This window comes from Salmo trutta, chromosome 3 (genome assembly GCF_901001165.1).
Source record: "Salmo trutta chromosome 3, fSalTru1.1, whole genome shotgun sequence".
NCBI lineage: Eukaryota > Metazoa > Chordata > Actinopteri > Salmoniformes > Salmonidae > Salmo > Salmo trutta.
In genome coordinates this window covers 67,362,614-67,489,748 of record NC_042959.1, presented here as the reverse complement: position 1 = coordinate 67,489,748, position 127,135 = coordinate 67,362,614, and the positions used below count along the sequence as shown (strand labels likewise).

Genomic DNA, 127,135 nt, shown 5'->3' with positions numbered 1-127,135 from the left:
GGCTTTTGAAGATTTTAGAAAGGCAGGGCAGGATGGATATAGGTCTATAACAGTTTGGGTCTAGAGTGCTTTCCAATCTTTGGGGATCTCAGACAACACGAAAGAGAGGTTGAATAGGCTAGTAATAGGGGTTGCAACAATTTCGGCAGATCATTTTAGAAAGAGAGGGTCCAGATTGTCTAGCCCAGCTGATTTCTAGAGATCCAGATTTTGCAGTTCTTTCAGAACATCAGCTGTCTGGATTTGAGTGTAGGAGAAGAGGGGCCTTGGGCAAGTTGCTGCAGGGGGTGCTGAGATGTTGGCCGGTAGGGATAGCCCGGTGGAAAGCATGGCCAGTGGTAGAAAAATGCTTATTGAAGTGATCGATTATCGTAGATTTATCGGTGGTGACAATGTTTCCTATCCTCAGTGCAGTGGGCAGCTGGGAGGAGGTGCTCTTATTCTCCATGGACTTTACAGTGTCCCAAAACATAGTGTTTCCACACAACCATATCTCCATGTCGGCCACCTGTGCTAATTAGTTATCTAGCGTGCTCTGAACAACTGTGTGTAAATGTAACTTTGGAGAAAGTGTATTTCGTCACAGCTTATGGATCTGTGCAGTAGGCTAAGTGTCTCGTTTTTATTTGAAATATTATTTCTCACTGATATGAAAGATAAGGAGCATATGTTTTGAAAACCGTTTTGCAAGTGATGATTATTGATGCTTCTAAACGTTAAAGCACAGTGTCAGAATTGTAGTTCACACACATCCAACAATGTGCGAAGCTAACTGATGAAAACCCTACAGATAATAAGGGTTTTCAAGAGCTATAGCACCCTCCAGCTGTGAGGAGAGTGATGTCATCATGTTCGATGCGTTCAAGTGGAATGTGACACTGGTAGCGATCAGCGTGGATTTTGGACACACTCACACCCGGCTTTCTCTACAACTTGATGAAATCTTGTCGCATCCGATTCTGTGTTATAGTACTGCACTCTTATTATTTTTTCGCCATAACTTGGAGGCTTCTCTGAGACAGTGTAAGCTAAACGCTGATGCTGAACGAACCAAGAAAACGAAACATAGCATGCTGCCTGCGCTACTTTTCTTTCATCCGTAGGCTACATTTGCTTCAGAAGTTTTCTCCCCAAATGTAAGCGACGGCGAAGGTGTTTTTGTACGTTTCTTTGGTTGTTCATGCACTTTTACTTTTTGTGCTATTTAGTATTTTGTCTATAAAACAGACCAACAGTTCCATGGACAATATTTTAGAAAAGCGGGTGGTCTCCATTTACGGAACACAATTGGCGAGTGAATGAATTGAGGCCATACACAGAAAGGAAACAGTTGATTAGGCACTACGAACTGAAATCATTCGGAATCTTTGTCGCTATTCACGTGGTAAGTGTCATCACAGTTCATTGAGTATCGGCTGCCTACAATTGGAAACATTGTGTCAACGTAAATAAATACTGATTATTATGTAGCATATGCACACCTTGTGTTACACCCCTACCTCATTTGCGCACACTGTATATAGACTTTTTCTACTGTGTTATTGACTGTATGTTTGTTTATTCCATGTGTAACTCTGTGTTGTTGTATGTGTCGAACTGCTTTGCTTGATCTTGGCCAGGTCGCAGTTGAAAATGAGGACTTGTTCTCAACTAGCCTACCTGGTTAAATAAAGCTGAAATAAAATAAATAACTCACTGACCGACATTTTGACAGGTTACTTTATGTGCACGAGAGTGCCCCAGCTTGTGGATCAGTAGAATGTGATGTGACATTCTGATTCCATTTATCTCCCTCCTTAAATCCAGATGCAAAATCGAAGCCGTGTGTCTAGAGGCAGGGTTTAATACGCTTTCTTATACAAAGCAGATTGATCCGATTACATTCAAGCTTTCTTAACGTTTAACTGAACCAACACTGAGGCATAATGGCTTGCTGTCTTCAAGGTATATTTGATCAGTGTTTCATGCAGAGGCTGGTGGACTGGGAGTCTTTTTCTTGAGGGCCACGATGGACTATAAATGAAGCAGTCGAGAAGGCACATGATCTGCCTGTAAACATACACCATAACAAATTCCCTATTAGTCAGCTTCATTCCCAAAATATTTTTGTAACATTTTTTTATCACAATGACACCTTCCTTTTATTTCCATTATATGAGCAGTGAGGTAATGGATCTTAACCCGCTGCATAACCTAACACATATTGGTTCACTTTGTTCCTTTCATGTCTCCAGACGTACAAGCTTTCCAGATTGCTGGCTATGTTTGGCCAGAAGCATAGGCCACCATCCCAGACTTTAAAGGCAGAGATACTGAGGCCACCTGGACTATTTACATTGACACCCCTCCCCTTTGTTTTTACACTGCTGCTACTCACTGTTTATTATCTATGCATAGTCATTTTACCCCTACCTACATGTACAAATTACCTCAACTAACTCGTTATTGTTGTTTTACTGTTACTTTTTATTTTATTTTTTACTTTAGTTTATTTAGTAAATGTTTTCTTAACCAACAATGCAGTTCAAGAAATGGAGTTAAGTGCTTGTAAGTAAGCATTTCACGGTAAGGTCTACTACACCTGTTGTATTCGTCACGTGACAAATAACATTTTATTTGATTTTGATTTGCTTTTAGCTGTTCTCAACTACACACACACATAATTTATATCTGATACACTGGCATTTTGAGATCCAATATTCAAGGCCACATTAAATGCACTAGTTCAAACATACATGTGTGTCATAATCATGCCCTATTGGTACCATGCCAGACTTTCATGCATTGGTATTGAGGCTGCTCTCAACTACTCAACCACACACACACACAGGTCTGTGGTGGTGTTTCCATCTGATACGGTGGCACATCCAATACTCAAGGCCACATTAAGTTCAAACAATCATGTGTGTCATAATACTAATCATGCCCTATTGACCATTGTGAAACACGTGTCACATAGGTGCCCTTACTAAATCACCCTGGTGCCTGAAACTGAAAGCAGCCTATACTCTACTGCTGCTGTGAAGATGGCTCTTGGTGTGTGTGTGTGTGTGTGTGTGTGTGTGTGTGTGTGTGTGTGTGTGTGTGTGTGTGTGTGTGTCTGTGTCTGTGTCTCAGTCAGGATCAGCCGGGGCCATGCCATCCATGCGTGATTTATAATCCCTGTGTTTTAACAGATTGCATCCGAGCAGCTCAATAATTGTGCCATTCCCTGCAGCAGAGAGAGATGATGGGTTGTATAACCAACCATACAGCTGAGCATTAGGACTGGGGTTATATATTGTTCTTAGACATAGTTCATGATCCCACTGTGATTTAGTGTGGAGAGACTTTCGAGGAACACATGGGTCCATTGCTTTCCTACTCATTTCACAATCTCTGGGAAAAGCGACTGGCCTTATTACGGTCTCTTGCATTTTCTCATCCTCTTAATGCATGAGTGATTTCTTCTTCTCTGCTCTTCTGCACGTGTGTTTTGGCCTGAACGCCTGGAGAGCTTGGTCGTGTTCCCCTGCTCAGACGTTGCGTGCATCAACCAATGGTTGCGTGTCACATCATCGACTGTGCCGTTGGGCACCAGATTGCTATAACATATGATGTGGTAAACTGATGCCTATCCAGGCGTTGTTAGATCTGGTATACTTCAGCAACACCTGGGCAGAGGAACGCTCCCCTCATCTCTCTAGCTCACCCCAACTTCACTCTCTCGCTCACCCCTAACCTCACTCTCTCGCTCACCCCTAACCTCACTCTCTCGCTCACCCCTAACCTCACTCTCTCGCTCACCCCTAACATGACTCTCTCGCTCACCCCTAACCTCACTCTCTCGCTCACCCCTAACCTCACTCTCTCGCTCACCCCTAACATGACTCTCTCGCTCACACCTAACCTCACTCTCTCGCTCACCCCTAACCTCACTCTCTCGTTCACCCCTAACCTAACTCTCTCGCTCACCCCTAACCTCACTCTCTCGCTCACCCCTAACCTCACTCTCTTTCACCCCTAACCTCACTCTCTCTCACCCCTAACCTCTCTCTCTCTCTCTCTCTCTCGCTCACCCCCTAACTCTCTCTCTCTCTCCCCCCTACTCTCTCTTCTCTCTCGCTCACCCCTAACTCTCTCTCTCTCTCTCGCTCACCCCTAACTTCTCTCTCTCTCTCTTTCACCCCTAACCTCTCTCTCTCGCTCACCCCAAACCTCTCTCTCTCTCTCTCTTTCTCGCTCACCCCTAACTTCTCTCTCTCTCTCGCTCACCCCTAACCTCTCTCTCTCGCTCACCCCAACCTCTCTCTCTCTCTCTCTCTCGCTCACCCCAAACCTCTCTCTCTCTCTCTCTCTCTCGCTCACCCCAAACCTCACTCTCGCTCACCCCTAACCTCACTCTCTCTCCCTCTCCTAACCCCTCTCCCCCTCTTTCACCTCTAACTCTCACTGCTCCTATTTATGGCAGCCAGTATCACTCACTATAATTAGGTGGTTCATGTTGTGTCTGTATGTCCAGTCCAATCCTGCTAGGCTAGATTTGTTTGGCCTATCCTATTCTAACTTGCCTAGAGCTGAGGTATAGACATGGCTAATGGACTGATGAAATAAGAGGGTCCACTCTTGCAGTCACTTCTCTCTATTCTTACATACAGTAATTATGAAGCATGTTTTACTAGTTGAACGTCTACTGCCTACGTAACCAACACTTACTGAGCCTTTACAGTTCATATCTATTTCTGCAGTCGATCAGGCACTACATCTCTCCATTTAGTCTAATACAGCTCATATCTATTTCTGCAGTTGATCAGGCACTACATCTCTCCATTTAGTCTAATACAGCTCATATCTATTTCTGCAGTTGATCAGGCACTACATCTCTCCATTTAGTCTAATACAGTTCATATCTATTTCTGCAGTCGATCATTGTGTTTACTTGATAGCTACATACACAAATAGCTAGCTAGAACAAAAGTGTTAATAAGATTAAAATTCATTAAAAAGATTTAAAAGCAAGTCAACATCAATATAACATCAATATCCCGTTCCTCTTTTTCACCAGTTGTGCAACATGCTGAGAGGCAGTTTCATCATTCAAAGAATTGAAGCAAAGTAACCCCTCCAGATGACTAACAATTAATTCATCCCTAGTATAAATGTTAAACTAAAGGTTTTTCTACAGTTGAAGTTGAACTGTTTTTTTAATCAAATGAGTTCACATCATCTGTCTAATCTCACAAGCATTCACATTTGAAATATATATGCATGATTTGTTGATAGTTTATAGTTGATATCCTGAGGCACACTAGCTAGCGTTAGCCATGGCAGAAAGACATGGAGACTCCTCCTTTCAGCAAGTCCAGATTAACTGCCTGCCTCACTACAGTGTGCCTGAGTCTCCTGCTGGAATGAGGCATGTTGGGGCTCTGAGCTCAGCTCCATTCTTTGGCCTCTCCTTTGTAAATAAAGCTTTTGTTTTTTTGGGGCAATGGGCATCCCACTTTCTGCCTTTCTACCCAATCACAGCTACAGACAGCAGCTTCAAATATTGCTCAACACAGAGCTGACTGCTTGAACAGGAGGGACAACCCTTTTCCTCTAGTTGTTGGGAAATGTAGGCCCAGTGTCCTAGCAGTTGGCTGCTGGCAGCAGAACACTGTCCGAGGGTCCAATTAGAATGAGCAGGTTTAATTTCTAGTTGACCTCTCCCCCCCCCACTTGTATATGACAGATTCATCGCAACATTTATTCCATGGCAAACAAGGTAGGGGGACAAGTGGGGGACACAAAGTGATTATTAATCATAGCAGAATGAGCAGTTTAACTGTAAGTCTCTACACAGCCACAGATAAAGGAACACACCATCCCACCACCTTTCCTCAGAAAGTGTTCCTCTGTGTGTGACTGAGGCAGTCAACAGAAGCAGGCCTCTGAGTTGATCCCATAATGCCTCCACTCCCGTTGTTCTCTCCTTTGTTCAGTTAGTTTCAGGGGGACTGTTAAGAAAGAGTTACATTACTTTGGAGACGTGCCCTGAAATATAATGGGAGAGAGAGCAGACCAGAGTTCCTGTGGAAAATGTGAGACCTCGGAATGAGCTGGCGGAGAAAAACCCATTAAAGAAACATTTTTCATTCAGCTAGCTATTAATAGTCAGGCAGGCTAATGGTGTCTAGTTGAATGCATAGTTTTTCTGGTGACATAAGTATCTCTAGGCTACTTTGTCATCAGGTCAGACCTGTGTCCTCGTTGAGGTTGTTTTTTCTCATATCAGACCTCAGTCCCAAATGGCACCCTATTCCCTATATAATGCCCATAGTGCTCTGGTCAAAAGTAGTGCACTATATAGGGAATAAAGTGCCATTTGGAACACAGCCCAGGTGCTAGTAGGAATTGCAGTTGATTGTTTGAGTGACTATGGGTCAGCATGTGTTTGTTTGTTTCCAATGAGGGTCAGTGGAATACATGATTGGATTTAGGCCTACTCTAGACGTGACAGTAAATTGAATAGATTGTGCTGACCTCAGGTGGGGCTGTAGTCCTGGTAGAGGGAGGTCATTACACTGAAAGGCTGTTATGTTCGTAGTCTGGTTCAGACAGAGAGCTCTGGTATGTATGCATATCATTTACCATGTGAACGTCTTCCAAGTTCTTTTATTTTTGATTGATTTGTTGGGATCCCCATTAGCCTCCGTCAGTGGTGACAGCTAGTCTTGCTGGTGTCCTACATATAACGAAAAATACATCACTGACAAAATACTTTACAATTTAGTTAATCAAGATAACTTGTGTTTATTACTGGAATGGTCTCAGGGTAGCCTTGTTCTAGATGTGCTGGTGTTTATTACTGGAATGGTCTCAGGGTAGCCTTGTTCTAGATGTGCTGGTGTTTATTACTGGAATGGTCTTAGGGTAGCCTTGTTCTAGATGTGCTGGTGTTTATTACTGGAATGGTCTCAGGGTAGCCTTGTTCTAGATGTGCTGGTGTTTATTACTGGAATGGTCTCAGGGTAGCCTTGTTCTAGATGTGCTGGTGTTTATTACTGGAATGGTCTCAGGGTAGCCTTGTTCTAGATGTGCTGGTGTTTATTACTGGAATGGTCTCAGGGTAGCCTTGTTCTAGATGTGCTGGTGTTTATTACTGGAATGGTCTTAGGGTAGCCTTGTTCTAGATGTGCTGGTGTTTATTACTGGAATGGTCTCAGGGTAGCCTTGTTCTAGATGTGCTGGTGTTATTACTGGAATGGTCTCAGGGTAGCCTTGTTCTAGATGTGCTGGTGTTTATTACTGGAATGGTCTCAGGGTAGCCTTGTTCTAGATGTGCTGGTGTTTATTACTGGAATGGTCTCAGGGTAGCCTTGTTCTAGATGTGCTGGTGTTTATTACTGGAATGGTCTCAGGGTAGCCTTGTTCTAGATGTGCTGGTGTTTATTACTGGAATGGTCTCAGGGTAGCCTTGTTCTAGATGTGCTGGTGTTTATTACTGGAATGGTCTCAGGGTAGCCTTGTTCTAGATGTGCTGGTGTTTATTACTGGAATGGTCTCAGGGTAGCCTTGTTCTAGATGTGCTGGTGTTTATTACTGGAATGGTGTCAGGGTAGCCTTGTTCTAGATGTGCTGGTGTTTATTACTGGAATGGTCTCAGGGTAGCCTTGTTCTAGATGTGCTGGTGTTTATTACTGGAATGGTCTCAGGGTAGCCTTGTTCTAGATGTGCTGGTGTTTATTACTGGACTGGACTCAGGGTAGCCTTGTTCTAGATGTGCTGGTGTTTATTACTGGAATGGACTCAGGGTAGCCTTGTTCTAGATGTGCTGGTGTTTATTACTGGAATGGTCTCAGGGTAGCCTTGTTCTAGATGTGCTGGTGTTTATTACTGGAATGGACTCAGGGTAGCCTTGTTCTAGATGTGCTGGCGTTTATTACTGGAATGGACTCAGGGTAGCCTTGTTCTAGATGTGCTGGTGTTTATTACTGGAATGGTGTCAGGGTAGCCTTGTTCTAGATGTGCTGGTGTTTATTACTGGAATGGTGTCAGGGTAGCCTTGTTCTAGATGTGCTGGTGTTTATTACTGGAATGGTCTCAGGGTAGCCTTGTTCTAGATGTGCTGGTGTTTATTACTGGAATGGTCTCAGGGTAGCCTTGTTCTAGATGTGCTGGTGTTTATTACTGGAATGGACTCAGGGTAGCCTTGTTCTAGATGTGCTGGCGTTTATTACTGGAATGGACTCAGGGTAGCCTTGTTCTAGATGTGCTGGCGTTTATTACTGGAATGGACTCAGGGTAGCCTTGTTCTAGATGTGCTGGCGTTTATTACTGGACTGGACTCAGGGTAGCCTTGTTCTAGATGTGCTGGTGTTTATTACTGGAATGGCCTCAGGGTAGCCTTGTTCTAGATGTGCTGGTGTTTATTACTGGAATGGTCTCAGGGTAGCCTTGTTCTAGATGTGCTGGTGTTTATTACTGGAATGGTCTCAGGGTAGCCTTGTTCTAGATGTGTTGGTGTTTATTACTGGAATGGTCTCAGGGTAGCCTTGTTCTAGATGTGCTGGTGTTTATTACTGGAATGGTCTCAGGGTAGCCTTGTTCTAGATGTGCTGGTGTTTATTACTGGAATGGACTCAGGGTAGCCTTGTTCTAGATGTGCTTTTATATTCAGCCAACTTCACTGACTATGGTTCCATCAGATATGGGACCAGGCTAGTCTCGGAGTGCATTGAAAATGTTGAGAGGATCATTTTAGGAACTCATTATTTTCTATCCTTCTAGTTGCCAGTGTCTGTATCATTTGAGGACCGGTTGGCACATTTAGTCATGTAAGACAAACACAAGTGGTATCAGAAGAGGTCAATAACGTTGTCACAATGTGTTGTGTGTTCTAATCAAATGTAGTTATAAATCCCTTTTTACATCAGCAGTTATCACAAAGTGCTATACAGAAACCCAGCCTAAAACCCCAAACAGCAATGCAGATGATGAAGCACGGTGGCTAGGAAAAATTCCCTAGAAAGGCAGGAACCTAGGAAGAAACCTAGAGAGGAACCAGGCTATGAGGGGTGGCCAGTCCTCTTCTGGCTGTGCCGGGTGGAGATTAAAAGAGCACGTGGCCATTGAGGCCAGATTGTTCTTCAAGATGTTCAAACATTCAAAGATAACCAGCAGGGTCAAATATTAATGGTCACAGTGGTTGTGACTGTTGAGCTGTTCTCTAGTGTGTCGTGAACCTTGTTTAGATAAAACACTATGCCCCCGTGACACTTTGGAGGGTTTCCCCTACACTGAACTCAGGACCTGGTTGGCTGCAGGTAGTGTCCTGCACAGGTCAGTTTTTTGGAGCTGCACCCACGCCGGCCACATCAATTCCTAGCCCCACCCGATATCCGACATCGGAACAGATTTTTCCCCTCATCCCAACCCACACACACAGAATTGTTCCTAGAGCTGATCCATGACCCGCCAAATAACATCAGTTTAATTGTTTTTATTAGTCCAGAGTAGTAGGTTATTATTCCCTTCCCTGAATGAATGAATTTGTCTGCATGTCTATTCAACATTTGGATAAAAGGAAACCGTGATATGCCAGATACGTAGTCCAAAATCAGTTCCCTGACAGGCAGTGCTGATGTCTTTATCCTGCATCTCTCTAAAACTGACACAATCAGATTCATTCAGAATAACTAGGAGACTTTGCAGCATGACTTAAAGCAACAGCTGACAGTGTCCTCAAGGGGTGTTGCTTTCCATGACTGTAATTCCTCCATGAAATAGCCTGCTGGGTCTTTGAGTCCACAGCAGGGTTGGGCTCAAATTAAATTAATTCAGGAAGTAAACTGAAATTACAATTCAATGATTGAAAAAGGAGCATCTAATTTTAATGACCTCTAAGTTGAAAAGGAGAAGCTATTTATGTGGAAAGTTTTTAAATGTGTGTTTTTTAAATTCAAATCAGTGAAATGACTGCCTTCAGTGAGAATTGAGCTCAACACTGGTCCACAGTGCAGTGAGAATTGAGCCCAACACTGGTCCACAGTGCAGTGAGAATTGAGCCCAACACTGGTCCACAGTGCAGTGAGAATTGAGCCCAACACTGGTCCACAGTGCAGTGAGAATTGAGCCCAACACTGGTCCACAGTGCAGTGAGAATTGAGCCCAACACTGGTCCACAGTGCAGTGAGAATTGAGCCCAACACTGGTCCACAGTGCAGTGAGAATTGAGCCCAACACTGGTCCACAGTGCAGTGAATGACAGGGTTGAAAGGGAATATCTTTTGTGATCACATGAGTCCTTTCTGAGAAGCTCTGTCTATGGATTTGTATTGATTTTCTGGCTAGGGAGTGTCTGGCATGGGGGCAGGGTGTAACCACTCAGCACCAGATGGGAGATGGTTATCATATGACCCCTTAAGGTCATAACACACAATACAACACCTGGGAAGCCTTTGTCTCCCGGACCTTCATTTTAGGGTTGTCACGATACCATTATCACGATACTCAGAAGTATTGTGGCAAGGAAACAAAGCTTGAAGCGGATTTAATTTCTTGAGAAAACAGTCCTAATGATAGAAACAAACAGCATGATGTTGTCACATTTGTTTATTTTGCAAGCTATAGCATCCACAAGTTTACATAAAGTAGGGTTTTATCAGACCATAGAGTTTAGTCTAATCCGTGTTTTCTTTTTTGCCATGGAAAATCTGCTATCGTAGTATAGCGATACTGGTATTGTGACAACACTACTTCATTTCACCTTTAGATGTATCTCTATGATGTTTTCTGTGTCTACATCAGCCATCTGTCTGGACTAGATCACTCCATGTGTCATAGAATCTCATTCTCGTTCTGTTGGCACGGTTACATTTTCTGTGTTGTCTTGTCAATGTTTTATTAGCCACTGTCTGCTGCTCTCAGAATATATATCCTCCTCCAGTCATGTTGGTGTGTCATGGTGTGAGCAGCATTCTGTCATTGATCATAGCCCAGGAACCTTATGGGTGGGATTTGGACACTTCTGTGTTCTAGTTGAATCACCATCATTGACTGGTTGAGCTAAAAAGTGCATTTTTTTTCAGCTGCTCTATCTAGTTATGTTTTACAGTCTTTTACACCACATGAAAGGGTAGGCTGGGCATGGTGCGAAGCCCTGGGTTGGCGTGGTGCGAAGCCCTGGGTTGCAAATACTTGACATTTAAAAAATATATACTTAATCTTAATCTGTGTCCTGACTTAATGAACCAATAGAAAAAGTCCCAAAACTGCAAGCCCCGCCCAGGTTTTAACTTGAGGTCTAAATGGTGATTGGGCTTGGGTTTCCATTAGAGGTCGACCGATTATGATTTTTCAACGCCGATACCGATTATTGGAGGACCCAAAAAGGCCGATACCGATTAATCGGGCAATTTAATTAGGTTAGGTACATTCGTGCAACGATTGTGCTTTTTTCTCAAATGCGCTTTTGTTAAATCATCCCCCGTTTGGCGAAGTTGGCTGTCTTTGTTAGGAAGAAATAGTATTCACACAGTTCGCAACGAGCCAGGCGGCCCAAACTACATTTTACATTTACATTTACATTTAAGTCATTTAGCAGACGCTCTTATCCAGAGCGACTTACAAATTGGTGCATTCACCTTATGATATCCAGTGGAACAACCACTTTACAATAGTGCATCAAACTGCTGCATATACCCTGACTCTGTTGCACAGAACGCAAGAGAAGTGACACAATTTCCCTAGTTAAAAGAAATTCATGTTAGCAGGCAATATTAACTAAATATGCAGGTTTAAAAATATATACTTGTGTATTGATTTTAAGAAAGGCGTTGATGTTTATGGTTAGGTACACATTGGTGCAGCGACAGTGCTTTTTTGGCGAATGTGCTTGTTAAATCACCCGTTTGGCAAAGTAGGTCCTGTGTGGCTCAGTTGGTAGAGCATGGTGTTTGCAACGCCAGGGTTGTGGGTTCGATTCCCACGGGGGATCAGTATGGGGAAAAAATGTATGAAATGTATGCATTCACTACTGTAAGTTGCTCTGGATAAGAGCGTCTGCTAAATGACTAAAAATGTAAAAATGTTTAAATGTATTTGCCTAAGGAGTATGTAAACTTCCGACTTTAAGTACATGATGTAATGAGGCCACCTAAAATTTTGCGCTTCTTGTGCAACCTAGCCCACAATGTTTGCTGTGTGGATCGAGCAGTCAACAAGTCGAACAATCATTTGAAAGAGTAATAAAATGTCAGCGAGACAACTCAAAGGCGAAATCCATTAAAGCCAAGATAATTGAATTCATTGTCCTTGACAATCAACCGTTCTCTGACGTGGGTGATGTTGGCTTTCACCGACTCGAGCACCGGTACACGCTATCTATTTTTCAGATGTTGCCCTACTGGAGTTACACACAGTTATTAGCGCCACTGCTATTAGCTTCACGACATACATACTATGGAATGCCGTTTGTATCTTTTTTGACACGCAAAGACGCAGTAGCACTGTCAAAGCTGTACAAAAGTCTGCAAACACCGGCCACGAACGATGTGTTTACAATACCGCGTTGGTAATAAAGCATAATTTGTTCCACCTCAACTTCTGGGGTAGCTAGCTTTAGCTTGGTACCTAGCTAGCACCAATACAACCAGCCTGAAAACAATGACCAGTAGAAAATGCAGTCATTTTCATTATTCTTAGCAATGATTTAGGAATCATTGTGACTAAGTATTAGCTAGGTTGCCACTTGTTCACCTATTGAAATTGAACTTCAGTCATTGAAAATAAATAACTAGCTAAAGTTATAAGCAGCCAGGTAGCTTCATCTGGCTAGTGAGGTTCAACCAGACCAGGTTATGTGTTGTATTTGGTAGCATTGCCTTTAAATTGTTTAACTTGGGTCAAACATTTCGGGTAGCCTTTCACAAGCTTCCCACAATAAGTTGGGTGAATTTTGGCCCATTCCTCCTGACAGAGCTGGTGTAACTAAGTCAGGTTTGTAGGCCTCCTTGCTCGCATACGCTTTTTCAGTTCTGCCCACAAATGTTCTATAGGCTTGAGGTTAGGGTTTTGTGATGGCCACTCCAATACCTTGACTTTGAATGTCCTTAAGCCATTTTGCCACAACTTTGGAAGTATGCTTGGGGTCATTGTCCATTTGGGAGACCCATTTGCGACCCAGCTTTAACTTCCTGACTGATGTCTTGAGATGTTGCTTCAATATATCCACATCTTTTTCCTTCCTCACTATGCCATCTATTTTGTGAAGTGTACCAGTCCCTCCTGCAGCAAAGCACCCCACAACATGATGCTGCCACTCCCATGCTTCACGGTTGGGATAGTGTTCTTTGGCTTGTGAACCTCCCACTTTTTCCTCCAAACATAACGATGGTCATTATGGCCAAACAGTTCTATTTTTGTTTTATCAGACCAGAGGACATTTCTCCAAAAAGTACTATCTTTGTCTCCATGTGCAGTTGCAAACTGTAGTCTGGCTTTTTTATGGCGGTTTTGGAGCAATGGCTTCTTCCTTGATGTGCGGCCTTTCAGGTTATGTCGATATAGGACTTGTTTTACTGTGGATATAGATACTTTCGTACCTGTTTCCTCCAGCATCTTCACAAGGTCCTTTGCTGTTGTTCTGGGATTGATTTGCACTTTTCGCACCAAAGTACGTTCATCTCTAGGAGACAGAACGCGTCTCCTTCCTGAGCGATATGATGGCTGCGTGGTCCCATGGTGTTTATACTTGCATACTATTGTTTGTACAGATGAACGTGGTACCTTCAGGCGTTTGGAAATTGCTCCCAAGGATGAACCAGACTTGTGGAGGTCTACAATTCTTTTTCTGAGGTCTTGGCTGATTTCTTTTGATTTTCCCATGATGTCAATCAAAGATGCACTGAGTTTGAAGGTAGGCCTTGAAATACATCCACAGGTACACCTCCAATTGGCTCAAATGATGTCAATTAGCCTAAAGCCATGACATCCTTTTCTGGAATATTCCAAGCTGTTTAGAGGCACAGTCAACTTTAGTGTATGTAAACTACTGGAATTGTGATACAGTGAACTATAAGTGAAATAATCTGTCTGTAAACAATTGTTGGACAAATTACTTGTCATGCACAAAGTAGATGTCCTAACTGACTTGCCAAAACGATAGTTTCTTAACCTGTTGGGGCTATGGGGCAGTATTTGCACGGCCGGATAAAAAACGTACCCGATTTAAACTGGTTACTACTCTTGCCCAGAAACAAGAATATGCATATAATTAGTAGATTTGGATAGAAAACACTCTAAAGTTTCTAAAACTGTTTGAATGGTGTCTGTGAGTATAACAGAACTCATATGGCAGGCCAAAACCTGAGAGGATTCCATACAGGAAGTGCCCTGTCTGACAATTTGTTCTCCTTCTGTGGCATCTCTATCAAAAATACAGCATCTCTGCTGTAACGTGACATTTTCTAAGGCTTCCATTGGCTCTCAGAAGGCACCAGAAAGTGGAATGATGTCTCTGCAGTCTCTGGGTGAAAAACAGCAGGAGTTTTGGTGAGTGGTCAGGCAGGGAACAATGGCACTGGAGATGCGCGTCCACGAGACGACTCCATGTTTTTCTTTCAGTCTTTGAATGAATACAACGTCGCCCGGTTGGAATATTATCGCTATTTTACGAGAAAAATCGCATAAAAATTGATTTTAAACAGCGTTTGACATGCTTCGAAGTACAGTAATGGAATATTTTGAATTTTTTTGTCACGAAATGCGCTCGCGCGTCACCCTTCGGATTGTGACCTGAACGCACGAACAAAACGGAGCTATTTGAATATAACTATGGATTATTTGGAACCAAAACAACATTTGTTGTTGAAGTAGAAGTCCTGGGAGTGCATTCTGACGAAGAACAGCAAAGGTAATCCAATTTTTCTTATAGTAAATCTGAGTTTGGTGAGGGCCAAACTTGGTGGGTGTCAAATTAGCCTGGCCATCACGGCTAGCTATCTACTCAAAATATTGCAAAATGTGCTTTCGCCTAAAAGCTATTTTAAAATCTGACACCGCGATTGCATAAAGGAGTTCTGTATCTATAATTCTTAAAATAATTGTTATGTATTCTGTGAACATTAATCGTGAGTAATTTAGTAAATTCACCGGCAGTTTGCGGTGGGTATGCTAGTTCTGAATATCACATACTAATGTAAAAAGCTGTTTTTAATATAAATATGAACTTGATTTAACAAAACATGCATGTATTGCATAACGTAATGTCCTAGGAGTGTCATCTGATGAAGATCATCAAAGGTTAGTGCTGCATTTAGCTGTGGTTTTGGTTTTTGTGACATATGCTTGCTTTGAAAATGGCTGTGTGATTATTTTTGGCAGGGTACTCTCCTGACATAATCTAATGTTTTGCTTTCGCTGTAAAGCCTTTTTTAAATCGGACAATGTGGTTAGATTAACGAGAGTCTTATCTTTCAAATGGTGTAAAATAGTCCTATGTTTGAGAACTTTGAATTATGACATTTTTTGGTTTTAAATTTGGCGCTCTGATTTGTCACTGGCTGTTGAATTGTGTGGGACGATTTCATCCCACGTACCCTAGAGAGGTTTTAACAAGACATTTGTGGAGTGGTTGAAACACAAGTTTTAATGACTCCAACATAAGTGTATGTAAACTTCCGACTTCAACTGTAGGTATGCACTGCAGCTTTGACATCAGTTTTTAACATCGGCGTTAAACTAGACATCAGGCCGATACCGATGTTGGCATTTTTGCTAATATCGTCCGATTCCGATATGTTCACCGATATATCGTGCATCCCTGCTTGTGTTACTAAGTGTGCCCTGGTGTTAACGGTCCATAAAGTACGGCCTTGCAACTCCCAATGTGCTTTTCAGCTATTGCTAAGTGGTGCCGGGCTGATCAATGGAACTTCTAGGGAATGCTAATGTGGAGCAGTCTGTTTGTGTAACACAGAGAAGTGAAGTCACAGTGTAGTTTATGGGCTGTGTGTCCTGTTGGTGAGTTATTGTGTGGGTGCTGGTGTTCCAGAACCATCAGACTGGAACAAATCCTTTCACTAAAGAAATAGCACGGTGTGGAACACACTTTTTCTGAGAGAATTCCTGTACTGATCTCTCTCTCTCTCTCTCTCGCTCTCTCTCGCTCTCGCTCTCGCTCTCGCTCTCTCTCGCTCTCGCTCTCGCTCTCTTTCTCTCCGCTCTCGCTCTCTTTCTCTCCACTCTCTCTCTTTCTCTCCACTCTCTCTCTTTCTCTCCACTCTCTCTCTTTCTCTCCTCTCTCTCTCTTTCTCTCCACTCTCTCTCTTTCTCTCCACTCTCTCTCTTTCTCTCTCTTTCTCTCCACTCTCTCTCTTTCTCTCCACTCTCTCTCTCTTTCTCTCCACTCTCTCTCTCTCTCTCTTTCTCTCCACTCTCTCTCTCTCTCTCTTTCTCTCCACTCTCTCTCTCTCTCTTTCTCTCCACTCTCTCTCTCTCTGCACTCTTGATAACAATCCTGACCTTGAGTCTGTGGTCCAAGCTGCCTGACCCATGTACTGAGAGTCAGTGAGTCAGAGTAACTGACAGAGAGGTCTGTTTAAAGTGCCAGGCTTGGCCATCCATCTCTGTAATGTCCCTGAGGTTGTTCAGGCTGTCACAAAGGTAATGGACTGGGACAATGTATTTAGAGGGAGTAGATGAGGCATCATCACCACATGAAAACAGGGCATTGAGTTGAATATTGATTCATTGAGTAGAGCAGACCTTTTCCCCCTGTGTGTGTGTGTGTGTGGCTGTGTTTTGTTGATGACATTTACACTAAAGAGTCAGCTGCAGGATCATGCTGCTATGCATCTCTGGTGGTATCGCTGCTGTGCTCAAACACACTCACGTGTGTGTGTGTGTGTGCGTGTGTGTGTGTGTGTGTATCCAGTATGTGTAGACAGCTATAGCAGGAACAGCAGTAGCAGGAATGTGTGGCACAGCAGCACTGGCCCTCTGAGCTCACGGCCCCCTAGCCTACAGGCTGATGATACGATGGTGATGTGATCAGTGTGCGCTTGGCTCAGCTTTCCCCACGTGGAGGTTCGCTGCCCGGGCTCAATGTGGCTGCTGACGAGGGGAGGGATACAGGCTGTCTGGCCCACAGAGGCTGTCTGGCCCACACAGTGTGCATCCCAGATAGCACCCTATTCACTACGTCGTGCACTACATTTGACCTGAGCCCTGTGGGCCCTACCTGCACTACTATGTACTACATGGGGAATAGAGTGCCATTGGGGACAGTTGCTACACTACATCGCCCTCCAAGCAAGGTTGTTCAGTCTGTTCTCCTTCCCCAGCACGTGCAAATATCCTCCTGTTAATGAGTGTCTCCCTGTATTTATATTTCTGGTCAATTTACTGATTTTATATCATTCCTTATTATGCAGCATTGTTGAGAGTCAACCTGCAAGTAAGCATTTCATTGTACTGTGTACCATGTTTATCCTGTGCATATGACAAATTGATTTGGTGTGTGTGTGTGTGTGTGTGTGTGTGTGAGTGTGAGAGAGAAGTGTTCACGTGGGCAGATCATCTCTCCTGTAATTGGTGTTGTCATGGGGATCTATCCAGAGGTCTCTTAGGTTGTACTCTTGTCTGGCACAAGGCCAGTAACCTTAGCCACCACACTGACTCCACAGTTCTATCAGGTCAGTAACCTTAGCCACCACGCTGACTCCACAGTTCTATCAGGTCAGTAACCTTAGCCACCACACTGACTCCACAGTTCTATCAGGTCAGTAACCTTAGCCACCACGCTGACTCCACAGTTCTACCAGGTCAGTAACCTATGTCACTACGCTGACTCCACAGTTCTATCAGTGCCAGGCGAGCTTCTCAGACATCTGCTATGGGAACACTGTGAATATGCACAGTGCCAATATGACCCACCCATCACTCATGTGTGGATCCTGGATGTCAGACCTCTACATCAAGAAAAACCAGAGCTGTGCTTTTATTGGTCACAGTTCAATTGATGGCTCTATAACCAAATAGTCTTAAAGTGGTCATAAATATTCAGTAGGATTTGAATGTGAATGATATTGAAAGCCCTCCAACTACCTTGTGTTGTCCAGTATGTTAGTTGTGTAATGTATTATGAATGGTGTGTTCATTCCCAATGCTCAGGCGCTTCAACCGATTGTAGTATTCCCTGGTTTCTGGGGCTGTTGCGTCATATCACATCACGTGACATCACATGTAGAATAATATTGCATGCTTTGTAGAGGTCATATTACAATGGCAAGAGCCTTTAGGTGGTAGTTTTAAGGGCTTTCAGTCATCTGTTGCTGGGGGCAGTGTGTGTGTGTGTGTGTGAGAGAGAGCGAGATCTGCTTTCACATACACACATGTATGATGACCTCAGTTGACCCTTTGTTCAGGTTTAGCAGCTGTAAAAAGGGAATTTACAGCAAAAAATAGTGACAAATAACGGCACAGCCTTGTCTTCTGCATATAAACTCAGCAAAAAAAGAAACGTCAACTGTGTTAATTTTCAGCAAACTTAACGTGTAAATATTTGTATGAACATAACAAGATTCAACAACTGAGACATAAACTGAACAAGTTCCACAGACATGTGACTAACAGAAATTGAATAATGTGTCCCTGAACAAAGGGGAGGTCAAAATCAAAAGTAACAGTCAGTATCTGGTGTGGCCCCCAGCTGCATTAAGTACTGCAGTGCATCTCCTACTCATGGGCTGCACCAGATTGGCCAGTTCTTGCTGTGAGATGTTACCCCACTCTTCCACCAAGGCTCCTGCAAGTTCCCAGACAATTCTGGGGGGAATGGCCCTAGCCCTCACCCTCCGATACAACAGGTCCCAGACGTGCTCAATGGGATTGCGATCCGGACTCTTCCCTGGCCATGGCAGAACACTGACATTCCTGTCTTGCAGGAAATCACGCACAGAACGAGCAGTATGGCTGGTGGCATTGTCATTCTGGAGGGTCATGTCAGGATGAGCCTGCGGGAAGGGTACCACATGAGGGAGGAGGATGTCTTGCCTGCAATGACAACAAGCTCAGTCCGATGATATTGTGACACACCGCCCCAGACCATGACGGACCCACCTCCTCCAACTCGATCCTGCTCCAGAGTTCAGGCCTCGGTGTAACGCTCATTCCTTCATCGATAAACATGAATCCGACCATCACCCCTGGTGAGACAAAACCGCGACTCGTCAGTGATGAGCACTTTTTGCCAGTCCTGTCTGGTCCAGCGACGGTGGGTTTGTGCCCATAGGTGACGTTGTTGCCGTTGATGTCTGGTGAGGACCTGCCTTACAACAGGCCTACAAGCCCTCAGTCCAGCCTCTCTCAGCCTATTGCGGACAGTCTGAGCACTGATGAAGGGATTGTGCGTTCCTAGTGTAACTCGGGCAGTTGTTGTTGCCATCCTGTACCTGTCCCGCAGGTGTGATGTTCGGATGTACCGATCCTGTGCAGGCGTTGTTACACGTGGTCTGCCACTGCGAGGATGATCAGCTGTCCATTCTGTCTCCCTATAGCGCTGTCTTCGGCATCTCACAGTACGGACATTGCAATTTATTGGCCTGGCCACAGCTGCAGTCCTCATGCCTCCTTGCAGCATGCCTAAGGCACGTTCACACAGATGAGCAGGGACCCTGGGCATCTTTCTTTTGGTGTTTTACAGAGTCAGTAGAAAGGCCTCTTTAGTGTCCTAAGTTTTCATAACTGTGACCTTATTTGCCTACCATCTGTAAGCTGTTAGTGTCTCTTAACGACCGTTCCACAGGTGCATGTTCATTAATTGTTAATGGTTCATTGAACAAGCATGGGAAACAGTGTTTAAACCCTTTACAATGAAGATCTGTGAAGTTATTTGGACTTTTACGAATGATCTTTGAAAGACAGGGTCCTGAAAAAGGGATGTTTCTTTTTTTGCTGAGTTTACAAGGTCTGTCCTCAAACAGTACAACTACAGCAAGATGTAGACTGGATACGTACTATATTTAACACATTTCAATGTTATCATTGAAGTAACTTACATTTCCCCAGTAAGCTCCCGTGTCTACTCTTGTTTTCTCTGGCAGAGCTCACAAAGGGAGGCAGCAGCCTGACCCAGCAGGTCATAGTGAACAGTACCTGGGAGTGGCTGATCTATCGCTGTGCATCACTATTGCAATGTGGGCTTATGCAAGCTGTAATGAAGTCAGTAAGGAAATGAACTGCAGCATAGAATGGAAAACTAATATCACTCTTGGGTGGGGTTGGGATAAGAAAACTAACATTGTAATTCATTATATTTTTTGGTTGAGTCTTGACTTTTAAACATATAAACTTATCCAATGTATTTAGTAGAATTATCATAGCAGGTAGAATGATCATAGAATCATCTTGCTCAAGTGAATAGAAATGCTGTGACTCAATTTTGTTTTGATAGCCGGCAGGAGTAGACTGACAGCGCCTCCTGCTTTAACCTGACCTCTGACCTCTGCTTTAAGTACAGACAACAGTGAGAAATAGAGGAGCTAAGGAAAGGAGGGAAGTAAAAAGCAAAGTGGTCTGCTATTTATAGCAAGTGTTTCAACATCACTGGTCTTGAGTTCAGTCTGGGATATGGTGTGTAATATTGTCTGTAATGTCCCCCTAGCTAGCCAGTAACCTCTTACTGTATCTAGGTAGATATGGTGTGTAATATTGTCTGTAATGTCTCCTAGCTAGCCAGTAACCTCTTACTGTATCTAGGTAGATATGGTGTGTAATATTGTCTGTAATGTCTCCTAGCTAGCCAGTAACCTCTTACTGTATCTAGGTAGATATGGTGTGTAATATTGTCTGTAATGTCCCCTAGCTAGCCAGTAACCTCTTACTGTATCTAGTTAGATATGGTGTGTAATATTGTCTGTAATGTCTCCTAGCTAGCCAGTAACCTCTTACTGTATCTAGGTAGAAATGGTGTGTAATATTGTCTGTAATGTCCCCTAGCTAGCCAGTAACCTCTTACTGTATCTAGGTAGATATGGTGTGTAATATTGTCTGTAATGTCTCCTAGCTAGCCAGTAACCTCTTACTGTATCTAGGTAGATATGGTGTGTAATATTGTCTGTAACGTCTCCTAGCTAGCCAGTAACCTCTTACTGTATCTAGGTAGATATGGTGTGTAATATTGTCTGTAACGTCTCCTAGCTAGCCAGTAACCTCTTACTGTATCTAGGTAGATATGGTGTGTAATATTGTCTGTAACGTCTCCTAGCTAGCCAGTAACCTCTTACTGTATCTAGGTAGATATGGTGTGTAATATTGTCTGTAACGTCCCCTAGCTAGCCAGTAACCTCTTACTGTATCTAGGTAGATATGGTGTGTAATATTGTCTGTAATGTCTCCTAGCTAGCCAGTAACCTCTTACTGTATCTAGGTAGAAATGGTGTGTAATATTGTCTGTAATGTCCCCTAGCTAGCCAGTAACCTCTTACTGTATCTAGGTAGATATGGTGTGTAATATTGTCTGCAATGTCTCCTAGCTAGCCAGTAACCTCTTACTGTATCTAGGTAGATATGGTGTGTAATATTGTCTGTAACGTCTCCTAGCTAGCCAGTAACCTCTTACTGTATCTAGGTAGATATGGTGTGTAATATTGTCTGTAACGTCCCCTAGCTAGCCAGTAACCTCTTACTGTATCTAGGTAGATATGGTGTGTAATATTGTCTGTAACGTCCCCTAGCTAGACAGTAACCTCTTACTGTATCTAGGTAGATATGGTGTGTAATATTGTCTGTAATGTCTCCTAGCTAGCCAGTAACCTCTTACTGTATCTAGGTAGATATGGTGTGTAATATTGTCTGTAATGTCTCCTAGCTAGCCAGTAACCTCTTACTGTATCTAGGTAGATATGGTGTGTAATATTGTCTGTAATGTCCCCTAGCTAGCCAGTAACCTCTTACTGTAACTAGGTAGATATGGTGTGTAATATTGTCTGTAACGTCTCCTAGCTAGCCAGTAACCTCTTACTGTATCTAGGTAGATATGGTGTGTAATATTGTCTGTAATGTCTCCTAGCTAGCCAGTAACCTCTTACTGTATCTAGGTAGATATGGTGTGTAATATTGTCTGTAATGTCCCCTAGCTAGCCAGTCACCTCTTACTGTATCTAGGTAGATATGGTGTGTAATATTGTCTGTAATGTCTCCTAGCTAGCCAGTAACCTCTTACTGTATCTAGGTAGATATGGTGTGTAATATTGTCTGTAATGTCTCCTAGCTAGCCAGTAACCTCTTACTGTATCTAGGTAGATATGGTGTGTAATATTGTCTGTAATGTCCCCTAGCTAGCCAGTAACCTCTTACTGTATCTAGGTAGATATGGTGTGTAATATTGTCTGTAATGTCCCCTAGCTAGTCAGTAACCTCTTACATATCTAGGTAGATATGGTGTGTAATATTGTCTGTAATGTCTCCTAGCTAGCCAGTAACATCTTACTGTATCTAGGTAGATATGGTGTGTAATATTGTCTGTAATGTCTCCCAGCTAGCCAGTAACCTCTTACTGTATCTAGGTAGATATGGTGTGTAATATTGTTTGTAATGTCCCCTAGCTAGCCAGTAACCTCTTACTGTATCTAGGTAGATATGGTGTGTAATATTGTCTGTAATGTCTCCTAGCTAGCCAGTAACCTTTTACTGTATCTAGGTAGATATGGTGTGTAATATTGTCTGTAATGTCCCCTAGCTAGCCAGTAACCTCTTACTGTATCTAGGTAGATATGGTGTGTAATATTGTCTGTAACGTCTCCTAGCTAGCCAGTAACCTCTTACTGTATCTAGGTAGATATGGTGTGTAATATTGTCTGTAATGTCCCCTAGCTAGCCAGTAACCTCTTACTGTATCTAGGTAGATATGGTGTGTAATATTGTCTGTAATGTCCCCTAGCTAGCCAGTAACCTCTTACTGTATCTAAGTAGATATGGTGTGTAATATTGTCTGTAACGTCTCCTAGCTAGCCAGTAACCTCTTACTGTATCTAGGTAGATATGGTGTGTAATATTGTCTGTAATGTCTCCTAGCTAGCCAGTAACCTCTTACTGTAACTAGGTAGATATGGTGTGTAATATTGTCTGTAACGTCTCCTAGCTAGCCAGTAACCTCTTACTGTATCTAGGTAGATATGGTGTGTAATATTGTCTGTAATGTCTCCTAGCTAGCCAGTAACCTCTTACTGTATCTAGGTAGATATGGTGTGTAATATTGTCTGTAATGTCCCCTAGCTAGCCAGTAACCTCTTACTGTATCTAGGTAGATATGGTGTGTAATATTGTCTGTAATGTCCCCTAGCTAGCCAGTCACCTCTTACTGTATCTAGGTAGATATGGTGTGTAATATTGTCTGTAATGTCTCCTAGCTAGCCAGTAACCTCTTACTGTATCTAGGTAGATATGGTGTGTAATATTGTCTGTAATGTCTCCTAGCTAGCCAGTAACCTCTTACTGTATCTAGGTAGATATGGTGTGTAATATTGTCTGTAATGTCCCCTAGCTAGCCAGTAACCTCTTACTGTATCTAGGTAGATATGGTGTGTAATATTGTCTGTAATGTCTCCTAGCTAGCCAGTAACCTCTTACTGTATCTAGGTAGATATGGTGTGTAATATTGTCTGTAATGTCTCCCAGCTAGCCAGTAACCTCTTACTGTATCTAGGTAGATATGGTGTGTAATATTGTTTGTAATGTCCCCTAGCTAGCCAGTAACCTCTTACTGTATCTAGGTAGATATGGTGTGTAATATTGTCTGTAATGTCTCCTAGCTAGCCAGTAACCTTTTACTGTATCTAGGTAGATATGGTGTGTAATATTGTCTGTAATGTCCCCTAGCTAGCCAGTAACCTCTTACTGTATCTAGGTAGATATGGTGTGTAATATTGTCTGTAATGTCCCCTAGCTAGCCAGTAACCTCTTACTGTATCTAGGTAGATATGGTGTGTAATATTGTCTGTAATGTCTCCTAGCTAGCCAGTAACCTCTTACTGTATCTAGGTAGATATGGTGTGTAATATTTTCTGTAATGTCCCCTAGCTAGCCAGTAACCTCTTACTGTATCTAGGTAGATATGGTGTGTAATATTGTCTGTAACGTCTCCTAGCTAGCCAGTAACCTCTTACTGTATCTAGGTAGATATGGTGTGTAATATTGTCTGTAATGTCCCCTAGCTAGCCAGTAACCTCTTACTGTATCTAGGTAGATATGGTGTGTAATATTGTCTGTAATGTCCCCTAGCTAGCCAGTAACCTCTTACTGTATCTAGGTAGATATGGTGTGTAATATTGTCTGTAACGTCTCCTAGCTAGCCAGTAACCTCTTACTGTATCTAGGTAGATATGGTGTGTAATATTGTCTGTAATGTCTCCTAGCTAGCCAGTAACCTCTTACTGTAACTAGGTAGATATGGTGTGTAATATTGTCTGTAACGTCTCCTAGCTAGCCAGTAACCTCTTACTGTATCTAGGTAGATATGGTGTGTAATATTGTCTGTAATGTCTCCTAGCTAGCCAGTAACCTCTTACTGTATCTAGGTAGATATGGTGTGTAATATTGTCTGTAATGTCCCCTAGCTAGCCAGTCACCTCTTACTGTATCTAGGTAGATATGGTGTGTAATATTGTCTGTAATGTCTCCTAGCTAGCCAGTAACCTCTTACTGTATCTAGGTAGATATGGTGTGTAATATTGTCTGTAATGTCTCCTAGCTAGCCAGTAACCTCTTACTGTATCTAGGTAGATATGGTGTGTAATATTGTCTGTAATGTCCCCTAGCTAGCCAGTAACCTCTTACTGTATCTAGGTAGATATGGTGTGTAATATTGTCTGTAATGTCCCCAAGCTAGCCAGTAACCTCTTACATATCTAGGTAGATATGGTGTGTAATATTGTCTGTAATGTCTCCTAGCTAGCCAGTAACCTCTTACTGTATCTAGGTAGATATGGTGTGTAATATTGTCTGTAATGTCTCCCAGCTAGCCAGTAACCTCTTACTGTATCTAGGTAGATATGGTGTGTAATATTGTTTGTAATGTCCCCTAGCTAGCCAGTAACCTCTTACTGTATCTAGGTAGATATGGTGTGTAATATTGTCTGTAATGTCTCCTAGCTAGCCAGTAACCTCTTACTGTATCTAGGTAGATATGGTGGGTAATATTGTCTGTAATGTCCCCTAGCTAGCCAGTAACCTCTTACTGTATCTAGGTAGATATGGTGTGTAATATTGTCTGTAATGTCCCCTAGCTAGCCAGTAACCTCTTACATATCTAGGTAGATATGGTGTGTAATATTGTCTGTAATGTCTCCTAGCTAGCCAGTAACCTCTTACTGTATCTAGGTAGATATGGTGTGTAATATTGTCTGTAATGTCTCCCAGCTAGCCAGTAACCTCTTACTGTATCTAGGTAGATATGGTGTGTAATATTGTTTGTAATGTCCCCTAGCTAGCCAGTAACCTCTTACTGTATCTAGGTAGATATGGTGTGTAATATTGTCTGTAATGTCTCCTAGCTAGCCAGTAACCTTTTACTGTATCTAGGTAGATATGGTGTGTAATATTGTCTGTAATGTCCCCTAGCTAGCCAGTAACCTCTTACTGTATCTAGGTAGATATGGTGTGTAATATTGTCTGTAATGTCCCCTAGCTAGCCAGTAACCTCTTACTGTATCTAGGTAGATATGGTGTGTAATATTGTCTGTAATGTCTCCTAGCTAGCCAGTAACCTCTTACTGTATCTAGGTAGATATGGTGTGTAATATTGTCTGTAATGTCTCCTAGCTAGCCAGTAACCTTTTACTGTATCTAGGTAGATATGGTGTGTAATATTGTCTGTAATGTCCCCTAGCTAGCCAGTAACCTCTTACTGTATCTAGGTAGATATGGTGTGTAATATTGTCTGTAATGTCCCCTAGCTAGCCAGTAACCTCTTACTGTATCTAGGTAGATATGGTGTGTAATATTGTCTGTAATGTCTCCTAGCTAGCCAGTAACCTCTTACTGTATCTAGGTAGATATGGTGTGTAATATTTTCTGTAATGTCCCCTAGCTAGCCTGTTACCTCTTACTGTATCTAGGTAGATATGGTGTGTAATATTGTCTGTAACGTCTCCTAGCTAGCCAGTAACCTCTTACTGTATCTAGGTAGATATGGTGTGTAATATTGTCTGTAATGTCCCCTAGCTAGCCAGTAACCTCTTACTGTATCTAGGTAGATATGGTGTGTAATATTGTCTGTAATGTCCCCTAGCTAGCCAGTAACCTCTTACTGTATCTAGGTAGATATGGTGTGTAATATTGTCTGTAACGTCTCCTAGCTAGCCAGTAACCTCTTACTGTATCTAGGTAGATATGGTGTGTAATATTGTCTGTAATGTCTCCTAGCTAGCCAGTAACCTCTTACTGTAACTAGGTAGATATGGTGTGTAATATTGTCTGTAACGTCTCCTAGCTAGCCAGTAACCTCTTACTGTATCTAGGTAGATATGGTGTGTAATATTGTCTGTAATGTCTCCTAGCTAGCCAGTAACCTCTTACTGTATCTAGGTAGATATGGTGTGTAATATTGTCTGTAATGTCCCCTAGCTAGCCAGTCACCTCTTACTGTATCTAGGTAGATATGGTGTGTAATATTGTCTGTAATGTCTCCTAGCTAGCCAGTAACCTCTTACTGTATCTAGGTAGATATGGTGTGTAATATTGTCTGTAATGTCCCCTAGCTAGCCAGTAACCTCTTACTGTATCTAGGTAGATATGGTGTGTAATATTGTCTGTAATGTCCCCTAGCTAGCCAGTAACCTCTTACATATCTAGGTAGATATGGTGTGTAATATTGTCTGTAATGTCTCCTAGCTAGCCAGTAACCTCTTACTGTATCTAGGTAGATATGGTGTGTAATATTGTCTGTAATGTCTCCCAGCTAGCCAGTAACCTCTTACTGTATCTAGGTAGATATGGTGTGTAATATTGTTTGTAATGTCCCCTAGCTAGCCAGTAACCTCTTACTGTATCTAGGTAGATATGGTGTGTAATATTGTCTGTAATGTCTCCTAGCTAGCCAGTAACCTCTTACTGTATCTAGGTAGATATGGTGGGTAATATTGTCTGTAATGTCCCCTAGCTAGCCAGTAACCTCTTACTGTATCTAGGTAGATATGGTGTGTAATATTGTCTGTAATGTCCCCTAGCTAGCCAGTAACCTCTTACATATCTAGGTAGATATGGTGTGTAATATTGTCTGTAATGTCTCCTAGCTAGCCAGTAACCTCTTACTGTATCTAGGTAGATATGGTGTGTAATATTGTCTGTAATGTCTCCCAGCTAGCCAGTAACCTCTTACTGTATCTAGGTAGATATGGTGTGTAATATTGTTTGTAATGTCCCCTAGCTAGCCAGTAACCTCTTACTGTATCTAGGTAGATATGGTGTGTAATATTGTCTGTAATGTCTCCTAGCTAGCCAGTAACCTTTTACTGTATCTAGGTAGATATGGTGTGTAATATTGTCTGTAATGTCCCCTAGCTAGCCAGTAACCTCTTACTGTATCTAGGTAGATATGGTGTGTAATATTGTCTGTAATGTCCCCTAGCTAGCCAGTAACCTCTTACTGTATCTAGGTAGATATGGTGTGTAATATTGTCTGTAATGTCTCCTAGCTAGCCAGTAACCTCTTACTGTATCTAGGTAGATATGGTGTGTAATATTGTCTGTAATGTCCCCTAGCTAGCCTGTTACCTCTTACACACCATATCTACCTAGATACAGTAAGAGGTTACTGGCTAGCTAGGGGACATTACAGACAATATTACACACCATATCTAACTAGATACAGTAAGAGGTTACTGGCTAGCTAGGGGACATTACAGACAATATTACACACCATATCTACCTAGATACAGTAAGAGGTTACTGGCTAGCTAGGAGACATTACAGACAATATTACACACCATATCTACCTAGATACAGTAAGAGGTTACTGGCTAGCTAGGAGACATTACAGACAATTTTACACACCATATCTACCTAGATACAGTAAGAGGTTACTGGCTAGCTGGGAGACATTACAGACAATATTACACACCATATCTACCTAGATACAGTAAGAGGTTACTGGCTAGCTAGGAGACATTACAGACAATATTACACACCATATCTACCTAGATATGTAAGAGGTTACTGGCTAGCTTGGGGACATTACAGACAATATTACACACCATATCTACCTAGATACAGTAAGAGGTTACTGGCTAGCTAGGAGACGTTACAGACAACATTACACACCATATCTACCTAGATACAGTAATGTTGTCTGTAACGTCTCCTAGCTAGCCAGTAACCTCTTACTGTATCTAGGTAGATATGGTGTGTAATATTGTCTGTAATGTCCCCTAGCTAGCCAGTAACCTCTTACTGTATCTAGGTAGATATGGTGTGTAATATTGTCTGTAATGTCCCCTCGCTAGCCAGTAACCTCTTACTGTATCTAGGTAGATATGGTGTGTAATATTGTCTGTAACGTCTCCTAGCTAGCCAGTAACCTCTTACTGTATCTAGGTAGATATGGTGTGTAATATTGTCTGTAACGTCTCCTAGCTAGCCAGTAACCTCTTACTGTATCTAGGTAGATATGGTGTGTAATATTGTCTGTAATGTCTCCTAGCTAGCCAGTAACCTCTTACTGTATCTAGGTAGATATGGTGTGTAATATTGTCTGTAATGTCTCCTAGCTAGCCAGTAACCTCTTACTGTATCTAGGTAGATATGGTGTGTAATATTGTCTGTAATGTCCCCTAGCTAGCCAGTAACCTCTTACTGTATCTAGTTAGATATGGTGTGTAATATTGTCTGTAATGTCCCCTAGCTAGCCAGTAACCTCTTACTGTATCTAGGTAGATATGGTGTGTAATATTGTCTGTAATGTCTCCTAGCTAGCCAGTAACCTCTTACTGTATCTAGGTAGATATGGTGTGTAATATTGTCTGTAATGTCTCCTAGCTAGCCAGTAACCTCTTACTGTATCTAGGTAGATATGGTGTGTAATATTGTCTGTAATGTCTCCTAGCTAGCCAGTAACCTCTTACTGTATCTAGGTAGATATGGTGTGTAATATTGTCTGTAATGTCTCCTAGCTAGCCAGTAACCTCTTACTGTATCTAGGTAGATATGGTGTGTAATATTGTCTGTAATGTCCCCTAGCTAGCCAGTAACCTCTTACTGTATCTAGGTAGATATGGTGTGTAATATTGTCTGTAATGTCTCCTAGCTAGCCAGTAACCTCTTACTGTATCTAGGTAGATATGGTGTGTAATATTGTCTGTAATGTCCCCTAGCTAGCCAGTAACCTCTTACTGTATCTAGGTAGATATGGTGTGTAATATTGTCTGTAATGTCCCCTAGCTAGCCAGTAACCTCTTACTGTATCTAGGTAGATATGGTGTGTAATATTGTCTGTAATGTCCCCTAGCTAGCCAGTAACCTCTTACTGTATCTAGGTAGATATGGTGTGTAATATTGTCTGTAATGTCTCCTAGCTAGCCAGTAACCTCTTACTGTATCTAGGTAGATATGGTGTGTAATATTGTCTGTAATGTCTCCTAGCTAGCCAGTAACCTCTTACTGTATCTAGGTAGATATGGTGTGTAATATTGTCTATAATGTCCCCTAGCTAGCCAGTAACCTCTTACTGTATCTAGGTAGATATGGTGTGTAATATTGTCTGTAACGTCTCCTAGCTAGCCAGTAACCTCTTACTGTATTTAGGTAGATATGGTGTGTAATATTGTCTGTAATGTCCCCTAGCTAGCCAGTAACCTCTTACTGTATCTAGGTAGATATGGTGTGTAATATTGTCTGTAATGTCCCCTAGCTAGCCAGTAACCTCTTACTGTATCTAGGTAGATATGGTGTGTAATATTGTCTGTAACGTCCCCTAGCTAGCCAGTAACCTCTTACTGTATCTAGGTAGATATGGTGTGTAATATTGTCTGTAACGTCCCCTAGCTAGCCAGTAACCTCTTACTGTATCTAGGTAGATATGGTGTGTAATATTGTCTGTAACGTCTCCTAGCTAGCCAGTAACCTCTTACTGTATATAGGTAGATATGGTGTGTAATATTGTCTGTAACGTCTCCTAGCTAGCCAGTAACCTCTTACTGTATCTAGGTAGATATGGTGTGTAATATTGTCTGTAATGTCTTCTAGCTAGCCAGTAACCTCTTACTGTATCTAGGTAGATATGGTGTGTAATATTGTCTGTAATGTCTCCTAGCTAGCCAGTAACCTCTTACTGTATCTAGGTAGATATGGTGTGTAATATTGTCTGTAATGTCCCCTAGCTAGCCAGTAACCTCTTACTGTATCTAGGTAGATATGGTGTGTAATATTGTCTGTAACGTCCCCTAGCTAGCCAGTAACCTCTTACTGTATCTAGGTAGATATGGTGTGTAATATTGTCTGTAATGTCTCCTAGCTAGCCAGTAACCTCTTACTGTATCTAGGTAGATATGGTGTGTAATATTGTCTGTAATGTCTCCTAGCTAGCCAGTAACCTCTTACTGTATCTAGGTAGATATGGTGTGTAATATTGTCTGTAATGTCCCCTAGCTAGCCAGTAACCTCTTACTGTATCTAGGTAGATATGGTGTGTAATATTGTCTGTAACGTCCCCTAGCTAGCCAGTAACCTCTTACTGTATCTAGGTAGATATGGTGTGTAATATTGTCTGTAACGTCCCCTAGCTAGCCAGTAACCTCTTACTGTATCTAGGTAGATATGGTGTGTAATATTGTCTGTAACGTCCCCTAGCTAGCCAGTAACCTCTTACTGTATCTAGGTAGATATGGTGTGTAATATTGTCTGTAATGTCCCCTAGCTAGCCAGTAACCTCTTACTGTATCTAGGTAGATATGGTGTGTAATATTGTCTGTAATGTCCCCTAGCTAGCCAGTAACCTCTTACTGTATCTAGGTAGATATGGTGTGTAATATTGTCTGTAATGTCTCCTAGCTAGCCAGTAACCTCTTACTGTATCTAGGTAGATATGGTGTGTAATATTGTCTGTAATGTCTCCTAGCTAGCCAGTAACCTCTTACTGTATCTAGGTAGATATGGTGTGTAATATTGTCTGTAATGTCTCCTAGCCAGCCAGTAACCTCTTACTGTATCTAGGTAGATATGGTGTGTAATATTGTCTGTAATGTCTCCTAGCTAGCCAGTAACCTCTTACTGTATCTAGGTAGATATGGTGTGTAAAATTGTCTGTAATGTCTCCTAGCTAGCCAGTAACCTCTTACTGTATCTAGGTAGATATGGTGTGTAATATTGTCTGTAACGTCTCCTAGCTAGCCAGTAACCACTTACTGTATCTAGGTAGATATGGTGTGTAATATTGTCTGTAACGTCTCCTAGCTAGCCAGTAACCTCTTACTGTATCTAGGTAGATATGGTGTGTAATATTGTCTGTAATGTCCCCTAGCTAGCCAGTAACCTCTTACTGTATCTAGGTAGATATGGTGTGTAATATTGTCTGTAATGTCTCCTAGCTAGCCAGTAACCTCTTACTGTATCTAGGTAGATATGGTGTGTAATATTGTCTGTAACGTCTCCTAGCTAGCCAGTAACCTCTTACTGTATCTAGGTAGATATGGTGTGTAATATTGTCTGTAACGTCTCCTAGCTAGCCAGTAACCTCTTACTGTATCTAGGTAGATATGGTGTGTAATATTGTCTGTAATGTCTCCTAGCTAGCCAGTAACCTCTTACTGTATTTAGGTAGATATGGTGTGTAATATTGTCTGTAATGTCTCCTAGCTAGCCAGTAACCTCTTACTGTATCTAGGTAGATATGGTGTGTAATATTGTCTGTAATGTCTCCTAGCTAGCCAGTAACCTCTTACTGTATCTAGGTAGATATGGTGTGTAATATTGTCTGTAATGTCCCCTAGCTAGCCAGTAACCTCTTACTGTATCTAGGTAGATATGGTGTGTAATATTGTCTGTAACGTCTCCTAACTAGCCAGTAACCTCTTACTGTATCTAGGTAGATATGGTGTGTAATATTGTCTGTAATGTCCCCTAGCTAGCCAGTAACCTCTTACTGTATCTAGGTAGATATGGTGTGTAATATTGTCTGTAATGTCTCCTAGCTAGCCAGTAACCTCTTACTGTATCTAGGTAGATATGGTGTGTAATATTGTCTGTAATGTCCCCTAGCTAGCCAGTAACCTCTTACTGTATCTAGGTAGATATGGTGTGTAATATTGTCTGTAATGTCTCCTAGCTAGCCAGTAACCTCTTACTGTATCTAGGTAGATATGGTGTTTAATATTGTCTGTAATGTCCCCTAGCTAGCCAGTAACCTCTTACTGTATCTAGGTAGATATGGTATGTAATATTGTCTGTAATGTCCCCTAGCTAGCCAGTAACCTCTTACTGTATCTAGGTAGATATGGTGTGTAATATTGTCTGTAATGTCTCCTAGCTAGCCAGTAACCTCTTACTGTATCTAGGTAGATATGGTGTGTAATATTGTCTGTAATGTCCCCTAGCTAGCCAGTAACCTCTTACTGTATCTAGGTAGATATGGTGTGTAATATTGTCTGTAATGTCCCCTAGCTAGCCAGTAACCTCTTACTGTATCTAGGTAGATATGGTGTGTAATATTGTCTGTAATGTCCCCTAGCTAGCCAGTAACCTCTTACTGTATCTAGTTAGATATGGTGTGTAATATTGTCTGTAATGTCCCCTAGCTAGCCAGTAACCTCTTACTGTATCTAGGTAGATATGGTGTGTAATATTGTCTGTAATGTCTCCTAGCTAGCCAGTAACCTCTTACTGTATCTAGGTAGATATGGTGTGTAATATTGTCTGTAATGTCTCCTAGCTAGCCAGTAACCTCTTACTGTATCTAGGTAGATATGGTGTGTAATATTGTCTGTAATGTCTCCTAGCTAGCCAGTAACCTCTTACTGTATCTAGGTAGATATGGTGTGTAATATTGTCTGTAATGTCCCCTAGCTAGCCAGTAACCTCTTACTGTATCTAGGTAGATATGGTGTGTAATATTGTCTGTAATGTCTCCTAGCTAGCCAGTAACCTCTTACTGTATCTAGTTAGATATGGTGTGTAATATGAACATGTGTTGATGTGTAGTGTATATATCTTTGAAAGAGACTTTGGTCTCAGCATGACCCCCTGTTAAAATAAAGATGAAATATATCAGCTATGTAATCCTCTGCGATGTTTAAGAGCTCATTGGCAAAGACTTACGACTTAGAGGTTTTCTTTATTTCATTTAATCACTTTTTATTTTCAAGTTTGTTTTGCCGCGCTTATACCAGCTGGTCCCGTGATCAGCTGTGTGTTGTAGTGTGCATGTGAATGCTTGCCAATATTTACCGTGCACAGGGTGACATCGAGCACCTTGTGTTGTTTGGTTTGGAATGAAGCCAATGCATGGAATTAGGTAATATATTGTTGATACTAGTAGACTAAGGTATATATCTGTTTAGATTTTGGACCTTCCTGTGTTTTGCTTGTTTTGTCAGTCTTTTTTTGTCAACTTTGTTGTATTACCTAGCCTATAAAAAACCTCTACCTGATTCTGCACCTTTTATTTTGCGTCCTGTTGTGTCATGGTCTATCTAATGGCATCCGCATGCTTCTTAGACAAAACCGTTCAGAAGAGTTTGTGCAAATATTATGGTGATGGATTTGTTAGTTGTGGACTTGGGTAAGGGTTTTGTTAGTTGTGGACTTGGGTAAGGGTTTTGTTAGTTGTGGACTTGGGTAAGGGTTTTGTTAGTTGTGGACTTGGGTGAGGGTTTTGTTAGTTGTGGACTTGGGTAAGGGTTTTGTTAGTTGTGGACTTGGGTGAGGGTTTTGTTCGTTGTGGACTTGGGTGAGGGTTTTGTTCGTTGTGGACTTGGGTGAGGGTTTTGTTAGTTGTGGACTTGGGTGAGGGTTTTGTTCGTTGTGGACTTGGGTGAGGGTTTTGTTCGTTGTTCGGGCACATAACATTTTTTCTCGAGGCCAGACAACGTTCAGGAGCAGACGTGCATGTCCCTTCGTCCATGATTGGTTAACTGTAAGGATTCTTCAATAAAGTATATGTTGTCATTCAACGAGAGACGACTAGTTTTCATGCACAATTTTTTATTGAGAAATACTGCACCCAACATCTTAGATGTGGAGGCTAGCAGCCAGCCGAACTGAAGCATGCTGACGCCTTAAGACCAACAGACATGTTACCTTCTTCAGAACGTAGCTTTAAGTTTATAATCATTTCCTACATTTTATGAAGTATTTTCTAATTTCACACTGTTGATGTTCTGTTTCTCAGTACTAGCAAAACTGGGACAGGGAGGTTCAAAATCTTCTCTGCATCACTGCATCCTAAGATGAACAGAAATGTTTTTCACTTTATTTTACTGTCCCACTTTATCTTGACATTCTCACAGCTTAATATCAGTCTTGTAACTTCTCCTGAAGTGTGAAAAGGACATCAAAGCTGTTGTTGATATGTCTTACCAGTCTCCCAGGTGGTTTGATAGGGCTATAAATACTCAAACAGACTTTTGCAAGCACCAGACAGTTAAAGAGAAAGTTGAGTCCCACCAACATTTATGTTCTGAGTGGAAAACAGGTCCTTCACCCCTCCCATAGTACATCCTGCTGGCTGCTACCCGTCTTACATGGGACCGTTCCATGAACAAGCCCTAGTCCATAACCTCTAGCCCCTATAGGTCCTAACACCTAGGCACTTGTTTATATACATGAAGTTCCTCAGACTGAGAGGTTGTTTCTGAACAGAGCCACGATAGACGCTGGTTATTTTCCCTCCTGAACCAGGGGATACAGTGACCTGCTGTGACCTGACCTGCTTTCCTATTGATTATTTAAACATCTGTCCTGTGGGTCCTTTTGAATTTCCCTGGCGACCCAATTCATGTTTCTCTTCTCTCCTCCCAGGTTCCGTCTACAGGAAGTTATCTGGTCTGGTGGTGGTGTAGTCAGGTGCGGTGTGATCCAGGGTGTATAGCCGCTGCTGCCTCTCTCCCTCCGCCTGACACTCGCTGCTGGCCCTGCCCATGGCACATACTGCTCTCCTGTGAAACTCATCCAGCAAGCTGGACACCGCAGCTTCGCACCACAACACCTCCACCTCCGCCCCTCCCCACAGGGAACCCTCCAATCCGCAGCCAGACTACCCCAGCGCGCACGGCCCACGCGAAGTGCAGTATGTGACTGAGGTCGCGCCCCCCGATGACGTCACCACCGTCTACAGAGATGCCGGGACCATCACTGGTACGTGCAGTACAGCCCTCACAGTAATAGACTAAATCCAATTCTGATTGACAGAAAATGGCTCTGACTTGTCTTGAATTCAGTGTAACTGAAAGCCATAAACAGCCTCCACTGCATTGTTAATGGATTTCACTGAATTCAAGACATAAGTTGTAGTCCTCCTCTCAGTTCATTCAGTAACCTTTTGATCCGTGTTGTGTATCTGACTGAATCAAAGCAGCGCTCCCTTGTCCCTCTAAACTAGATCCAGGTTCTAACACCCTGCTGTGTGTGTGTGTGTGTGTGTGTGTGTGTGTGAGTGATCTAGCTTGGACACACATCTTCAGTATTCTGCTCAACACTACAGCAGAGCTCTACAACAAGTCTTCTTCTCAGAAGTAGCTCCATCTGGAATACAACACCTTTATGTCCTGAGTGTTGCTGCTTCTGGAATTGAAAGTTTGATGGAACATGAACCACAAATTGCTTCTTTCATTTGTGTGGTCAGTGTGTGTGTTATTGTTTAAGCATTAGAGGTTTCCATGTGGTCAATGGGTGTGTTATTGAATGTGGGATGTACAACACAAGCACTTAAAACAAGCCATAGTAGAGGAACAGCTGCCAACTTCTCGCCCGCTCTCTCGCCCACTCTCCTCTCGCCCGCTCTCCCCCCGCTCTCGTCCGCTCTCCCCCCGCACTCGTCCGCTCTCGCCCGCTCTCCCCCCGCTCTCCCCCGCTCTCGCCCACTCTCCTCTCGTCCGCTCTCCCCCCGCTCTCGTCCGCTCTCGTCCGCACTCATCCGCTCTCCCCCCGCTCTCGCTCGCTCTCCTCTCGCTCGCTCCCCCCCGCTCTCGCTCGCTCGCTCTCCCGCTCTCGCTCGCTCTCTCTCCCGCTCTCGCTCGCTCTCCTCTCGCTCGCTCTCTCTCCCGCTCTCGCTCGCTCTCTCTCCCGCTCTCGCTCGCTCTCTCCCCGCTCTCCGCTCGCCTCGCTCGCTCTCCCGCTCTCGCTCGCTCTCTCTCCCCGCGCGCCTCTCTCCCCGCTCCCGCTCGCTCTCCCCGCCCGCTCTCGTTCGCTCTCTCTCCCCCTGCTCTCGCTCGCTCGCTCTCCCCCCTCTCTCGCTCGCTCACTCTCCCCCCTCTCGCTCGCTCGCTCTCCCCCCTCTCTCGCTCGCTCTCCCCCCTCTCGCTCGCTCCTCCCCGCACGCTCTCCAGCCCCGCTCTTGCCCCTGCTCCTCTCTTCCCCCCGCCGCTCGCTCTCTGCTCCCCCCACTCTTGCTCTCGTCTCCTCTCGGCTAGCTCTCTCTCGCTCAGGCTCCTCATCTCCCCCCCGCTCTCGCTTCGCTTCTCTCGCCCCCTCCCCCCGCTCTCTCTCCGTTCTCCCCCCCTCTTCTTACCCCCATTGTTTCTCTCTAGAAGTTGACATAGACAGACTGTGTCCTCATCACTGTTCAGGTAGAGACCTGTGGCAGTAGTTCTAGGTCAGGCTCTGCAGTGCATCAGTCAAACCATTATTCAAACACCCAGAATGACTGTCTGCATCCTAAAGGGCACCCTATTGCCTTTATAGTGCACTACTCCTTAATGGCATAGGGCCCTGGTCAAAAGTAGTGCACTATATAGGGTTCCATTTGGGATGCATACCCTGCAAACTACACTGCAGGAAGAGGGAGAGAGAGGGCAGTATCCGTTACACTGAAGCCTGCTATTGACAGTTATAATGCAGCTGCAAGGCAAACAAGTTAATGTAAACCCTCTCAATGCTTCTGTCTGTGAATAGAAATTAAAAGTGGCTTCTCAAGATGTAAGAATAAAGTTGTGGCGTCAGTGTTTCAGTCCCAGGGGACTGGCAGGGATCGTGCCCAGCAGACAGCACAGCCTCGCAGAGCACAGCGCTTCACTGAGCAGAGCAATGCAACCCAGCAGACCCTTTGTGTGGGTATCAGGCGAACGAACCCAGCAGTCCCTTTGTGTGGGTATCAGGGGAACGAACCCAGCAGTCCCTTTGTGTGGGTATCAGGGGAACGAACCCAGCAGTCCCTTTGTGTGGTATCAGGGGAACGAACCCAGCAGTCCCTTTGTGCGGGTATCAGGGGAACGAACCCAGCAGTCCCTTTGTGTGGGATCAGGGGAAACGAACCCAGCAGTCCCTTTGTGTGGGTATCAGGGGAACGAACCCAGCAGTCCCTTTGTGTGGGTATCAGGGGAACGAACCCAGCAGTCCCTTTGTGTGGGTATCAGGGGAACGAACCCAGCAGTCCCTTTGTGCGGGTATCAGGGGAACGAACCCAGCAGTCCCTTTGTGCGGGTATCAGGAGAACGAACCCAGCAAGTCCCTTTGTGTGGGTATCAGGGGAACGAACCCAGCAGTCCCTTTGTGACGGTATCAGGGGAACGAACCCAGCAGTCCCTTTGTGCGGGTATCAGGGGAACGAACCCAGCAGTCCCTTTGTGCGGGTATAAGGGGAACGAACCCAGCAGTCCCTTTGTGCGGGTATCAGGGGAACGAACCCAGCAGTCCCTTTGTGTGGGTATCAGGGAACGAACCCAAACCCAGCAGTCCCTTTGTGTGGGTATCAGGGGAACGAACCCAGCAGTCCCTTTGTGCGGGTATCAGGGGAACGAACCCACACAACACATCTGTCTGAGTCACTGGAGAGATCTGCTTGTTCACCACAACAAACCCAACCACACCATACTCCTGCGCCCTACTATTTGCCTGTACCCATCTCACTTTGTCATGGCCTAGCTTTGTCAAATCATAGAATTACATATAGAACCATTGAATTTTAGGATCACAGTGGGCAAAATCATATGCTCTGGGTGGTGTTTAATCAGCATTTCTGTTGAACAGTACCAGTATTGGCAACCTTACAAACAGAGCCCATGGGGAAATGAATGTCACAATTCACTATGATGACAGTTTCATCTAACTTACGGCTGCATTATTGACATTTAAAATGACATTCTTATTGGTTCAAACACATCTCAGGAGGGAGTTACAGAGGGTCTCCGTCACAAATGGCACCCTATTCCCTTTATAGTCCACTACCGTCTATAACCCAGGTAATGCTGGGGGGAGGGGCGGCTTAATGGGCCGTAGTGAGGGAGATGTGGTGAGAATGAGAAACCAAACTCTATTGTGACCTGCCACTGACTGTCACTTCCTGTCATGAGGCCAATTAGGGGACCAGATTATGCTGCTTGCTCAGGGTGTGTCCCAAATGGCACCCTGTTCCCTATATAGTGCACTACTTTTGACCAGAGGCAAATGGGCCTTGATGAAAAGAAGTACATTGAATAGGGTGGCATTTGGGGGACAACCTCAATGTTCACTCAGCGAACTCCCAGGTGGCAGTGGGACTGCATTTCTCATCATTCTGCTGGGTCCTATTCACTAGAGAAAAAACACTTTGAAACGGAGGGAAACAGGGAGGTGCTATGCTGTATCCAAAACTTGTCCAATGAGCACACAGATTCTTTGTTTCCATTACAAACTCACCCAAATCCAGATAGCTGATGTTCTGAAAGAGCTGCAAAATCTGGACCCCTACAAATCAGCCGGGCTAGACAATCTGGAGCCTCTCTTTCTAAAATGATCTGCCGAAATTATTGCAACCCCTATTACTAGCCTGTTCAACCTCTCTTTCGTATCGTCCCATAGATTGGAAAGCTGCCGCGGTCATCCCCCTCTTCAAAGGGGGAGACACTCTAGACCCAAACTGCTACAGACCTATATCTATCCTACCCTGCCTTTCTAAGGTCTTTGAAAGCCAAGTTAACAAACAGATTACCAACCATTTCAAATCTCACCGTAACTTCTCCGCTATGCAATCTAGTTTCCGAGCTGGTCATGGGTGCACCTCAGCCACGCTCAAGGTCCTAAACGATATCATAACCGCCATCGTTAAGAGACATTACTGTGCAGCCGTATTCATCGACCTGGCTAAGGCTTTCGACTCTGTCAATCACAATATTCTTATTGGCAGACTCAACAGCCTTGGTTTCTCAAATGATTGCCTCGCTTGGTTCACTAACTACTTCTCCGATAGAGTTCAGTATGTCAAATTGGAGGGCATGTTGTCCGGACTTCTGGCAGTCTCTATGGGGGTGCCACAGGGTTCAATTCTCGGGCCGACTCTTTTCTCTGTATATATCAATGATGTTGCTCTCGCTGCTGGTGATTCTTTGATCCACCTCTACGCAGACGACACCATTCTGTATACCTCTAGCCCTTCGTTGGACACTGTGGAGAGTTGTATGGCATTGAAGCTCATCTGGAGGTTCGTTACTAACCTCCAGATGACCTTCAATGCTCCTTCCGTGGCCTCCAAGTGCTCTTAAATACAAGTAAAACTAAATGCATGCTCTTCAACCGATCGCTGCCCGCACCAGCCCGCCCGTCCAGCATCACTACTCTGGACGGTTCTGACTTAGAATATGTGGACAACTATAAATACCTAGGTGTCTGGCTAGACTGTAAACTCTCCTTCCAGACTCACATTAAACATCTCCAATCCCAAATTAAATCTCGAATCGGCTTCCTATTTCGCAACAAAGCATCCTTCACTCATGCTGCCAACATTCCCTCGTAAAACTGACCATCCTACCGATCCTCGACTTCGGCGATGTCATTTACAAAATAGCCTCCAACACTCTACTCAACAGATTAAATGCAGTCTATCACTGTGCCATCCGTTTTGTCACCAAAGCCCCATATACTACCCACCACTGCGACCTTGATCTCGTTGGCTGGCCCTCGCTTCATACTCGTCGCAAAACCTACTGGCTCCAGGTCATCTACAAGTCTCTGCTAGGTAAAGCCCCGCCTTATCTCAGCTCACTGGTTACCATAGCAGCACCCACCCGTAGCACACACTCCAGCAGGTATATCTCACTGGTCACCCCCAAAGCCAATTCTTCCTTTGGCTGCCTCTCCTTCCAGTTCTCTGCTGCTAATGACTGGAACGAACTGCAAAAATCTCTGAAGCTGGAGACTCTTACCTCCCTCACTAGCTTTAAGCACCAGCTGTCAGAGTAGCTCACAGATCACTGCACCTGTACATAGCTCATCTGTAAATAGCCCATCCAATCTACCTCATCTCCATACTGTATTTATATTATATATTTATCTTGCCCCTTTGCACCCCAGTATCTCAACTTGCACATTCATCTTCTGCACATCCTACCATTCCAGTGTTTAATTGCTTTATTGTAATTACTTTGCCACCCTGGCCTATTTATTGCCTTACCTCTCTTATCCGACCTCATTTGCACATGCTGTATATAGATTTTTGTACTGTATTATTGATTGTATGTTTGTTTATTCCATGTGTAACTCTGTGTTGTATGTGTCGAACTGCTTTGCTTTATCTTGGCCAGGTCGCAGTTGAAAATGAGAACTTGTTCTGAACTAGCCTACCTGATTAAATAAAGGTTAAATAAAATTTAAAAAAAACTGTATTTCAGCTAAAGACAGCCAAGCTGACATGCGTACTGACTGCAGTATATGGCAGTGACACTGACTGCAACTTCCCAAAACTGTTGTAAGCAGCTCTGAGTTACCCACAATTAAACGTTTGTTGTACCCTTTACCTCTATGCTGATGAATGAATGGTAACATGTAGTCTCTTTTCTGCAGTTGGACCCTTGCTATGAGTACAGGAAGCAGCTCAATGGCATTGAAGGACTGAGAGCTGTGCTGCTGTGGTTCAGTGCTGCCCCCTGGTGGGGTTAGGGTCCTGGCATTGTTCTGTTCGGTGTAGGGTGAAGTTTCCCCTAGGTACAGATCTAGGATCAACTTCCCTTCCCCCAATCCTAACCTTAACCATTATTTGGGAAAATACAAAACTGACCCAAGATCAGCATCGAAGGGTAACTATCCCTTCCGTTGTTCTGTTCCTCATCAGACAGACAGTCTCAACGCCAGGCCAGTTGATTGTCTGAGGAGATGAAAGTATTTCATTTGTTTCTAGGCAGGGATTCACTACAAGTGGATTATATTCCCTTTTATTGTAGTAAGGCTTATCCAATAAGAATCTTATGTCCTATAATTCTGTCTCTTTTTACTTAGTTTCATACCATGCTGATTTCATTTATTGGTACAGTGCTGTATTCTTCTGGTTGTAATAGCACCGCCAGTGGATGTTACTGAACCCTCCTTTGTTCACTCCCAAACCCATCTCTCCCACTGTGTCCCACATGGTTCCATTTGGGATTCATCCTCAGTCCATGCTGAAGCCTCCACAACCGTTTCCCTGCTCCCCGTGTGTCCCAGTGGTTGCCATAGGAGCCGTGGATTTGCCATGCTTCAGTGTGGTGATGTAGAGTATTAAGTAACATGAATGGGGTTTGGTGACAAACCACACACTGGGTTAATATCCATTCATTAGTCTGTTTTAGCCTCTGTCTCAGGCTTCCATCTCCTGAGTGAAGCCAGGACATCTGAGACTAACTAGGCTGTCTGATATCATGCTGCTGGGCGACGTAGTACATACCCAGGCTGTGGTAGGTTGGGTTCAGTAAGGTTGTAGTGAACAGAGGAGATGTACTGTAACTACAGTAGGTACCCAGGCTGTGGTAGGTTGGGTTCAGTAAGGTTGTAGTGAACAGAGGAGATGTACTGTAACTACAGTAGGTACCCAGGCTGTGGTAGGTTGTGTTCAGTAAGGTTGTAGTGAACAGATGTACTGTAACTACAGTAGGTACCCAGGCTGTGGTAGGTTGGGTTCAGTAAGGTTGTAGTGAACAGATGTACTGTAACTACAGTAGGTACCCAGGCTGTGGTAGGTTGGGTTCAGTAAGGTGTGTAGTGAACAGATGTACTGTAACTACAGTAGGTACCCAGGCTGTGGTAGGTTGGGTTCAGTAAGGTTGTAGTGAACAGATGTACTGTAACTACAGTAGGTACCCAGGCTGTGGTAGGTTGGGTTCAGTAAGGTTGTAGTGAACAGAGGAGATGTACTGTAACTACAGTAGGTTCCCAGGCTGTGGTAGGTTGGGTTCAGTAAGGTTGTAGTGAACAGATGTACTGTAACTACAGTAGGTACCCAGGCTGTGGTAGGTTGGGTTCAGTAAGGTTGTAGTGAACAGATGTACTGTAACTACAGTAGGTACACCAGGCTGTGGTAGGTTGGGTTCAGTAAGGTTGTAGTGAACAGAGGAGATGTACTGTAACTACAGTAGTACCCAGGCTGTGGTAGGTTGTGTTCAGTAAGGTGTAGTGAACAGATGTACTGTAACTACAGTAGGTACCCAGGCTGTGGTAGGTTGGGTTCAGTAAGGTTGTAGTGAACAGATGTACTGTAACTACAGTAGGTACCCAGGCTGTGGTAGTTGCGCTTCAGTAAGGTTTGTAGTGAACAGATGTACCGTAACTACAGTAGGTACCCAGGCTGTGGTAGGTTGGCTTCAGTAAGGTTGTAGTGAACAGATGTACTGGTAACTACAGTAGGTACCCAGGCTGTGGTAGGTCGGGTTCAGTAAGGTTGTAGTGAACAGATGTACTGTAACTGCAGTAGATACCCAGGCTGTGGTAGGTTCGGGTTCAGTAAGGTTGTAGTGAACAGATGTACTGTAACTACAGTAGGATACCCAGGCTGTGGTAGGTTGGGTTCAGTAGGTTGTAGTGAACAGATGTACTGTAACTACAGTAGGTACCCAGGCAGCTGTGTAGGTTGGGTTCAGTAAGGTTGTAGTGACAGATGTACTGTAACTACAGTAGGTACCCAGGCTGTGGTAGGTCGGGTTCAGTAAGGTTGTAGTGAACAGATGTACTGTAACTACAGTAGGTACCCAGGCTGTGGTAGGTTGGGGTTCAGCTAAGGTTGTAGTGACAGATGTACTGTAACTACAGTAGATACGTACCCAGGACTGTGGTAGTTGGGTTCAGTAATGGTTGTAACTGAATTCAGATGACTGTAACTACAGTAGGTACCCAGGCTGTGGTTAGGTTGGGTCCAGATAAGGTTTGTAGTGACAGGCAGGATGTACTAGTAACTACAGTAGGGTAGGCCTTCAGGGCTTTGGCTCATTGTTGGGTTCAGTAAGGTTTGTAGTGAACAGATTTAGCTGTAACTAGCAGTCGGTAGCCCAGGCTGTGGTAGGTTGGGTTCAGTAAGGTTGTAGTGAAACAGCTGTAGCTGTAAATACAGTAGATACCCAGGCTGTGGTAGGTTGGGTTCAGTAAGGTTGTAGTGAAGTCAGATGTACTGTAACTACAGTAGGTACCACAGGCTGTGGTAGGTTGGGTTCAGTAGGTTGTAGGTGAATGCAGAGGAGATGTACTGTAACTACAAGTAGGTAGGCCCAGGTTGGTGGTAGGTGGGTTGCATGTAAGGTGTAGTGAACAGATGTACTGTAACTACAGTAGGTAACCAGGCTGTGGTTAGGTGGGTTCAGTAAGGTTGTAGTGAACAGATGTACTGTAACTACAGTAGGTACCCAGGCTGTGGTAGGTCGGGTTCAGTAAGGTTGTAGTGAACAGATGTACTGTAACTACAGTAGGTACCAGGTGTGGTAGGTCGGGTTCAGTAAGGTTGTAGTGAACAGATGTACTGTAACTACAGTAGGTACCCAGGCTGTGGTAGGTTGGGTTCAGTAAGGTTGTAGTGAACAGATGTACTGTAACTACAGTAGGTAACCAGGCTGTGGTAGGTCGGGTTCAGTAAGGTTGTAGTGAACAGATGTACTGTAACTACAGTAGGTACCCAGGCTGTGGTAGGTTGGGTTCAGTAAGGTTGTAGTGAACAGATGTACTGTAACTACAGTAGGTACCCAGGCTGTGGTAGGTTGGTTTCAGTAAGGTTGTAGTGAACAGATGTACTGTAACTACAGTAGGTACCCAGGCTGTGGTAGGTTGGGTTCAGTAAGGTTGTAGTGAACAGATGTACTGTAACTACAGTAGTACCCAGGCTGTGGTAGGTTGGGTTCAGTAAGGTTGTAGTGAACAGATGTACTGTAACTACAGTAGGTACCCAGGCTGTGGTAGGTCGGGTTCAGTAAGGTTGTAGTGAACAGATGTACTGTAACTACAGTAGGTACCCAGGCTGTGGTAGGTTGGGTTCAGTAAGGTTGTAGTGAACAGATGTACTGTAACTACAGTAGGTACCCAGGCTGTGGTAGGTCGGGTTCAGTAAGGTTGTAGTGAACAGATGTACTGTAACTACAGTAGGTACCCAGGCTGTGGTAGGTCGGGTTCAGTAAGGTTGTAGTGAACAGATGTACTGTAACTACAGTAGGTACCCAGGCTGTGGTAGGTTGGGTTCAGTAAGGTTGTAGTGAACAGATGTACTGTAACTACAGTAGGTACCCAGGCTGTGGTAGGTCGGGTTCAGTAAGGTTGTAGTGAACAGATGTACTGTAACTACAGTAGGTACCCAGGCTGTGGTAGGTTGGGTTCAGTAAGGTTGTAGTGAACAGATGTACTGTAACTACAGTAGATACCCAGGCTGTGGTAGGTCGGGTTCAGTAAGGTTGTAGTGAACAGATGTACTGTAACTACAGTAGGTACCCAGGCTGTGGTAGGTTGGGTTCAGTAAGGTTGTAGTGAACAGATGTACTGTAACTACAGTAGGTACCCAGGCTGTGGTAGGTTGGGTTCAGTAAGGTTGTAGTGAACAGATGTACTGTAACTACAGTAGGTACCCAGGCTGTGGTAGGTCGGGTTCAGTAAGGTTGTAGTGAACAGATGTACTGTAACTACAGTAGGTACCCAGGCTGTGGTAGGTTGGGTTCAGTAAGGTTGTAGTGAACAGATGTACTGTAACTACAGTAGGTACCCAGGCTGTGGTAGGTTGGGTTCAGTAAGGTTGTAGTGAACAGATGTACTGTAACTACAGTAGGTACCCAGTCTGTGGTAGGTTGGGTTCAGTAAGGTTGTAGTGAACAGATGTACTGTAACTACAGTAGGTACCCAGGCTGTGGTAGGTTGGGTTCAGTAAGGTTGTAGTGAACAGATGTACTGTAACTACAGTAGGTACCCAGGCTGTGGTAGGTTGGGTTCAGTAAGGTTGTAGTGAACAGATGTACTGTAACTACAGTAGGTACCCAGGCTGTGGTAGGTTGGGTTCAGTAAGGTTGTAGTGAACAGATGTACTGTAACTACAGTAGGTACCCAGGCTGTGGTAGGTTGGGTTCAGTAAGGTTGTAGTGAACAGATGTACTGTAACTACAGTAGGTACCCAGGCTGTGGTAGTTGGGTTCAGTAAGGTTGTAGTGAACAGATGTACTGTAACTACAGTAGGTACCCAGGCTGTGGTAGGTTGGGTTCAGTAAGGTTGTAGTGAACAGATGTACTGTAACTACAGTAGGTACCCAGGCTGTGGTAGGTCGGGTTCAGTAAGGTTGTAGTGAACAGATGTACTGTAACTACAGTAGGTACCCAGGCTGTGGTAGGTTGGTTCAGTAAGGTTGTAGTGAACAGATGTACTGTAACTACAGTAGGTACCCAGGCTGTGGTAGGTTGGGTTCAGTAAGGTTGTAGTGAACAGATGTACTGTAACTACAGTAGGTACCCAGCTGTGGTAGGTCGGGTTCAGTAAGGTTGTAGTGACAGGATGTACTGTAACTACAGTCGGTACCCAGGCTGTGGTAGGTCGGGTTCAGTAAGGTTGTAGTGAACAGATGTACTGTAACTACAGTAGGATACCCAGGCTGTGGTAGGTTGGGTTCAGTAAGGTTGTAGTGAACAGATGTACTGTAACTACAGTAGGTACCCAGCTGTGGTAGGTTGGGTTCAGTAAGGTTGTAGTGAACAGATGTACTGTAACTACAGTAGGTACCAGCTGTGGATAGGTCGGGTTCAGTAAGGTTGTAGTGAACAGATGTACTGTAACTACAGTAGGTACCCAGGCTGTGGTAGGTCGGGTTCAGTAAGGTTGTAGTGAACAGATGTACTGTAACTACAGTAGGTACCCAGGCTGTGGTAGTTGGGTTCAGTAAGGTTGTAGTGAACAGATGTACTGTAACTACAGTAGGTACTCCAGGCTGTGGTAGGTGGGTTCAGTAAGGTTGTAGTGAACAGATGTACTGTAACTACAGTAGGTACCCAGGCTGTGGTAGGTTGGGTTCAGTAAGGTTGTAGTGAACAGATGTACTGTAGAACTACTACAGTAGGTACCCAGGCTGTGTAGGTTGGGTTCAGTAAGGTTGTAGTGAACAGATGTACTGTAACTACAGTAGGTACCCAGGCTGTGGTAGGTTGGGTTCAGTAAGGTTGTAGTGAACAGATGTACTGTAACTACAGTAGGTACCCAGGCTGTGGTAGGTTGGGTTCAGTAAGGTTGTAGTGAACAGATGTACTGTAACTACAGTAGGTACCCAGGCTGTGGTAGGTTGGGTTCAGTAAGGTTGTAGTGAACAGATGTACTGTAACTACAGTAGGTACCCAGGCTGTGGTAGGTTGGGTTCAGTAAGGTTGTAGTGAACAGATGTACTGTAACTACAGTAGGTACCCAGGCTGTGGTAGGTTGGGTTCAGTAAGGTTGTAGTGAACAGATGTACTGTAACTACAGTAGGTACCCAGGCTGTGGTAGGTCGGGTTCAGTAAGGTTGTAGTGAACAGATGTACTGTAACTACAGTAGTACCCAGGCTGTGGTAGGTTGGTGTCAGTAAGGTTGTAGTGAACAGATGTACTGTAACTACAGTAGGTACCCAGGCTGTGGTAGGTTGGGTTCAGTAAGGTTGTAGTGAACAGATGTACTGTAACTACAGTAGGTACCCAGGCTGTGGTTGGTCGGGTTCAGTAAGGTTGTAGTGAACAGATGTACTGTAACTACAGTAGGTACCCAGGCTGTGGTAGGTTGGGTTCAGTAAGGTGTAGTGAAACAGATGTACTGTAAACTACAGTAGGTACCCAGGCTGTGGTAGGTTGGTTCAGTAGGTTTGTAGTGAACAGATTGTACTGTAACTACAGTAGATACCCAGGCTGTGGTAGGTCGGGTTCAGTAAGTTGTAGTGAACAGATGTACTGTAACTACAGTAGGTACCAGGCTGTGGTAGGTTGGGTTCCGTAAGGTGTAGTGACAAGATGTACTGTAACTACAGTAGGTACCCAGGCTGTGGTAGGTTGGTTTGTTTTTCAGTAAGGTTGTAGTGAACCGATGTACTGTAAGCTACAGTAGGTTCCCCAGGCTGTGGTAGGTTGTGTTCAGTACAGGTTGCAGTGAAACATATGTACTGTAACTTACCGTAGGTACCAGGCTTGTGTAGGCTTGGGTTCAGTAAGGTTGTAGTGCAACAGATGTACTGTAACTACAGTAGGTACCCAGGGCTGTGGTAGGTTGGGTTCAGTAAGGTTGTAGTGCCCAGACTGTACTGTAACTACAGTAGGTTACCCAGGCTTGTGGTCGGTCTGTGTTCAGTAAGGTTGTAGTGAACAGATGTACTGTAACTACAGTAGGTACCAGGCTGTGGTAGGTTGGGTTCAGTAAGGTTGTAGTGAAAGATGTACTGTAACTACAGTAGTACCCAGGCTGTGGTAGGTCGGGTTCAGTAAGGTTGTAGTGAACAGATGTACTGTAACTACAGTAGGTACCCAGGCTGTGGTAGGTCGGGTTCAGTAAGGTTGTAGGTGAACAGATGTACTGTAACTACAGTAGGTAACCAGGCTGTGGTAGGTTGGGTTCAGTAAGGGTTGTAGTGAACAGCTGTACTGTAACTACAGTAGGTACCCAGGCTGTGTTGAGTTGGGTTTCAGTAAGGTTGTAGTGAAACAGATGTACTGTAACTACAGTAGGTACCCAGGCTGGTTAGGTGGGTTCGGGTTCAGTAAGGTTGTAGTGAACAGATGTACTGTAACTACAGTAGGTACCCAGGCTGTGGTAGGTTGGGTTCAGTAAGGTTGTAGTTGACAACAGATGTACTGTAACTACAGTAGGTTACCCAGGCTGTGGTAGTTTGGGTTCAGTAAGGTTGTAGTGAACAGATGTACTGTAACTACAGTAGATACCCAGGTCGTGGTAGGTCGGGTTCAGTAAGGTTGTAGTGAACAGATGTACTGTAATACATGTAGTTACCCAGGCCTGTTGGTAGGTTGGGTTCAGTAAGGTTGTAGTGAACAGATGTACTGTAACTACAGTAGGTACCCAGGCTGTGGTAGGTTGGGTTCAGTAAGGTTGTAGTGAACAGATGTACTGTAACTACAGTAGGTACCCAGGCTGTGGTAGGTTGGGTTCAGTAAGGTTGTAGTGAACAGATGTACTGTAACTACAGTAGGTACCAAGGCTGTGGTAGGTTGGTTCAGTAAGGTTGTAGTGAACAGATGTACTGTAACTACAGTAGGTACCCAGGCTGTGGTTAGGTCGGGTTCAGTAAGGTGTAGTGAACAGATGTACTGTAACTACAGTAGGTACCCAGGCTGTGGTATGTGGGTTCAGTAAGGTTGTAGTGAACAGATTGTACTGTAACTACAGTAGGTACCCAGGCTGTGGTTAGGTTGGCTTCAGTCAGGTTTGTAGTGAACAGATGTACTGTAACTACAGTAGGTACCCAGGCTGTGGTAGGTCGGGTTCAGTAAGGTTGTAGTGAACAGATGTACTGTAACTACAGTAGGTTCCCAGGCTGTGGTAGGTCGGGTTCAGTAAGGTTGTAGTGAACAGAGGAGATGTACTGTAACTACAGTAGGTACCCAGGCCTGTGGTAGGTTGGGTTCAGTAAGGTTTGTAGTGAACAGATGTCTGTAACTACAGTAGGTACCCAGGCTGTGGTAGGTTGGGTTCAGTAAGGTTGTAGTGAACAGATGTACTGTAACTACAGTAGGTACCCAGGCTGTGGTAGGTTGTGTTCAGTAAGGTTGTAGTGAACAGATGTACTGTAACTACAGTAGGTACCCAGGCTGTGGTAGGTTGTGTTCAGTAAGGTTGTAGTGAACAGATGTACTGTAACTACAGTAGGTACCCAGGCTGTGGTAGGTTGTGTTCAGTAAGGTTGTAGTGAACAGATGTACTGTAACTACAGTAGGTTCCCAGGCTGTGGTAGGTTGTGTTCAGTAAGGTTGCAGTGAACAGATGTACTGTAACTACAGTAGATACCCAGGCTGTGGTAGGTTGGGTTCAGTAAGGTTGTAGTGAACAGATGTACTGTAACTACAGTAGGTACCCAGGCTGTGGTAGGTTGGGTTCAGTAAGGTTGTAGTGAACAGATGTACTGTAACTACAGTAGGTACCCAGGCTGTGGTAGGTTGGGTTCAGTAAGGTTGTAGTGAACAGATGTACTGTAACTACAGTAGGTACCCAGGCTGTGGTAGGTTGGGTTCAGTAAGGTTGTAGTGAACAGATGTACTGTAACTACAGTAGATACCCAGGCTGTGGTAGGTTGGGTTCAGTAAGGTTGTAGTGAACAGATGTACTGTAACTACAGTAGGTACCCAGGCTGTGTAGGTTGGGTTCAGTAAGGTTGTAGTGAACAGATGTACTGTAACTACAGTAGGTACCCAGGCTGTGGTAGGTTGGGTTCAGTAAGGTTGTAGTGAACAGATGTACTGTAACTACAGTAGGTACCCAGGCTGTGGTAGGTTGGGTTCAGTAAGGTTGTAGTGAACAGATGTACTGTAACTACAGTAGGTACCCAGGCTGTGGTAGGTCGGGTTCAGTAAGGTTGTAGTGAACAGATGTACTGTAACTACAGTAGGTACCCAGGCTGTGGTAGGTTGGGTTCAGTAAGGTTGTAGTGAACAGATGTACTGTAACTACAGTAGATACCCAGGCTGTGGTAGGTTGGGTTCAGTAAGGTTGTAGTGAACAGATGTACTGTAACTACAGTAGGTACCCAGGCTGTGGTAGGTCGGGTTCAGTAAGGTTGTAGTGAACAGATGTACTGTAACTACAGTAGGTACCCAGGCTGTGGTAGGTTGGGTTCAGTAAGGTTGTAGTGAACAGATGTACTGTAACTACTTTCTCTGAGAGATGTCTTTCAAAGACATGTAAAAAAGGTACATCACATGATTATAGTGTTACTAAAGTTCATGGGATGTTTACAATGCTTAGGGCTCATCTTGTGCTGTTCTCAAAATAACATTAGTGCTCATCTAGCTAATCAAGTAGTGTGGAAGTACCTCAACAATATCATGCTAACTTTAGTCTATATTACAGCAGGATACTCAGTCTAGAACAGGATGATACTTCACTCCAGTGTGCATCCTTTTCCCACTGGCAAAATATGGGTAAATATGAATTTTGTTCAGCATGTGTATACAATTGTAATCTTCTCCAGTAGTATCAGTAGAAGACTATTTTATTGATACAGATATGGCTTATTGAGGTACACACTGAGGTAAAAATATCATGCAAATACTGCTACTATATTACTGCCCACAAGATATAGATAGGAAGTTGAAGTCATTAACACATGTATGCAGTACTGTTAGCAGTTAACGGATAACGGGTGCTATATGGTAGTGTGTTCAGTTTTGGACTTAAGATACTTTAAATATTAAACTTTGCCATGTGAACTGAACCCAAAGTTCCTGTCAGGGGGCTGTGGGAGTGTTGATTTCTGGCTTGGTGGACTTTGTTTGTCAGTACGTATGTCAGTGTCAGTGTGTCCACATGCCATTGTTGCTATAATCTCTCGTGGGCAGACTACGTTAACAGAGCAGCTGACCAGTTACACAAGACTTTAGTTCCGGGTTAACTGAGATTGTTCTCTTTCGGCTTGTCTTTCTGTCGGATATGCAGTTTTAGCCACACACCACAGATATTCCCACAGCCTGATGTATCCATGGGAACAGTTTGTGTGTATACAAAACAGTTGGAATCAGCCAGAGACTTTCCATTAGTCCAGTGAGCAGTGGTCAGGCCAGCTGAATGGAACGGAGTGAGACTGACTCATAGCCCGGCCCTGCACTGTTCACCAAGTTCTGCTTTTCCTCTGGGACAGACCAAGACACACAACAGCACAGTTGCCATGGCGTCAGGAGCCGTTAAGCAGTGTCATCTGTCTGGTGGATCTGTGCCAGACCCAGCCTCTTGGCAAGACCACATGAATTCCAACCATAGCCAGTGTAATGTAGGGGGCTTATTACAACCATAGCCAGGGTAATGTAGGGGGCTTATTACAACTATAGCCAGTGTAATGTAGGGGGCTTATTACAACCATAGCCAGGGTAATGTAGGGGGCTTATTACAACCATAGCCAGGGTAATGTAGGGGGCTTATTACAACCATAGCCAGGGTAATGGAGGCGGCTTATTACAACCATAGCCAGGGTAATGGAGGGGGCTTATTACAACCATAGCCAGGGTAATGGAGAGGGCTTATTACAACTATAGCCAGTGTAATGTAGGGGGCTTATTACAACCATAGCCAGGGTAATGTAGGGGGCTTATTACAACCATAGCCAGGGTAATGTAGGGGGCTTATTACAACCATAGCCAGGGTAATGTAGGGGGCTTATTACAACCATAGCCAGGGTAATGTAGGGGGCTTATTACAACCATAGCCAGGGTAATGGAGGCGGCTTATTACAACCATAGCCAGGGTAATGGAGGGGGCTTATTACAACCATAGCCAGGGTAATGGAGGGGGCTTATTACAACCATAGCCAGGGTAATGGAGGGGGCTTATTACAACCATAGCCAGGGTAATGGAGGGGGCTTATTACAACCATAGCCAGGGTAAGGGAGGGGGCTTATTACAACCATAGCCAGGGTAATGGAGGGGGCATATTACAACCATAGCCAGGGAAATGGAGGGGGCTTATTACAACCATAGCCAGGGAAATGGAGGGGGCTTATTACAACCATAGCTAGGGAAATGGAGAGGGCTTATTACAACCATAGCCAGGGAAATGGAGGGGGCTTATTACAACCATAGCCAGGGAAATTGACGGGGCTTATTACAACCATAGCCAGGGAAATGGAGGGGGCTTATTACAACCATAGCCAGGGAAATGGAGGGGGCTTATTACAACCATAGCCAGGGTAATGGAGGGGGCTTATTAAACAGGCAGCGGGCAGACCTAAGGCTGAAGAATCAAGCCTCCTGGTGTTGTCAGTACTGAGTGTCATTTCTTATCAGACATGTAGTTGTAGACATGCTGGTGCTCTACCACAGCAGTGGCTGGATAGGTGGAGAACAGTGGTTGTCCTGAAGTAGGGGAAAGGAACAATCAGCAGCTGTTCTGCTCTGTTGTGTCTACAGCCTTCTGATTCCCTCCCTGTCGTCCTGGAGCACACTGAATCAGATGCTGCTCTCTGTCTCTCCCCCAGCACTGTTAACGTGTGGAATAGCATGTTTACGTCTGTATCTTAGGTGACCCACGTCCTACAGAACAGTTTTACACTTTAATATGCTTGATTCGTTCGGGTTTTATTCAGGTTTCTAGGGTTCTCACAAATGTTTATTGGCTTTAGTCCGTGTGTGTGTGTGTGTGTGTGTGTCAAATCGACCCTGTGTGGGCGCAAGCGTTGGCTGGATCTCTCTGGAGACGTGTTGGGGTAGCACACAGTACGGTAGTGTTCCCCTAATGGAGACGTGTTGAGGTAACGCACCGTACGGTAGTGTTCCCCTAATGGAGACGTGTTGAGGTAACGCGCCGTACGGTAGCGTTCCCCTAATGGAGACGTGTTGAGGTAACGCACCGTACGGTGGTGTTCCCCTAATGGAGACGTGTTGAGGTAACGCACCGTACGGTGGTGTTCCCCTAATGGAGACGTGTTGAGGTAACGCACCGTACGGTAGTGTTCCCCTAATGGAGACGTGTTGAGGTAACGCACCGTACGGTAGTGTTCCCCTAATGGAGACGTGTTGAGGTAACACACCGTACGGTAGTGTTCCCCTAATGGAGACGTGTTGAGGTAACACACCGTACGGTAGTGTTCCCCTAATGGAGACGTGTTGAGGTAGCACACCGTACGGTAGTGTTCCCCTAATGGAGACGTGTTGAGGTAACGCACCGTACGGTAGTGTTCCCCTAATGGAGACGTGTTGAGTTAACACACCGTACGGTGGTGTTCCCCTAATGGAGACGTGTTGAGGTAACACACCGTACGGTAGTGTTCCCCTAATGGAGACGTGTTGAGGTAACACACCGTACGGTAGTGTTCCCCTAATGGAGACGTGTTGAGGTAACACACCGTACGGTGGTGTTCCCCTAATGGAGACGTGTTGAGGTAACACACCGTACGGTAGTGTTCCCCTAATGGAGACGTGTTGAGGTAACACACCGTACGGTAGTGTTCCCCTAATGGAGACGTGTTGAGGTAACACACCGTACGGTAGTGTTCCCCTAATGGAGACGTGTTGAGGTAACGCACCGTACGGTGGTGTTCCCCTAATGGAGACGTGTTGAGGTAACACACCGTACGGTAGTGTTCCCCTAATGGAGACGTGTTGAGGTAACACGCCGTACGGTAGTGTTCCCCTAATGGAGACGTGTTGAGGTAACGCACCGTACGGTAGTGTTCCCCTAATAGAGACGTGTTGAGGTAACGCACCGTACGGTAGTGTTCCCCTAATGGAGACGTGTTGAGGTAACGCACCGTACGGTGGTGTTCCCCTAATGGAGACGTGTTGAGGTAACGCACCGTACGGTAGCGTTCCCCTAATGGAGACGTGTTGAGGTAACGCACCGTACGGTAGCGTTCCCCTAATAGAGACGTGTTGAGGTAACGCACCGTACGGTGGTGTTCCCCTAATAGAGACGTGTTGAGGTAACGCACCGTACGGTAGTGTTCCCCTAATGGAGACGTGTTGAGGTAACGCACCGTACGGTGGTGTTCCCCTAATGGAGACGTGTTGAGGTAACGCACCGTACGGTAGCGTTCCCCTAATGGAGACGTGTTGAGGTAACGCACCGTACGGTAGCGTTCCCCTAATAGAGACGTGTTGAGGTAACGCACCGTACGGTGGTGTTCCCCTAATGGAGACGTGTTGAGGTAACGCACCGTACGGTGGTGTTCCCCTAATGGAGACGTGTTGAGGTAACACACCGTACGGTGGTGTTCCCCTAATGGAGACGTGTTGGGGCTGTGCTGCGGGGCTGTGCTGCGGGGCTGTGCTGCGGGGCTGTGCTGCCATGCTGGCTACAGTATGGGGGGGTTGTGGGGGTTGAGGGCCCCATGTGACCACCGTCAGTGGCATGCCAGGCATGGTAACGCAGAGTAGCTGGGTTCGCTTTCCTACGACTCTCTCTTCTTCCCTCTCACTCTTAATTATTTCCCTCCCACTCTCTCTCCCTCCCTTCTCTCTCTCTACCTTCTCTCTTCCTCCCTCCCTTCTCTCTCTTCCTTCCTCTCTTCTCTCTCCATCTCCCTCCCTCCCCTCTTTTTTTGTCTCCCACTCCTCTTCGCCCTGCCCTTTCCTGGTAGAAGTGGAAAATGTAAGTCTGGGTGAGAGGACACGGCGCAAGGGGCAGAGGCGCCATGAGTGAGTACTGGACACCGTGACTTTGGGTTGGATCTACGGGGAGGTTTGGGCTTGTTTGGTGTTTAAAACTACTGGGATTCCTCACTTTATTTGGACTTCAATTGTTGTTTGTTCAATGATTTTACTTTTGTACTTAATGTCTGCTTTCTTGACATTTCTATGGAGTAGTAAGGATAATGTTTCCTATGGAAATGATTGATGGTTGTTAAGCATGTTGTTATGAAGGGGATGGTTCCAGTATATAGCCTGGTTTTTAATGAGGACTACTAGGACAATAGGTTACCAACTCATATACATCATCTTACTGCTATAGATTATGCAAATACATCCTATTCAAATACACACATTATTGTTCAGTCATTTGTTTTAGTCATCTCTTAGTAAACATGATAGGGTTGGATATGAAGACTAGAACGTGAACTAGACTAGAGGTAGACAGTTTGTAGTTGTACTGCCCACATGTCTGTCTCTCTTGTGCTCTCTGTCTGCCTAATGTTTGTCACCATGGGGTCTAGTTTTCTGTGTAGTTGGATGTAGGTTCTGCCTGTATTGGCCCTGCGCTACAGTAGTGTACTGTAGCCTGGGGATTTGAAGTGAATGCCAGAGAGGTAGAGGGGACAGAAGGACAGTGGGGCAGCGGGTGCAGAGCGGAGTGCCAGGGCCTTACAGATCTGACTATAAATACACACGTCATGTGACACTTCCAGCCATTGTTGTTATTCTGGTTTGCATGGCCTGACTGTTGTGTTGTTCAGGAGCTTTTTATAGAGCATTTTATCATCCCGGTTACACTTCAGAGATCTGAGCTGAATATGAAGAATAGGCCTATAATCGGCTCTATTTAGCAGAAATATGAGATTTAAGGAGTTAACTATGAATTTGTATGTTTTTACTACTTTTAATTGATGGCAATGGGCCATAACAGTAGTGTCCCCCCCACGTGTTGTAGTCTGTGTGTGACTGTCTGTGTGACTGACTGTCTGACTCCCCTGCTGTAGTCTGCTAATGCTGCTAGGTTTTGCTGGTGACAGTCAGTACCATGGTGTCAGTCAGTTTAGCCTGTCTCAGCAGCCTGCCAGCCCATTCTGTCTGGATTAAGGCCTGGCTATCTGGGACACCATTGTCTGCTGGAGCGTCATCGCCACCTCAGATATGCAGGCCTTATGTATGCAGCTGTTGAACAAATGGATTGGAAACACGCCTGCTCATATAAACTGAGACGTTCAATTCCGTATTCACAACTCAGTCACTTCTTAGTGTGTGTGATTCTGGTGAAGTTATCTAGGAGTTTTACAGTGATGAGCTGTAACAGTGTTTGGATGGGAGTCTGATGGACATCTGGATCTGCTGAGGGAAGGAGTAAATCACATGGCAGGAAGTGCTGGTAAGATGACTTCACTATGTTCCAGTGAAGCACAGAGTTTACTGTCGCAAACTAGTATCTGGAAGGAGAACTTCTTCCTAGTTCCCATGCCAATATGTTCTGCAGTCTGTGGGTTTATGCAGTTTCTCCTTGTTTATATAGTATACTGTATGCACTCTCTTCATTTTCATAAAGCAGCTCCAGGATGAGTTATTCTGTAAATCACTGTCATATCTTGTTGTTCTGTAGCACTGTTGTGATTCATAGACATCAGCAGGATTGTAGTTCCTCAATGTGCCACCTGAGGTCCTCCTACACTGCTTTTAGTAGCTCTTGCTGCACTCCCTTTATGTAAACAGACTGCTACCAAGATTCTGATGTGTAAACAAGATACAATGACACATCATCACGTATGACCATAGTTCAGAGGTCGTTGTGTTTGATTATGGTTTAGAAAAGCAGATTGTTCAGCGGGATAGTCTACTGAGGATCTAAAAATAGTTTGTTGAAAGGTATGTGTACGTCTTGAGCAAGACTGTCATCGTTCTCACTAGATCAGGGATCATTAACTAACTAGATTGACGTAGGACAATTTTTTGGGGTCAGAACCTAATTACAAATCATTTGTAGACTACAAATTGACCACAAGAAGCCCAAACAGATATAACATTTCACTAAAACCATAATCATTTCAAACCTTGCTTACATTTGTATACAATCACATACACCGAGGGTACAAAACATTAAGAACACCTTCCCAATATTGAGTTGGCCGTGGGCCGCCAGTTGGGGAACCCTGCTCTAGATGAGGAAGTTGAAACATAAACAGCCATTGTTCTGGTGTTTTTCAACCAGGCACCTGTTACAAAACCTCCTGCTGCTCTAGGGGGCTAAAACTAACCTCTAGTCTCTCCCTCTCCTATTCTCTTCTCCTCCCCTCATACCTTCTCCTATCTCCTCTCTTCTCCGTCCCCTGTCCTCCTCCTTTCCCCTCTTCTCCTCCTACAGATGTGTGTAACAGTACTGATCTTCCAGAGGTGGAGATCATCAGTCTGCTGGAGGAGCAGCTGCCCCACTACAAGCTGAGAGCAGACACCATCTACGGGTATGACCACGACGACTGGCTCCACACCCCTCTCCTCTCCCCCGATACCAACCTGGACCTCACCGTCGAGCAGATTGAGGAGACTCTGAAGTATTTCCGTAAGCGCAGCGTTTGTATTTCGTAGTTTTTTAAAGATGATGCAGGCGAGGGGGCGAGGGCTTCCACACTCCCTCTGCTAGTCACTTCTCTGCTTTCTATTCTTCCTTTTATGTGGTCTGTTGCACGCTGGTACACATTTGATATTCAACTGGTTCATCGCTTCAACCTTCACATTAGTAATTGTATTGAGCTCATATTGCAGTGTATTTTTGGAAATGGTGCAAGTTAGAGCCGAGATCAAGGATTTAAAAAATGGGGGTGGAAGACTAACAGCTGAGATTCTGGTGCCGTAGTGAGACTGAGGAAGTTTGTCTGAGATATATACAGGCAGACAGACAGAGCGATACAAACACAGAGAGACAGACAGAGATTGAGACAAAGGGAATGAAAGTTAGAGAGAGACAGAGTCATTGTAATATGGCCCTAAGCCCATATGGGTCAGCGACAGACAGCTGGGCCTGGTTGACACAGCAAACATACCCGCTGGGCCGTGGGTGCCAGGCAGGCTGAAGCGCCACGCTCTGCCAGTCTGCTCTGCTGCTGGTGCTATCAGCTCAGTGGGAGACGTCTGTCCTAACGTCTGTCTGTGTCTCAACCAGACATGAGGCTGGACAGACACAAGGCTGTGTGTGATGACTGGATTTTTCTTCTTTTTTCTATCTTTATTTAACCTTTAACTAGGCAAGTCAGTTAAGAACAAATTCTTATTTACAATGACGGCCTACCCCGGCCAAACCCTCCCCTAACCCGGACGACGCTGGGCCAATTGTGCGGTGGTTGCGTCACTACAGCCCAGGGTCTGTAGTGACGCCTCTAGCACTGCGATGCAGTGCCATAGACCGCTCCGCCACTCAGGATCTGATCTGATCACATACTGATCTGTCCTTGTGTATGACCTTTATGTCAACTGGTTGTCAGCGGCCTTCTATTGTGAATGTAGGTCATACTGTAGAGCTCAGGAAGTTTAACATCAATCAGCAGATATGTGTTATGTGCTGATACAGTACCTGTACTGTTGTCTGAAAGACGGCACTGTAGGATGCTGTAATAACAGATGCTTTAATACTCTGATTACGTTGTCGCAGATGTAGACTACAAGGACAGTCCTGCAGCATTGGTTAAAAATAGTTACTGATACTGACTTAAAGGATAGACTCCAGTGTTCTCACAAGACAAGACCACTTTGTTGTCACATTTGTGCAGCGTAATACAAACCTCCCAAACTGATATTCTTTGATAGATGGTTTTAGATATTGTACTCTACTCCTTGATTAAATTCAGAACTAGGCTATAGAGATTTATGTCACCAATCTGGTTTTGTCAATTCTGTTTTTGTCACTGTCTTGTCATTTCTGGTCTTGTCACCTGTGATTGTGACGTCACAAGGAGGATAGGCAGCAGGGTGGTTCATTGGTCATCTGGCTAGTCAGCTGATTCCTGATGGGCCACTCCTACTCTGATGCATCTTCTACCACAGACGCATTACACTCCATATGATGCAATACTGATGGCATTATACAGCCTTGAATCAGTCAGCAGGCAGGTTGAGGAAGTGTTTCTATAATCGCTGAAATAATAATCCTCATTGTTTGATTAATGGCTGTCTCTAAAATTACATCTGACCTTTTTATTGTCTGACTGTCAAGTGGTGTTAGAATTAGTCAGTGTACTCTTTATCAAAGGGACATGCTATTTAAGAAGTAGAAGCATCTCAGATATTATCCTGCTGTAAATCAGTGTGGGGGAGAGAACTATGTTCTCCACTATAAACCTATTGAATGATTTGTTAATATCATTCAGCAAGGTGAACTCCCTGCCCTGTAGTAGAGGTGTTGTACCAGACCAGGCAGATATGAACAGAGAGCTGGTCGCATACAGAGGCAGCAGCAGTAGCAACACTAGCCTGCATTCAGATGCTACTCAGTGCTGGAGTAGGGAGCCAGTCTCCATGGCAACCTCACAGAAGGATGTACTGTTGTGAGAAGGGGAGGGTGAGCCAAGGAGAGAGAGGAGGGGCGAAAGCAGGTTGCTATTGACGAAACAGTTCAGAGGGAGGAGCATGCCTCTGACATTTCCCTTCCTCATTGGCTCTTGGCCCTCCCCAGGCCCCTCCCTCATTTGTGATACAACCTTGACTCACCACCAGGCAGCAACACATCCCTGCTGCATTACTGTGTTTTGGGCTGCGTTGCTTTTTGGGAAATATCTCTTTCTCTCTTTCCTCTCCCTCCCATCCTTCCGCTCTGGTACCAGTGATAAAATGTGCTGTTCCACGTGGTCTCCTCATCATGGTAAACTCCTAGAGAACTCAGAGTATGTAATGAAAGGACGGGCAGGTGTTCTCGTGACCTCCGCAGCAGGACAGGAGAAGATGGTGACGCTCCTCTCAGCTGAAGGGGACTGAGTATGCAGAAATTTGTGGAGGCGGATTACTATGAGCTAGACTGGTACTATGAGGAATGCACAGATGGTAAGCCTGATCGGGACAGTTATCCAGCTAGCTGTTATCTAACTGTGCTGTTAATGGGGCTATATGTGGGGAAGGGGAGGGAGAGGGGCAGGGAGGAGGGCTAGAGGGGATGATTTTGCTGGTAGGGTGGTTATAGACCATTGACTGTATAATGGTCTCTCTCTTGGCTCCAGTATGTATTGCGTCAGTCACATGAGGCTGGAACCACTGAGCCAGGGGCTGCTGTGTTGCTTCACTCTGGTCTGTCTGATAACAGGTGCATTTAACTAAGTTTACCTCAGCCAAGGAGGCCATGGCTGTAGGACGAGGCTGTAGCTAATTCTCTTACTATCATTTGGTTGTGTTGGATGTGATTTCAGCTTCTGTTGGTTGTAACCAGGGTGAATTAGGAGCAACACAAACCGTGGCACCACAAAACAAGGCTGCTATGTAAATGTGGCAACGAAGGGGAATGACAAGGTGGTTTTTCATAGTGGACTGACTACCCATGGAGCTTTAGTATTGCCCTGCCAATGTGTGTGTATGTGACAGAGAGAATGGGAGTAGAGGGATGTATAGCAGTCCTATAGATCTGTACAGTCAGAATAACAGTCCTATAGATCTGTACAGTCAGAATAACAGTCCTATAGATCTGTACAGTCAGAATAACAGTCCTATAGATCTGTACAGTCAGACTAACAGTCCTATACGTCTGTACAGTCAGACTAACAGTCCTATAGATCTGTACAGTCAGACTAACAGTCCTATAGATCTGTACAGTCAGAATAACAGTCCTATAGATCTGTACAGTCAGAATAACAGTCCTATAGATATGTACAGTCAGAATAACAGTCCTATAGATCTGTACAGTCAGAATAACAGTCCTATAGATCTGTACAGTCAGAATAACAGTCCTATAGATCTGTACAGTCAGAATAACAGTCCTATAGATCTGTACAGTCAGATAACAGTCCTATAGATCTGTACAGTCAGAATAACAGTCCTATAGATATGTACAGTCAGAATAACAGTCCTATAGATATGTACAGTCAGAATAACAGTCCTATAGATCTGTACAGTCAGAATAACAGTCCTATAGATCTGTACAGTCAGAATAACAGTCCTATAGATCTGTACAGTCAGAATAACAGTCCTATAGATCTGTACAGTCAGAATAACAGTCCTATAGATCTGTACAGTCAGAATAACAGTCCTATAGATCTGTACAGTCAGAATAACAGTCCTATAGATCTGTACAGTCAGAATAACAGTCCTATAGATCTGTACAGTCAGAATAACAGTCCTATAGATCTGTACAGTCAGAATAACAGTCCTATAGATCTGTACAGTCAGAATAACAGTCCTATAGATATGTACAGTCAGAATAACAGTCCTATAGATCTGTACAGTCAGAATAACAGTCCTATAGATCTGTACAGTCAGAATAACAGTCCTATAGATCTGTACAGTCAGACTAACAGTCCTATAGATATGTACAGTCAGAATAACAGTCCTATAGATATGTACAGTCAGAATAACAGTCCTATAGATCTGTACAGTCAGAATAACAGTCCTATAGATCTGTACAGTCAGAATAACAGTCCTATAGATCTGTACAGTCAGAAGAACAGTCCTATAGATATGTACAGTCAGAAGAACAGTCCTATAGATCTGTACAGTCAGACTAACAGTCCTATAGATCTGTACAGTCAGAATAACAGTCCTATAGATCTGTACAGTCAGAATAACAGTCATATAGATCTGTACAGTCAGAATAACAGTCCTATAGATATGTACAGTCAGAATAACAGTCCTATAGATATGTACAGTCAGAATAACAGTCCTATAGATCTGTACAGTCAGAATAACAGTCCTATAGATCTGTACAGTCAGAATAACAGTCCTATAGATCTGTACAGTCAGAATAACAGTCCTATAGATATGTACAGTCAGAATAACAGTCCTATAGATCTGTACAGTCAGACTAACAGTCCTATACATCTGTACAGTCAGAATAACAGTCCTATAGATCTGTACAGTCAGAATAACAGTCCTATAGATCTGTACAGTCAGAATAACAGTCCTATAGATCTGTACAGTCAGAATAACAGTCCTATAGATATGTACAGTCAGAATAACAGTCCTATAGATCTGTACAGTCAGAATAACAGTCCTATAGATCTGAGTCCTGGAAAGTAGCATCACACAGCAATATAATATGGAAATGTTTACAGCAGCTTCACCTAGCAGACTATAGCTATCCCTGTATCCCCTGATGCTTTCATTGAGCCATCCAACATGATCAGTGGCTCTATATATAGAACAACTGACTAGGCCTATACCCTTGGTTGAAGACGTTTCCATTGATGACGGTCATATATTATGAGACGAAGCCTGTTCTGTTGGATAAGATCTCTTTGGTAATGCTGTTATATATGATGTTCGAGGACTCATTTACTACAGTAGATTGTATTGCGAGGGCTTCATGACATTTTAATGTACACCTCCCCTACTACCGGTCTGCTCCAACAGTTAGGACAAGTCTAAATAACATGGTTTTATATTCACATGGTTGATAAACACGCTGCAGTGCTGTACTGTGGATATCTCTTTCCAACTATCCACACGTCTCTAGAGATCTCGTCCAACACCAGTAATGGCCTAGCCACTAGCCTGGTCCCATACACTTTGTGTAGCCAACCTTCCTGTCGTTCATTATCACACCAAACCACCGCTAGCAGAGCTGACAGACGGGGACTCATAATGAAGCAGACAGTACATGGAAGGTTTGGAGGGGAGGTTGTGCTGTGGAGACTGGGGCTCATAATCAAATCAAATCAAATTTATTTATATAGCCCTTTTTACATCAGCTGATATCTCAAAGTGCTGTACAGAAACCCAGCCTAAAACCCCAAACAGCAAGCAATGCAGGTGTAGAAGCACGGTGGCTAGGAAAAACTCCCTAGAAAGGCCAGAACCTAGGAAGAAACCTAGAGAGGAACCAGGCTATGAGGGGTGGCCAGTCCTCTTCTGGCTGTGCCGGGTGGAGATTATAACAGAACATGGCCAAGATGTTCAAATGTTCATAAATGACCAGCATGGTCAAATAATAATAATAATCACAGTTGTCGAGGGTGTAACAAGTCAGCACCTCAAGAGTAAATGTCAGTTGGCTTTTCATAGCCGATCATTGAGAGTATCTCTACCGCTCCTGCTGTCTCTAGAGAGTTGAAAACAGCAGGTCTGGAACAGGTAGCACGTCCGGTGAACAGGTCAGGGTTCCATAGCCACAGGCAGAACAGTTGAAACTGGAGCAGCAGCACGGCCAGGTGGACTGGGGACAGCAAGTAGTCATCATGTCAGGTAGTCCTGAGGCATGGTCCTAGGGCTCAGGTCCTCCAACAGAGAGAAAGAAAGAAAGAGGGAAAGAGAGAATTAGAGAGAGCATACTTAAATTCACACAGGACACCGGATAAGACAGGAGAAATACTCCAGATATAACAGACTGACCCTAGCCCCCCGACACATAAACTACTGCAGCATAAATACTGGAGGCTGAGACAGGAGGGGTCAGGAGACACTGTGGCCCCATCCGACGATACCCCCGGACAGGGCCAAACAGGAAGGATATAACCCCACCCACTTTGCCAAAGCACAGCCCCCACACCACTAGAGGGATATCTTCAACCACCAACTTACCATCCTGAGACAAGGCTGAGTATAGCCCACAAAGATCTCCACCACGGCACAACCCAAGGGGCGGCGCCAACCCAGACAGGAAGACCACGTCAGTGACTCAACCCACTCAAGTGACGCACCCCTCCTAGGGACGGCATGGAAGAACACCAATAAGCCAGTGACTCAGCCCCTGTAATAGGGTTAGAGGCAGAGAATCCCAGTGGAGAGAGGGGAACCGGCCAGGCAGAGACAGCAAGGGCAGTTCGTTGCTCTAGAGCCTTTCCGTTCACCTTCACACTCCTGGGCCAGACTACACTCAATCATAGGACCCACTGAAGAGATGAGTCTTCAGTAAAGACTTAAAGGTTGAGACCGAGTCTGCATCTCTCACATGGGTAGGCAGACTATTCCATAAAAATTGAGCTCTATAGGAGAAAGCCCTGTCTTCAGCTGTTTGCTTAGAAATTCTAGGGACAATTAGGAGGCCTGCGTCTTGTGACAGCAGCGTACGTGTAGGTATGTATGGCAGGACCAAATCGGAAAGATAGGTAGGAGCAAGCCCATGTAATGCTTTGTAGGTTATCAGTAAAACCTTGAAATCAGCCCTTGCCTTAACAGGAAGCCAGTGTAGGGTGGCTAACACTGGAGTAATATGATCAAATTTTTTGGTTCTAGTCAGGATTCTAGCAGCTATATTTAGCACTAACTGAAGTTTATTTAGTGCTTTATCCGGGTAGCCGGAAAGTAGAGCATTGCAGTAGTCCAACCTAGAAGTAACAAAAGCATGGATTAATTTTTCTGCATCTTTTGTGTACAGAAAGTTTCTGATTTTTGCAATGTTACATAGATGGAAAAAAGCTGCCCTTGAAACAGTCTTGATATGTTCTTCAAAAGAGAGATCAGGGTCCAGAGTAACGCCGAGGTCCTTCAGTTTTATTTGAGACGACTATACAACCAATCAGATTTAACAGAAGATCTCTTTGTTTCTTGGGACCTAGAACAAGCATCTCTGTTTTGGCCGAGTTTAAAAGTAGAAAGTTTGCAGCCATCCACTTCCTTATGTCTGAAACATAGGCTTCTAGCGAGGGCAATTTTGGGGCTTCACCATGTTTCATTGAAATGTACAGCTGTGTGTCATCCGCATAGCAGTGAAATTTAACATTATGTTTTCGAATGACATCCCCAAGAGGTAAAATATATAGTGAAAACAATTGTGGTCCTAAAACGGAACCTTGAGGAACACCGAAATTTACAGTTGATTTGTCAGAGGACAAACCATTCACAGAGACAAACTGATATCTTTCCGACAGATAAGATCTAAACCAGGCCAGAACTTGTCCGTGTAGACCAATTTGGGTTTCCAATCTCTCGAAAAGAATGTGGTGATCGATGGTATCAAAAGCAGCACTAAGATCTAGGAGCACGAGGACAGATACAGAGCCTCGGTCTGACATCATTAAAAGGTAATTTACCACCTTCACAAGTGCAGTCTCAGTGCTATGATGGGGTCTAAAACCAGACTGAAGCGTTTCGTATACATTGTTTGTCTTCAGGAAGGCAGTGAGTTGCTGCGCAACAGCTTTTTGTAAAATGTTTGAGAGGAATGGAAGATTCGATATAGGCCGATTTAGTTTTTTAAATATTTTCTGGGTCAAGGTTTGGCTTTTTCAAGAGAGGCTTTATTACTGCCACTTTTAGTGAGTTTGGTACACATCCGGTGGATAGAGAACCGTTTATTATGTTCAACATAGGAGGGCCAAGCACAGGAAGCAGCTCTTTCAGTAGTTTAGTTGGAATAGGGTCCAGTATGCAGCTTGAAGGTTTAGAGGCCATAATTATTTTCATCATTGTGTCAAGCGATATAGTACTAAAACACTTTAGTGTCTCCCTTGATCCTAGGTCCTGGCAGAGTTGTGCAGACTCAGGACAACGGAGCTTTGGAGGAATACGCAGATTTAAAGAGAAGTCCGTAATTTGCTTTCTAATGATCATGATCTTTTCCTCAAAGAAGTTCATGAATTCATTACTGCTGAAGTGAGAGCCATCCTCTCTTGGGGAATGCTGCTTTTTTAGTTAGCTTTGCGACAGTATCAAAAAGAAATTTCGGATTGTTCTTATTTTCCTCAATTAAGTTGGAAAAATAGGACGATCGAGCAGCAGTGAGGGCTCTTCGATACTGCACGGTACTGTCTTTCCAAGCTAGTCGGAAGACTTCCAGTTTGGTGTGGCGCCATTTCCGTTCCAATTTTCTGGAAGCTTGCTTCAGAGCTCGTGTATTTTCTGTATACCAGGGAGCTAGTTTCTTATGACAAATGTTTTTAGTTTTTAGGGGTATTGCGCAAAGTTAAATTGAGTTCCTCAGTTAGGTGGTTAACTGATTTTTGTCCTCTGATGTCCTTGGGTAGGCTTAGGGAGTCTGGAAGGGCATCAAGGAATCTTTGGGTTGTCTGAGAATTTATAGCACGACTTTTGATGCTCCTTGGTTGGGGTCTGAGCAGATTATTTGTTGAGATTGCAAACATAATAAAATGGTGGTCTGATAGTCCAAGATTATGAAGAAAAACATTAAGATCCACAACATTTATTCCACGGGACAAAACTAGCTCCAGAGTATGACTGTGGCAGTGAGTAGGTCCAGAGACGTTGGACAAAACCCACGTCGATGATGGCTCCAAAAGCCTTTTGGAGTGGTTCTGTGGACTTTTCCATGTGAATATTAAAGTCACCAAAAATGTGAATATTATCTGCTGTGACTACAATGTCCGATTAGGAATTCAGGGAACTCAGTGAGGAACACTGTATATGGCCCAGGAGGCCTGTAAACAGTAGCTATAAAAAGTGATTGAGTAGGCTGCATAGATTTCATGACTAAAAGCTCAAAAGACGAAAACGTCGGAGGATTTTTTGTAAATTGAAATTTGCTATCGTAAATATTAGCAACACCTCCGCCTTTGCAGGATGCACGGGGGTATGGTCACTAGTGTAACCAGGAGGTGAGGCCTCATTTAACACAGTAAATTCATCAGGCTTAAGCCATGTTTCAGTCAGGCCAATCACATCAAGATTATGATCAGTGATTAGTTAATTGACTATAACTGCCTTTGAAGTGAGGGATCTAACATTAAGTAGCCCTATTTTGAGATGTGAGGTATCACGATCTCTTTCAATAATGGCAGGAATGGAGGAGGTCTTTATTCTAGTGAGATTGCTAAGGCGAACACCGCCATGTTTAGTTTTGCCCAACCTAGGTCGAGGCACAGACACGGTCTCAATGGGGATAGCTGAGCTGACTACACTGACTGTGCTAGTGGCAGACTCCACTAAGCTGGCAGGCTGGCTAACAGCCTGCTGCCTGGCCTGCACCCTATTTCATTGTGGAGCTAGAGGAGTTAGAGCCCTGTCTATGTTCGTAGATAAGATGAGAGCACCCCTCCAGCTTGGATGGAGTCCATCACTCCTCAACAGGCCAGGCTTGGTCCTGTTTGTGGGTGAGTCCCAGAAAGAGGGCCAATTATCTACAAATTCTATCTTTTGGGAGGGGCAGAAAACAGTTTTCAACCAGCGATTGAGTTGTGATACTCTGCTGTAGAGCTCATCACCCCCCCTAACTGGGAGGGGGCCAGAGACGATTACTCGATGCCGACACATCTTTCTAGCTGATTTACATGCTGAAGCTATGTTGCGCTTGGTGACCTCTGCCTGTTTCATCCTAACATCGTTGGTGCCGACGTGGATAACAATATCTCTATACTCTCTACACTCGCCAGTTTTAGCTTTAGCCAGCACGTCTTTAGATTAGCCTTAACGTCGGTAGCCCTGCCCCCTGGTAAACAGTGTATGATCGCTGGATGATTCGTTTTAAGTCTAATACTGCGGGTAATGGAGTCGCCATAATGAAGCAGACAGTACATGGAAGGTTTGGAGGGGAGGTTGTGCTGTGGAGACTGGGGCTCATAATGAAGCAGACAGTACATGGAAGAATTGGAGGGGAGGTTGTGCTGTGGAGACGGGCTCATAATGAAGCAGACAGTACATGGAAGGTTTGGAGGGGAGGTTGTGCTGTGGAGACTGGGGCTCATAATGAAGCAGACAGTACATGGAAGGTTTGGAGGGGAGGTTGTTCTGTGGAGACTGGGGCTCATAATGAAGCAGACAGTACATGGAAGGTTTGGAGGGGAGGTTGTGCTGTGGAGACTGGGGCTCATAATGAAGCAGACAGTACATGGAAGGTTTGGAGGGGAGGTTGTTCTGTGGAGACTGGGGCTCATAATGAAGCAGACAGTACATGGAAGGTTTGGAGGGGAGGTTGTGCTGTGGAGACTGGGGCTCATAATGAAGCAGACAGTACATGGAAGCAGGGGAAGGTTTGGAGGGGAGGTTGTTCTGTGGAGACTGGGGCTCATAATGAAGCAGACAGTACATGGAAGCTTTGGAGGGGAGGTTGTGCTGTGGAGACTGGGGCTCATAAGGACGCAGACAGTACATGGAAGGTTTGGAGGGGAGGATGATCTGTGGAGACTGGGGCTCATAATGAAGCAGGCAGTACATGGAAGCAGGGGAAGGTTTGGAGGGGAGGTTGGGCTGTGGAGACTGGTGGCTCAGTGGGCTACAGCCAGAAGTAGGCTCCAGAAGGCCAGGGGCAGCCAGGGGCAGCCAGAGACAGTCTGGACAGGCTCAGAGCTGCCTGGATGGGCCTAGCTCCGTGATCACATGGCTGGGAGTCTGGCAGGGACACAGCCCTGGGTGATGCTCAGAATATTGATCACTTAGGCAGTGGGGAGGGCATGCACCATGTACATCTCCCCACTGGAGTGGGGAGGGAAGGCTGCCAGCAAAACTCTGCCAGCCTTCCCTCCCCTCTTCCTACAGTACTCCTCTCCTCCTCCCTTTCCGCTACCCTCCTCCATCTCTTCCCTGCTCACAAAGCCCAGGGCTTACAGTTCTATTGGCCTGGGAGGGGGAGTTGGAGGGAGGTGAGAGAGGCTGTCCTCCTCCAGTCTCTCCATGCTGGGAACTTTACCAGTGCACACAAAAAGGGCCTCTGAGGCAGACAGGGAGGCTGTGAGGTGGGGGTTGTTTTGGGGGTTTAGCCACAAGCTATTGTGGATGCTGTATTGTTTCAATAGGAATGTGTGGTTGCATTCAGTATGCCCACACTAGCATACAGTACTGCCCAGGATATTACCAGAAGTTAAATGAGATGAATGAAAATGATTTGGACATGGGATAATTGAAGTAAACATGTTTAATTGGAGAGTTATGTGAAATATTTGGTGATGGTGTTCTAGGTTCTATTTATGGGATCACGGTTGTTTTTTATCAACTGTTTTTATCAGCCGTTATGGACATAACGATGTTTTTATCAGCCGTTATGGACATAACGATGTTTTTATCAGCCGTTATGGGCATAACGATGTTTTTATCAGCCGTTATGGACATAACGATGTTTTTATCAGCCGTTATGGACATAACGATGTTTTTATCAGCCGTTATGGGCATAACGATGTTTTTATCAGCCGTTATGGGCATAACGATGTTTTTGTCAGCCGTTATGGGCATAACGATGTTTTTATCAGCCGTTATGGGCATAACGATGTTTTTATCAGCCGTTATGGGCATAACGATGTTTTTATCAGCCGTTATGGGCATAACGATGTTTTTATCAGCCGTTATGGGCATAACGATGTTTTTATCAGCCGTTATGGGCATAACGATGTTTTTATCAGCCGTTATGGACATAACGATGTTTTTATCAGCCGTTATGGACATAACGATGTTTTTATCAGCCGTTATGGGCATAACGATGTTTTTATCAGCCGTTATGGACATAACGATGTTTTTATCAGCCGTTATGGGCATAACGATGTTTTTATCAGCCGTTATGGACATAACGATGTTTTTATCAGCCGTTATGGACATAACGATGTTTTTATCAGCCGTTATGGGCATAACGATGTTTTTATCAGCCGTTATGGGCATAACGATGTTTTTATCAGCCGTTATGGACATAACGATGTTTTTATCAGCCGTTATGGACATAACGATGTTTTTATCAGCCGTTATGGGCATAACGATGTTTTTATCAGCCGTTATGGGCATAACGATGTTTTTATCAGCCGTTATTGGCATAACGATGTTTTTATCAGCCGTTATGGACATAACGATGTTTTTGTCACAAGTTAACTGACTAACTGGCTTTCACACCAATAATAGTTTGTCTTGCCGTTTACATTTGTCACTGGAATGTTGATGATTTGTTTACTGTTGCATTGCTCTCAATGTGACTAGTTTGATAAAGCCAGTGGGTGTCGATTGATTAGAATTGTGGTCTAATGTGTAACATTGAGTGTCATGTTATTTTCTATAGGGTGGAATAACCCATACTGGTTTAGAAACTAGATGGCTTCTCTATTTCCACATGCTAAACTAGTATCATTTACTGTATCTGTGACCAACAGATGCATATCGGTGTTCCCAGTCAGGTGAAATCCATAGATTAAGGCCTAATTTGTTTATTTTAAATTGACTGATTTACCTGATAAACTGTTGCATGTTGCATTTATATTTTTGTTCAGTATGCATACTCTTCTTCCTGTATGCTATTTCATCAAGCTCTGTATTTCCTAATGGTTCCTGTTCTGTTATTTGGCTCTCAATATGTAGCTTCTGCTTTGAATAAGTATCCATGTGCAAATTGTGTCACCTGTGGATTTGACTGTGGTGAGGCAGGCTGGGGCCCCACCCTTACAACAGGTGTATGTGTCTTGTGTGCTCCGCCTTGCGCTGTTTCCATGGAGTCTGGTGGAAGATACCATTTCATCGCTTGAAAAGGGGGGTGAGCAAATAGACTCATTTAGACTTGATAGGGATAAAACTTTAACTTATTATATGGTTATATTAGTCCTTGTCACATAGCTGACATTTTGAATTGACTCCATGCTCTAATCTAAAGATTCAAAGTCCTGTCAGTCTGAGAATAGTTTAGTGCCACTCCCCTGCTCTGGTTCCACAGTGGGCTGTCTTCTGGTCATGGACAATAGAGGGAGAGGGAGCAGGAGGAGGGAGTGTCTGTGACTGGGTGACAGACGTGCCTTGCTGTCCTCACACAAACACACACACACTGACTTAGACACACACACACTCTCTCGCTGACTGAGACTGACTGTCTCACACACACACACACACTTAGACATGGCTTTGGACTTGAGACAGCTCGGCTCTGTTGGGCCCCACTAGCCTAGTGTTGGTGTTAGCATGTCACTGCTCTGTCACAGCACCCCAGAGGACAGCTTGGAGTATGTCTGTTCACCTGACCACTGTGATGAGGAGGAGGAGAGGGAGGAGGATGAAGAGCAGCGTACTCTGCAAGAAGGTATACTAACTGGAGTTCTGGGAGCTTTGCTGCTCCTCTCATTCACATGGTGGACATTTACTAAGTTGTTTGTATTCAGAGTAAACATGGAATTCTCCCTTCTGATAGCATCAACAGAACAGGCAGCCGGCAGGTCATCAGACTTCTGATAGCATCAACACAGGCAGCCAGCAGGTCTTCAGACTTCTGATAGCAACAACAGAACAGGCAGCCAGCAGGTCTTCAGACTTCTGATAGCATCAACAGAACAGGCAGCCGGTAGTTCTTCAGGCTTCTGATATTATCAACAGAACAGAACAGGCAGCTGGCAGGTCATCAGACTTGTGATGGCATCAACAGAACAGGTAGCCGGCAGGTCATCATACTTCTGATAGCATCAACCCAGCAGAACAGGCAGCCAGCAGGTCATCAGACTTCTGATAGCATCAACCCAGCAGAACAGGCAGCCAGCAGGTCATCAGACTTCTGATAGCATCAACCCAGCAGAACAGGCAGCCAGCAGGTCATCAGACTTCTGGTAGCATCAACAGAACAGGCAGCCGGCAGGTCATCAGACTTCTGATAGCATCAACCCAGCAGAACAGGCAGCCAGCAGGTCATCAGGCTTCTGATAGCATCAACAGAACAGGCAGCCCACAGGTCTTTAGGCTTCTGATAGCATCAACAGAACAGGCAGCCCACAGGTCTTTAGGCTTCTGATAGCATCAACAGAACAGAACAGGCAGCCGGCAGGTCATCAGACTTCTGATAGCATCAACAGAACAGAACAGGCAGCCGGCAGGTCTTCAGACTTCTGATGTTATCAACAGAACAGAACAGGCAGCCGGCAGGTCATCAGACTTCTGATAGCATCAACAGAACAGGCAGCCGGCAGGTCATCAGACTTCTGATGGCATCAACAGAACAAGTAGCCGGGAGGTCTTCAGGCTAGAGGTCGACCGATTAATCGGAATGGCCGATTTAATTAGGGCTGATTTCAAGTTTTCACAACAATCGGAAATCGGTATTTTTGGACGCCGATTTGGCCGATTATTATTTTTTATTATAATTTTTTTTATAGAACTTTATTTAACTAGGCAAGTCAGTTAAGAACACATTCTTATTTTCAATGACGGCCTAGGAACGGTGGGTTAACTGCCTTGTTCAGGGGCAGAATGACAGATTTTTACCTTGTCAGCTCGGGGATTCAATCTTGCAACCTTACGGTTAACTAGTCCAACGCTCTAACCACCTGCTTTACATTGCACTCCATGAGGAGCCTGCCTGTTACGCGAATGCAGTAAGAAGCCAAGGTAAGTGGCTAGCTAGCATTAAACTTATCTTATAAAAAACAATCAATCAATCATAATCACTAGTTAACTACACATGGTTGATGATATTACTAGTTTATCTAGCCTGTCCTGAGTTGCATATAATCGCTTAGGTACACGTTGCTCCAAACATAAACATCAATGCCTTTCTTAAAATCAATACACAAGTATATATTTTTAAACCTGCATATTTAGTTAATATTGCCTGCTAACATGAATTTCTTTTAACTAGGGAAAATGTGTCACTTCTCTTGCAAACAGAGTCCGGGTATATGCAGCAGTTTGGGCCGCCTGGCTCGTTACGAACTGTGAAGACTATTTCTTCCTAACAAAGACAGCCGACTTCGCCAAACGGGGAATGATTTAACAAAAGCGCATTTGAGAAAAAAGCACAATCGTTGCATGACTGTACCTAACCATAAACATCAATGCCTTTCTTAAAACCAATACACAGGAGTATATATTTTGAAACCTGCATATTTAGCTAAAAGAAATCCAGGTTAGCAGGCAATATTAACCAGGTGAAATTGTGTCATTTTGCGTTCATTGCACGCAGACTCAGGGTATATGCAACAGTTTGGGCCGCCTGGCTCGTTGCGAACTAATTTGCCAGAATTTTACGTAATTATGACATAACATTGAAGGTTGTGCAATGTAACAGGAATATTTAGACTTAGGGATGCCACCCGTTAGATAAAATACGGAACGGTTCCGTATTTCACTGACAGGAAAAACGTTTTGTTTTCGAGATGATAGTTTCAGGATTCGACCATATTAATGAGCAAAGGCTCGTATTTCTGTGTGTTATTTTGTTATAATTAAGTCTATGATTTGATAGAGCAGTCTGACTGAGCGATGGTAGGCAGCAGCAGGCTCGTAAGCAGTTAATTCAAACAACACTTTTGTGAGTTTGCCAGCAGCCCTTCGCAATGCATTGCGCTGTTTGACTTCAAGCCTGTCAACTCCCAAGATTAGGCTGGTGTAACTGATGTGAAATGGCTAGCTAGTTAGCCGGGTGCGCGCTAATAGCGTTTCAAACGTCCTCGCTCTGAGACTTGGAGTAGTTGTTCCCCTTGCTCTACATGGGTAACGCTGCTTCAAGGGTGGCTGTTGTCGATGTGTTCCTGGTTCGAGCCCAGGTAGGAGCGAGGAGAGGGATGGAAGCTATACTGTTACACTGGCAATACTAAAAGTGCCTATAAGAACATCCAATAGTCAAAGGTATATGAAATACAAATCGTATAGAGGGAAATAGTCCTATAATTCCTATAATAACTACAACCTAAAATATTGAAGACTCATGTTAAAAGGAACCACCAGCTTTCATATGTTCTAATGTTCTGAGCAAGGAACTTAAACGTTAGCTTTCTTACATGGCACATAATGTACTTTTACTTTCTTCTCCAACACTTTGGAGCTTTATTTAAACCAAATTTAACATGTTTCATTATTTATTTGAGGCTAAATTGAGTTTATTGATGTATTATATTTAATTAAAATAAGTGTTCATTCAGTATTGTTGTAATTGTCATTATTACAAAGAAATAAAAAAATTGGCAGATTTAATCGGCATCGGCTTTTTTGGGGGTCCTCCAATAATCGGTATCGGCATTGAAAAATCATAATCGGTCGACCTCTACTTCAGGCTTCTGATATTATCAACAGATCAGAACAGGCAGCCGGCAGGTCATCAGACTTCTGATGTATACTACTGCTGTTAATTGGGGTTATTTAACACCGTGGGAGCAGAGGGAAGCTGTTTCCTATACCCTACCCAGTAACTATAGCAGCTGTCTACCCTTACCCTACCCAGTAACTCTAGCAGCTGTCTGCCTATACCCTACCCAGTAACTCTAGCAGCTGTCTACCAATTCCCTACCCAGTAACTATAGCAGCTGTCTACCTATACCCTACCCAGTAACTCTAGCAGCTGTCTCCTATACCCTACCCAGTAACTATAGCAGCTGTCTGCCTATACCCTACCCAGTAACTCTAGCAGCTGTCTGCCTATACCCTACCCAGTAACTATAGTAGTTGTCTCCTATACCCTACCCAGTAACTATAGCAGCTGTCTACCTATACCCTACCCAGTAACTCTAGCAGCTGTCTACCTATACCCTACCCAGTAACTCTAGCAGCTGTCTGCCTATACCCTACCCAGTAACTCTAGCAGCTGTCTACCTATACTCTACCCAGTAACTAGAGGTTGTTTCCTATACCCTACCCAGTAACTGTAGCAGCTGTCTACCTATACCCTACCCAGTAACTATAGCAGCTGTCTACCTATACCCTACCCAGTAACTATAGTAGTTGTCTGCCTATACCCTACCCAGTAACTATAGTAGTTGTCTGCCTATACCCTACCCAGTAACTATAGCAGCTGTCTGCCTATACCCTACCCAGTAACTATAGCAGCTGTCTGCCTATACCCTACCCAGTAACTATAGCAGCTGTCTGCCTAAACCCTACCCAGTAACTATAGCAGCGGTTTACCTATACCCTACCCAGTAACTATAGCAGCTGTCTACCTATACTCTACCCAGTAAATAGAGGTTGTTTCCTATACCCTACCCAGTAACTGTAGCAGCTGTCTACCTATACCCTACCCAGTAACTGTAGCAGCTGTCTACCAATACCCTACCCAGTAACTATAGTAGTTGTCTGCCTATACCCTACCCAGTAACTATAGCAGCTGTCTACCTATACTCTACCCAGTAACTAGAGGTTGTTTCCTATACCCTACCCAGTAAATAGAGGTTGTTTCCTATACCCTACCCAGTAACTGTAGCAGCTGTCTACCTATACCCTACCCAGTAACTATAGCAGCTGTCTACCTATACTCTACCCAGTAACTAGAGGTTGTTTCCTATACCCTACCCAGTAACTATAGCAGCTGTCTACCTATACTCTACCCAGTAACTAGAGGTTGTTTCCTATACTCTACCCAGTAACTAGAGGTTGTTTCCTATACCCTACCCAGTAAATAGAAGTTGTTTCCTATACCCTACCCAGTAACTATAGCAGCTGTCTACCTATACCCTACCAATTAACTATAATAGTTGTCTGCCTATACCCTACCCAGTAACTATAGCAGCTGTCTACCTATACTCTACCCAGTAAATAGAAGTTGTTTCCTATACCCTACCCAGTAACTATAGCAGCTGTCTACCTATACCCTACCCAGTAATTATAGCAGCTGTCTGCCAATACCCTACCCTGTAACTATAGCAGCTGTCTACCTATACTCTACCCAGTAAATAGAAGTTGTTTCCTATACCCTACCCAGTAACTATAGCAGCTGTCTGCCTATTCCCTACCCAGTAACTATAGCAGCTGTCTACCTATACCCTACCCAGTAACTATAGCAGCTGTCTGCCTATTCCCTACCCAGTAACTATAGCAGCTGTCTGCCTATACCCTACCCAGTAACTATAGCAGCTGTCTGCCTATTCCCTACCCAGTAACTATAGCAGTTGTCTACCTATACCCTACCCAGTAACTATAGCAGCCGTCTGCCTATTCCCTACCCAGTAACTATAGCAGCTGTCTGCCTATTCCCTACCCAGTAACTATAGCAGCTGTCTGCCTATTCCCTACCCAGTAACTATAGCAGCTGTCTGACTGTACCCTACCCAGTAACTATAGCAGCTGTCTGCCTGTACCCTACCCAGTAACTATAGTAGTTGTCTGCCTATACCCTACCCAGTAACTAGAGGTTGTCTCCTATACCCTACCCAGTAACTAGAGGTTGTCTCCAATCCCTACCCAGTAACTAGAGGCTGTCTCCTATACCCTACCCAGTAACTATAGTAGTTGTCTCCTATACCTTACCCAGTAACTAGAGGTTGTCTCCTATACTCTACCCAGTAACTAGAGGTTGTCTCCTATACCCTACCCAGTAACTAGAGGCTGTCTCCTATACCCTACCCAGTAACTAGAGGTTGTCTCCTATACCCTACCCAGTAACTAGAGGTTGTCTCCTATACCCTACCCAGTAACTAGAGGTTGTCTCCTATACCCTACCCAGTAACTAGAGGTTGTCTCCTATACCCTACCCAGTAACTAGAGGTTGTCTCCTATACCCTACCCAGTAACTAGAGGGTGTCTCCTATACCCTACCCAGTAACTAGAGGGTGTCTCCTATACCCTACCCAGTAACTAGAGGGTGTCTCCTATACCCTACCCAGTAACTAGAGGTTGTCTCCTATACCCTACCCAGTAACTAGAGGTTGTCTCCTATACCCTACCCAGTAACTAGAGGTTGTCTCCTATACCCTACCCAGTAACTAGAGGTTGTCTCCTATACCCTACCCAGTAACTAGAGGTTGTCTCCTATACCCTACCCAGTAACTAGAGGTTGTCTCCTATACCCTACCCAGTAACTAGAGGTTGTCTCCTATACCCTACCCAGTAACTAGAGGTTGTGTCCTATACCCTACCCAGTAACATGGGGCCTTGGTTAGTGCTGATGTGTGGCGTGCCGCTAGATGTTTATCTATTCTATCACATTCCAGATCTATACTATGTGTGTGCTGTTGATTAGTCTCTGGTTGGTCTCCATGGTTGAGGTCCACCTCAAAATGTTGACACCACACCCTGGTTATTTGTTCTTTTGTTGTGCTCGTTAGGATATTACATTATTCATTGTTCAGTGGTGAGGATGGAATGTGTTCTGTAATGTAACTTGTCTGCCTTTCAGTTTAAATGCTCCTGTCGCAGAGTAAATAACTCTACATCAAGTTGTTTTTATCAGCCAACAACCCTTATACTGTACAGGCCATTCACTGTCATGACTGCTCACTGTGATGCTGCACATGTATGTAAATATGTACTTTGCATCTAACTCCTCATTTACATTTGTTTCCACCATTGGAGTTCAAAGCCTGTGTTTGCTGCCCTACAGACACCTGTCTGAGATTACAACAATTACAACTATACCAGGCCTGGCCTAAACCCTACCAGCCTGTGTTTGCTGCCCTACAGACACCTGTCTGAGATTACCACAATTACAACTATACCAGGCCTGGCCTAAACCCTACCAGCCTGTGTTTGCTGCCCTACAGACACCTGTCTGAGATTACAACAATTACAACTATACCAGGCCTGGCCTATACCCTACCAGCCTGTGTTTGCTGCCCTACAGACACCTGTCTGAGATTACAACAATTACAACTATACCAGATCTGGCCTAAACCCTACCAGCCTGTGTTTGCTGCCCTACAGACACCTGTCTGAGATTACAACAATTACAACTATACCAGGCCTGGCCTATACCCTACCAGCCTGTGTTTGCTGCCCTACAGACAGCTGAGATAAATAGATAAACAGCCTCATTGTCAAAATCCCAAAGTATCCCTTTAACCCCAAAGAAGGAACACACAGGAGCTGTCTGAAGAAACAAGTTTCCCTTTTGTCAACATCCACAAGGTCAGTTAGGAGTAACCACATTGAAGTTGGACTGTGTTGTTCCTACCTTTGTGTTGCCTCTGGTGTCTTGGGAACCTGCTATGACGGGCTCATTAGTAGATAACAAACTGTTGGCTGGAGAGATTGAGAGATAAGTGGAAAGGGCAGGAGTGAGTTCCAGGTCTCTTATTAGAATATGCCTTTAGATCACAGTTGAAGTTCAACAATCATTTTAATATACAGTATAGCTTTTTCTTTTACCAAGTTGTTCTTTGTTTTATATATATTTTTGTTATGTTACAGGTTGTTCTGAAATGGATTAAATGTTTGTGGTGCTATATATATATATATATATATATGACCACAATGCAGTGACTTCGATTGCTGCGCCACTCGGGAGGCGCAGTTTAAGCCTCCTGAGTGGTGCAGCAATCGAAGTCACTGCATTGTGGTGCTAGAGGCATCACTTCAGGATTTGGGGGGGGGCTTTACTTGGCTCATCGCGCTCTAGCGACTCCTTGTGGCGGGCCGGGCTCCTGCAGGCTGACTGAGGTCGTCAGTTGAACGGTGTTTCCTCCGACACATTGGTGCAGCTGGCTTCTGGGCTAAGCAGGAGGGTATTAAGAAGCTCGGTTTGGCGGGTCATGTTTTGGAGGACATATGACTTGACCTTTGCCCCCCCTAGCCAGTTGGGGAGTTGTAGCGATGAGACAAGATCGAAAAAGGGGGTAGAAATAGGCTCAGGGTTGAGTGCTATATTTAGTCATGTTTTGGCAGTGGCAGTGCATCAGCTGGGAATAGCATAGCATTGTATTAACAGAGAATGACACTGCAGCTTGGCAACGTGCTGTTATCAGCTCAGCTGGGGTGGGGTTGAGGTGAGGTCAGAGTCCAAACCATCTCACTTCCTCCGTCTCAATAGTCTTTCCTGGATCCCTCATCTCCTCTCCTGTCGTCTCTCCGATTTCTCAAAACGTCAGAGGGAAACCTTACAAACACGTTTCCTCTCCTCGAATCCTTTCCTGGATTTCCTCTGGCGTTTTGAGAAGGCCATGAGGTGAGGAAGGGTTGAGAGGACACAAGGAAACGAGGAATCAAGGAAACAGTATTGAGACAGAGCCAGTGTGTCAGTGTACCTGATAACAACAACTTGCTAAAGGTCTCTGAGGTCATCAGGCAGGGCTGTGTGATGTGTACAGTAGGTGGCCCTCTGATAACTCTGTCTGCCCCAGCTGTCTAGCAGTCAGTACATACATACAGTACATGGCTGCACTCAGATATGGCCCAGCTGTTAACTGTTTCTCCTCTCTCCCCTCTGTTCTCTCTCTACAGCTGTTAACTGTGTTTCTCCTCTCTGTTGTCTCTACAGCTGTTAACTGTTTCTCCTCTCTGTTCTCTCTCTCAAGCTGTGAACTGTTTCTCCTCTCTCCCCTCTGTTCCCTCTCTACAGCTGTTAACTGTTTCTCCTCTCTGTTCTCTCTCTCCAGCTGTTAACTGTGTTTCTCCTCTCTGTTGTCTACATCTGTTAACTGTGTTTCTCCTCTCTGTTCTCTCTCTACAGCTGTTAACTGTGTTTCTCCACTCTGTTCTCTCTCTACAGCTGTTAACTGTGTTTCTCCTCTCTGTTCTCTCTCTTTCTCCTCTCTGTTCTCTCTCTACAGCTGTTAACTGTGTTTCTCCTCTCTGTTCTCTCTCTGCAGCTGTTAACTGTGTTTCTCCTCGCTGTTGTCTCTACAGCTGTTAACTGTGTTTTTCCTCTCTGTTCTCTCTCTACAGCGGTTAACTGTGTTTCTCCTCTCTGTTGTCTCTCTACAGCTGTTAACTGTGTTTCTCCTCTCTGTTGTCTCTACAGCGGTTAACTGTGTTTCTCCTCCCTGTTGTCTCTACAGAGGTTAACTGTGTTTCTCCTCTGTTGTCTCTCTACAGCTGTTAACTGTGTTTCTCCTCTCTGTTGTCTCTCTACAGCTGTTAACTGTGTTTCTCCTCTCTGTTGTCTCTCCAGCTGTTAACTGTGTTTCTCCTCTCTGTTGTCTCTCTACAGCTGTTAACTGTGTTTCTCCTCTCTGTTGTCTCTACAGCTGTTAACTGTGTTTCTCCTCTGTTGTCTCTACAGTTCTATGTGCTGAAAGAGTGGGCCAGATGACTAAGACGTACAGTGACATAGATGCTGTTACTCGTCTGCTTGAAGAGGTAAGAGAACCTGCTCTATCACTTGGAGCACATTCATTTACAATGCTGTCTGTTTGGATAGTCAAATCTGCCATTCAGACATCTCTCTGCCCTGCCAAGTTAACCACATCTTAGAACAAGTCAAACATTGTCATACAGTAGCAACTGTTTCCCTTTGACCTGATTCCTAGATCATGATGCTCAGCCCCTCTAACCGGCCCCTCTAACCGGCCCCTCTAACCAGCCCCTCTGTCTCCCCTGCAGAAAGAGCGGGACTTGGAGCTCGCCGCCCGCATCGGCCAGTCACTGCTGAAGAAGAACAAAACCCTCAGTGAGAGAAATGAATTCCTGGAGGAGCAAGTGGAGCACATTCGAGAGGAGGTGTGTGTGGAGTGTGTATGTGTGGAGTGTGTATGTGTGGAGTGTGTATGTGTGCTCTTTTCTCTCTCAGGACCAGGAGAAGATGTGGCATAATGTTGATATTTTATCTCTCTCCTCTCTTTCCCCCTCTCTCATTTCTCTCCCTTTCTGTCCCCCTCTCTCCCTCATCTCTCTCCCTTCTCACCGTCTCTGTCCCCCTCTCCTTTCTCACCCTCTCTGTCCCCATCGCTCATCTCTCTCCCTTCTCATCCTCTCTGTCCCTCTCTCTCCCTCTGCAGGTTTCTCAGCTGCGCCATGATCTGTCTATGAAAGATGAGCTTCTCCAGTTCTACACTAGTGCAGCAGAGGAGAGTGAAGGAGATTCGTCCACCTGTACCCCGTGAGTCTGCTATCTGTCATCCCGACCTACGCTCTTCCTCTCCCACTTCACCTGGTGTGATAGAAAGTCATAGCCTGTGAGATTAGCCTGGTTCCGAGAACTGTTTGTGGTTTATAGCCAACTCCTATGGTTGTTGTTATGCTAAAGGCTAGAACCGGACCTGTTCCCCTCCACTCATCACATCCACCTTTTCCTCTTAAAGCAAAACTCCTTCATTTTGCCGTTGTCAGTAAACTCCCACTATGCCACTATGGTCTGTTGTTCAGGTTACTCAGCAGAGAACATTTAGCTAGAGGAGGTGACTGCTGTATGTGGTCCTGGGGGTTAGTCCCTACTGTAAGGTCTCTCTGCTCTTGTTCCTCCCAATTCTACTCTCCTTTTAGAATGATATAACCTTTCAACTTAAAGGGCCAATGCAGCTGTTTTTATTTCGATATCAAATCATATCTGTAACAATTGACTACCTTACTGTGATTTTGTTTTCAATTAAAATGGTCAAAAGAAACACATAGCTACTTAGCAAAGAACAATTTCTCAAGCAAGAATTTAGCTAGTACTGTCTGGAAGTGGTCTGAGTGGGGAGGGGGGAACTTAAACCTAGCTGTTATTGGCAGAGAGGTTTGGAACTCTCGTATTGTTCTATTAACAAATGTAAAACTTCAACCCACCAAAACAGGCTGACATTTCATGTAGTCTTCTCAAAGAGCTCTTACACTAAAAAGGCATTATCATCAATTTCACAGTATTATTCCAACCTCATAATGTGGAAATGTGTATAAAACACAGAAAATCTAGTTTTTGACTGCACTGGGTCTTTAAGCTCTTATTTCACTGGTCCCACAAGTCCATCCAAAGGGTAGGTACTTGATATGTTTTCTGGCTCCTGCTTAAGGATGGCTTCAAGGCTGTTTTCTTTAAGATGAATAAAGGCCTTTGATTTATTTCTCCAGAAAATCCCCCTCTTCTCTCAGACAGAGGTACTGTGACCCTGTGTGACAGACTGAGGCAGCAGGCTGGGGTTGGTTTGTCTGTATTTTCCCCCTGAGAGAACACAACAAACAGACCTGTTTCTCTTACCCCTCAAACACAGAGCGGTCGGGTGAAAACCAAGACTGTGGCGTTCCCACTAGTGTCATAATAGCATACACTACCAGGCGTCCTGTTACACTGGTGGTAAAACATTGATTGACTGTTCCATCTATCCTTGTTGTCTAAATTATGCAGATGGTTCCAGTCTGGTCTGTATATCGTGTTGAACCCCTCTGCCAGCTCTGCTCAGTCATTCTAAAGTCTTCGAAAGCCAAGTGAACAAACAGATCACCGACCATCTCGAATCCCACCGTACCTTCTCCGCTATGCAATCTGGTTTCAGAGCTGGTCACGGGTGCACCTCAGCCATGCTCAAGGTCCTAAACGATATCTTAACCACCATCGATAAAAAACAGTACGGTGCAGCCGTCTTCATCGACCTGGCCAAGGCTTTCGACTCTGTCAATCACCGTATTCTTATCAGCAGACTCAACAGCCTTGGTTTCTATAATGACTGCCTCGTCTGGTTCACTAACTACTTCTCAGATAGAGTTCAGTGCGTCAAATCGGAGGGCCTGTTGTCTGGACCTCTGGCAGTCTCTATGGAGGTGCCACAGGGTTCAATTCTCGGGCCCACTCTTTTCTCTGTATATATCAATGATGTTGCTCTTGCTGCGGGTGATTCTTTGATCCACCTCTACGCAGATGACACCATTCTGTATACATCTGGCCCTTCTTTGGACACTGCGTTAACAAACCTCCAAATGAGCTTCAATGCCATACAACATTCCTTCTGTGGCCTCCAACTGCTCTTAAACGCTAGTAAAACTAAATGCATGCTCTTCAACCAATCGCTGCCCGCACCCGCCCGCCCGTCTAGCATCACTACTCTGGATGGTTCTGACTTAGAATATGTGGACAACTACAAATACCTAGGTGTCTGGCTAGACTGTAAACTCTCCTTCCAGACTCACTTTAAGCATCTCCAATCCAAAGTTAAATCTAGAATCGGCTTCCTATTTCGCAACAAAGCATCCTTCACTCATGCTGCCAAACATACCCTTGTAAAACTGACTATCCTACCGATCCTTGACTTCGGCAATGTCATTTACAAAATAGCCTCCAACACTCAGCAAATTGGATGCAGTCTATCACTGTGCCATCTGTTTTATCACCAAAGCCCCATATACTACCCACCACTGCGACCTGTATACTCTCGTCGGCTGGCCCTTGCTACATATTCGTTGCCAAACCCACTGGCTCCAGGTCATCTATAAGTCTTTGCTAGGTAAAGCTCCGCCTTACCTCAGCTCACTGGTCACCATAGCAACACCCACCCATAGCACGCGCTCCAGCAGGTATATTGCACTGGTCATCCCCAAAGCCAACCCCTACTTTGGCTGCCATTCCTTCCAGTTCTCTGCTGCCAATGACTGGAACGAATTGCAAAAATCACTGAAGTTGGAGACATATATCTCCCTCACTAACATCAAACATCAGCTGTCAGAGCAGCGTACAGATCGCTGCAGCTGTACACGGCCCATCTGTAAATAGCCCATCTGTAAATAGCCCATCCAACCAACTACCTACCTCATCCACATTTTTTTTGCACAACAGTATTTCTACTTGCACATCTATCACTCAAGTGTAAATTGCTAAATTGTAATTACTTCGCCTCTATGGCCTATTTATTGCCTTACCTCCTTACTTCATTTGCACACACTGTATACAGATTTTCTATTGTGTTATTGACTGTAAGTTTGTTTATTCCATGTGTAACTCTGTGTTGTTTTTGTCGCACTGCTTTGCTTTATCTTGGCCAGGTCGCAGTTGTAAATGAGAACTTGTTCTCAACTGGCCTACCTGGTTAAATAAAGGTGAAATAAATAAAAAATTATCCTTTGGTGGATATGATTCCCTGTTTTTACAAATGCAGGGTTCTGTCCTAAATGGCAACCTAGTCCCTATGTAGTCCACTACCTTTGACCAGGACCCATAGGGCTCTAGTCAAACGTAGTGCACTACATGTTGAACTACGGGCCCTGGTGGTCAAAGTAGTTCACTTCGTAGGGAATAGGATGCCATTTGGGACGTAGCCGATGTCTCTTGCCACTTACCGACCGGTCGCTGTGTCTCGTCCACACAGCATCCGCCACAATGACTCCACACTGTTGGTGCCAAGTTACTTCCCCCTGGACTCACTGCAGAAGAAACTCAAAGACTTGGAGGCAGAGAACATCTCTCTTAGATCAGAGGTAAAGTCATGTAGCTAACTAACCCTGTGTGTAGTTCTGTGGCAGTGTCCTGCTGACCATACTGTGAAGGAGAGGTCATCAGATATTAATGTCATTGCTTTGGGGACCGATCATGGCTCTGCACCCTGGGGTTAAGATCACAGTCTGGGGGTTTATTTTACAGAGTTCAGTTAACACTGTACATTGATAAACATTGACTAAACCTTAGACAGTGAAGAGATGGTAACTGGGTAATACTTTGTTACAGTCAGATAATAATATGGAATTTAACAAAACGACATAACATAATGAAATACTTATTACCTAGTCACATGGGAGTTCATTGTAATAAATACCATAATGTTAGCAAGAGTGAGCTAATTTGATTGAATAACTTCAGATGCTTACCAGAAAGATTCAGTAGAGTATTTTCATAGTAAACCAGAGGTACCAGTGGTAATAGAACTGGAATAAGTACTGCTGCCAATACTTTACACCCAGCTCTCCTGCTGTGTGATGATGATGATGATGATGCGTGGCTGCATCCTGTCATCCCCCACCAGGCCAGTCACCTGGAGACGGAGACAGAGGAGTACGAGGAGAAGGAGCAGCAGCTGGTCAACGACGTCGTCAAAGAGCTGAGTGAGTAACACACACACACACACACACACACACACGGCTCATGTCTCACCTCCCCTGTCCCCTGGGCTCCCTGAGAGAAAGCAAAACAGGGCTGTGTTTCATTCCAATAAGGATGTTCCCTCTGCCCTTGTTCACTCCCCTTCACACATCTGATAGGACTGGATGTGTGAAAGCCATATGGAGAGAACTAGGTGGAGATATTGCTAACACCTAGCTAGGCAGTTAGCATCATGTATCACTGGAGCTACATTTAAGTGTTGCTATGGAGGAGGTCTAGGAGAGGTCAACAACACTGGTTCATGGTGGATACTTATTGCTCATGTCATTTCTTTCGCCCCGTTCCGTGTGCCCACTAGGAGATGCCAACCACCAGATGTCCACCCTGGCGGAGGAGCTGGCGAGGAAGACGGACGACGCGTCTCGCCAGCAGGAGGAGATCACACACCTCCTGTCCCAGATCGTAGACCTGCAGAAAAAGTCCAAGTCTGTGAGTGGCCAGGCCAGTAATGACCCAGACTGCCTGCCACGGTCCAGGCCAATGGACACGTTCCAGGTCGCCTTTCTTACAGTCCCGCTCTGCAGATGTTTCTGATATCACAACGCCTGGAGAAGTAGAACCATATTCATAATATAGACATCTTCAGAGATGCACAGCTGCAAAGACGCCGACCTGCAACACAACTAGTCTTATAGCTGTTATCAGTGTGACTATGATGATGTGTGTGAGCTTATAGCCCTAAGGGACTAACAGTCATGTCTGTTCCGCAGTATGCAGTGGAAAACCAAGAGCTCACCCAGCATCTAGGAGCTGCCAAAGATGCCCAGCGCCAGCTCACTGCTGAGGTACAGTAAGGCCTCATTAATCAATTACCAAGTGGACAATAAGCACTGCCTAACGAGACCCAATTACCACGCTAGGGATGTTTTCCATTACTGTAGGGGTGTCAAACTCATTCCATGGAGGGCCTAGTGTCTGCTGGTTTTTGGTGTTTCCTTTCAATTAAGACCTAGACAACATTAATTCATCAATCAAGTACAATGGAGGAGTGAAAACATGCAGACACTCGGCCCTCCATGGAATGAGTCTAGTGGAAGTTAGGTTATATAATTCAATACAATCTCTAGCCATATTTAAATAGAATAGTGTTTGATGTCCCCCTGATGTTTCAACAGCATATGATTATCACTGTCGTTATCTAGAATGATAGAATTGTGATATTGTCCATATAGTTTTCTGATAATCTCTTGCTCTCTTCTCTCTCTCCTCTCTCCTCTCTCCTCTCTCTCTCGTCTCTCTCTCCTCTCTCTCTCCCCTCCTCTAGCTGAGGGAGTTGGAGGATAAGTATGCAGAGTGTATGGAGATGCTCCATGAGGCCCAGGAAGAGCTGAAGAACCTCCGGAATAAATCACTACCTCTCAGTACACCCCGACGCTTCCACTCCCTGGGCCTGTTCCCTATGGTGAGAGACACATACACAGGGGTCAGAGTAATAAAACACTGCCCCTCAGTACACCTCAACACTTCCTGTTCCCTATGGACAGACGAGAGGGAGGGAGGGAGGGAGCAAGAGAGGGAGGGAGGGAGCAAGAGAGGGAGCGTGAGAGGGAGGGAGCGTGAGAGGGAGGGAGGGAGGGAGAGCGGGAGCGAGGGAGGGAGGGAGGGAGCGAGCGAGCAAAAGAGAGATGGGGGAGGGAGCAAAAGAGAGAGAGGGAGGGAGCATGAGAGAGAGGGAGGGATAGAGGGAGCATGAGAGAGAGAGAGAGAGAGAGAGAGAGAGAGGAGGGAAGAAAAGATTGAAGGAGTACGGAAGGGAGAGAGGGCTATAACTGGTATAGAGGTGAAATGGATTTCCTTTCATCAGGTTTTGTTTTCAACCCCCTTCCTCAGGTGTCATATGTCGTTAACAACATAGTTTATGCCGAGGAGGTGAGTGGAGAACTTGTCTATTGCATCTCTGACTGCTTGATGTGTTGCCACTCACCACCAGTGAGGAGCAGGGAGGTAACCCTAATGCCCTGGCCACATCCTAACTCCCCAGCCACATCCTAACTCCCCAGCCACTTCCTAACTCCCTGTCCCCAGGCCCAGCCCTGGCCACGTCCTAACTCCCCGGCCACGTCCTAACTCCCTGGCCCCAGGCCCAGCCCTGGCCACATCCTAACTCCCTGGCCCCAGGCCCAGCCCTGGCCACATCCTAACTCCCTGGCCCCAGGCCCAGCCCTGGCCACATCCTAACTCCCTGGCCCCAGGCCCAGCCATGGCCACGTCCTAACTCCCCGGCCACGTCCTAACTCCCTGGCCTCAGGCCCAGCCCTGGCCACATCCTAACTCCCTGGTCCAAGGCCCAGCCCTGGCCACGTCCTAACTCCCCGGCCACGTCCTAACTCCCTGGCCCCAGGCCCAGCCCTGGCCACGTCCTAACTCCCTGGCCCCAGGCCCAGCCCTGGCCACGTCCTAACTCCCTGGCCCCAGGCCCAGCCCTGGCCACGTCCTAACTCCCTGGCCCCAGGCCCAGCCCTGGCCACGTCCTAACTCCCTGGCCCCAGGCCCAGCCCCGGCCACATCCTAACTCCCTGGCCCCAGGCCCAGCCCTGGCCACGTCCTAACTCCCCGGCCACGTCCTAACTCCCTGGCCCCAGGCCCAGCCCTGGCCACATCCTAACTCCCTGGCCCCAGGCCCAGCCCTGGCCAAGTCCTAACTCCCTGGCCCCAGGCCCAGCCCTGGCCACGTCCTAACTCCCCGGCCACATCCTAACTCCCTGGCCCCAGGCCCAGCCCCGGCCACATCCTAACTCCCTGGCCCCAGGCCCAGCCCCGGCCACATCCTAACTCCCTGGCCCCAGGCCCAGCCCCGGCCACATCCTAACTCCCTGGCCCCAGGCCCAGCCCTGGCCACATCCTAACTCCCTGGCCCCAGGCCCAGCCCCGGCCACATCCTAACTCCCTGGCCCCAGGCCCAGCCCCGGCCACATCCTAACTCCCTGGCCCCAGGCCCAGCCCCGGCCACATCCTAACTCCCTGGCCCCAGGCCCTGGCCACGTCCTAACTCCCCGGCCACGTCCTAACTCCCCGGCCACGTCCTAACTCCCTGGCCACGTCCTAACTCCCTGGCCCCAGGCCCAGCCCTGGCCACGTCCTAACTCCCTGGCCCCAGGCCCGGCCACGTCCTAACTCCCCGGCCACGTCCTAACTCCCCGGCCACGTCCTAACTCCCCGGCCACGTCCTAACTCCCCGGCCACGTCCTAACTCCCCGGCCACGTCCTAACTCCCCGGCCACGTCCTAACTCCCCGGCCACGTCCTAACTCCCCGGCCACGTCCTAACTCCCCGGCCACGTCCTAACTCCCCGGCCACGTCCTAACTCCCCGGCCACGTCCTAACTCCCCGGCCACGTCCTAACTCCCCGGCCACGTCCTAACTCCCCGGCCCCAGAACTGTGATGTAATTGTAACGTAAAGCCAGTCACAGAGAGAGGTAGACACCTTATCTGTGTTAGCGTCTAGCTGTAGTGAATGTGGTCTGTGGGGAGAAGGAGATGGCTGGTATTGACCCTGTAGAGAGAAGTAATGCTTTGAGGTGTTTACAGTAGTTTTAACAGGCTGGGGTTGGTTCCCATAGTAACCCTGTTATGTCTGTGTGATGGATCCTGTCTTGTTTTGTTTGTTTTTTGGGGCCCAGAAGATTCTCTAACAAATTAACCCAATTCAGTCACATAGTCTCTCTAGAACATGGGTCTCCAACCCTGTTCCTGGAGAGATACCCTCCTGTAGGTTTTCACTCCAACCCTGTTCCTGGAGAGCAACCCTCCTGTTGGTTTTCACTCCAACCCTGTTCCTGGAGATCTATCCTCCTGTAGGTTTTCACTCCAACCCCAGTTGTAACTAACCTGGTTCAGTTTATCAACCAGCTAATTATTAGAATCAGGTGTGCTAGATTAGGGTTGGAGTGATAACCTACAGGAGGGTAGCTCTCCAGGAACAGGGTTGGAGTGATAACCTACAGGAGGGTAGCTCTCCAGGAACAGGTTTGGAGTGATAACCTACAGGAGGGTAGCTCTCCAGGAACAGGGTTGGAGTGATAACCTACAGGAGGGTAGCTCTCCAGGAACAGGGTTGGAGTCATAACCTACAGGAGGGTAGCTCTCCAGGAACAGGGTTGGAGTGATAACCTACAGGAGGATATCTCTCCAGGAACAGGTTTGGAGTGATAACCTACTGGAAGGTATCTCTCCAGGAACAGGGTTGGAGTGATAACCTACAGGAGGGTTTCTCTCCAGGAACAGGTTTGGAGGGATAACCTACAGGAAGGTATCTCTCCAGGAACAGGGTTGGAGTGATAACCTACAGGAAGGTATCTCTCCAGGAACAGGTTTGGAGTGATAACCTACTGGAAGGTATCTCTCCAGGAACAAGGTTGGAGTGATAACCTACAGGAAGGTGTCTCTCCAGGAACAGGTTTGGAGTGATAACCTACTGGAAGGTGTCTCTCCAGGAACAGTGTTGGAGTGATAACCTACTGGAAGGTGTCTCTCCAGGAACAGGGTTGGAGTGATAACCTACAGGAAGGTGTCTCTCCAGGAACAGGGTTGGAGTGATAACCTACAGGAAGGTGTCTCTCCAGGAACAGGGTTGGAGTGATAACCTACTGGAAGGTGTCTCTCCAGGAACAGGGTTGGAGTGATAACCTACTGGAAGGTGTCTCTCCAGGAACAGGGTTGGAGTGATAACCTACTGGAAGGTGTCTCTCCAGGAACAGGGTTGGAGTGATAACCTACTGGAAGGTGTCTCTCCAGGAACAGGTTTGGAGTGATAACCTACTGGAAGGTGTCTCTCCAGGAACAGGGTTGGAGTGATAACCTACAGGAAGGTGTCTCTCCAGGAACAGGGTTGGAGTTAACTTACAGGAGGGTATCTCTCCAGGAACAGGGTTGGAGTGATAACCTACAGGAAGGTATCTCTCCAGGAACAGGTTTGGAGTGATAACATACAGGGTGAGGTCTCTCCAGGAACAGGTTTGGAGTGATAACCTACTGGAAGGTGTCTCTCCAGGAACAGTGTTGGAGTGATAACCTACTGGAAGGTGTCTCTCCAGGAACAGGGTTGGAGTGATAACCTACAGGAAGGTGTCTCTCCAGGAACAGGCTTGGAGTGATAACCTACAAGAAGGTGTCTCTCCAGGAACAGGGTTGGAGTGATAATCTACAGGAGGGTTGCGCTCCAGGAACAGGTTTGGAGCGATAACCTACAGGAGGGTAACTCCAGGAACAGGGTTGGAGTGATAACCTACAGGAAGGTATCTCTCCAGGAACAGGTTTGGAGTGATAACCTACAGGAAGGTGTCTCCAGGAACAGGCTTGGAGTGATAACCTACAGGAAGGTGTCTCTCCAGGAACAGGGTTGGAGTGATAATCTACAGGAGGGTTGCGCTCCAGGAACAGGTTTGGAGCGATAACCTACAGGAGGGTAACTCCAGGAACAGGGTTGGAGTGCCCTGCTCTAGAATACACCAATGTTCCAGCTTAACACGGCTGGATGTTTACTACGTCAGTTTGGCATAGAGAGAAGAGCAGAGTTTGGACATCCAGCTTTCTTACATCACTGCCTTATCAGCGTGTTGTGCTAGCGTGTTGTGCTAGCGTGTTGTGCTAGCGTGTTGTCCTAGCGTGTTGTCCTAGCGTGTTGTGCTAGCGTGTTGTCCTAGCGTGTTGTCCTAGCGTGTTGGCCTAGCGTGTTGTCCTAGCGTGTTGTCCTAGCGTGTTGTGCTAGCGTGTTGTGCTAGCGTGTTGTCCTAGCGTGTTGTGCTAGCCTGTTGTCCTAGCGTGTTGTCCTAGCGTGTTGTCCTAGCGTGTTGTGCTAGCGTGTTGTCCTAGCGTGTTGTGCTAGCGTGTTGTGCTAGCGTGTTGTGCTAGCGTGTTGTGCTAGCGTGTTGTCCTAGCGTGTTGTGCTAGCGTGTTGTCCTAGCGTGTTGTCCTAGCATGTTGTCCTAGCGTGTTGTCTTTGCTTAATCATCTCCCGGACACAAGAAAGTAGCTAGAAATATGGTGATCAGAGGTTGTTTTTAATGAGTGCATTAGGTGAGTAGTTAGTTTACATCAACTACCTTCACTTAAACTACAGCAAAGGTTTTACCTGCCAACTTTGGTTTTGAATCGTGACATTCTGCCTCGTGATTTGTTGGGAGAGTTGTCTGTCTGAAGAGGACACCCCCCTTTTCAAAGTTACCAAGAGAGTCTTTATTAATCACAGTCCCTAGGTCTGGGACTTCAGAGACTAGTCACATAGTAATCATCATTATTATTGTCTGTCTGTCTGTCCTCCCAGGACTCTCTAGCTGCTGAGATTGAGGGCACCATGAGGAAGGGGCTCGCTATGGATGACCCGGAAGTGGAAGAGCAGAAGTAGGCCCTCATCCAATACTAATATCTACTGAAGTACATCTAACCCCATTTAGGAGCTACGCTGATATTGTGTGTGTGTGTGTCCGTGTGTGTGTGTGTGTGTGTGTATATGGTATGCGTGTGTAGGTTGCACCCCAAGCGTGTGTTTGAGACTGTGAAAAACGTTAACCTGATGCGTCAGCGCTCCTCTCTGGCCCCGTCTCCCATGAACATCCCCGGCTCCAACCGGTCGTCCTGTCTGAACTCTGGCCGCTCCAGCTGCCTGTCCACGCCCCGCTCCAGCCTGTACGGAGGAGATATGGGGAGCATCCTCATAGACAACCACACCAACAGCTTCATACTGGAGACGGCTGACCACAGGTGCTGGGACTGAGCCATGACTACTCGCTGGCTGGCTCTCTTTCACTTTGAATATGAAATATCTCTCTTTCTCTCTGAATGTGATATCTCTTTCTCTCTCTCTCTCTCTCTCTCTCTCTCTCTCTCTCTCTCTCTCTCTCTCTCTCTCTCTCTCTCTCTCTCTCTCTCTCTCTCTCTCTCTCTTTCTTTCTCTCTCTCTTTCTCTCTCTCTCTCTCTCTCTCTTTCTCTCTTTCTTTCTTTCTCTCTTTCTTTCTCTCTCTCTCTCTTTCTCTCTCTCTCTCTCTCTCTCTCTCTTTCTTTCTCTTTCTCTTTCTCTCTTTCTCTTTCTTTCTCTTTCTCTTTCTTTCTCTCTCTCTTTCTCTTTCTCTCTCTTTCTCTTTCTTTCTCTCTTTCTCTCTCTTTCTCTCTCTCTCCTCTTTCTCTCCTCTTCCTCTCTGTCTTCTTGATCTAGTAAAGTTCTGGCTGGAACAACAGGTCAAAGGACGTCCCATCCATGTAGTTGTCCAGTAAAGTCTATCAGAGTGTAAACAGAGTGTTAAACAAGACGGTTCCCATGGTTTCCTGAATGCATATCTGCTATCATTGTAATTTGAAAAGATCAGGGTTAGGGTTACTAAGCACTTTGCTGGCTATACAACAACACCACTGACAGAAATATCCATGGCTTTGCTGGGTAAACCAAGAGGGAAAGGAAGAAGTTTGTCTTTACTAGTTCCCATAGCAACCACGGTACAATAAAGCCAAACAGTACTTTCTCCTGTAACTTTCTCATGTAACAACTGATTATGTTGTGGCTCTGCACATAATGCTAGGAAAGTCAAAACGTCTTGTGTTGACGTCAAATGACCATTGGTGATTTTTGTTATTAGGAACGCAAACCGCAAATAACAGTTGACTCTTTTTGTTGCTTTGCTGATGTCATCAGCCAGTCTTGTTGTTATGTACAGGACCAGTGTCTTTCATTGAGTACAGCAAACCAGTTATAGGACCTTTTGTTAGACTTGTAGCATTGAATAGATTGAATAAATAAATACTATGTACACAGTTCCTCCAGACCTCAGCTAAAGCAGGTTGATGGCCAAGACTCATGTTGTCTTCTGCTCTATTCTCTCCCCCCCAGTGCGGATGATTCCAACAAGAAACCAGGGACCCCTGGAACGCCGGGCTCTCAGGATCTGGAAGCAGCCCTGCGACGTCTCTCCCTGCGGCGGGACAACTACCTGAGCGAGCGGCGCTTCTTCGAGGAGGAGAGGGATCGGAAGCTCCAGGGGCTGGTGGAGAAGGGAGAGGTGTACAACGGCAGTATGACCCCCACAGAGAGCATCATGTCCCTGGGAGGAACCCACCCCTCTTCCATCTGGTCTGGGTACTCCTTCAGCTCCCGCTCCTACCTGCCGGAGAAGCTGCAGATCGTCAAGCCTCTGGAAGGTGACTCCTCCCCCACGACCTCTCACCCTGCTGCTGGTTGACACACTGTGGGAGTTAATTCACCATGATGAGTGCAGCCTCTCCACACAGTACTCCTTCTACTTCAGACTCACCCAGCCCCCGCTGCTGCTTCCACATCTACAGTTAGAGTTGAGGCTCGCACACATCACACCGAACGTGGATCTAGCTTTCGTCTGCCGATCGTTCAGCGCGCTGTGTTTTAGGGACCACCCGCTGTCGACGTCTGACTGCCAAAAATCTTTAAGGGATTCTACATAATAAAATCGATTTGCAAATTACGTTCAGAGGTGCCAAGTTAGAAAACGTTATTGGTGTGTCAGAGCCTTTAGACTTAGACTTAGACCAGCCCACCACCACTAGCTCTGCCAAACACATTAGTTTAACCTAGTTTAGTTATCATCATGCAAAGCAAACCCAGACCTGTTGAAGGTCTTTTCCACAGCATCGTTGAGGCCCTGTGCCTCTCATCCTATGTTTTATCAAGGAGGGATTACATTAAACAGCTGTACAGCCTGTTACTCTAATGTCCATGTCAAATCATCTCCAAACATATCAGGCATCCTCAAAAAGCTGTCAAAAGAGATTTGCTACATATTTGTGTTATCTCCTGAAAGAACCTGAATGCAGCTGTTTGAAATACAAGTTGGATACTGTGTTAGTTTGAATCGATAGATGCAGTTCTAGATCAGGTATGAAGCACACGTTTAACCAAATAAAAGAGAAGTTGTTCACATTTTTATCTACATTTTTCTTACATAGAGTATTTATTTTCCCACGCTAAAATGCTAAATATATTTATTTTCCAAATGTTGTTTTCAACATGTTTTTCAGCTTTTTTTTGTCAGATGAAATGGTTGATTGAAAAATCACCAGAGATCAGAGGGCCCTGGTCAAAAGTAGTGCACTATATAGGGATGTAGGGTGGCATTTGGGATGTAGTAACTGTCAGGTTATACAGTAGTAGGAAACATCTAGTAGAGTATCTAATCTGGGTCTCTGGTGCCACCTGGTGACAACACCATTAACATGCACAATGAATCAACACTTTACCTTGTGAGTTCATTACATTATTACACTGTTATTACATTATCATTACACTATAATAATATAAACTGAGATGAATTACATTTTCATTACACTATAATAATATACACTAACATTTATTACATTATCATTACATCTTAGTATATATTATTATAGTGTAATGATAATGTGAAACATCTTAATGTAATACACTAAAATAATATATACACTATTATTACATAATATACACTAATTGTTATTGCATTATCATTACACTATAATAATATATACTAATATTTATTACATTGTCATTACACTATAATAATATATGCTATTTATTACATTATCATTACACTATAATATATACTAACATTTATTACATTAGCATTACACTATGATAATATATACTAAGATGTATTACATTATCATTACACTATAATAATATATACTAATATTTATTACATTATCATTACACTATAATAATATGTGTGTCTAACGTTTGATATTTTCCCTCCCAGGCTCAGCCACCCTGCACCAGTGGCAGCAGCTGGCCCAGCCCAACCTGGGTGGGATCCTGGACACGCGGCCTGGTGTGGTCACTAAGGGCTTCCGTCCTCTGGAACTAGATCTGGAGCACATGTACCTGTTCACTGACTTTGAGGAGGAGGACTTTGAGGTAGTGGAGGAGTCTGACCACCTGTCTGTCCACAGCCTCTCTGCCTCAGGCTCTACCCCCGGCACTAGTGGCATCTCCATCCTCAGCCGGCAGGGCCTCCGTACCCGCTCCTCCTCCTGCTCCTCCTCCTGCAGCGGCAGAGCCATCAACAACAACCTTCCAGAGGGAGGGGTTGGGGGTGATGGAGAACCTAGGGAAGAGGGCGAGACATTAGGCCCAGGCAGCACATCACTGTTGTCCCCCGCACCTCCAGACAGAGAGAACCAGGAGAACCAGGATCAGGCTGCAGCCGCTGACGGGGTGTCCGGTGAGGGAGCCTCCTAAATGGGTCACACAGGCACCGGACGTCGCTAACCATCCCTTCTACCTCAGGATATTGGGGCATTCATTGGCCATAGCCATCCCCTCCTCGCCTGCCCATCGGTCCCCGATCCCTCCACGCTCATGCACACATCTCCAGACACACCCACCTCATCCAGACGTGTTCAGACACACCCACCTCGTCCAGACACACCCACCTCGTCCAGACGTGTCCAGACACACCCACCTCATCCAGACACACCCACCTCATCCAGACGTGTCCAGACACACCCACCTCGTCCAGACACACCCACCTCGTCCAGACACACCCACCTCGTCCAGACACACCCACCTCGTCCAGACACACCCACTTCGTCCAGACACACCCACCTCATCCAGACGTGTCCAGACACACCCACCACGTCCAGACACACCCACCTCATCCAGACGTGTCCAGACACACGCACCTCGTCCAGACGTGTCCAGACACACCCACCACGTCCAGACACACCCACCTCATCCAGACGTGTCCAGACACACCCACCACGTCCAGACACACCCACCTCATCCAGACGTGTCCAGACACACCCACCTCGTCCAGACGTGTCCAGACACACCCACCTCGTCCAGACGTGTGCTACTATCATGCCCCTTCTGAGTATATTGAGTTGAATTTATTTCAGTATCATGTTTAATCTCCACCTCTCTCACACGTTCACACTGTTCCTAAATCTCAAGATCCTTCCTTACAAATTCAGATTCATTTGAATCATCCAGTTCTGATCACCACTTCCGTCCACTCGAGTCATTTGTGTTTTGTTCTTGTCTTCCATCACAACATTCTTCATCTCAAAGGCATGAATAACACTCAAAAAGACATAATGGGAGATGTCCTTTGTTAGTGTAAACCTACATAGTAATGTAGTGACGTAGTATATACGTATTACACACACACACACACACACACACCAGATTGAATATGTACAACCTATGGCCAGTATCCAGGTCTGTGGTTTGGTTGCCGTGGATTCAGATGACGTGATCTGTTAACAACATCATGCTCTCACAGCTGTCCAGTAACTCACATGACACTACTGGCATCCCAAATGGCCCCCTATTCCCTATACAATGCACTATTTTAACCATGGCCATAGTGCTCTGGTCATGAGTAGTGTTACTATATAGTGAGTAGGGGACCATTTGGGAAACATGTTCAGTCCATGACCCTGTTTCCTAGGAATTATTATGGAGTGGTGTGAATGTCACCTCATCTCCTGCCTTTGACATTGAGCTGCAGAGTCCACACACAGCTCCAAACAGTCAACACTGCAGAGTCCACACACAGCTCCAAACAGTCAACACTGCAGAGTCCACACACAGCTCCAAACAGTCAACACTGCAGAGTCCACACACAGCTCCAAACAGTCAACACTGCAGAGTCCACACACAGCTCCAAACAGTCAACACTGCAGAGTCCACACACGGCTCCAAACAGTCAACACTGCAGAGTCCACACACAGCTCCAAACAGTCAACACTGCAGAGTCCACACACGGCTCCAAACAGTCAACACTGCAGAGTCCACACACGGCTCCAAACAGTCAACACTGCAGAGTCCACACACAGCTCCAAACAGTCAACACTGCAGAGTCCACACACAGCTCCAAACAGTCAACACTGCAGAGTCCACACACAGCTCCAAACAGTCAATACTGCAGAGTCCACACACGGCTCCAAACAGTCAACACTGCAGAGTCCACACACGGCTCCAAACAGTCAACACTGCAGAGTCCACACACAACTCCAAACAGTCAACACTGCAGAGTCCACACACAGCTCCAAACAGTCAACACTGCAGAGTCCACACACAGCTCCAAACAGTCAACACTGCAGTCCACACACAGCTCCAAACAGTCAACACTGCAGAGTCCACACACAGCTCCAAACAGTCAACACTGCAGAGTCCACACACAGCTCCAAACAGTCAACACTGCAGAGTCCACACACAGCTCCAAACAGTCAACACTGCAGAGTCCACACACAGCTCCAAACAGTCAACACTGCAGAGTCCACACACGGCTCCAAACAGTCAACACTGCAGAGTCCACACACAGCTCCAAACAGTCAACACTGCAGAGTCCACACACGGCTCCAAACAGTCAACACTGCAGAGTCCACACACGGCTCCAAACAGTCAACACTGCAGAGTCCACACACAGCTCCAAACAGTCAACACTGCAGAGTCCACACACAGCTCCAAACAGTCAACACTGCAGAGTCCACACACAGCTCCAAACAGTCAATACTGCAGAGTCCACACACGGCTCCAAACAGTCAACACTGCAGAGTCCACACACGGCTCCAAACAGTCAACACTGCAGAGTCCACACACGGCTCCAAACAGTCAACACTGCAGAGTCCACACACAGCTCCAAACAGTCAACACTGCAGAGTCCACACACAGCTCCAAACAGTCAACACTGCAGTCCACACACAGCTCCAAACAGTCAACACTGCAGAGTCCACACACAGCTCCAAACAGTCAACACTGCAGAGTCCACACACAGCTCCAAACAGTCAACACTGCAGAGTCCACACACGGCTCCAAACAGTCAACACACCACTTCTCTGCAGTGTTTTTAGTTCAACCTGCATTGTGTTCCCTATGGAGAATCCCTATGTTAGAGTGGAACACTAATTCATGCCTGGGATATTAGGAATCTGCTGAAATCATTGTCATTCCTTTCTCTGCCTACCTAATTGTTTTCAGTGGTTTAAAACGGCTTCTTCAGGCAAAAATACAGCTGTTTCATCTTTTCAACTGATGTAGCTTTAAACCATCCACTCTGTCTTTGAGTGTTTGATTTTAAGTTTTGTGTTTAAAAGAATGTTTGTATCTCTGCCCAGTACTAACCCTCTAACCTTCCCCTCTCTCTTCCCCTCTCTCCCTCTCTTCCTCTCTCTCCCTCTCTTCCCTTGTCTCCCTCTCTTCCTGTCTACAGCCCACTACCCTGGTAAATGCATGTCCAACACCAGCTCCACCTATACCTTCACCACCTGTCGGATCATGCACCCCTCAGACGAGCTGACCAGAGTCACCCCCAGGTTAGACAACCCTCTTACCCCATACTGGTGGAGTCCCAAATGGCTTCCCTATCCACTGTGGGACCTGGTCCAAAGCAGTGCACTACAGCATATAGGGAAAAGAGTGCCGTTTGAGATGCATGCTGACACTGCAGTGTACCCCTGTAGCCACTAGGTGGCAGTGTCTGTCTGAACTGCTTTCACTGCAGACAGTGGAAACCTCCTTGGCTTTCAGCATTGGGTTGAGAATGATAATGCAGAGAGGATCATAATAAGCCCATATTGCTGAAGGAAATACTGGCTCAGATTAATGATATTAATGATATTAATTCATGTTGATGTAAAAACTAAGTTAGTCATGATTTCGTTCACAAGTACGTTTTCCTTTGCCCTGGCTGAGCCATAGTGTGTTTAACACACACCCACTGTCTGACAGCTAGAATTGCCCCTCCTGAATAAAGATGATTGAATTGTATTGAATTGCCCCCATCCCCTCCAGGTCATGTGATGAGGAAGAGGAAGCTGCTCTCTCATGTTGTTCTGAAGGCTGATTTAGAGCAGCAGGCCCACTGAGCCACGCCCCCTCCCGCCCGTGGGTGAGACCTGTCGCATGTCACATGACTAGTAGCGTGGCCTCGTTGTAGGGGATTTGGTGTCTGACTCCGTAGTTTTGGGGTTGTTCCGGGGAATAACAAAGCCTGCCTCGCTGTCCCCTTCTAACTATTCTGCTTCCTTTGGTCTCTAAACCCTCTAACCCCCCTCCTGTCAACTGTTAATCAAACAAATGTAGCAGAGCTCCTCCCCAGCGGGCTGAGACTATCTAATCAATGACGATCAGATCAGAATGTCTCCCATAATATAATGATGGGGCCCTGGCATTGATTCATACAATACAACTTGATTGTGGTCTGATGATTGACGTTAAGCTTGTGGGTGTTCATTGCTTACAGAACTATGTTTGGAACAGTGTTCATAACACTGATTTGTATATTTATCTGTTAGCACTGTGTCTCTGATACTAATTGATGAGTAAATTTCCTTTGGGGTTTTTCCAGGAAATGTTATCTGGGGTTGAAATAGCATGTGTTTGGGTTAACATCCAGATAACCTTGTCAGTGTCCCATTGATTTGTCTGTTGGTTTCTGAGTGAAATAGTCAGTGAGATGTTAATATTGTTTTCTATTTGATCTGATATTGATATGGGCAGTGATTGGTTAGTTCATTTACCTTGTACCAGGAAGCTCCATTATATTGTACTAGTCTGCATCAGTGTGTGTGCTAAAAAAGGATACTAACATTGATGATCAAAGATGGTCAGACTAAAATCAACCTATTGAACAGCTATTGAGTGGTCTAGGCTCTAGAAGGAGCTATTGAGTGGTCTAGGCTCTAGAAGGAGCTATTGAGTGGTCTAGGCTCTAGAAGGAGCTATTGAGTGGTCTAGGCTCTAGAAGGAGCTATTGAGTGGTCTAGGCTCTAGAAGGATCTATTGAGTGGTCTAGGCTCTAGAATTATCCATTGTGTGGTCTAGGCTCTAGAAGGATCTATTGTGTGGTCTAGGCTCTAGAAGGATCTATTGTGTGGTCTAGGCTCTAGAAGGATCTATTGTGTTGTGTGGTCTAGGCTCTAGAAGGAGCTATTGAGTGGTCTAGGCTCTAGAAGGAGCTATTGAGTGGTCTAGGCTCTAGAAGGAGCTATTGAGTGGTCTAGGCTCTAGAAGGATCTATTGAGTGGTCTAGGCTCTAGAAGGAGCTATTGAGTGGTCTAGGCTCTAGAAGGATCTATTGAGTGGTCTAGGCTCTAGAAGGAGCTATTGAGTGGTCTAGGCTCTAGAAGGAGCTATTGAGTGGTCTAGGCTCTAGAAGGAGCTATTGAGTGGTCTAGGCTCTAGAAGGATCTATTGAGTGGTCTAGGCTCTAGAAGGAGCTATTGAGTGGTCTTTAAACTCCGTCTGTGTTGACTCTTATAAAATATTGTCATGTGGATATGATCTCAGGACCAATAGCCAGTAATATTAAAGCTTGAATCATCAGTCTAGCTGACTGGCTGTGTCTGTTATAGCTGAGGAGCATAGCTGACTGTATGGCAGCATGGCTGACAGTATAGCTGTATAGCTGACTGTATAACAGTATAGCTGACAGTATAGCTGTATAGCTCACTGTATAGCTGTATAGCTGACTGTATAGCTGTATAGCTGACTGTATAGCTGACTGTATAGCTGACTGTATAGCTGACTGTATAGCTGTATAGTTGACTGTATAGCTGACTGTATAGCTGACTGTATAGCTGACTGTATAGCTGACTGTATAGCTAGCTGTATAGCTGACTGTATAGCTAGCTGTATAGCTGACTGTATAGCTAGCTGTATAGCTGACTGTATAGCTAGCTGTATAGCTGACTGTATAGCTAGCTGTATAGCTGACTAGCAGTATAGCTGTATAGCTGACTAGCAGTATAGCTGTATAGCTGTATGGCAGCATGCCTGACAGACTGTATAGCTGTATAGCTGACAGTATAGCTGACTAGCAGTATAGCTGTATAGCTGTATGGCAGCATGCCTGACAGAATAGCTGTATAGCTGACTGTATAGCTGACAGTATAGCTGTATAGCTGACTGTATGGCAGCATGCCTGACAGTATAGCTGTATAGCTGACTGTTTAGCTGACAGTATAGCTGTATAGCTGACTGTATAGCTGTATAGCTGACTGTATGGCAGCATGCCTGACAGTATAGCTGTATAGCTGACTGTATAACAGTATGGCTGACTGTAGCTGACAGTATAGCTGTATAGCTGACTGTATAACAGTATGGCTGACTAGCTGACAGTATAGCTGTATAGCTGACTGTATAACTGTATGGCTGACTGTAGCTGACAGTATAGCTGTATAGCTGACTGTATAACAGTATGGCTGACTGTAGCTGACAGTATAGCTGTATAGCTGACTGTATAACAGTATGGCTGACTGTAGCTGACAGTATAGCTGTATAGCTGACTGTATAACAGTATGGCTGACTAGCTGACAGTATAGCTGACTGTATAACAGTATGGCTGACTGTAGCTGACAGTATAGCTGACAGTATAGCTGTATAGCTGACTGTATAACTGTATGGCTGACTGTAGCTGACAGTATAGCTGTATAGCTGACTGTATAGCTGACTGTATAACTGTATAGCTGACAGTATCGTTGTATAGCTGACTGTGTGGCGGACTGTATAGCAGTGTGGCGGACTGTATAGTGGTGTGGCTGACTGTATAGCGGTGTGGCGGACTGTATAGCGGTGTGGCGGACTGTATAGCGGTGTGGCGGACTGTATAGCGGTGTGGCGGACTGTATAGCGGTGTGGCGGACTGTATAGCGGTGTGGCGGACTGTGTTGCTGACTGTATAGCAGTATGGCTGACTGTATTGCTGACTGTATAGCGGTATAGCTGACTGTATAGCGGTATGGCTGACTGTATAGCGGTATGGCTGACTGTATAGCGGTATGGCTGACTGTATAGCGGTATGGCTGACTGTATTGCTGACTGTATAGCGGTATGGCTGACTGTATAGCGGTGTGGCTGACTGTATAGCGGTATGGCTGACGGTAATAGCGGTTGTGGCTGACTGTATAGCGGTTGGCTGACTGTATAGCGGTGGTGGCTGACTGTTATAGCGGTATGGCTGACTGTATAGCGGTGTGGCTGACTGTATAGCGGTGTGGCTGACTGTATAGCGGTGTGGCTGACTGTATAGCGGTGTGGCTGACTGTATAGCGGTGTGGCTGACTGTATAGCGGTGTGGCTGACTGTATAGCGGTATGGCTGACTGTATAGCGGTATGGCTGACTGTATAGCTGACAGTATAGCTGTATAGCTGACTGTATGGCAGCATGCCTGACAGTATAGCTGTATAGCTGACTGTATAGCTGTATAGCTGACTGTATGGCAGCATGCCTGACAGTATAGCTGACTGTATAACAGTATGGCTGACTGTAGCTGACAGTATAGCTGTATAGCTGACTGTATAACAGTATGGCTGACAGTATAGCTGTATAGCTGACTGTATAACTGTATGGCTGACTGTAGCTGACAGTATAGCTGTATAGCTGACTGTATAACAGTATGGCTGACTGTAGCTGACAGTATAGCTGTATAGCTGACTGTATAACAGTATGGCTGACTGTAGCTGACAGTATAGCTGTATAGCTGACTGTATAACAGTATGGCTGACTAGCTGACAGTATAGCTGTATAGCTGACTGTATAACAGTATGGCTGACTGTATAGCGGTGTGGCGGACTGTATAGCGGTGTGGCGGACTGTATTGCTGACTGTATAGCAGTATGGCTGACTGTATTGCAGTATAGCTGACTGTATAGTTGACTGTGTAGTATTATAGCTGACTGTATAGCCGTATAGCTGACTGTATTGCTGACTGTATAGCGGTATAGCTGACTGTATAGCGGTATGGCTGACTGTATAGCGGTATGGCTGACTGTATAGCGGTATGGCTGACTGTATAGCGGTATGGCTGACTGTATTGCTGACTGTATAGCGGTATGGCTGACTGTATAGTGGTGTGGCTGACTGTATAGCGGTATGGCTGACTGTATAGCGGTATGGCTGACTGTATAGCGGTGTGGCTGACTGTATAGCGGTATGGCTGACTGTATAGCGGTGTGGCTGACTGTATAGCGGTGTGGCTGACTGTATAGCGGTGTGGCTGACTGTATAGCGGTGTGGCTGACTGTATAGCGGTGTGGCTGACTGTATAGCGGTATGGCTGACTGTATAGCGGTACGGCTGACTGTATAGCGGTACGGCTGACTGTATAGCGGTACGGCTGACTGTATAGCGGTACGGCTGACTGTATAGCGGTATGGCTGACTGTATAGCTGACAGTATAGCTGTATAGCTGACTGTATGGCAGCATGCCTGACAGTATAGCTGTATAGCTGACTGTTTAGCTGACAGTATAGCTGTATAGCTGACTGTATAGCTGTATAGCTGACTGTATGGCAGCATGCCTGACAGTATAGCTGACTGTATAACAGTATGGCTGACTGTAGCTGACAGTATAGCTGTATAGCTGACTGTATAACAGTATGGCTGACTAGCTGACAGTATAGCTGTATAGCTGACTGTATAACTGTATGGCTGACTGTAGCTGACAGTATAGCTGTATAGCTGACTGTATAACAGTATGGCTGACAGTATAGCTGTATAGCTGACTGTATAACAGTATGGCTGACTGTAGCTGACAGTATAGCTGTATAGCTGACTGTATAACAGTATGGCTGACTGTAGCTGACAGTATAGCTGTATAGCTGACTGTATAACAGTATGGCTGACTAGCTGACAGTATAGCTGTATAGCTGACTGTATAACAGTATGGCTGACTGTATAGCGGTGTGGCGGACTGTATAGCGGTGTGGCGGACTGTATTGCTGACTGTATAGCAGTATGGCTGACTGTATTGCTGACTGTATAGCGGTATAGCTGACTGTATAGCGGTATGGCTGACTGTATAGCGGTATGGCTGACTGTATAGCGGTATGGCTGACTGTATTGCTGACTTTATAGCGGTGTGGCTGACTGTATAGCGGTATGGCTGACTGTATAGCGGTATGGCTGACTGTATAGCGGTGTGGCTGACTGTATAGCGGTGTGGCTGACTGTATAGCGGTATGGCTGACTGTATAGCGGTGTGGCTGACTGTATAGGTGTGGCTGACTGTATAGGTGTGGCTGACTGTATAGCGGTATTGCTGACTGTATAGCGGTATGGCTGACTGTATAGCGTTATGGCTGACTGTATAGCGGTATGGCTGACTGTATAGCGGTATGGCTGACTGTATAGCGGTATGGCTGACTGTATTGCTGACTGTATAGCGGTATGGCTGACTGTATAGCGGTGTGGCTGACTGTATAGCGGTATGGCTGACTGTATAGCGGTGTGGCTGACTGTATAGCGGTGTGGCTGACTGTATAGCGGTATGGCTGACTGTATAGCGGTATGGCTGACTGTATTGCTGACTTTATAGCGGTATGGCTGACTGTATAGCGGTGTGGCTGACTGTATAGCGGTATGGCTGACTGTATAGCGGTATGGCTGACTGTATAGCGGTGTGGCTGACTGTATAGCGGTGTGGCTGACTGTATAGCGGTATGGCTGACTGTATAGCGGTGTGGCTGACTGTATAGGTGTGGCTGACTGTATAGGTGTGGCTGACTGTATAGCGGTATTGCTGACTGTATAGCGGTATGGCTGACTGTATAGCGGTATGGCTGACTGTATAGCGGTATGGCTGACTGTATAGCGGTATGGCTGACTGTATTGCTGACTGTATAGCGGTATGGCTGACTGTATAGCGGTGTGGCTGACTGTATAGCGGTATGGCTGACTGTATAGCGGTGTGGCTGACTGTATAGCGGTGTGGCTGACTGTATAGCGGTATGGCTGACTGTATAGCGGTGTGGCTGACTGTATAGGTGTGGCTGACTGTATAGGTGTGGCTGACTGTATAGCGGTATTGCTGACTGTATAGCGGTATGGCTGACTGTATAGCGGTATGGCTGACTGTATAGCGGTATGGCTGACTGTATAGCGGTATGGCTGACTGTATAGCGGTATGGCTGACTGTATTGCTGACTGTATAGCGGTATGGCTGACTGTATAGCGGTATGGCTGACTGTATAGCGGTGTGGCTGACTGTATAGCGGTATGGCTGACTGTATAGCGGTGTGGCTGACTGTATAGCGGTGTGGCTGACTGTATAGCGGTGTGGCTGACTGTATAGCGGTGTGGCTGACTGTATAGCGGTGTGGCTGACTGTATAGCGGTGTGGCTGACTGTATAGCGGTGTGGCTGACTGTATAGCGGTACGGCTGACTGTATAGCGGTACGGCTGACTGTATAGCGGTACGGCTGACTGTATAGCGGTACGGCTGACTGTATAGCGGTATGGCTGACTGTATAGCTGACAGTATAGCTGTATAGCTGACTGTATGGCAGCATGCCTGACAGTATAGCTGTATAGCTGACTGTTTAGCTGACAGTATAGCTGTATAGCTGACTGTATAGCTGTATAGCTGACATTATGGCAGCATGCCTGACAGTATAGCTGACTGTATAACAGTATGGCTGACTGTAGCTGACAGTATAGCTGTATAGCTGACTGTATAACAGTATGGCTGACAGTATAGCTGTATAGCTGACTGTATAACAGTATGGCTGACTGTAGCTGACAGTATAGCTGTATAGCTGACTGTATAACAGTATGGCTGACTGTAGCTGACAGTATAGCTGTATAGCTGACTGTATAACAGTATGGCTGACTAGCTGACAGTATAGCTGTATAGCTGACTGTATAACAGTATGGCTGACTGTATAGCGGTGTGGCGGACTGTATAGCGGTGTGGCGGACTGTATTGCTGACTGTATAGCAGTATGGCTGACTGTATTGCTGACTGTATAGCGGTATAGCTGACTGTATAGCGGTATGGCTGACTGTATAGCGGTATGGCTGACTGTATAGCGGTATGGCTGACTGTATTGCTGACTTTATAGCGGTATGGCTGACTGTATAGCGGTGTGGCTGACTGTATAGCGGTATGGCTGACTGTATAGCGGTATGGCTGACTGTATAGCGGTGTGGCTGACTGTATAGCGGTGTGGCTGACTGTATAGCGGTATGGCTGACTGTATAGCGGTGTGGCTGACTGTATAGGTGTGGCTGACTGTATAGGTGTGGCTGACTGTATAGCGGTATGGCTGACTGTATAGCGGTATGGCTGACTGTATAGCGGTATGGCTGACTGTATAGCGGTATGGCTGACTGTATAGCGGTATGGCTGACTGTATAGCGGTATGGCTGACTGTATAGCGGTATGGCTGACAGTATAGCTGTATGGCTGACAGTATAGCTGTATAGCTGACTGTATGGCAGCATGCCTGACAGTATAGCTGTATAGCTGACTGTTTAGCTGACAGTATAGCTGTATAGCTGACTGTATGGCAGCATGCCTGACAGTATAGCTGTATAGCTGACTGTTTAGCTGACAGTATAGCTGTATAGCTGACTGTATGGCAGCATGCCTGACAGTATAGCTGTATAGCTGACTGTATAACAGTATGGCTGACTGTAGCTGACAGTATAGCTGTATAGCTGACAGTATAGCTGTATAGCTGACTGTATAACAGTATGGCTGACTGTAGCTGACAGTATAGCTGTATAGCTGACTGTATAACAGTATGGCTGACTGTAGCTGACAGTATAGCTGTATAGCTGACTGTATAACAGTATGGCTGACTGTAGCTGACAGTATAGCTGTATAGCTGACTGTATAACAGTATGGCTGACTGTAGCTGACAGTATAGCTGTATAGCTGACTGTATAACAGTATGGCTGACTAGCTGACTGTATAACAGTATGGCTGACTAGCTGACAGTATAGCTGTATAGCTGACTGTATAACAGTATGGCTGACTGTAGCTGACAGTATAGCTGTATAGCTGACAGTATAGCTGTATAGCTGACAGTATAGCTGTATGGCTGACTGTATAACTGTATGGCTGACTGTAGCTGACAGTATAGCTGTATAGCTGACTGTATAGCTGACTGTATAACTGTATAGCTGACAGTATCGTTGTATAGCTGACTGTGTGGCGGACTGTATAGCAGTGTGGCGGACTGTATAGCGGTGTGACGGACTGTATAGCGGTGTGGCGGACTGTATAGCGGTGTGGCGGACTGTATAGCGGTGTGGCGGACTGTATAGCGGTGTGGCTGACTGTATAGCGGTGTGGCGGACTGTATAGCGGTGTGGCGGACTGTATTGCTGACTGTATAGCAGTATGGCTGACTGTATTGCTGACTGTATAGCGGTATAGCTGACTGTATAGCGGTATGGCTGACTGTATAGCGGTATGGCTGACTGTATAGCGGTATGGCTGACTGTATTGCTGACTGTATAGCGGTATGGCTGACTGTATAGCGGTGTGGCTGACTGTATAGCGGTATGGCTGACTGTATAGCGGTGTGGCTGACTGTATAGCGGTATGGCTGACTGTATAGCGGTGTGGCTGACTGTATAGCGGTGTGGCTGGCTGTATAGCGGTGTGGCTGACTGTATAGCGGTGTGGCTGACTGTATAGCGGTATGGCTGACTGTATAGCAGTGTGGCTGACTGTATAGCGGTGTGGCTGACTGTATAGCGGTATGGCTGACTGTATAGCGGTATGGCTGACTGTATAGCGGTATGGCTGACTGTATAGCGGTATGGCTGACTGTATAGCGGTATGGTTGACTGTATGGCTGACTGTATAGCAGTATGGTTGACTTTATAGCAGTATATCTGACTGTATAGCTGATAGTATAGCAGTATGGCTGACGGTATAGCGGTATGGCTGACGGTATGGCTGACGGTATGGCTGACGGTATGGCTGACTGTATGGCTAGCGGTATGGCTGACTGTATGGCTAGCGGTATGGCTGACTGTATGGCTAGCGGTATGACTGACTGTATGGCTAGCGGTATGACTGACTGTATGGCTAGCGGTATGGCTGACTGTATGGCTAGCGGTATGGCTGACGGTGTGGCGGTATGGCTGACTGTATAGCAGAGTTGCTGACTGTATTGCAGTATAGCTGACTGTATAGTTGACTGTGTAGTAGTATAGCTGACTGTATAGCCGTATAGCTGACTGTGTAGTAGTATAGCTGACTGTATAGCCATATAGCTGACTGTATAGCCGTATAGCTGACTGTATAGCCGTATAGCTGACTGTGTAGTAGTATAGCTGACTATGTAGTAGTATAGCTGACTGTATAGCCGTATAGCTGACTGTGTAGTAGTATAGCTGATTGTGTAGCAGTATAGCTGACTGTGTAGTAGTATAGCTGACTGTATAGCCGTATAGCTGACTGTGTAGTAGTATAGCTGACTTTGTAGTAGTATAGCTGACTGTATAGCCGTATAGCTGACTGTGTAGTAGTATAGCTGACTGTGTAGTAGTATAGCTGACTGTATAGCTGATTGTGTAGCAGTATATCTGACTGTAGTAGTATAGCTGACTTTATAGCAATATAGCTGACTGTGTATCTGACTGTTGTGCAGTGTAGCTGACTGTTGTGCAGTGTAGCTGACTGTTGTGCAGTGTAGCTGACTGTTGTGCAGTGTAGCTGACTGTTGTGCAGTGTAGCTGACTGTTGTGCAGTGTAGCTGACTGTTGTGCAGTGTAGCTGACTGTTGTACAGTGTAGCTGACTGGTGTAGTAGTGTAGCTGACTGGTGTACAGTGTAGCTGACTGGTGTACAGTGTAGCTGACTGTTGTAGTAGTGTAGCTGACTGTTGTAGTAGTGTAGCTGACTGTGTAGTAGTGTAGCTGACTGTTGTAGTAGTGTAGCTGACTGTTGTACAGTGTAGCTGACTGTTGTGCAGTGTAGCTGACTGTTGTACAGTGTAGCTGACTGTTGTACAGTGTAGCTGACTGTGTAGTAGTGTAGCTGACTGTGTAGTAGTGTAGCTGACTGTATAGCTGACTTTACAGCAATATAGCTGACTGTATAGCTGACTGTATAGCAGTATATCTGCCTTTATAGCTGACTGTGTAGCAGTATGGCTGACTGTATAGCAGTATGTGTGTGTGACTGTCTGTGTGTGTCCCTCTCCATCTCCCTCTTTCAGTCTTATGTCGGGCCCTACTGCCTCCTGCGTCATGACCAGCAGCAGCAGCATCAGATCTACCCCCTGCTCAACCCCTTGCACCCCGCGCCGCCTCAGCCTGGCAGCCGAGTCCTTCACCAACCTGAGAGACTCCACCAAGACCATGAGCACTAGTGGAGGTCTGGTGCGGCTCCTCCAGGAGCGAGGCATCTCTGCAGCAGTCTACAACCCTCAGAGCTGGGACCGGGCAGACTGTAGCACCTCCATCCCCACTGGAGGGGTACCGTCGCTTCTACCGCCGCGGCCCCCCAACACCCTACCCTTCATGCCGCCCAACTCCCCAACCCACCGCTCCCTCTGCGCCAAACCCAGCAGCCCTGTGGGCCCCTTCGACCTCAGTCCCAGCGCCCCCCCCTATGACAACTTCCTGGCGTCGAAGCCGGCCAGCTCCATCCTGAAGGAGGTGAGGGCAGAGGCCCGGAGCAGTGAGTCAGCAGACAGCGAGTGTCAGACTGACGTCAGCGTCCACAATCTGAAGCTGGTGGACAAGCTGAAGCGCTTTAGCGTGGCTGGGGCCGGCCCCTCTTTATCAGGGGCCACGGGGCCCACCATGCTGGGGCCCCTCAGCGGCCTCCACCGCCCTTCCCACTTCTGCCCTTCTGTGGTGACCAGTCCCATAGGGGGCCTCAGCCCTGCTCTGAACGCAGGCATCCGCCGTAACCGCAGCTACCCGGCCATGGTAGGAGCCGGCATGGCTATGAAGGGCCCGGGGCCCCACAGCCCCACAGACATGCTCCTGGCTTCTTCCTCCAAGCTCCCCAGACAGACTAGTCTCAATGATGGGTGAATGAATGTTGACTTTTCTCTTCAGTCTGTCATCTGTCAGATGAGTTGGATGTATATACAGCTGCTGTATGGGGCCCCGGTCTGTGACAAATCAACTCTGTGCCTGAAAGAGATGCCCTTTCTTTTTACAGAACATTTTGTATCAATGCTAATTATTTTGTCTTTTCTCTATTCTGTCTCTCTGTCTCCTCTCCTGTCCTCTCTTTCTGTATTCTGTCTCTCTCTCCTCTCCTGTCCTCTCTTTCTCTGTCCTGCTTCTCTTTCTCTGTCCAGCTTTTCTCTCTCTGTCTCTCTCCTTACATCCCTCAGTAAATAGTACCATGATGTGTTACTGTTTTATTGTTGATTGGCCCTGCAGATCGGTAGGCTGAAGAACATGTACTGTAGCACCTGTTATCTGTTTAGGAAACGGAGCGCTTCCAAGCCCAGGTAAACTCATATTAAAGATCTATTTATTTTATTCCCAGGTCTAAACGTATATATGTAGAGATAAAACACTGTCTCTTCCTGTTAATTAGCCAATGAGTGGCAAGCAGTACCAGGGAACGCACCTTAAGTGGTATTTAGGGGTGTTCAGTGACATCCATGACAATATGCACAGAACTAAGACCTTTATTGAGGAAATGAAATGTTGGAGGTACAGTATTCATACTACTAGCTAGCACAATACTGGGCAACAACACATGTTATTCACCTCAGAGTTTATCCAAATAAAGAGTGGGAAGGAGCCACACTTGAAGCTAAGAGGGATGCATGGATGTTTGCCGTGAATGAATAGGCTATGGTTTGAACTTGGATACATTGTAACAGACCAACATGATTTATAGACATTTGTGTGCAGTGCGAGTATGTGAACTTGTGTGTGTATAAAGTTGTTGAAAGATTTACCTATAGGCCTAGATAGCCTAAGAAAGGCTTGAGTCATTTGGTTAAGGTGATAATCAGATATACAGGACATTTCAACCAGAGCCCACTAACTGCTGTCTCCCAATACAAAAGGTGTGTAGGAGAGTTCTCTGGGAGGGACGCCGTTGACTTTTAAGAGAGAAACATTATACAAGTTAGATTTTTCTTCTGACTTTCATCTTTCTGGTAACAAGCTTTGGTGACTGAACTGTTAGCTTTAAACTAAAGCCACTGTACTGTAAATGAAGATGTGGAACGGAGAGATGGAGGGAATACCTCCTAGTTCCTCATACTTGACATAGTTCCATTGTTGTTGGACTGGCTGATCTCTGGTTCCACCCTGGTATGAGCAGACAACTGCTTTGTGTTCTGAGGATATCCTCCTCGTAGGAGTTTTAACTGCAGAGAAGATGAGCTCTCATTACATCTTGGAGAGATGCACTACATGTGTTGAAATAAAGAAGAAACACCTATTATTTATCATTAACCTCTGACAGAAGTAGAGATTCATCCTTGCTGACATTGTGTGTAACTTGAATGTCCTTTGAATGTATTGTTTAACAGCAGAAAATGTTATGTCCATATGTCTGTTGATTTAAATGATGGTTTTACTGCATTTCAACTACAAAGGGAATTATTAGTATACTACTTGTACATTGTAAATGGTATGTATGCAATGAATTTAGCCATGTTAACTATTTTTTAATAAACTAGAAAATATATATATATAAGGGACAAAAATGTTGTTCAGGCAATGAAGTGGTCAGAACACTGGTATAAAAACAAAAAACAAGGGTTTTGTGTTCCGGAATTTCAAGAGCACCAATTTGCAAAAAAGGCTATTATCAATAAAACAATTGATATGACCTGCTTGCTTTCATGTCTTTTATTTATCCGTCTATGTATTGTTGGTTGGAGTTCACTAAAGACAAAATAATAACATAATGTTTGGAGCACTAATCATCAAAAGTCCTCACGATAATGAAGCGTTTTTGAAGAAATGTACTTGACAACTGTATGGTACATGGTGTTTCACCATACTGGTGGCCACACAGCTTTATGAGGACAATATGGACCGAGCTACAACATGTTCACATGGGAAAGATCTTGGCCTCAGTTTCATGCAATTAGATGACTATTTGAGAATGTCAGTGTTATTGGAACCAAGTGCATTGTGTTGATGGTCCATTACTACAGACAGCAGCAGAAATAAACCCACTTCTCATTCAGCTGGTAATGTTCCCCTAAGTGCTCTTTCAGTGCCCTTTTCTCCATGTTCAAGGAAGTCCTCTCTTTTGTTCGTAATTAGTGGGCACATATGGCATGATCACACATCCACTAAAACAACAATCCACTTGATATTCATAGATGGATAAAACGTAACAGGTAGCCTCGAGGTTAAGGCAGTGGGTCTGTAACTGAAAGATTGCTGGTTTGAATACCGGAGCCGACAAGGTGAAATAAATAATCTGTCACTGTGCCCTTGAGCAAGGCACTTAACCCTAATTGCTCCAGGGGCGCTGTACAATGGTGACCCTGGCCATGATCCCACTCCCTTCGGGTGTCTCAGGGGGAGTTGGAATATGCAACCCCCCCCAATTAATTATTTATGTCAATTTATTTTTGCATTATTATAAGGTCGTTCAATGAAATATGCTGGAGCTCTTGTTCTATTCAACATATTCACATTTTCTTTGTGATATTTTTGGTTTCTGACAAACCGATTGATGATCAAATTGACCTTTGACTTGCAGTATCATAGACTTCAAAAGAGAATGTTGATGCCCCCAAAAATATATTCAAGGAACTGAAATGATTCATCCTTTTGGGGATCTACAACAAGTTTTCCAAAATGTTTAGTGATCCTACATAATCCCCCCTACCTGCCATCTCTCGGTCTGTCAAATCACCGTCTCCCTGTGGGGCTCACCATCACCAGTCCCAACCTTCTAGCATCTCATTGAGCCTAATGTGGACCCAGCAGTCAGCCACTGTCTGTTGTAAATGGGCACCAATATGTGTAATTGCCCCAGCAGCAGCAGATGTTTCATGTTTTTCTGTATTTTATTGTCATGCTTTATTGTGCAACAGATCCCTCCCTACTCCCACCTCATCCTCCCCTTCTTCTCTCCCCTGCCTCCCCTTATCCTCCCTTTCTTCCCTCCTCCACCTCCCCTCATCCTCCTCTGCCTCCCCTCATCCTCCACTCCTCTGCCTCCCCTTCTTCCCTCCTCCACCTCCCCTCATCCTCCCCTCATCCTCCCCTTCTCCCTTCCTCTACCTCCCCTCATCCTCCCCTTCTCCCCTCTGCCCCCACATGCTCCCCTCCTCACCCTCCCCTTCTTCCCTCTTCTGCTTCCCCTCATCCTCCCCTCCTTCTCCTCCCCTCATCCTCCCCTCCTTCTCCTCCCCTCATCCTCCCCGCCTCCTGTCTCCCATCCCACATCGAACACCTGTCGCAAATAATTAAATCAGCTCATTGAGGGACACCTGTGCTAGCATTAGTGCAGCGCTAGCCAAGCTTTATGCTCACAACAGTGCAATCCAAGCCATGCCATTGTCTCTCCAATGCACCCAAGTGGTACTCCATCCAATATTTGTTAAGCTGCGTGCGTTGTCTAATGTAAAAACCCAAGCTGTATTTGTCTCCTCTGTGTTCCGGTTTTTCTATTTAGTGACTGAGATGTGATATTGCCTCTGTTATTGCTGCTACAATCACCCCCTAAGGCCATGTGTCTGAAAAAGTAGATTTGGAGGACGGCTCGTTAACAAAAACGCTCTTGCTCTTTAATTCAGTCTGAGTGATGTGCTGGGCTGCTGTAGGTACAGTGGGTCTATAAGATGACAAGTTGCTCAGGGAGGTATCACTTTCAGACCTAAATTCATTAAGTGCTGCTAATACACCCACTGTAGTCTCTCACTGTCTAACCTCCCTGTACCTTCTGCATTAAGAGGAGGATCTTGCTGTATGTTGCTGCATCTCTGTGGCTCAGTGATGACTAGAGCTGTAAACAATGTGTGGCAACTGTGGTCCAGCATAATAGGGGAGCAAATATGAGTCAGATGAGCTGTTGTGTAACATTATTTGTAAGTGACAAATAGAGCAAGCCATGAGCCCACTAAATGCACTAGGCTGCATAGCACTTAGGACTACAATGAACCCAAGGCCTTAGTGTTTGGAAACACTATGGAAAAGGATGTGTGTATATTATGCAGGCTTGGTTTATTCTACTACAAAATCTGTCTGATTAGATATCTCTGTGTTTTAAGGACATCGGACTGTGTGTAGGGTACATGTAAGAAAAGCATGAAACTTTTTGTTTTCTTCAAAAATCTGTATACGTACTGTATATATATTGCTTCATATCAGTTTTACAAACACATTTACATCAAATACATCATAAATATAGCTTTTGGGGACAATGATTTTTTTGTTTTCCGATTCTGATAATTGAGATGAATTTAGTGGTGGTCCGTCTGTTTCTATGAGGAGTACTCCTCGTACTCCTCTGCACTGCGGCGTCCGAAGTCCATCCAGCCCAGATAGTCTCTGTCCTTTATCTTGTGGCTGGGACCCGGACCGCTGGCTCTGCTGCTCAGGGACGAGCTCCTCTGGAATGATCCTGGAACCAGGGAATAGGAGGGGTTACATTTCTCCAGCACAATCCTTCAGCTGTTTACCAAAGAAATGGCGGTTGTGCGTTGTTTGAATCCCAGATTGCCCCTTTAAATACTACATTATATTGTAATGCATATGGATATAATATATATTTCTATGTCTGGAACGGAGACAGATGTCACATAACATCTAAACTGTAACGGGCACTGGAGTCGCCTGTTGGTATAACCTTATTCATTTGATTGTATCATTAGATGAAAGAACATAATATAATTATTCCTAGAAAGCATCCCGTCCTTATGACTGTTTGGGATCATGATAACACAACTCCTTGATATGTTGGATCATAACATGTTTCTTAACCATTTTTTGTTCCAGGGATCAAGGAAGACCTATTGGATTAAAACAAATGAACACTTGTTAATTGACTAAATCAGTGTTGGCTAGCTATCTGATGGAACCATTCAGCAACATCCGCTCAGCATCATCCCAGGGACTGGTGCCGGTCAGTCATTATCAATCCACTGGAGACACTGTCTGTTTCATTCTTTGGCGTGTACTTCTGTGTGTAAATGTTCTGGCACTCTTCAGAGAAGTTAAGGATATCTACAAACCGCACTAACCTACACAACTTTTGTGGAGTTCCTTTTAAAATGGCAAAATATAGCCATTTATTTGATTGTTTATAAAAGTCCAAAAGTCCAGTTTGAGCAGGGCCAGACAACAGCAGCATGACAAAGCCATGACTGGATGGGAACAACACCCAGAGAGATGAATAATGACAGACGAGGAAGCACGGAGAGAGAGGAAGGATGGAGGGAGGCTTTCTTTCTCTAACGATGTCATATTTCTTCATCTCTCTGTTACGTGATGAAAACCACTGGAGGGAAGGTCTCCTCTCAGTCTGGATAATTCCCACTATCAACTTTCTCCTCCCTGGCTGTCTCTCTCATACTGTGGGACTTCTCTTCCTTCTCAGAGGAAAAGTGCTTTAACTACAGAGATGGGAAAGCTATCAGAGTGGAGATGATGCCAATCCAAAACTCATACAAGGTCACTGCCCTGAGCCCCAAATGGTACCCTATTCCCTAATTAGTGCACTACTTTTGATCAGAGCGCTATGTGCCCTGGTCAAAGTAGTGCACTACATAGAGAATACAGTGACTTGATACATGAGAGGGATACTAGGATTGTGATAACATACAACCCTAGAATATGATCTTTATGAACAAACCTTTAACATTGTTCTATTTTACTTGAATAAACATTTAACAGATGTCATGGCTTACCTTTCCTGGATATCAATCTGGCCAGTAGTTCGCGCAGACTGGTGCGGGGGTCCTCTGCCTCGTCCTCTGCCGGTTTGGAGAAGGGGGTGAGCTGGCCACTGGAGGGCGCTGAGCGGGTGTGGCGTGTGTGTTGGGGAGACACAACACTGTCGAGCTGGGGGGGCTCAGGCTTGTCCTCATCCTGCGAGTGCGACGGGCGCCCCAAACTGCTGCCAGAGAACGCAGCCAGCAGTACACATACACAGATGCCTGCATTCATTGCTGACGGAGGGGGCACAGAGAGAGGGAGCGAGAGAGAGAAAGAGGGAGGGGGCACAGAGAGACAGATGGACAGAACATCAGAAAAGATTAGCATCAAAAGAGAACATGAATTAACATCTCTGCATAGATCTGTATTACATTTGAGTCTATTTAAAAAAATAAGTTTTACAAGGAATACCATGATATTTTTCTCATGACACAACTCTAACCTTTTTGTTGCATTACGCAGCACAGGGGTAGAAGGCAATTATCCAAAACAATACATTTGGTTAAAACAAAATAAAAGTGCCCTTTCCCACCCAATATGAATTGACCAATCATATAAGTTGTAGGGTAGTAATACTGATGGATGAGTCTTTTGTAATATAATCCTGGAGGAAAGGACCAACACCATTAGGCAGCTTCCAGTCAGGAGAATTGACTTTTCTACCATAAGACGCCTCAGAGGCAGAAAAAACGGACTCTTCTCTGTTTAAAGAGCCATTGAAAAGTACTCCCCAGGGTGAAGATGTCTGTGATTTCACACCACCATGCCACCAATGGACTAGTGAATAATTAATGTACATTCAACAAACAAGAACTGTCTGGGTTGTATAGAATGAAAACAAATCTAGAGGGACAGCAATCTGAAGGAAGGTATCTCCAGGCAGCGATAATACTGCAGATATTAAACAGGAGTCAGGACACACCATCATTCCTCAAACCAGGTACAGTCAATGAACGTCGATACATTCATTCAAGACAGACTTCATATGAAAAACACAATTACGTTCTCACATAATAGACTGGAACCAAGTCGGATTATTCCACTCATTGACCTGAACTTAAACCCTGTACTCCATTGTGCAAGGAATTAGTCCCATGCTCCAAGTGCTCATTAAGCTTCTTTACTGATAACCCCAGCGACCTCACAGCAGAAAAATTACACATAAATAGCCACACAAAGTTCAATTACCTTCAGTCAGTCCACACAGGCTGGGCTCAACAGTCTGATAACAGTAGAGGAGAGGAGGAGGAGTGTACAGTAGAGGGAGTACAGCTGGAACAGACAGCGGGAAACTTCTCCTGAAGGTGCAGGAGTGACCCTTATATACCCGGAGTGGGAGGGCCGGTCCCTTGGTCCCTGGAGCGGAGCTTTTGCATCCTGTCGTGTATTTGCGCATCACTGACGCAGTAACGGGATAGACGCACTCACCACCTCCTTCAGAGAGGGACAGGGCACCACCCTGGACCCACTACACTCCCCACGCTCCTCTCTCCTCTCCTCTGATGCTGACGCACTAGGGAACAAGAGGGGGAGGGGGTCAAAGATCATAACAACCACTCCCCACATCCCCCTTCCCCCAAAACAAGGAACCCATGGTCGTATTCATTAGGACACTTTTTTTATTATTGGGTGTGTTCAGGTATAATCACTCATAGTTTCAGTCCATTTTCTTCCGTTTGGTTCCTAATGAATATGACCCAGAAGTAAGCCCCTCTCCGAGACCCCAGTCAGCAGCCTCACCACAGCCCACCCCCCACCCCATCAGCCTCAGTCTCCAGACAGTGAGAGGCTAATCCTTCTCCCTCATAAGAGAGACTGCTGCCTGATTAATATGGGGATGCACATCTGGCTGTGTGCCTGGGAATGAAACACAAGGCACGATCTCTTAAAGGTCTTTTAAAGTTGTCTAACTGAAGGACATGGAGATTATGGTTTCTCAGGATTACGTTCATACCACAGGAGGTTGGTAGCACCTTAATTGGGGAGGAAGTGGTAATGGTTGGAGTGGAATAAGTGGAATGGTTTCAAATACATCAGACACATGATCTCCATGTGTTTAATGTCGCTCCGTGTTCCAGACATTATTATGAGCCATCCTCCCCTCAGCAGCCTCCTGTGATTCATACACTGTATCGTTAGAGAATTAAACAGTTCTACCCTCAGCAGCCTCCTGTGATTCATACACTGTATCATTAGAGAATTAAACAGTTCTCCCCTCAGCAGCCTCCTGTGATTCATACACTGTATTGTTAGAGAATTAAACAGTTCTCCCCTCAGCAGCCTCCTGTGATTCATACACTGTATCGTTAGAGAATTAAACAGTTCTCCCCTCAGCAGCCTCCTGTGATTCATACACTGTATCGTTAGAGAACTAAACAGTTCTCCCCTCAGTAGCCTCCTGTGATTCATACACTGTATCATTAGAGAATTAAACAGTTCTCCCCTCAGCAGCCTCCTGTGATTCATACACTGTATCATTAGAGAATTAAACAGTTCTCCCCTCAGCAGCCTCCTGTGATTCATACACTGTATCGTTAGAGAACTAAACAGTTCTCCCCTCAGCAGCCTCCTGTGATTCATACACTGTATCGTTAGAGAGTTAAACAGTTCTCCCCTCAGCAGCCTCCTGTGATTCTTACACTGTATCGTTAGAGAACTAAACAGTTCTACCCTCAGTAGCCTCCTGTGATTCATACACTGTATCATTAGAGAATTAAACAGTTCTCCCCTCAGTAGCCTCCTGTGATTCATACACTGTATCGTTAGAGAACTAAACAGTTTTCCCCTCAGTAGCCTCCTGTGATTCATACACTGTATCGTTAGAGAGTTAAACAGTCTCCTCCCCTCAGCAGCCTCCTGTGATTCATACACTGTATCGTTAGAGAATTAAACAGTTCTCCCCTCAGCAGCCTCCTGTGATTCATACACTGTATTGTTAGAGAATTAAACAGTTCTCCCCTCAGCAGCCTCCTGTGATTCATACACTGTATCGTTAGAGAACTAAACAGTTCTACCCTCAGTAGCCTCCTGTGATTCATACACTGTATCATTAGAGAATTAAACAGTTCTCCCCTCAGTAGCCTCCTGTGATTCATACACTGTATCGTTAGAGAACTAAACAGTTTTCCCCTCAGCAGCCTCCTGTGATTCATACACTGTATCGTTAGAGAGTTAAACAGTCTCCTCCCCTCAGCAGCCTCCTGTGATTCATACACTGTATCGTTAGAGAATTAAACAGTTCTCCCCTCAGCAGCTTCCTGTGATTCATACACTGTATTGTTAGAGAATTAAACAGTTCTACCCTCAGTAGCCTCCTGTGATTCATACACTGTATTGTTAGAGAATTAAACAGTTCTACCCTCAGCAGCCTCCTGTGATTCATACACTGTATCTTTAGAGTTAAATAGTCTCCTCCCCTCAGCAGCCTCCTGCGATTCATACACTGTATCGTTAGAGAATTAAACAGTTCTCCCCTCAGCAGCCTCCTGCGATTCATACACTGTATCGTTAGAGAATTAAACAGTTCTCCCCTCAGCAGCCTCCTGTGATTCATACACTGTATCGTTAGAGAATTAAACAGTCCTCCCCTCAGCAGCCTCCTGTGATTCATACACTGTATCTTTAGAGAATTAAACTGTTCTCCCCTCAGCAGCCTCCTGTGATTCATACACTGTATCGTTAGAGAATTAAACAGTTCTCCCCTCAGCAGCCTCCTGTGATTCATACACTGTATCATTACAGAATTAAAGTCTTCCTTTTGGTTCTCCTGACTCGATACTTGCATCTCAAAAACTGTACTGTCTTTGTTCAATCAAATCCTTTGTCCAGCTTCTACCAGCTTCTACGAGGAAACATGCTTCCTGTACTTTGAATTAATATACAATATTCAGAGTATCTAATATTCCGATTATCCTTCATTTCACCCAGTGAACACTATTTCATAGGAATGTAGTTTTATCTTACCATTATACATCCAGATAGTGGTTTTAAATATAGGTTCCTTTAATATTTGTATAACTAACACATTACTCATTGCTGTTGTAACATTATTTAATTAATTGTTCTTAAGCCCAGTTGACTTTTCTAACGAGGGAAATTAGAATACCACTGTACACCTATTAGCTGTCCCACGGGGATATGGGATTCAATCTCAGATAAACAGGAATAGTGGTGTATCTACACTCTCCCCTGTGTATTTTAAGCATGGGCCTCTATGTAAATGGGCTAGCATTAGCGATCCGTTGCTCTTCAGAATGTCATCGGCAGGTGGTTGTCCTCTTGGAGTGATATGGCTGTCACACGGAACAAGCTGCCACTCAGCTCTGCACGCACAGAGACCGAGAGAGAACAGACCCTTGTTGTTATAACAACAACAACATTAAGGAGAAAGACAGCATCTAGAAGAACATCAGTAACATCACCTACACCACTTAAAGAGCTGATATTGTTTGCGACCCAAATGGCACCCTATTTCCTATATAGTGCACTACTTTTGATCGGGGCCCATAGGAGTCTGGTCAAAAGCAGTGCACTACATTTTACATTTACATTTTAGTCATTTAGCAGACGCTCTTATCCAGAGCGACTTACAGTAGTGAATGCATACATTTCATACAATTTCATACATTTTTTTTCTGTGCTGTACAGAGCAGGGGTGTTCAACTCTTACCCTACGAGATCTGGAGCCTTCTGGTTTTCTGGTCTACCTGATAATTAATTGCACCCACCTGGTGTCTCAGGTCTATATCAGTCCCTGATTAGAGGGGAACAATGAAAGAGAAAACACAGAGGAACTAGTTGTGGTCCAGAGTTGAGTTTGAAGGCTTCGGGGAATAGAATGCCATTTGAGGTGCACCCAGGACTTTCTGATGTGAATCATTGAAGGCAGGGGGGCCAGGTGGGCTATCACTGGCCAGCAGGGCGTCCCCATACACCTATCAGATCATCCTGGCAGAGCTAAGCAGGTCATCATACATCCTATCAGATTAGCATGGCAGAGCTAAGCAGGTCACCATACACCCTATCAGATCAGGCTGGCAGAGCTAAGCAGGTGCCCATACACCCTATCAGATCAGCCTGGCAGAGCTAAGCAGGTCACCATACACCCTATCAGATCAGCCTGGCAGAGCTAAGCAGGTCACCATACACCCTATCAGATCAGCCTGGTAGAGCTAAGCAGGTCACCATACACCCTATCAGATCAGCCTGGTAGAGCTAAGCAGGTCCCCATACACCCTATCAGATCAGCCTGACAGAGCTAAGCAGGTCCCCATACACCCTATCAGATCAGCCTGACAGAGCTAAGCAGGTCATACACCCTATCAGATCAGCCTGGCAGAGCTATGCAGTTCCCATACACCCTATCAGATCAGCCTGACAGAGCTAAACAGGTCCCCATACACCCTATCAGATCAGCCTGACAGAGCTAAGCAGGTCCCCATACACCCTATCAGATCAGCCTGACAGAGCTAAGCAGGTCCCCATACACCCTATCAGATCAGCCTGACAGAGCTAAGCCAGGGAAAATAAGTGGCAAATGAAAAAAGGATAAGATAAGAAATTCCCGGTAAGCTTTCAATTGTTTCCTAAACAGTTTGGCATTAGTTGGCATATCCTAAGCATATGGAAACCACGTTTGACTACGTTCCATTTATTCCATTCTAGCCATTACACAGAGCCCGTCCTCCTATAGCTTCTCCCACCAGCCTCCGCTGGTTGGCATTATCTGTGCACTAACATCCAATAAAGAGAGGTCTCTCTCTCAATCCAGAGCATCCAGCCAAACGCCTGGATGGGTTAGAGAGAGATAAATCTGATCTGATTCCCTTTCAGCAGTGGTGATGGAAACATAGCAGATAGGCAGAGCTCGTGTCCCAACTGCCACCACATATGGCTCTGGTCAAAGTACTATGTAGGAAATAGGGTGCCACGTGACGCAGCCACAGAAATGTCTTGCCCATGATGACTCCATCCCCTCCTCTAAACACATTCCCTTCATCTCTCCATCCCCTCCTCTAAACACATTCCCTTCATCTCTCCATCCCCTCCTCTAAACACATTCCCTTCATCTCTCCATCCCCTCCTCTAAACACATTCCCTTCATCTCTCCATCCCCTCCTCTAAACACATTCCCTTCATCTCTCCATCCCCTCCTCTAAACACATTCCCTTCATCTCTCCATCCCCTCCTCTAAACACATTCCATCTCTCCATCCCCTCCTCTAAACACATTCCCTTCATCTCTCATCCCCTCCTCTAAACACATTCCCTTCATCTCTCATCCCCTCCTCTCAACACATTCCCTTCATCTCTCCATCCCCTCCTCTACCACCATCCCCTCCTCTAAACACATTCCCTTCATCTCTCCATCCCTCCTATCACACATTCCCTTCATCTCTCCATCCCCTCCTATCAAACACATTCCCTTCATACTCTCCATCCCCTCCTCTAAAAACCATTCCCTTCATCTCTCCATCCCCATCCTCTAAACACATTCCCTTCATCTCTCCATCCCCTCCTCTAAACCATTCCTCTCTCCATCCCCTCCTCTAAAACACATTCCCCTTCCTCTTCTCCATCCCCTCCTCTAAACACATTCCCTTCATCTCTCCATCTCCGCCTCTAAACACATTCCCTTCATCTCTCCATCCCCTCCTCTAAACCCATTCCCTTCATCTCTCCATCCCCTCCTCTAACACATTCCCTTCATCTCTCCATCTGCCTCCTCTAAACACATTCCCTTCATCTCTCCATCCCCTCCTCTAAAACACCTTCCCTTCATCTCTCCATCTCCTCCTCTAAAAACATTCCCTTCATCTCTCCATCCCCTCCTCTAAACACATTCCCTTCATCTCTCCATCCCCTCCTCTCAACACATTCCCTTCATCTCTCCATCCCCTCCTCTAAACACATTCCATCTCTCCATCCCCTCCTCTAAACACATTCCCTTCATCTCTCCATCCCCCCCTCTAAACACATTCCCTTCATCGCTCCATCCCCTCCTCTAAACACATTCCCTTCATCTCTCCATCCCCTCCTCTAAACACATTCCCTTCATCTCTCCATCCCCTCCTCTCAACACATTCCCTTCATCTCTCCATCCCCTCCTCTAAACACATTCCCTTCATCTCTCTATCCCCTCCTCTAAACACATTCCCTTCATCTCTCCATCCCCTCCTCTAAACACATTCCCTTCATCTCTCCATCCCCTCCTCTAAACACATTCCCTTCATCTCTCCATCCCCTCCTCTCACACATTCCCTTCATCTCTCCATCCCCTCCTCTAAACACATTCCCTTCAATCTCTCCATCCCCTCCTCTAAACACATGCCCTCATCTCTCCATCCCCTCCTCTAAACACATTCCTTCATCTCTCCATCCCCTCCTCTAAACACATTCCCTTCATCTCTCCATCCCCTCCTCTAAACACATTCCCTTCATCTCTCCATCCCTCCTCTAAACACATTCCTTCATCTCTCCATCCCCTCCTCTAAACACATTCCCTTCATCTCTCCATCCCCTCCTCTAAACACATTCCCCTTCATCTCTCCATCCCCTCCTATAAACACATTCCCTCCATCTCTCTCTCCATCCCCTCCTCTAAACACATTCCTTCATCTCTCCATCCCCTCCTCTCAACACATTCCTTCATCTCTCCATCCCCTCCTCTCAACACATTCCCCTTCATCTCTCCATCCCCTCCTCTAAACACATTCCCTTCACTCTCCATCCCCTCCTCTAACCCCATTCCCTTCATCTCTCCCTCCCCTCCTCTCAACACATTCCCTTCATCTCTCCTCATCCCCTCCTCTAAACACATTCCCTTCATCTCTCCATCCCCTCCTCTAAACACATTCCCTTCATCTCTCCATCCCCTCCTCTAAACACATTCCCTTCATCTCTCCATCCCCTCCTCTAAACACATTCCCTTCATCTCTCCATCCCCTCCTCTCAACACATTCCCTTCATCTCTCCATCTCCTCCTCTAAACACATTCCCTTCATCTCTCCATCCCCTCCTCTAAACACATTCCCTTCATCTCTCCATCCCCTCCTATCAACACATTCCCTTCATCTCTCCATCCCCTCCTCTAAACACATTCCCTTCATCTCTCCATCCCCTCCTCTAAACACATTCCCTTCATCTCTCCATCTCCTCCTCTAAACACATTCCCTCCATCTCTCCATCCCCTCCTCTAAACACAGTCCCTTCATCTCTCCATCCCCTCCTCTAAAACACATTCCCTTCATCTCTCCATCCCCTCCTCTAAACACATTCCCTTCATCTCTCCATCCCCTCCTCTAAACACATTCCCTTCATCTCTCCATCCCCTCCTCTCAACACATTCCCTTCATCTCTCCATCCCCTCCTCTAAACACATTCCCTTCATCTCTCCATCCCCTCCTCTAAACACATTCCCTTCATCTCTCATCCCCTCCTATAAACACATTCCCTCCATCTCTCCATCCCTCCTCTAAACACATTCCCTTCATCTCTCCATCCCCTCCTCTCAACACATTCCCTTCATCTCTCCATCCCCTCCTCTAAACACATTCCCTTCATCTCTCCATCTCCTCCTCTAAACACATTCCCTTCATCTCTCCATCCCCTCCTCTCAACACATTCCCTTCATCTCTCCATCCCCTCCTCTAAACACATTCCCTTCATCTCTCCATCCCTCCTCTAAACACATTCCCTTCATCTCTCCATCTCCTCCTATCAACACATTCCCTTCATCTCTCCATCCCCTCCTCTCAACACATTCCCTTCATCTCTCCATCCCCTCCTCTAAACACCATTCCCTTCATCTTCTCCATCCCCTCCTCTAAACACATTCCCTTCCCTCTCCATCCCCTCCTCTAACACATTCCCTTCATCTCTCCATCCCCTCCTCTAAACACTTCCCTTCTCTCTCCATCCCCGCTAACACATTCCCTTCATCTCATCCATCCCCTCCGTGCTAAACACATTCCCTTCATCTCTCCATCCCCTCCTCTCAACACATTCCCTTCATCTCTCCATCGCCCTCCTCTAACACATTCCCTTCATCTCTCCATCCCCTCCTCTAAACACATTCCCTTCATCTCTTCCATCCCCTCCTCTAACACATTCCCTTCCATCGCTCCATCCCCTCCTCTAACACATCCCTTCATCTCTCCCATCCCCTCCTCTAAACACATTCCCTTCATCTCTCCATCCCCTCCTCTAAACACAAGTCCCTTCATCTCTCCATCCCCTCCTCTCAACACATCCCTTCATCTCTCCATCCCCCCCTCTCAACACATTCCCTTCATCTCTCCATCCCCTCCTCTAAACACATTCCCTTCATCTCTCCATCCCCTCCTCTAAACACATTCCCTTCATCTCTCCATCCCTCCTCTAAACACATTCCCTTCATCTCTCCATCCCCTCCTCTAAACACATTCCTTCATCTCTCATCCCCTCCTTACACTTCCTCATCTCTCCATCCCCTCCTCTAAACACATCTTCAATCTCTCAGTCCCCTTCATCTATCCATCCCCTCCTCTAAACACATTCCCTTCATCTCTCCATCCCCTCCTCTAAACACATTCCTTTCATCTCTCCATCCCCTCCTCTAAACACTTCCCTTCATCTCTCCATCCCCTCCTCTAAACACATTCCCTTCATCTCTCCATCCCCTCCTCTAAACACATTCCCTTCATCTCTCCATCCCCTCCTCTAAACACATTCCCTTCATCTCTCCATCCCCTCCTCTAAACACATTTCCCTTCATCTCTCATCCCCTCCTCTAAACACATTCCCTTCATCTCTCCATCCCCTCCTCTAAACACATTCCCTTCATCTCTCCATCCCCTCCTCTCAACACATTCCCTTCATCTCTCCATCCCCTCCTCTAAACACATTCCCTTCATCGCTCCATCCCCTTCTCTAACACATTCCCTTCATCTCTCCATCCCCTCCTCTAAACACATTCCCTTCATCTCTCCATCCCCTCCTCTCAACACATTCCCTTCATCTCTCCATCCCCTCCTCTAAACACATTCCCTTCATCTCTCCATCCCCTCCTCTAACACATTCCCTTCATCTCTCCATCCCCTCCTCTAAACACATTCCTCATCTCTCCATCCCTCCTCTCAACATTCATCCGCTCCTCGAAAACACATTCCCTTCATCTCTCCATCCCCTCCTCTAAACACATTCCCTTCATCTCTCCATCCCCTCCTCTAAACACATTCCCTTCATCTCTCCATCCCCTCCTCTAAACACATTCCCTTCATCTCTCCATCCCCTCCTCTAAACACATTCCCTTCATCTCTCCATCCCCTCCTCTCAACACATTCCTTCATCTCTCCATCCCCTCCTCTAAACACATTCCCTTCATCTCTCCATCCCCTCCTCTAAACACATTCCCTTCATCTCTCCATCCCCTCCTCTAAACACATTCCATCTCTCCATCCCCTCCTCTAAACACATTCCCTTCATCTCTCCATCCCCTCTCAACACATTCCCTTCATCTCTCCATCTCCTCCTCTCAACACATTCCCTTCATCTCTCCATCCCCTCCTCTAAACACATTCCCTTCATCTCTCCATCCCCTCCTCTAACACATTCCCTTCATCTCTCCATCCCCTCCTCTCAACACATTCCCTTCATCTCTCCATCCCCTCCTCTAACACATTCCCTTCATCTCTCCATCCCCTCCTCTAAACACATTCCCTTCATCTCTCCATCCCCTCCTCTACACATTCCCTTCATCTCTCCATCCCCTCCTCTAAACACATTCCCTTCATCTCTCCATCCCCTCCTCTAAACACATTCCCTTCATCTCTCCATCCCCTCCTCTAAACACATTCCCTTCATCTCTCCATCCCCTCCTCTAAACACATTCCCTTCATCTCTCCATCCCCTCCTCTCACATTCCCTTCATCTCTCCATCCCCTCCTCTAAACACATTCCCTTCATCTCTCCATCCCCTCCTCTAAACACATTCCCTTCTCTCCCATCCCTCCTCTAAACACATTTCCCTTCATCTCTCCATCCCCTCCTCGAAACACATTCCCTTCATCTCTCCATCCCCTCCTCTAAAACACTTCCCTTCAGCCTCTCCATCCCCTCCTCTAAACCATTCCCTTCATCTCTCCATCCCCCCTCCTCTAAACACATTCCCTTCATCTCTCCATCCCCTCCTCTAAACACTTCCGTATCTCTCCATCCCCTCCTCTAAACACATTCCCTTCATCTCTCCATCTCCTCCCTCTAAACACAGTCCCTTCATCTCTCCATCCCCTCCTCAACCATTCCCTTCATCTCTCCATCCCCTCCTCTAAACCATTCCCTTCATCTCTCCATCCCCTCCTCTCAACACATTCCCTTCTCTCTCCATCCCCTCCTCTAAACACATTCCGTCATCATCTCTCCATCCTCCTCCTTCCATCTCCCTCCCTCCTCTAAACACATTCCCATTCATCTCTCCATCCCCTCCTCTAAACACATTCCCTTCATCTCTCCATCCCCTCCTCTAAACACATTCCCTTCATCTCTCCATCCCCTCCTATAAACACATTCCCTTCATCTCTCCATCCCCGCCTCTAAACACTTCCCTTCATCTCTCCATCCCCTCCTCTAAACACATTCCCTTCATCTCTCCATCCCCTCCTCTAAACACATTCCCTTCATCTCTCCATCCCCTCCTCTAAACACATTCCCTTCATCTCTCCATCCCTCCTATAAACACATTCCCTTCATCTCTCCATCTCCTCCTATAAACACATTCCCTTCATCTCTCCATCCCCTCCTCTAAACACATTCCCTTCATCTCTCCATCCCCTCCTCTAAACACATTCCCTTCATCTCTCCATCCCCTCCTCTAAACACATTCCCTTCATCTCTCCATCCCCTCCTATCAACACATTCCCTTCATCTCTCCATCCCCTCCTCTCAACACATTCCCTTCATCTCTCCATCCCCTCCTCTCAACACATTCCCTTCATCTCTCCATCCCCTCCTCTCAACACATTCCTCATTCCCTGCAATTCTCTCCATCCCCTCCTCTAAACACATTCCCTTCATCTCTCCATCCCCTCCTCTAAACACATTCCCTTCATCTCTCCATCCCCTCCTCTAAACACATTCCCTTCATCTCTCCATCCCCTCCTCTCAACACATTCCCTTCATCTCTCCATCCCCTCCTCTCAACACATTCCCTTCATCTCTCCATCCCCTCCTCTAAACACATTCCCTTCATCTCTCCATCCCCTCCTCTAAACACA

General features: G+C 45.5%; 2 protein-coding genes across 9 annotated transcripts; one reads left to right on the top strand and one right to left on the bottom strand.

The window, feature by feature from the left end:
* The first annotated feature begins 54,552 nt into the window (after positions 1-54,552).
* LOC115185056 (trafficking kinesin-binding protein 1) lies at positions 54,553-110,815 on the top strand. 8 transcript variants are annotated; one of them, XM_029745691.1, is made up of 18 exons: positions 55,888-56,028; positions 57,016-57,210; positions 79,540-79,616; positions 79,860-79,976; positions 80,255-80,355; positions 83,531-83,639; positions 84,182-84,260; positions 84,617-84,747; positions 85,029-85,103; positions 85,583-85,720; positions 86,149-86,187; positions 90,582-90,658; positions 90,785-91,018; positions 92,140-92,447; positions 94,010-94,474; positions 97,469-97,571; positions 98,050-98,146; positions 108,219-108,601. In XM_029745691.1, the coding sequence occupies exons 1-17, from the start codon at positions 56,013-56,015 to the stop codon at positions 98,099-98,101; spliced, it is 2,316 nt and encodes a 771-aa protein (XP_029601551.1). In that variant the 5' UTR covers positions 55,888-56,012; the 3' UTR covers positions 98,102-98,146; positions 108,219-108,601. The 8 variants fall into 8 exon arrangements, with proteins under 8 accessions (XP_029601546.1, XP_029601551.1, XP_029601552.1 ...); XM_029745692.1 differs by having other exon boundaries at positions 98,050-98,142; positions 108,219-108,297; XM_029745686.1 differs by lacking the exons at positions 55,888-56,028; positions 98,050-98,146 and adding an exon at positions 54,553-54,644 and having other exon boundaries at positions 108,219-110,815.
* A 2,448-nt stretch (positions 110,816-113,263) lies between these two features.
* On the bottom strand, positions 113,264-116,197 carry LOC115185040 (cholecystokinin). Its single transcript, XM_029745684.1, has 3 exons — positions 116,074-116,197; positions 114,858-115,118; positions 113,264-113,572 (listed from the first exon to the last, which is right to left on the bottom strand). The coding sequence occupies exons 2-3, from the start codon at positions 115,114-115,116 to the stop codon at positions 113,433-113,435; spliced, it is 399 nt and encodes a 132-aa protein (XP_029601544.1). The 5' UTR covers positions 115,117-115,118; positions 116,074-116,197; the 3' UTR covers positions 113,264-113,432.
* Between the last annotated feature and the right edge of the window lie 10,938 nt (positions 116,198-127,135).

Bases quoted from the DNA above. Each gene is read 5' to 3' on its own strand.
- LOC115185040 (XM_029745684.1), bottom strand. From the start codon at position 115,116: ATGAATGCAGGCATCTGTGTATGTGTACTGCTGGCTGCGTTCTCTGGC. The intron at 113,573-114,857 runs GTAAGCCATGAC...CCCTGGTTCCAG, and splicing joins CAGATTGATATCCAGGAAAG to GATCATTCCAGAGGAGCTCG.
- LOC115185056 (XM_029745685.1), top strand. The intron at 83,640-84,181 runs GTAAAGTCATGT...ATCCCCCACCAG, and splicing joins ACATCTCTCTTAGATCAGAG to GCCAGTCACCTGGAGACGGA. The intron at 94,475-97,468 runs GTGAGGGAGCCT...TCCTGTCTACAG, and splicing joins AGCCGCTGACGGGGTGTCCG to CCCACTACCCTGGTAAATGC.